Source organism: Nerophis ophidion, linkage group LG24 (genome assembly GCF_033978795.1).
Source record: "Nerophis ophidion isolate RoL-2023_Sa linkage group LG24, RoL_Noph_v1.0, whole genome shotgun sequence".
Lineage (NCBI taxonomy): Eukaryota > Metazoa > Chordata > Actinopteri > Syngnathiformes > Syngnathidae > Nerophis > Nerophis ophidion.
The window spans coordinates 24,128,479-24,248,478 of NC_084634.1; the positions used below are offsets into that span (position 1 = coordinate 24,128,479).

Consider the following 120,000-nt stretch of genomic DNA (forward strand, 5'->3'; position numbering starts at 1 on the left):
AGTTGTCAAACTCAAGGCCTGGGGACCTAATCTGGCCCGTAACAATAATTTATGTGGCCTGCGAAAGCCTGGAAATAATATGCGCTAATAAAATACTCAAATGTTTTCGTAATAAATATATTTGTTATTTACCTTTTGACATTAAAAATAATGTACTGCATGCAAATGCATCATTTAAAATGAAAAATTATCAAAATCTAAATATTATATTATCATTAATTCCAAAAATATTTTTTATTAAAATAAATATAAATAGGGTAGAAAATGGACTGTGAGTACAGTCCATTAATCTATGTATCTTTTTATTCATCTATCTAATATCTGCTTGACTTATGATTTCAAAACAAATTATCAATCAAATTGAATATAGATTTTACGGTTATATTCCGCCGACTCAGTTTTAACCGTAAAATCTACTTTGGTACGTTTTTTTTCATTATGCAAGAAGACACTAAAGTAATAAAAAAAATAAAATCAAAAATAAAATAAAACACGATTTTATGGTAAAAAAAAAAAAAAAATCTGGCATCTTTGTTGTCTGAATGTTACCGATAAAAACAGTGGTATTGTTTTTCCATTCCATTTATAATTTATTTTTATATGCTGTAAAAAAAATTAAAAAAAAACACTGCTTTTACTGTAAAATTCTAGTGACTGAGCTGCCAGTTTTTATATTAAAATGTTTATATATTTTTTTTGGCTTATGTAAAAAAAATATATTGTTAATTATATATGTAAGGGAATAAGCGGTAGAAAATGGATGGATGGATATATATATATATATATATATATATATATATATATATATATATATATATATATATATATATATATATATATATATATATATATATATATATATATATATATATATATATATATATACACACACACACACACACACATTCATATACAGTGGTGCAAAAAAGTAGTCAGCCACCGATTGTGCAAGTTCTCCCACTTAAAATGATGACAGAGGTCTGTAATTTTCATCATAGGTACACTTCAACTGGGAGAGACAGAATGTGAAAAAAAAATCCAGGAATTCACATTGTAGGAATTCTGAAGAATTTATTTGTAAATTATGGTGGAAAATAATTATTAGGTCACCCATTCAAAGCTCTCACTGATTGAAGGAGGTTTTGCCTCAAAATCTCACGATACATGGCCCCATTCATTCTTTCCTTAACACGGATCAATCGTCCTGTCCCTTTAGCAGAAAAACAGCCCCAAAGCATGATGTTTCCACCCCCATGCTTCACAGTAGATGTGGTGTTCTTGGGATGCAACTCAGTATTCTTCTTCCTCCAAACAGGACGGGTTGAGTTTATACCAAAAAGTTATTTTTTAGTTTCATCTGACCACATGACATTCTCCCAATCCTCTGCTGTATCATCCATGTATCCATTTTGGTATAAACTCAACTCGTTGTGTTTGGAGGAAGAAGAACACTGAGTTGCATCCCAAGTGAGAGCTTTGAATGGTTGACCAAATACTTATTTTCCACCATAATTTGAAAATAAATTCTTTAAAATTCCTACAATGTGAATTCCTGGATTTTTTTTTCTCATTCTGTCTCCCACAGTTGAAGTGTACCTATAATGAAAATTACAGACCTCTGTCATCATTTTAAGTGGGAGAACTTGCACAATCTGTGGCTGACTAAATACTTTTTTGCCCCACTGTATTACTCATTGTAAAAGCGGCCCTCCGAAGGTAACCACAACTGCAATGTGGCCCTCAATAAAACAAGTTTGACACCCCTGGGTTAGTACTTACACTTTTTATTTTATTATTTATTTTCAGTTGCTAGAAGTCTTGAACGCACACCACATCATGCTATCCTGATGAGCCATTAAGAGTGCAAAATGTTTTGTAAACAATTTGCTGTCAAATAAATGAACAACGGTAAATATAAAATTAGGTGTATTTTACTGCTTTGTGTGCAAGGCACACAATGTTCTAGTGAAGATATAGACAGCCAAGGTCTGAGAAGGGGTAGCAGATGGTTGAGGTCGCTGATGTAAACCCCTTTTTTTTTTACATAACTGCGAAGATCATGCAGAGAATCATGCACACAACGCCAGTTAATTTGCTGCAACCTTTTCAAATTTGTTTTTTTTCCCCCTTTCTTTCGACTGGATTGCATTCTGCTCTCAAGGTCACAACGCGATCAATAGAGCCTCAGTCATAAAGGGGCCCGTCAACACGTCGGTCTAATCTCCGGAGACACGGCGAGTTACACAACGTCTCGTATTACAGTTTTACAACCACAATCTATTACAGAAATTGTGGCCTTTAATTGTTGCGCTGCTGCCAGGAGATTAGGGAGGATGTCTCAATTCATGACATAGTTTTTTTCAGCGAGCATCTAATAATTTTCACACTAGGAATTGCAATTTCTTTAAAACAAATGCATAATATTATTACCATGTAGGGCTGGGCGATATATCGATACAAACGATATATCGCAGGTTTGTCTCTGTGTGATACAGAAAATGACTATATCGTCATATTCGATTATATGTTCTCACACAGTTGCTTTTAGCTGCGGGCATTACATTACTGGCGTTTCTCACTCTTTCTCGTGTCTCCTTCTCACAGAGACGTAAAACAAGCCCGCCTTCTTACATACGTCACATACTGTCGCGCATCTAGCGTCATACGCTTTCGCCGAGCAGAGGTAGCAGCATCGCTAACGTTAGCTGAGGCAGGTCGAGCGGAGCTTGTGACAATACAAGAAAGAGAATGTGTGATACTGATCACAAATGGAGGAAGAACAATAAATGCCCAAAACAAAGAGCAGGGGATCCATCATCTGGCGGTGGTTTGGCTTCAAGTGGGAAGATATTCAGCAGACAACAGCAATATGCAAAGTATGCAGCAGAAGTGTTATTACAAAAAGGTAGCAACACTATTAATTAGTTATTTCATTTTAAAGTCACTCGTGAGAGAATGAAGAGTATTTAATAAATTCAACTTTGGTAAATTGACATAGTTGTGATTTCCATCTCTGCATAAATGTTTAAAAGTAGCATATATTAATGCAGTATGAAGAAGAATGTTTTAATGTAGACACATAGAATCATCACACTGCTGTGATTATATGCATAAAGTATTCATTCAAGGCCAAGGCAAAATATCGTAATATATATCGTATATCGCAATATGGCATAAAAATATCACGATATTAATAAAAGCCAATATCGCCCAGCCTTATTACCATGTATATGCTGTATAAGAGCTGACCGCCATGCCGGTCTTCATACTACAGCACATTTGTTAGGAGTCAAGTACTCACACAAATATTTTTTTCCATTAATACTTATTTTACCTTTTAAATGTTTATTTGGAAGTCACAGTGGATATTTATGGTCATACGATAAATTGCAATAAATACAGTATACAAGACTTCGTACAGTGCCATTTTCCATCAATAGCAACGATTAATCGATAAATATAATTGGGGGAAAAAAGCTTCAATTTATGTTCTGTTGCTTTGATTAATCGGTTAATAAGTGTATGTAATAAACGCAGATATAGTGCACATAAGAGCAGTGGTGTGTAGGTGTGGGGGCAAACTTTTTTTATTTTTTATTCTATTAGTGCACACATACCAAAAGAGCAATTTCCCAGTTGATAATGATATTAAATTAGAAAAAATAATTAAGGTTACGGGTGGGCAAATATCGCAATGTAATCAATATCTATAAAAAAATGTGTTTGATAAAATGTTAAAAACAAAAATGTTTAGTGATGAAAAAAAAAGAAGTTGCAATGCAAGGATGGTTGCATGAACAAAAGCATGCACTGTCTGGCATAGACATCTTATAAGTAGACGCCGCATCGAGCGCTACTGCCTACCGGCGCTGACGAGACGCGGGGCCGCCATCTTGGAGTGGTGATCCGCTCCACTCGGTGCAATTCGTTTGGCAGGAGCAATGAATTGTCAGCGCATTTATTAATTCATCTTACCTCACTGAAAACCACTGATTTTCACGCTTTTTTTTTTTTGGTCATACGTGTTGCTATGATAAAAGACGCTTGTTATGGTGTGTTTTATTATTCATAGTTTGCTTAAAGGCCTACTGAAATTATATTTTCTTATTTAAACAGGGATAGCAGGTCCATTCTATGCGTCGTACTACATCATTTTGCGATATTGCCATATTTTTGCTGAAAGGATTTAGTAGAGAACATTGACGTTAAAGTTCGCAACTTTTGGTCGTTAATAAAAAAGCCTTGCCTTTGCCGGAAGTAGCAGACGATGTGCGCGTGACGTCACAGGTTGTAGGGCTCCTCTCATCCTCACATTGTTTACAATCATAGCCACCAGCAGCGAAAGCGATTCGGACCGAGAAAGCGACAATTTCCCCATTAATTTGAGCGAGGATGAAAGATTTGTGGATGAGGATATTGAGAGTGAAGTACTAGAAAAGAAAAAAAAAGGCGAGGCCAGTGAGAGCGATTCAGATGTTATTAGACACATTTACTAGGATAATTCTGAAAAATCCCTTATCTGCCTATTGTGTTAGTAGTGTTTTAGTGAGATTATATAGTACCTGAAAGTCGGAGGGGTGTGGCCACCGGTGTGGTGACCGCTAGTGTCTCCAGTGGGAGGAGGTAATAGTCCGCAGCTGCAGGAGGATGCAAGCTCTGCTCATAACTACTATAAGAGCCAACTTATTACCACAATTTTCTCACCAAAACCTGCCGGTTGACATGTGGTCAGGATCCATGTTCGCTTGACCGCTCTGTTCCATAGTACAGCTTCACCTTCGGGAATTTTAAACAAGGAAACACCGGCTGTGTTTGTGTGGCTAAAGGCTAAAAGCTTCCCACCTCCATCTTTCTACTTTGACTTCTCCATTATTAATTGAACAAATTGCAAAAGATTCAGCAACACAGATGTCCAGAATACTGTGTAATTATGCGATTAAAGCAGACTACTTATAGCTTGAATTGGGCTGGGTAATAATGTCTGCTACAACCGGTGATGTCAAACGCACGCGTCATCGTACCGCTACGATTTCAACAGGACACTTCGCGGGGAAATTTAAAATTGCAATTTAGTAAACTAAAAAGGCCATAATGGCATGTGTTGCAATGTTAATATTTCATCATTGATATATAAACTATCAGACTGCGTGGTCGGTAGTAGTGGGTTTCAGTAGGCCGTTAACAGTAATAGAATATTCTTAAATGCTATACGTGACCAGACGTCCGAGATCAAAACTGGGAATATAATCCCAAAGAAGGGGGAAAAACGGTCAGATATTTCTAAGTTCAATAAATAATATGATTGGGTTATATAAACGTGTATATCTTACACAAACAATGTATGAATACATTAGCAATCTATATACCTATGGACTATCTCTGTTGCTGCAACAGCAATCAATCAATCAATCAATCAATCAATGTTTACTTATATAGCCCTAAATCACTAGTGTCTCAAAGGGCTGCACAAACCACTACGACATCCTCGGGCAAGGAAAACTCACACCCAGTGGGACATCGGTGACAATAATGACCCAGTGGGACGTCGGTGACAATGATGACTATGAGAACATGAGACTTTATTCTGTCTTGACACTTTGTATTGATATTTTGTATTACATTCTTCCCTCAAATGATAATGTTTACAATGATTGTTTTATATGTATGTATTATGTATGTCGCTTTGGATAAAAGCGTCTGCCAAATACTTAAACATAAACATATATAAAGACCTGAAAGTCTTTATATCAGCTAAAACCACCAATCAGTTTCACTGGATTCAGAATAAAACCAAATTCTGTTTTACCCAACAATGTTAGTATTTGAATATTGTTACTTAAACACTTATTCCTGGTTAAAATTATATTGTTAAGAAAATATTGTCTTATACTTTGCCTAAAATGAAAATGCATCATAATCAGTGGCGGCTGGTGAATTTTGTTTTCGGTGGGGCTGAAAGTTTGTAAACCAAACCCTCATATATTCCCTCAAATACCCTACCCCCAACACAATCTGGACTGTGGTCCTAACTTTTATCCCTGTTGGCTTTTACAATCTTTATCTTCATCATTTATTTTAACGTTATGTTATTCAAGTATGACATTTTTAATATATGTATTAATTTCATTGACAAGCAATTCTATTATGGTCATACTCTAGTTTGCAAGCGGCTAGAATTTCCGTACTATTGAACATATTTGCTCCTTCTCAACTGTGTGGTAATATTCTCTTCACAAAATACAACCAATAGTACGTAACATATTTGCTTCTTCTCAACTCTGTGGTAATATTCTCTTCACAAAATACAACCAATAGTACGTTAATGTTAAATCTTACATATGAAAAGTAATCCCCCGATTCCTATTTTCAACAGTCCGCTCATTTAAGCAGGAAAACATCTTTGTTTTCTACCTGTCAACAGTCAGTTAAGGCTGCACGCTGGCTACTCATCACCACTTCATGATGGCGGACACATTTCTGGCGTCACAGCAGCCAATGCTGCGTCTACTTATAAGATGTCTATGCTGTCTGGTAACAGAGCAACACAGGAAGTGATCCCTGAACAGTGAGTAGGACATGCTAACATCTAATAAGGTAACAATATCAACTATTAAGGTTGGTTGCGCCATCTTGTTGTCATGCGGTTGATTGTGTTCATGGAGTGAGAAGAGAAAGTAAAAACGAGTTCTGCAGGGAGCAAACAGATTGTTGATAAACCAGGAAAAGTCACCTCCACAGAATGACAATTTATTTTTTTTAGATTTTTAACCGCAGTCAGACCAAAGTTGACCACCTTTGCCACGTTCACCTTTAACTTCCTGGCACTAAATGTGCAACAATTAATTATTCCCATGTTTCTCTCTGTCTACATTTTCACACTTTTCACTATTTTGTTTCACTTTAAGCATTTCTTACATAGTCCTTATTTGTGCACCTTCATTTTAAGAGGTTATTGTGTTAAATGTGATTTTAGAATTGTGTTTACATTGAGTGTTTCCATGGTTGTGTTGACATTTCCTTTCCGCCTTGATAGCTGAGAGGATTATAATCATAGGAAGGGTACATTTCAAAATCAAATGTTTACATTTAATCCATTTTCTCCTGGTCTTTATTTTTAATAGGTCATAGAAAAATATCAATAGACGAAGTCGCTGGAGATAGGGAAGTCTGGGCTTCCCTGCTTAGGCTGCTGCCCCCGCGACCCGACCTCGGATAAGCGGAAGATGATGGATGGATGGATGGATGGATATTGAACGATATATAAAACACTTGTATTGTGATACAGTTTTCAGCCAAGTCACTCAGCCCTACTTAAGGTTATAGAAAGCAGAACATTTTTGTTCATTTAAAACTATTTCCCCTAAAACGTCATTGAGGCTATGAAGCTATTTGAATCTGATTACCTGATTTGCCAAACTAATTGACAGATTACTCGATTACTGAAATAAATTGATATATTACTTGACAACTAAAATAATCAACATTTGTAGCCCGACTACCATTTCCCAATATATGTATTGACCCGAATTTAGGACCATCTTTTTCCAGAGAAAAAGTCTAAAAAAAAAGGTGGGTCGTCTTACATTCGAGGACTACAAATGTATACATGCAAAGGTGGTGCAACATTACTTTTCCCGGATCGAGTCAGTGCTTTTCTTCCTGTCACTCACACCCCCAGTGACCCGAGTCGATATTGAAAATGTTTATAGTTGTATTAATTATTGACTTGGTTGTGTATTTTTAACAGAAATAACCTATTACATTGCCTTTGGTTTTGATTTTTAATAAACTGAACATGTTTGCTCATACATATAGTATATTTTAATTTCATTATGTGTTTGTTTTATTTAACAAGGATATTTAAAAGTTTACATTCTCGTTACAATTTTAAAATATAGGAAAAATACAAGTTTATTGCATTTTAAAGGGTATGATTGCATTATTATTTCATCAGTGGTTCATTCAGTCTCAAAATAATGTTGACAATATTAGGGTTTATAATCAATTTGTAGGTCAGTATTTTGTCTGGCTGATTTTGTAGAGGCCGAGATGCAGTCAAATTAAGATAAATTATCATTAAAAAGGGAGGAAAAAACAGGTTTACATGGACACACAGATGTGACAGTTTGAAACCGGAACAGATGATTTCTATTTCCACTTATTCCTATTTGGTGCATTATCAAATAAGATGTCTTTGAGCGGTCTTCAACAAATTGTGTTTAATTAAGAAGTGTAAACGTCTTCTCACTTCTTTTCAAATATGTAAAAAAACAAGAAAAAAATCCATTGCTCATTTTGTTTATTTTTTTACATTTTTCATTTTCCATTGTTTTTGTTTTGTTATAATGGCTGTTTAGGCTATTGCACCATACTTGCCAACCCTCCCGGATTTTCCGAGAGACTCCCGAAATTCAGCGCCTCTCCCGAAAACCTCACGGGACAAATTTTCTCCCGAAATTCAGGCGGAGCTGGAGGCCACGCCCTCTCCAGCTCCATGCGGACCTGAGTGACGTGTCGACAGCCTGTTTTCACGTCCGCTTTCCCACATATAAACAGCGTGCCTGCCCAATTACATTATAACTGTAGAATGACCGAGGGTGAGTTCTTCATTTCTTAAGTGGGTTTATTGTTAGGAAGTTTCATTAACATCCTCTCAGCGCGGTAACAACACACAACAACAGCAGTCACGTTTTAGTCTACCGTAAAGCAGTTTGTCTGCCGTAAACAGCAATGTTGTGACACACTTAAACAGGACAATACTGCCATTTGCTGTACATGCATATGTGACAAGAACATCTACGGGTTTTAGAGAGTGCAGTGCACAACTGCACACACAACAAGGAGACGAAGCAGAAGAACGAGGATGATACAGCCATAGCGACGCCGACGAAGAGTAAGATGAAGAAATATGCTTGTAAGTTCAAAGCCGCAGCTGTGATTGGACCTGGATAGCCTCCGGGAAGAAGTAGTGGACTACTAAGTGCTTGGCAGTGAAGATCTTCCTCAGGAAGCAAAGATTGACCGGTTTTGGGCCATGCTAGGGAGAGATGGAAGATTCCAGACTCTAGTGCATTTGATGAAAGCACTTTTGTGCGTGCCACACAGCAATGCATCATCAGAGAGGGTGTTCATCATGGTTTGAAAAATAGTGACAGAGAATAGAACAAGGATGGACACTTCAACCCTTAACTCAACATTGAGTAGATGAGTGTTATCTGTGTGTATATGTGTAAGTAAAGGAACACTGATATTCAAATGTTTCTGTTATATTATATATATATATATATAAACCAAACCCAGCAACACTCAGAACTGCAATAAACAGAGCAATTGAGAGGACACACAAACACGACACAGAACAAACCAAAAGTAGTGAAACAAAAATTAATATTATCAAGAATAGTATCAATTTTAGTTATAATTTCAGCATAGCAGTGATTAAAAGTCCCTCATTTACACTATCATTAGAGAATTATAAAAATAATTTTTTTTAAAAAGAACGATAGTGTCACAGGGGCATCTCTTAAGCTTGACAACACACTGTCCAATGTTTTCACAGATATAAAATAAGTCATATTTTTGGTTTGTTTAATAGTTAAAATAAATTTACATTATTGCAATTAGTTATAATTTCAGCATAGCAGTGATTAAAAATCCCTCATTTACATTATCATTAGACATTTATAAAGGGAAAAAAAAGAACAATAGTGTCACAGTGGCATCTCTTAAGCTTGACAACACAGTGTCCAATGTTTTCACAAAGATAAAATAAGTCATATTTTTGGTTTGTTTAATAATTAAAATAAATGTACATTATTGCAATCAGTTGATAAAACATTGTCCTATATAATTATACAAGCTTTTTTTTTTTTTTTAAATCTACTACTCTGCTAGCAGGTCAGCAGACTGGGGTAGAGCCTGCTGAAATCCTATGTATTGAAAAATATCAATTTTGAATCGAGAATCGCGTTGAATCGGAAAAATCAATATATTATCGAATCGCGACCCCAAGAATTGATATTGAATCAAATCGTGGGACACCCAAAGATTCGGAGCCCTAATATATATATATATATATATATATATATATATATATATATATATATATATATATATATATATATATATATATATATATATATATATATATATATATATATATATATATATGAAATACTTGACTAGGTGAATTCTAGCTGTAAATATACTCCACCAATCACGCCCCCCCCCCACCTCCCGAAATCGGAGGTCTCAAGGTTGGCAAGTATTGGACCAGGCTTGCTCTTGTTTCTTTTATGCATCTTTGAAATAAAAATATATCAAATCAAATTTGTCAAACAATATTACAACTAACATATGACATTACACTACCAGATTATTTCAAAAGTAAGAGTTGCAAATTTGCATAGAGAAAATAAGACATTTACACAACTTTACATCCACAGTATACAGTATGTTTAACTATGTTTTATTGGAAAGTGGGATTTGTCAGCATGGAATCCAAACTTTTTAATCTAATTTGTTAAGACTGTGGACTAAATAAGAATATGTATTGAAGAAAATCGCAAGGTTCATAGCACACTAACTTGGTAGACGTGTGTTTAGGGTCCGACTCCGAACAGCTGCAGAAAACGAGCAATACAACACAGTAAAATATCCAATGAGCTTAATGGAATGTAAATAGTTGAAAGTATTGGGAATGAAGGTGAGAAGTGTAATAAATGTATGTAGAAGGGGTCCACAGAACGTATTTTAGCTCGCATGTTAGCCGGCGGTGGTCCCAACATAACGCCTTCTCTCTCCCGTCTTCACTGGCCCTCCGATGTTAGCTTCAGCGGCTACTCACCCTCTCAAGACCCTCCGGGATGTCAGCCTGGATCAGCCACAGCCACACCGACGCTTTGTCAACTCGTAAATCCTCCTTTGCGATGATTTTGCACGAATCGATATTGCGGAGGAGCTCAGAGCATCACTAAAACGGGCATTGTTGCTGCTGAGACGGCCCGCACAAACAGCACGGAGAACGGCGCCACAAGGCATTGTGGGTAAAAGCCGTGCTGTTTAACATGGCATTAAAAAGGTGGTGAAAACACGACATCTGCTGGTTATAAGTAGTACTTCAATTAGAATAGAGTAGAATAGAATGGACTTTATTGTCATTATATTTGCATATAACGAGATAAATGACTCCAATTTAAGGTGCGGTAGTGGGAACAAATATGGGGTGAAATAAATAACATAAGATGTAATAAAGGAAAAAACTAACAATTGAAATAAAGAGACTACTATCCAATAAAAATAATAAGCAATCCTGTACAATGTACAAAACACTATAAAAATACTAAATAATGTACAGAACAAGTCAAGAGTACCGAAATAATAATTACTTGATAGTGTGATTTTATTCCACATTTTGAATTTGTACAATAAGAATATATTTCATAATTGATACGCTTTGTGAAATATTGGTTAATATGGAAGTTAATGTGTGTCTTTCAATGAAACACTGAATTGTTTGCATTTAAAGTTTGTGAACGGAATTAAATTATGGTGATAATTTAAAGGCCTACTGAAACCCACTACCACCGACCACGCAGTCTGATAGTTTATACATCAATGATGAAATATTAACATTGCAACACATGCCAATACGGCCGTTTTAGTTCACTAAATTGCAATTTTAAATTTCCCGCGAAGTGTCCTGTTGAAAACGTTGCGGTATGATGACGTGTACGCGGGACGTCACGGACTGCTAGGAAATAATAGCACTGCGCACACACACAGCTAAAAGTCGTCTGCTTTAACCGCATAATTACACATTATTTTGGACATCTGTGTTGCTGAATCTTTTGCAATTTCTTCAATTAATAATGGAGAAGTCAAAGTAGAAAGATGGAGTTGAGAAGCTTTAGCCTTTAGCCACACAAACACATTGTGATTCCTTGTTTAAAATTCCCGGAGGTGAAAATTTATTATGGATCAGAGCGGTCAAGCGAACATGGATCCCGACCAAATGTCAACCAGCAGTTTTCGTTGAGAAAATTGTAGTAAAAAGTCGCCACTTACCGGAGATCAGCTGAGCTTGTGCCGTTCGTACAGCTGTGGTCAACTTCCATCAAACACTGGCGTCAACACACCCGTGGATACTCCCTTCCGACTATCAGGTACTATCAAACTCACTAAAACACTTGCAACACAATAGAAAGATAAGGGATTTCCTAGAATTATCCTAGTAAATGTGTCTAAAAACTGAAACCGTCGACCAATGCAATCACGTTTTTTTTTTTTTTTTTTTTCCTAGTCCGTCGCTATCAATATCCTCAAACACAAATCTTTCATCCTCGCTCAAATTAATGGGGAAATTGTCGTTTTCTCGGTCCGAATAGCTCTTTTTGTTGGAGGCTCCCATTAAAAACAATGTGAGGATGTGAGGAGGCCTCACACGGGTGACGTCATCGTCTGCTACTTCCGGTAAAGGCAAGGCTTTTTTATTACCGACCAAAAGTTGCGAACTTTATTGTCGATGTTCTCTACTAAATCCTTTCAGCAAAAATATGGCAATATCGCGAAATGATCAAGTATGACATAGAATGGACCTCCTATGCCCGTTTAAATAAGAAAATCTCATTTCAGTAGGCTTTTAATTAACTAAAAATGTGTGAGCAAAGTGCCATACATCCATCCATCCATCCATCCATCCGTTTCAACCGCTTATTCCCTTTGGGGTCGCGGGGGGCGCTGGTGCCTATCTCAGCTACAATCGGGGCGGAAGGCGCCGTACACCCTGGCATACTTGCCAACCTTGAGACCTCCGATTTTGGGAGGTGGGGGGTGGATGGCGTGGTCGGGGGGGTGGGCGAGGGGCATGGTTAAGAGGGGAGGAGTATATTTACAGCTATCCATCCATCCATTCACTACCGCTTATTCCCTTTGGGGTCGCGGGGTGCGCAGGTGCTTATCTCAGCTACAATCGGGCAGAAGGCGGCGTACACCTTGGACAAGTTGACACCTCATCGCAGTATGTGTAGAAGTCTTTATTTATAATTGAATCACTTGTTTATTTTTCAACAAGTTTTTAGTTATTTTCGCATCTTTTTTTCCAAATAGTTCAAGAAAGACGACTACAAATGAACAATATTTTGCACTGTTATACAATTTAATAAATCAGAAACTGATGACATAGTTCTTTATCTTTTTTTTTTCAACCAAAAATGCTTTGCTCTGATTAGGGGGTACTTGAATTAAAAAAATGTTCACAGTGGGTACATCTCTGAAAAAAGAACCACTGCTCTAAAAGCCGTAGATGTTATTGTCACATATGCATGTACAGTAGATGGCAGTATTGTCCTGTTTAAGAGTGTCACAACATTGCTGTTTACGGCAGACGAACTGCTTTACGGTTGACGAAAACGTGACTGCTGTTGTTGTGTGTTGTTGCCGCGCTGGGAGGACGTTAATGAGACTGCCTAACAATAAACCCACATAAGAAACCAAGAACTCGCCCTCGATCATTCTACAGTTATAACGTCATTGGGTAGACACTCTGTTTATATTGTGGGAAAGCGGGCGTGAAAACAGTCTGTCGACAAGTCACTCGGGTCCGCATGAATTTCGGGAGATTTTCGGGAGAAAATTTGTCCCGGGAGGTTTTGCTGAATTTCGGGAGTCTCCCGGAAAATCCGGGAGGGTTTGGAAAATATGCACCTTGGACAAGTCCCCACTTCATCGCAGGGCTAACACAGATAGACATCACTTTCGGTAAATTAAGACTGAATCAATCGATTCTGTCTCAGAACCTGAGGCGCTTTAGTCTTAAATTGACGATCAGCAGCCATGGGGTCTGCAGACACATAGTATTGAAATTACCGGAAGTGGGTCTTGAATTTTGAAACAATTAATATTTTTGCAGTGAATTTTTCAGCACTGATTTTTTTACACTGAATTCTTATACACTGAAAAAAATTGCACTGATTTTTTTTTATGCTAGTTATTTCAAAATGTCGTAATAAAAAGCCTTCATAGGATGCAGGGAAGTACTGGTGTATATCTTGTAAAAGCAAAATATAATCAACAATAAACAGTCGTTTTAAAAGCTGTTAGTGATCGAGGCCCCAGCGAGGATCGAACTCGCGACCCCTGGTTTACAAGACCAGTGCTCTAACCACTGAGCTATGGAGCCGGCAACGCTCGAAGAGTCAGAAAATGAAAGTATTGACTATGAATCACCCGTTCTTGCGTAAAATGTTATACATGACCTGGTAACGTTTGCCTCACGATAAAGTTCATGACTAAAAAAGATTGTCACTTTGACAAGAAAAACCTGGAGGATGCGGGCATCGATCCCGCTACTTCTCGCATGCTAAGCGAGCGCTCTACCATTTGAGCTAATCCCCCTCGGAAGACATATTGACTGTTATGGATTAGTCCAAACACAAATATGTCGGAATATGCTGCAATTTGGATGTACTGTCTTGATTAAGATTATCATACAACCACCGAACAGCATTCATCCCCGTGGACACTGACAACAGCTTTTCAGTGCTGCAGTGTTGAAAGTATCTCTTTTAGCTGAGATACCACACTTATCGGGGGATTAGCTCAAATGGTAGAGCGCTCGCTTAGCATGCGAGAGGTAGCGGGATCGATGCCCGCATCCTCCAGTCTTTTACTGACTCCGAAAGACACATTTTGGGATATGGGCTATTGCGCTTTTTAAAGGCCTACTGAAATTAGATTTTCATATTTAAACGGGAATAGCAGGTCGATTCTATGTGTCATACTTGATCATTCCACAATATTGCCATATTTTCGCGATATTGCCATATTTTTGCTGAAAGGATTTAGTAGAGAACATTGACGATAAAATTCGCAACTTTTGGTCGCTAATAGAAAAGCTCTGCCTGTACCGGATGTATTTGCGCGTGACATCACTGGGCTGCAGGTCTCCACAAATATTCCCATTGTTTTTAATGGGAGCCTCCAACAAAAAGAGCTACTGTCTGCTTATGGTTTTAAACTCTCAGCGATAAACTGGATGAAAAGCTACCTAGTCAACAGACAGCAATGTGTCATGTTCAATGGAACCCTTTCAAATATTAAAACATTATATTGTGGTATTCCACAGGGAAGTTGCCTGGGACCTTTATTATACTCAATATTTGTAAATGATATGTCATGTATTTTAAAGAATAGTTGCTGTGCAATTTACGCAGATGACACAACAATATATGCACATGCAGATAATTGCACCGACCTGAGCACTATACTACAAGATGAGGTCATGCGGATTTCAAAATGGGTTACAGAAAATAAGATGAAACTTAATATTTCCAAAACAAAATGTCTTGTTATTTGCTCAAAACATGCTCATAGAAAGGAACGCATATTAAATGTTTCTCTGAACGGAGTTCATGTTGAACAAGTTAAAGAGGCCAGGTTGCTGGGAGTTACAATAGATGAAAGACTATCTTGGGCCTCTCACATTAAAAACATAGTAACAAAAATGAGCAGAAGCATTTCAATCATAAGAAGAAGTGCCTATTTTTTAACTAACACATCTATGAAGCAAGTTATACAATCCCTTGTATTGTCACATATGGACTACTGCCCAGCAATCTGGTCTAATGCATCTAAACAAGATCTAAATAAAATCCAGCTTACCCAAAACAGAGCTGCCAGACTAGCTCTCCATTGCTCATTTAGGACTGGCATTGAGATCATGCATCATGAATTGTCATGGATGAAAGTTGATGAAAGACTGGCTTGTAGTTTGATTCTATTTTTAAAAAACATCTATACATACCATAAACCCTCATATCTGTATTCTCAGCTCTTGCTTGCCAGTGACAGTCACAACTACGGTACCAGGCTAGCCCAAAGAGGTGCGCTCACCCGTCTTAAACCCAAAAGTGATGTTTTGAAAAAGACTGTAATGTATCGGGCAATCACTTACTGGAATAGACTTCCACAATATCTGCTATCAATCACCAGCATAGTGGGCTTTAAGAATAAACTAAAAGGAGAAGTATTGTGTAAAGAGATTATTTTAGATTGTACCTAATGTCATGACTGTTTTTATTGACTATTGAATATTTTATTGATTATGGGATAAGCAGCAGAAAATGGATGGATGATACTTTTTCGTCACTTATTGTTTGTCTTTGGTACACTAATGTGTTTTAGGCCATTGGTTCTTTGTTTTATTTTTGCAAAAATGTATACAGTATATCTATTTTTATATTGCTATTTTTATCTTTGGTATGAAAATTATTAAGTAACAACATCTATTAGTATTTTTTGGTTCTTTGTTGTTGCTATTTTTGTATTATGACAATTTATTATTGGATCATGTTGTACTGCATTTTAATCGTTTGTTCTGTGGTTGTGTGATGTTTTTTGCCTGGACCCCAGGAAGAATAGTCTCCACTGCGGTGTAGACTAATGGGGATCCTTAATAAACTAAACTAAACTAAACTAAACTACTCGGACCGAGAAAACAACAATGTCCCCATTAATTTGAGTGAGGATGAAAGATTCGTGAATTAGGATGTTGATAGTGAAGGAATTGAAACAAAAAAAAAAAAAAACACGGCTCCGGGCGACAGCAGTGTGAGTGTTTCAGATGTAATTACACACATTTACTAGGATAATTGCGGAAGATCCCTTATCTGCTTATTGTTTTAATAGTGTTTTAGTGAGATTCTAAAGATCGCAAAAGATTGTAAAGACATTCCTCGAGGTCGGATGGCTGCGGTGAACACGAAGTGTCTCTGAGAGAAGCCGAGGAGCCAAGCTCACAGCTGCCACTGTTGCAGGACGACGAATAATCCACTGATGTCTCCGGTAAGATATATATCACAATTTCCCCATCCAAAAACATGCTGGTTGATGTAGAGAAAACATGTTCGCTTGACCGCTCTGCTTCACAACAAACAAAGAAACATCGGCTGTGTCTTGGTGCTAAAGACAGCTGCAATCCACCGCTTTACACCAACAGCATTGTTTTTATAGTCACCATTATTAAATGAACAAATTGCAAAAGATTCAGCAACACAGATGTCCAAAATACTGTGTAATTATGCGGTTAAAGCAGACTACTTTTAGCCGCGAGTGGTGCAGCTGGTAATATTTCCTGACAGTCCGTGACGTCTCGCGTACGCGTCATCATTCCGCGACGTTTTCAAGAAATTTGCGGGAAATATAAAATTGCAATTTAGTAAACTAAAAAGGCCGTATTGGCATGTGTTGCAATGTTAATATTTCATCATTGATATATAAACTATCAGACTGCGTGGTCGGTTGTAGTGGGTTTCAGTAGGCCTTTAAATGACCGTTTATGATGTAATTTCCTCTCGACTGTGTTATAAAATCTCTATATTTAACTTTAACAGCAGGGAGTTTAGCTATAGGCCAACTCATCTCCTCTTCAACATGTTTATTTTTGTAATAACTGCAAAAAAGAAAACATTGGCTAGCAGGCGCGGATTTAGTGTGTGGCTTAGATAGATAGATAGATAGATAGATAGATAGATAGATAGATAGATAAATAGATAGATAGATAGATAGATAGATAGATAGATAGATAGATAGATAGATAGATAGATAGATAGATAGATAGATAGATAGATAGATAGATAGATAGATAGATAGATAGATAGATAGATAGATAGATAGATGAATGGATAGATAGATAGATAGATAGATAGATAGATAGATAGATAGATAGATAGATAGATAGATAGATAGATAGATAGATAGATAGATAGATAGATAGATGGATGGATAGATGGATAGATAGATAGATAGATAGATAGATGGATAGATAGATATATAGATAGCAGTAATGTGCGGTGAGGTTTATGGCTGGTGAGGCACTGACGTAATCAGAATCAGATGTACAAAAATACAGTATGTGCTCTGCGCAGATTATTTGCCATTTGATTGGCAGCAGTTTACGGGTTATGTTTAATTTTTTCATTCTTTACATCAGGAGTCACCAACCTTTTTGAAACCAAGAGCTACTTCTTGGGTACTGATTAATACGAAGGGCTACCAGTTTGATACACAAATAAATTGCCAGAAATAGCCAATTTGCTCAATTTACCTTTAATAAATAAATCTATATATATATTTTAAAAAAGGGTATTTCTGTTTGTCTTTCCGTTGTACATGTTTTTTCCTTTTACGGAAGGTTTTTTGTAGATAATAAATGATGAAAAAAACACTTAACTGAACGGTTTAAAAGAGAAGAAAACACGAAAAAAAATGAAAATTGAATTTTGAAACATATATAATCTTCAATTATGACTCTTTAAAATTCAACCGAAAAAAATGAAGAGAAAAACTAGCTAATTCGAATCTTTTTGAAAAAATAAAAAAAAGAATTTATGGAACATCATTAGTAATTTTTCCTGAATAAGATTAATTTTAGAATTTTTATGACATGTTTTAAATAGGTTAAAAACTTATTTGCTTTTTGTTGGAATATATAACAAATTCGACCAAGCTATATTTCTAACAAAGACAAATCATTATTTCTTCTAGATTTTCCAGAACAAAAATTTTAAAAGAAATTCAAAAGACTTTGAAATTAGTTTTAAATTTTATTCTACAGATTTTCTAGTTTTGCCGGAATATTTTTATTTTATTTTAATCATAATAAGTTTGAAGAAATATTTCACAAATATTCTTTGTCAAAATACAGAAGCTAAAATGAAGAATTAAATTAAAATGTATTTATTATTCTTTACAATAATAAAAAAAAAAAAAAACTTGAACATTGATTTAAATTGTCAGGAAAGAAGAAGGAATTTAAAAGTGTTTGAAAATCCTAAAACCATTTTTAAGGTTGTATTTTTTTTCTCTAAAGTTGTCTTTCTGAAAGTTATAAGAAGCAAAGTAAAAAGATAAATGATTTATTTAAACAAGACCAAGTCTTTAAAATATTTTCTTGGATTTTCAATCTCTATTTGAGTTTTGTCTGTCTTAGAATTAAAAGTGTTGAGCAAAGCGAGACCAGCTTGCTAGTAAATCAATCAAATTTAAAAAATAGAGGCAGCTCACTGGTAAGTGCTGCTATTTGAGCTATTTTTAGAACAGGCCAGCGGGCTACTCATCTGGTCCTTATGGGTGACCTGGTGCCCGCGGGCACCGCGTTGGTGACCCCTGCTTTACACATACAAACTGTCGCCACAAAATGTGCATTTCATTAAAAACGAAACAAAAATATTGTTATCGCCGTCTTACCTTATAAATGAAGTCCATGCGCCGGTCCTTCTGGATAAAAATAACCAGTCACTTTCTGGTAAAAGTCCTCTTTCACTCTTTCAGTCTTATAAGAGTTCAACATAGTTCCCGCGATTAGCAGAGCTCCGACTCTCATCATTTCCATGAAATCGAGCTGTTGTTTGGCGAGGAAGCAGGTCACATTGATGACATCTTTTAAAACCTCTCGGTTCTCTTTAACCTTACCATTGTGGACAAAGTCTATCCTCGTCATCACAAATGTTTTTAGCGCAATCTAGCTTTAAATATGAGCGGCCGACCGCTCATGTTTGGTGAGGCTTCTTTGCAAATTCTTTAGGTCACAAAATCCCATTTGAGTCCACACACTTCCACAAGTTGAAAAAAGAAGGCAAAGAAAGCAGAAAAGGTGGTTTCTTGCAGAACATCCACTTTTCATGTATACCAATCCGTTTGGAAAGAGCGAGTAACTTTCTGTCCTGCTGATTAAAACAAACCATTCAGCTCTGGTGTTGGTCTTCCTTTAGTAATTATCTCCTACTTCACTTGAAAGTCCACTTTAAAAACTGTTTAAGTACGGAAATGTAGTCATCTATGTTGAAAGTTGAGGTGCACGAGACGGAAAAAATAAGTCGCTGCGGCACTTACCTACTGAGGCCACCATATGTCTGGGTTCATGAGCGCCCCGCAACTATCGTGAGGCACGAGAACTGTTTGCCTCACCTCAGACTTTTTACGCTTCCGTTTTGATGGCTCAACCAACACACAAAACATGTTACTCGCTGCGGCACTTGACTCGCCTACGCCACCGTATGTCCCTGATCATGAGCGCCCCTATCGTGAGACACGAGAACTGTTTTCCTCCCCTCAGACTTTTTTCTCTGCCGTTTTGAACGCTCAGCAACACACCAGAAAAAACGTGCTCTGGCCGCACGGCAGACAGAGAAGTTTACGAGGGATTGCGAAAATTCAGCAATTAAAAAAAAAATTAATAATCAAAATTGGTGAAGCTAAATGAAAATTAAAAACTAACAATTACAATTATTTTTATCATTATATATGCGGCAACACCGATGCATGCGTCGAGCTCATAGAGCAAAACCCTGTGTTGGTGTGCGTACCGCTTTTCGAAAGACACGTGACCGACCATGAGCTGTTTCGGTCACTTGACCGATACGCGAACTGTGTCGAACTGACACCTGCGCGCCAAACTGTGTTTATAAGGAAGCGCATCTGTCAACGAGATGCTGCTGCCAACAGAATCCCCGCACTTCTGTCGTTTGTCATTTGTAATTTCGGAGATCATTTCCGCCGTGTGGGAATATTTTTGATCATATATCGGAAAAAAAGGTATTTGCTTTAATTTCCTTGTCGTTTCATCATGTTCTCTCAAACCTTCCACTTGATCTGTGAGTAGGGGTGTAACGGTACATATATTTGTGTTGAACCGTTTCAGTATGGGGGTGTTTCTGAGCTTAAGTCTTAAAGGCCTACTGAAATGAGATTTTCTTATTCAAACGGGGATAGCAGGTCCATTCTATGTGTCATACTTGATTATTTCGCGATATTGCCATATTTTTGCTGAAAGGATTTAGTAGAGAACATCGACGATAAAAAAGCCTTGCCTTTACCGGAAGTAGCAGACGATGACGTCACCGGTGTGAGGGGTCCTCACATCCTCACACTGTTTATAATGTGACCCTCCAGCAGCAAGAGCTATTCGGGCCGAGAAAACGACAATTTCCCCATTAATTTGAGCGAGGATGAAAGATTTGTGGCTGAGGATATTGATTGCTAAGGACTAGAAAGAAAGAAAAAAAAAGTAAAGAAAAAAAAAGGCGTTTGCATTGGGAGCGATTCAGATGTTTTTAGACACATTTACTAGGATAATTCTGGGAAATCCCTTATCTTTCTATTGTGTTGCTAGTGTTTTAGTAAGTTAAATAGTACCTGATAGTCGGAGGGGTGTGTCCACGGGTGTGTTGACGCCAGTGTCTGAGGGAAGTCACGGCAGCTGCACGGTCAGGAAACATGTTCGCTTGACCGCTCTGATCCATAGTAAAGCTTCACCCCCGGGAATTTTAAACAAGGAAACACCGTGTGTTTGTGTGGCTAAAGGTTAAAACTTCCCACCTCCATCTTTCTTCTTTGACTCCTCCATTATTAATTGAACAAATTGTAAAAGATTCAGCAACACAGATGTCCAGAATACTGTGTAATTGCGCAATGAAAAGAGACGACTTTTAGCCGTAAGTGGTGCTGCGCTAATATGTCCCCTTCAACCCGAGATGTCACGCGCACGCGTGATCATACGCGTCCTCATTTCGCGACGTTTTCACCAAGAAACTCCGGGGGAAATTTAAAATTGTAATTTAGTAAACTAAACCGTTATGTGTTGCAATGTTAATATTTCATCATTGCGTGGTCGGTAGTAGTGGGTTTCTTTAACAAGCTGCTTTGCTTCTTCTGCCTCTGTCTCAGCACTCAGCATTGTCTCACCCACACAACCATCTGATTGGTTACATTAAAAAGCGGTAACAGCCAATCAACAGCGCGTATTCAGAGCACATGTAAAAAAAAAAAAATCTCAGTCCACAAGCATCCTCATTCACAACACGTTCTCTAAGATTTCCATGTTATGTTCACATTATTTATTGACTGTATCTAAAAAAGATAAAAATATATTTTATTTAAATGAAGATATGAATTTATCCTAAATGAAATACAATGACTTGGTTTATATTATTGTATATACTGGGTCAGGGGTAGGGAACCTATGGCTCTAGAGCCAGATGCGGCTCTTTTGATGACTGCATCTGGCTCTCAGATAAATCTTAGCTGACATTGCTTAACACGATAAGTAATGAATAATTACGCTGGTAATCACAGTGTCAAAAATAACATTCAAAATATAAAACATTCTCATGCATTTTCATCCATCCATCCGGTTTTTACCGCATATGTTCAAGAAGTCGCATTAACGGTAAGAAGCATTTTATTTATTGTTGGTTAGCCTCAGAATAACAATGTTATTACAAACACTGTTTCCATATGAGTTGGGAAATTGTGTTAGATGTATATATAAACGGAATACAATGTTTTGCATATTCTTTTCAACCCATATTCAATTGAATGCACTACAAAGACAAGATATTTGGCTCCAACACGTGCCAAAGTAGTTGGGAAAAGGCATGTTCACCACTGTGTTACATCACCTTTTCTTTTAACAAAACTCAATAGACCTTTGGGAACTGAGGAGACACATTTTTTAAGCTTTTCAGTGTAAATTCTTACCCATTCTTGTTTTATGTACAGCTTAAGTTGTTCAACAGTCCGGGGTCTCCGTTGTGGTATTTTAGGCTTCATAATACACCACACATTTTCAATGGGAGACAGGTCTGGACTGCAGGCGGGCCAGTCTAGTACCCGCACTCTTTTACCATGAAGCCACACTGTTGTAATAAGGGACTTGGCACTGTCTTGTTGAAATGAGCAGGGGCGTCCATGATAATGTTGCGTGGATGGCAACACATGTTGCTCCAAAACCTGTATGTACAGTACCTTTCAGCAATAATGGTGCCTTCGCAGATGTGTAAGTTACCCATGCCTTGGGCACTAATACACCCCCATACCATCACAGATGCTGGCTTTTCAACTTCGCACCTAGAACAGTCCTGATGGTTATTTTCCTCTTTGGTCCGGATGACATGACGTTCATCGTTTTCAAAAAACAATGTGAAATGTGGACTCGTCAGACCACAGAACACTTTTCCGCTTTGCATCAGTCCATCTTAGCTGAGCTCGGGCCTAGAGAAGCCGGCAGCGTTTCTGGGTGTCGTTGAAAAATGGCTTTGGCTTTGCATAGTAGTTTTAACTTACACTTACAGATGTTGTGACAAACTGTAGTTACTGACAGTGGTTTTCTGAAGTGCTCCTGAGCCATGTGGTGATATCCTTTACACACTGTCGCTTTTTGATGCAGTACCGCCTGAGGGAACGGAAGTCTGTAATATCATCGCTTATGTTCAGTGATTTCTCCAGATTCTCTGAACCTTGTGATGGTATTACGGACCGTAGATGGTGAAATTCCTAAATTCCTTGCAATAGACCATTGAGATATGTTGTTCTTAAACTGTTTGACGATTTGCTCACACATTTGTTCTCAAAGTGGTGACCTTCGCCCCTTCCTTGTTTGTGAATGACTGAGCATTTCACGGAAGCTGTTTTTATACCCAATTATGGCACACACCTGTTCCCAATTAGCCTGCACACCTGTGGGATGTTCCAAATAAGTGTTTGATGAGAATTCCTCAACTTTATCAATATTTATTACCACCTTTCCCAACTTTTTTGTCACGTGTTGCTGGCATCAAATTCTAAAGTTAATGATTTGCAAAAAAAAAAACGTTTATCAGTTTGAACATCAAGTATGTTGTCTTTGTAGCATATTCAACTGAATATGAGTTGAAAATGATTTGCAAATCATTGTATTCCGTTTATATTTACATCTAACACCATTTCACAACTCATATGGAAGCGGGGTTTGTAAAAAGAATAAGAGACTTATTATACTCTAAAAATGTTGGTCATTCTTAGAAATGAATGCATATAGTAGTATTCAATGCTAAAAAAAAAAATTATAAGGCTCTCACGATATATACTTTAAAAACTATTTGGCTTGTATGGCTCTCTCAGCCAAAAAGGTTTCCGACCCCTGTACTAGGTCATAATGTCCAGCAGATGTCATTATTTAGTTACACAGCATCAACACAATTTTGCAATGTGTCAAAATACTTCATAGCGCCTCATCAACCCATCACTACAGTGGTTCTCAAATGGGGGTACGGGTACCCCTGGGGGTACTTGAAGGTATGCCAAGGGGTAAGTGACTTTTTCTTAAAATATTCTAAAAATAGCAACAATTCAAAAATCCTTTATAAATATATTTATTGAATAATACTTCAACAAAATATGAATGTAAGTTCATGGACTGTGAACAGAAATGCAACAATGCAAAATTAAGTGTTTCCAGCTAGATTTTTTTGTGAACGTGTTCCATAAATATTGATGTTAAAGATTTCTTTTTTTGAGAAGAAATGTTTAGAATTAAAGGCCTACTGAAACCCACTACTACCCGCCACGCAGTCTTTTAGTTTACACATCAATGATGAAATATTAACATTGCAACACATGCCAATACGGCTTTTTTAGTTTACTAAATTACAATTTTAAATTTCCTGGGAGTTTCGTCTTGGAAACGTTGTGCAATGATGACGTGTACGCAGGACATCACACGTTTTTAGGAAGTATGGGCGCTACCACACACACAGGTAAAAGTCCACTGCTTTAACGGCATAATTACACAGTATTTTGGAGATCTGTGTTGCTGAATCTTTTGCAATTTGTTCAATTAATATTGGAGAAGTCACAGTAGAAAGATCGAGTTGGGAAGCATTAGCCTTTAGCCACACAAACACACGGTGATTCCTCGTTTAAAATTCCCAGAGCTGAAACTTTTCTATGGATCACAGCGGTCAAGCAGACATGGATCCCAACCGAATGTCAACCAGCAGGTTTCGGTGAGAAAATTGTGGTTAAAAAGTCGCCACTTACCGGATTTCAGCTGAGCTTGTGTCGTCCGTACAGCTGCCGTCGACACCCGTGAGACATGGCGTCAAGACACCCGTGGACACACCCCTCTTACTATCAGGTAAAATTAAACTCACTAAAACACTAGCAACACAAGAGAAAGATAAGGGATAAATGTGTTCAAAAACATCGGAATACGTCCCAATGCTATCGCATTTTTTGGTTTTTTTTTTTTTTCCTAGTCCGTCGCTATCAACATCCTCAAACACAAATCTTTCATCCTCGCTCAAATTAATGGGGAAATTGTCGTTTTCTCGGTCGGAATAGCTGTTTTTGTTGGAGGCTCCCATTAAAATCAATGTGAATATGTGAGGAGCCCCCACACTTGCGACGTCATCGTCTGCAACTTCCGGTAAAGGCGAGGCTTATTCAGGAATTACCAAAAGTGGCGAACTTGTTCGACGATTCCTTTTAGCAAAAATATGGCAATATCGCAAAATGATCAAGTATGACACATAGAATGGACCTGCTATTCCCGTTTAAATGAGCAAATCTCATTTCAGTAGGCGTTTAAGTTCATAAATCCAGATGGATCTCTATTAAAATCCCCAAAGAGGGCACTTTAAGTTGACGATTACTTCTATCAACCGAGCTATACCGGGGAGGTATAGCTCGGTTGGTAGAGCGGCCGTCTCAGCAACTTGAGGGTTGCAGGTTTGATTCCCCCTTCCGCCATCCTAGTCACTGCCGTTGTGTCCGAGAGCAAGACACTTTACCCACATGTTCCCAGTTTCACCCACGCTGGTTTGAAAATATAACTTAGATATTGGGTTTCACTATGTAAAGTTCTTTGAGTCACTAGAGAAAACGGCTATTTAATTATACTTCACTATTGTAGAAATCTTTACAATAAATTGAATCACTTGCTTATTTTCAAAAAGTTTTTAGTTATTTTGATATCTTTTTTTCACAATGTCCAAGAAACACCAGTACAAATGAATGTTGGTTGCACCGTTGTACAATTTAATACATCAGAAACTGATGACATAGTATTATATTCTGTTTCTCTTTTTTTTTCAATCAAAAATGCTTTGCTCTGGCTAGGGGGTACTTTAATTTTAAAAATAATCTTCAGGCGTATATCACTGAAAAAAGGTTGAGAACCACTTCTCTGGAAGAGTAGCAATGAATTACAAACATTGTGTAGCTATACAAAATGATGAACTGTACTCTTAGTGGTGTGTGTGGCCCTGAAAAGGGCCTTTAATTTTGTTTAAGTACTCAGATTTAACCTCCAAACCCGTACAGGGTACGTCCCTGCCTCTTGAGAGCATACACCACATCCATCGCAGTCACAGTCTTCCTCTTGGCGTGTTCAGTGTAAGTGACGGCGTCACGGATGACATTCTCCAGAAACACTTTCAACACACCTCTGGTCTCCTCGTAGATCAGGCCGGAGATACGCTTCACTCCGCCACGACGAGCAAGACGGCGGATTGCGGGTTTAGTGATGCCCTGGATGTTATCACGGAGAACTTTGCGATGACGCTTGGCGCCTCCTTTTCCCAGACCTTTACCTCCTTTGCCTCTCCCAGACATGTTCAGCGATCTGGTGTAGAGTAATGATTTGAACCGAAGAACAACTGGGCGGCCAGTTTACTACATAACTGCGGACCTAATAGAAGACTGCCACAGTAATCTGGGTTGGGCGGTCCTTGAGTGAGCAGCCCTCCCTCCCCCATGACGTAACTAGGAAAGAATTACAGGCTGTTGCATTGTATACTGAATTTGATTCAAATAGTGCAGTTACTCGTGGAGTTAACCGAAAAAAAAGGTTTGCAATACACATGATTACAGTGGGGCAAAAAAGTATTTAGTCAGCCACCGATTGTGCAAGTTCTCCCAACTTAAAATGTCAGAGGTCTGTAATTTTCATCGTAGGTACACTTCAACTGTGAGAGACAGAATGTAAAAAAAAAATCCAGGAATTTTAAATAATTTATATGTAAATTATTGTGGAAAATCAACTCAATACTTTGTGATATAAGCATGATGTTTCCACCCCCATGCTTCACAGTAGATATGGTGTTCTTGGGATACAACTCAGTATTCTTCTTCCTCCAAACAGGACGGGTTGAGTTTATACCAAAAAGTTATTTTTTAGTTTTATCTGACCACATGACATTCTCCCAATCCTCTGCTGTATCATCCATGTATCCATTTTGGTATAAACTCAACTCGTCGTGTTTGGAGGAAGAAGAATACTGAGTTGCAACTCAGTACTCTTCTTCCTCCAAACATGACAAGTTGACAGTAAAAAGTTGTCGCAATTGTTGGATATGACTTTAAACCATAACCACGTGTACTGTCACCACCTGTCACATCACGCCCTGACTTATTTGGAGTTTTTTGCTTATTTCCTGTGTGTAGTGTTTTAATTCTTGTCTTGCGCTTCTATTTTGGTGGTGTTTTCTCTTTTTTTGGTTATTTTCTTAAAGCAGTTTCATGTCTTCTTTTGAGACATATTTACCGCATGTAGTTTGTTTTTAATCAAACAAGAATATTTCAGTTTTTATCATTCTTTGTGAGGACATTGTCGATTGTCATGTCATGTACAGATGTACTTTGTGGACGGCTTCTTTCCTCCACAGTAAGTCTTTGCTGTCATCCAGCATTCTGTTTTTATTTACTTTGTAGAACAGTTCAGTTTTAGTTTTGTTCTGCAAAGCCATCCCTAAGCTTCAATGCCTTTTCTTAATGGTACTCACTTTTTGTTTATTTTTGGTTTAAGCATTAGACACAATTTTACCTGCACGCCGCCTCCCGCTGTTTCCAACATCTACAAATCAAATAGCACCGGCTGCCACCTACTGATATGAAAGAGTCTTACACTGTTACTCTGCTGAACTCGAGACAACACTAGTGTTGTGTCGTTCGCGAACGATTCATTCGAACGAATGAGTCTTTTGAGTGAACGTACTGAACAGAATCACTTCATGAACTGATTCGTTCATGGAACTGGCGCGAATCACGTGAATCACGTTCGCGAACGTACTGACACAGGGAACTGACTGTGTCGCGGAGGATGACGTCACATTGAGGATCTCGTTCAATCACTCCGCGCGTCTTTCATTGGGTGCTGAGGGTTTGTGTCGTTCGCCAACTGACACACAGCAAGATCTCCCGCTGGGGAAGCTGTTACTGACTGACTCATGATTCGCCGACCTGCACATATTTTTTTATTTTAGTTTTCATATCGTGTTTATTATATACCGCTTTTAGAGTGATCATAATTGTTTAAAAAAAAAACATTGGATGTGACATAAAAGGAAGAGTGATTTTTATTACATTTTTAATACATGTATGTTTTGTTAGAAACATTACATGTTAAAATGATAAAATGTAATGTGAAAAAAGAAAACTTGTAACACATTTTAGAATCGTTTTTTCTATCTTGTCAAATCCACTATGAATATTTATAATATAAATAAAATGTAATAATGTAGCAAATAATTGCATTTCCAACACATTTAAGAATATATTTCAATTTTGTTGTCGAGTCAAATGTTTAATTGTAAAAATAATAATGCAATTTGTAAATTTGTATGTAATTTTTACCACCTAAAAATTATTATTATTTTTTTTTTCCAGATGCATTTTAAAAATGTCATGGACACCTCATGGAGAGGACACAAAAAAAAAGAAGAAGGAAAAAAATATATATTTTGTAGCAAATTTTAAAATAAATTGTTATTTTGTCAGATTCACACACACCGAGATCTGCCGCTGGGGAAACTGTTACTGACTGACTCATGATTCGCCGACCTGCACACAGAACTGCTTCAAGTGATTCGGTGAACGAATCTACTAGGGCTGGGCGTATCGATACCAAGCATCGATCCTTTGTGAGTATTGGTATTGTATCGATACTGGCGTGATGGTATCGATACTTCACCAAATTAAGAGAATCACTCCGATTTAAAAAAAAAATGTGAGTGCAGCGCTCCTCACCACTCTCCACCCTCCCCTAGTGATGGATCGCGACCGAGATTTAAAAACACTTTAAAAATTCATCTTCAACCCAAAATAAAATAAAATAAACACAATTAACATGACGCTTGGAGCGTTCGCGCACACACATCAGTATAATTCGCTCCGAGGTTCACTCGGACACACACACACGCGTTTCCAGTGCGACTTAATGTCTTGGTTGTAAACCGTAAAGTATTTTATTGCACTAAAATAACGATAAGAATTTCTCAGTTCTTTTGTTTTGTGTTAATTTTTACAACTGTTTAATAACTAGTGTTTTCTTTTTTACTTAAGTTCTTGTGTGTTGTGAGGCTACTAGCCAAGTTCAGTATTTGTTTTCACCTTATTTGCACTACTTACTTTGTAATTGAAATTATTTTTTTATTTGAATTTCTCAGTTCTTTTTTTTTGTGTTCATGTTTACAACTTTGTTCAATAACTAGTTTTGTTATTTACCTTAGGTGTTTGTGTGTTTTGAGGCGACAAGCCAGGTTCAGTAGTTGTTTGCACCTTATTTGCATTACTTTATTGCTATTGATATTACTTTTGTAATAAATATTTTTTTTACTTAAATCGTTGTCCTGTGTTGTATTATTATCATAATCAATTAATAAAGGCAGAAGTACAAATTTGTTTTTCAAAAGTATCGATACCCCGAAGTCCCCACCCATCAGATGACGACAATTCCGGTATCGGATCGGTCTTGATACCCAAATTTGCGATATTGCCCACCCCTGCCGACGGCACACCAGACAGTATCTCACGGTACACTAATGTGCCGCAGCACAGTGGTTGAATAACACTGGTTCAATTAATAGTTTACATAAACGTCACTAGTTACAAGTTACAACGGGTTAGATTATACTGAGCAGAATTTTCTGATAAATTTCTAGGCAAGCTCTTTATAGAAGAGTGGTTGGCTCTTAAAAGAGCCGTTGTGTTGTTTGTGAAGTATAAGGATTACTTCTTGGCGGCTTTCTCGGTCTTCTTGGGCAGAAGGACGGCCTGGATGTTGGGCAAGACACCTCCCTGAGCGATGGTCACTCCACCGAGGAGTTTGTTCAGTTCTTCGTCATTGCGAACCGCCAGCTGCAAGTGACGTGGGATGATCCTGGTCTTCTTGTTGTCGCGAGCTGCGTTCCCCGCCAATTCCAAGATTTCGGCGGTCAGATATTCCAGCACTGCAGCCAAGTAGACGGGAGCACCAGCACCGATACGCTCGCCGTAGTTCCCCTTACGCAGTAGTCTGTGGACACGACCTACTGGGAACTGAAGCCCAGCCCGGGATGAACGTGTCTTGGCCTTGGCTCTAGCTTTACCGCCGGTTTTTCCACGTCCAGACATGGTAATTTGTTTTAGGTACGCTTGATTGAAATTGCTGTCTAACTCTGTCGCTAGAGTTCAGGCGCAGATCACTTTATGCACGCATCTGCTGCTCAGTTTATTGGCTAGTTCAAGCTGCAACAGGGTTGACCAATCAGCAAGTTTCTCCTCTTACGTCATATAAACGTCATCATACTACAAGTGGTTTGAAAATCTTTGCAATCGTATTAATCCACAGCATTTAATGAAGTAAAAAATATGTACACGTCCAATGCTAAAAGCCAGAAATGTACTTCATGACTAAAAACAAAATGTTTTTTCTTGTTTTTATTGTTATTTAATACAATTGACGTGTGTGGGGCGGTATAGCTCGGTTGGTGGAGTGGCTGTGCCAGCAACTTGAGGGTTACGGGTTCGATCCCCGTCACTGCCGTTGTGTCCTTGAGTAAGACACTTTACCCACCTGCTCCCAGTGCTACCCACGCTGGTTTAAATGTAACTTCGATATTGGGTTTCACTATTTAAAGCGCTTTGAGTCTCTAGAGAAAAGCGCTAAATAAATATAATCCACTTCACTTCACTGCCTCTCTGTATAATAAAAAGAAACAATTTAGTAGAGATTTGTATGTTGTTGACTGAGAGGACCAGTCAGAAGAAAATACATATCTACCTTAAACTGTAATTCCAATTTCAGTTAAATATAACTCTGATCAATTTACATTATGACTCTTAAGGTATCAACTTACATCTGACTTCAAAGTCAAATTTCAATAACTATATGTAACTATTGATTTGTATTGCAGAAATAAAGAAAATGGTTACAATAGGGAATGAAGCAGGAAATGTTTTTTTGATATGGTTACAGACTTTTGTTGCACAGCACACTTCCAACCGAGATTATCAAAACAACCATCATCTTTTAACCACCATGCTCTAAAAGTGACATGTACTGGGACTGCTACAAACTTACAGCAAATTAACAAAGCCACCATTCAAACCACTGCAGGTTTAACCAATAAGTTGCGGACTACAGACATTTGTTTAAAGTACTACAACATACAAGTGTGGAAAAAATAAAACAAAACTTTTCAAATAAAATTAAACATAGTTTAAAAAGGCTTAATATATAGTGCTGGTAATAGTTGTATTTTTAAGAAAATATAAATTGTGCGACTGAAGTCCTGATATTACTATTTTGGGCTTCACGGTGGTAGAGGGGTTAGTGCGTGTGCCTCACAATATGAAGGTCCTGAGTTGTCGCAGTTCAATCCCGGGTTTGGGATCTTTCTGTGTGGAGTTTGCATGTTCTCCCCGTGAATGCATGGGTTCCCTCCGGGTACTCCGGCTTTCTCCCACCTCCAAAGATATGCACCTGGGGATAGGTTGACTGGCAACACTAAATGGTCCCTAGTGTCTGAATGTGAATGTGAATGTTGTTTGTCTATCTGTGTTGGCTCTGCGATGAGGTAGCGACTTGTCCAGGGTGTACGCTGCCTTCCGCCCGATTGTAGCTGATACAGGCACCAGCGCCCCCCGCGACCCCAAAGGGAATAAGCGGTAGGAAATGGATGGATGGATTACTATTTTGTATTTTCACATATATGCATAAATATCTATATATGTGTACATATATAGATATATGTATACATATACACTGTTGGGATATAATTAAAATAATGAAAGATGGAGTGATTAAGAAATGTTTAATATAAATATGCTTAGAATAGGCCATGTATGTATATATACATACATACACAAACACACACACATACATACATATATATATATATATGTATATATATACACAACATTTTGTGTTATAGGTGACAAAGTTTAATATTAATTATTAGTTTTCAAAAATCTGCTATTTTTCATTACATTCCGATTTTTAGCTGTTTCCTTACAGTTTTACTGTTATTTTTTTTGATAGATGTATTATTTGAAAATACAAAACTTTCAAATAATTTTAGCAGACACATTAGGTATATTTGCACAAAGTATCAGCATCGCTGACACCAGCCTGAAATGTACATGGTATCTGAATGGAGAGAAAATTGGTGGTGCACCACTACCAAGTAAACATTGGATACATGCTTGCTGTTGTAGTCCATTAATATATGACTAAAATATCAATACTAAAATATCGATACCGCCAATACCAGACATTTTTTATATTATCGATATCAAATCAGGTGGAGGAGGGGGTTAGTGCATGTGCCTCACAATACGAAGGTACTGGGTTCGATCCTGGGCTCTGGATCTTTCTGTGGCGAGTTTGCATGTTCTCCCCGTGACTGCGTGGGATTCCTCCCACCTCCAAAAACATGCACCTGGGGATAGGTTGATTAGCAACACTAAATGGTCCCTAGTGTGTGAATGTTGTCTGTCTATCTTTGTTGGCCCAGTGATGAGGTGACTTGTCGAAAGAGACAAGCAGTAGAAAATGGTAGGATGGAGATCGAAAGATTTGATGTTGTTGATACTTTATTTATAGATCATCAAGAGCATTGTAACTAAACTTGTGAATGAGGCAGTGTGTTGATACTGAATGGTTTTGTTGAGTGTTATGTGTTTGCATGCTCACATACTATATATATACATACACACACACACACACACACACACACACACACACACACACACACACACACACACACACACACACACACACACACACACACACACACACACACACACACACACACACACACACACACACACACACACACACACACACACACACACACACACACAACCCGCCTAGTGGTTAGAGTGTCCACCCTGAGATCGGTAGGTTGTGAGTTCAAGCCCCGGCCGAGTCATACCAAAGACTATTAAAAAAATGGGACCTATTACCTCCTTGCTTGGCACTCAGCATCAAGGGTTGGAATTGGGGGTTAAATCACCATAAATGATTCCTGGGCAGGGCACCGCTGCTGCCCACTGCTCCCCTCACCTCCCAGTTTGTGATCAAGGGGATGGGTCTAATGCAGAGGACACATTTTACCACACCTAGTGTGTGCGTGTGACAATCATTGGTACTTTAACATGTTCATGTAACCGATTTGTGTATAGGTCTGTATGCTAATAGTTTTTAGTTCTATTATGCTTCTTTGCACCATTTTCAGACTTAGTCCTGTTTTTTTCTGTTGCATTAGCTCGACTTTTATTCATGCCACTATCTCAACACACTTCAGAGTTTCGAATATACCGAATTTCCTTAAATTGCCGCATATAGTATGCGCCGCCTTGAATTACTGCCGGGTCAAACTCGCTTCCTAAAATAATTAGCGCATGCTTAGTATTACCGCCTGGTCAAACTCGTGACGTCACGAGTGACGCTTCCCCTGTCAGCATTTTCAAAATGGAGGCGGCTGATTTCTATAATGGTAATTTGAAATCTCATAAAGGGAAGAAGATTAAGAGCTATTCAGTAGAATTTAAGGTCCGGGCTTACATCACACTAAAATGTTTTACTGCATACCTTTGGTAAGTGCCGGGGAAAGAAAAGGTTTTCAAATAACGCATGCTTACTTCTACCGCATGCCTTTGGTAAGCGCAGGAGTGAGAAGAGGTTTTAAATTGATTAGCACCCTGGCAGCAATTAAAGGAAATACAGTATAACCTTTTGTTTATGCCACTAGCCATGTTATTTAAATACTTTATTTAGTACTGGTATTGCCACTTTCAAACATGAGATGTAATAGGTATCAGACAGAATTGCTAACATAAATTCGCCAGGACTAAGATACGATAAAAAACTACATCTATTAGTTATGTCACTAATTGGTTTAATTAAGGTCAAGCATTCAAGGAGGGTTTATATACATAATTCCATTATTTGATTTAAGGTTATTGTGAGAGTCGTGTTACACTGAATTTGGAACCAATCATATTAGTTGAAATTGTGGTGGCTCTGAAAAGAGCCGTTGGTGTGGGAGGGAAGTTATTTATGCTCTCTCGCCGCGAATGCGTCGGGCCAGCTGGATGTCTTTGGGCATGATGGTCACTCTCTTAGCGTGGATGGCGCACAAGTTGGTGTCTTCGAAGAGCCCCACCAAGTAGGCCTCGCTGGACTCCTGCAGCGCCATGACGGCCGAGCTCTGGAAGCGCAGGTCGGTCTTGAAGTCTTGTGCGATTTCTCTCACCAGGCGCTGGAAGGGCAGCTTGCGGATGAGCAGCTCGGTGGACTTCTGGTAGCGGCGGATCTCCCTGAGAGCTACGGTACCGGGCCTGTAACGGTGAGGCTTCTTCACACCGCCGGTGGCTGGGGCGCTCTTACGGGCAGCCTTGGTGGCTAACTGCTTCCGTGGAGCTTTGCCGCCGGTAGACTTACGTGCTGTTTGCTTTGTTCTCGCCATTGTGTATTACACTGAAGTAATGTAGTGTAGGAGAGTGTGAGCGGGCTGCCCTTTTAATATGGGGCTTGAGAGCGCTGATTGGTCCATTTGAGTAGCACGTGAGCTGAAGGAAAGCCAATCATCAGCGACAACTCAACAGCGACTTCTAACGTTAAGGTGTTGTATGTGCAGTTTTAATACAGCATGCTGTCACGCCAAATTTCTTCTCCCTACAAACCCCCCCCATTTACTTCCGGGGTCATGATTATACAGACGTTTTGTTAACGCTATGTTATAAAAATATAACGCCATATTATAAAAATGCAGACGTTTTGTTAATGCTATATTATAAAAAAAATTAAAAAACAATTTACAAACACAAGCTATGGGATGACATAGAGGAAACGTGACCCCGGAAGTAAATGCGGCTACCTATAACTTGTGTTTGTAAATTGTTTTTAAAAACAAATTATAATATAATACAGCGTTAACAAAACGTCTGTATTTTTACAATCTAGCGTTATATTTTTATAATATAGCGTTAACAAAACGTCTGTATTATTCATGACCCCGGAAGTAAATGGGGGGAAGGTTTTCGTAGGGGTGAAGAAATTTGGCGTGACAATGCTTTAAAGGGCTACTGAAACCCACTACTACCGACCACGCAGTCTGATAGTTTATATATCAATGATGAAATATTAACATTGCAACACATGCCAATACGGCCGGTTTAGTTGACTAAATTGCAATTTTAAATTTCCCGCGAATTGACCTGTTCAAAACGTTGCGGAATGATGACGCTTATGTTGACGTGTTCTTGTGACGTTATTGGTTGTAGCGGACATTTTATCCCAGCACCACTCACGGCCAAAACTCATCCGATTTAATCGCATAATTACACAGTATTCTGGACATCTGTGTTGCTGAATCTTTTTAATAATGGATACTACAGAGAAGAATGCATTTGGTGGAAAGCGGTGTGTTTCGGCCGGCTGTAGCAACACAAACACCGCTGGTGTTTCTTTGTTTGTTGTGAAGCTTTAGTATGGAACACAGCGGTCAAGCGAACATGTTTCTCTACCACATGTCAACCGGCAGGTTTCGATGAGAAAATTGTGGTAATAAGTTGTCTCTTACCGTAAACATGAGCGGAGCTTGTGTCGTTCTTCCTGCAGCTGTCAAAGAGGCAGCTGCGACTTTCTTGGCTCCTCTATGGCTTCACTCAGAGACACTGGCGGTCACCACACCCCTCCGACTTTCAGGTATGACTTTATAATCTCACTAAAACTATAGTAACACAATAATCAGATAAGGGATTTTCCAGAATTATCCTAGTAAATGTGTCTAATAACATCTGAATCGCTCCCACTGCCCTCTAGTCTTTTTTTTTTCTTTTCTTCTAGTCCAGGGGTCGGGAACCTTTCTGGCTGAGGGAGCCATGAAAGCCAAATATTTCAAAACGTATTTCCGTGAGAGCCATATAACGTTTTTTAAAATTGAATACAACTAAATGCGTGCATTTTTAAGACCAACATTTTGAGAGTATAATAAGTCTCTAATTTTTTTTAATAACATTGTTATTCTAAGTTAACCAATGATAAATATAATACTTCTTACCATTAATGCGACATCTTGGACAAGTGCGATAGAAAACGGATGGTTGGATTAAAATGCATGAGAATGTTTTGTAATTTGAACGTTATTTTAAACACTGTGATTACCAGTGGAATTATTAATTACTTATGGTGTTAAGCAATGTCAGCTAAGATTTATCTGAGAGCCAGATGCAGTCATCAAAAGAGCCACATCTGGCTCTAGAACCATAGGTTCCCTACCCCTGTTCTAGTCCTTCACTCTCACTATCCTCATCTACGAATCTTTCATCCTCGCTCCAATTAATGGGGAAATTGTCGCTTTCTCGGTCAGAATCGCTCGCGCTGCTGGTGGCTATGATTGTAATCAATGTGCGGATACGAGGAGCCCTCACACCGGTGACATCACGCGCACATCGGCTTCTACTTCCGGTACAGGCAAGGCTTTTTTATTAGCGAGCAAAAGCTGCGAACTTATCATGGATGTTGTCTACTAAATCCTTTCAGCAAAAATATGGCAATATCGCGAAATGATCAAGTATGACACACAGAATGAACCTGCTATCCCCGTTTAAATAAGAAAATCTAATTTCAGTAGGCCTTTAATACAGTGGTTCTTAAATGGGGGTACGCGTACCCCTGGGGGTACTTGAAGGTATGCCAAGGGGTACGTAAGATTTTTTTTTTAAATATTCTAATAGTAGAAAATATTTAAAAATCCTTCATATTTATTGAATAACAATTCAACAAAATATGAATGTAAGTTCATAAACTGTGAAGAGAAATGCACCAATCCAATATTCAGTGTTGACAGCTAAATTTTTTATGGACATGTTCCCTAAATATTGATGTTAAAGATTTATTTTTTTGTGAAGAAAGGTTAAGAATTAATTTCATGAGTCCAGATGGATCTCTATTACAATCCCCAAAGGGGGTGCTTTAAGTTGATTATTTATATGTGTAGAAATCTTTATTTATAATTAAATCACTTGTTTATTTTCAACAAGTTTTTAGTCATTTTTATATCTTTCTTTACAAATAGTTCAAGAAAGACCACTACGAATGAGCAATATTTTGCACTGTCATACAATTTAATCAATCAGAAACTGATGAGATAGTGCTGTATTTTACTGCTTTATCTCTTTTTTTTTTTACCAAAATTGCTTTGCTCTGATTAGGCGGTATTTGAATTAAAACAATGTTCACAGGGGGTACATCACCGAAAAAAGGTTGAGAACCACTGCCTTAATATATATATGTCTATATAAAACTGTGTCCTAGGAATGACGTTAAAAGTGCATCCGGCAGTGGAGGCTCCCCTATGGTTTCTTGGGACACTAGGAGGTGTCCTTTACTACTGTTTCCCCAGATGACCCTTGGCAAAGGCCTCGTACCTGACTGCCCCCTAGCCAGGGATACGGTGAAGACGTCAATGGCAGAGCAGACGGAAGACGGTAGATATAAGAACCACCACAACGGCTGCGATGGCGGAAGAAGGCACCCTCACATCCATTAGGGCCCTGTTTTGGGTAAATAACAACCCAAGACCTCAACGGTGGAACAGGCGGAGGATGACTGCTAACCCTAAAGAGCGTCACAACGGCTGGGATGTTGGATGAAGGCTGCAGCAGTAAAGGGTCCCCAGTCATCTTGGACGCCATTCCACTTGACCCTGACCCGGATCTGTCAAGGATCGTGTGGTGACTGTCTGTGCACCAGTCTCCCCACGTTAAACAAAGTCACGCACAGGTATCTTCCATAAAGGGATACCCCCTTACCTGGAGGATCGTCATACTCGTCCGAGTGACCGCCGATGATGATATGAAACTATTTAATGTTCCAATCAGTGATGGGCAAGCTACCTAGAATATATAGTAAACTAAGCTTCTAATTAATCTCGATTGAATTTAGCTCAGCTACAAAGGATTATCTCCCTGGAGAATTGTAGCAATCTACACAACAGTTTACACAGCTGAAGTAGCTTGCAACATAAACACTACATATACATATAAGTTAAAGTACCAATGATAGTCACACACACAATAGTTGTGGTGAAATTATTCTCTGCATTTGACCCATCACCCTTGATCACCCCCTGAAGGAAGAGAGGAGCAGTGAGCAGCAGCAGTGGCCGCGCCCGGGAATCATTTTTGGTGATTAAACCCCCAATTCCAACCCTTATTGCTGAGTGCCAAGCATCTATATATATAATGTATGTGCAAATATAAATATCCTCTTCAAATAACTTTCCAACCATCAAATTAGCAGAGAACATTTATTTATATATATATGTATATATATATATATATATATATATAATGTGTGTGTGTGTGTGTGTGTGCAAATATAAATCTCCTCTTCAAACAGCTTTCCGACCATCAAATTAGCAGAGAAAATTGCTCTGTTTAATTGTTTATTATAATAAATACAAATTGGAAACCTGTCCTGTGTCTGACTGCTGAACTTTTCTTGCCAAATTTCCAGCCATTCGCCTCAGAGAAATTAGAATTTGGGAGCTTGTTTTAGGCACATGCAAATCAGTGTCATCCAACGAGCAAACTGACTTAAAATTAGTCAGTCATGGATTCACATTTGATTTGTTTTATTATTTTCACATTTGTTGTTACATGTCCTGACATGTAAAGCAGTGGTTCTTAAGCATTTCATTATTATCTTTTTAAAGTATCACCAAAGAAAACACCTGACTCTCCATGGACCACCATAATGACCAAAATCAAAATACAGTAGCGTAGTTTTTGTGTTTCATTTTTTGGCCTCTGCAACATTACACACAATTTGATCTGTAACACTGTGTTTGAATATTTGACGGATTATTTGAGGTACCACTAAATGTAACCCAAACAAAATAATATTGTCAATATTTCATAATGTATCCCAACAATAATTAATAATGTAAATTTACATAAGATCCTATAACTGCTACAAATTATTTATTTCTTCATTTTAAAAAAGAAGTAAAATGTTTGTGACGATTATTTGGAAGAACGGATCCCGAGCCCTACGATGATGTGGTGACCTGCCCGAATGCAATTGAGATCAACTCCAGCACCCCCCCCCCCCCCCCCTTCGACCCTAAAAGGGACAAGCGGTAGTAAATGGATGGATGGATTGGTCACAGGGACTCTGTTTGCTTCAAATGACCATCAACCCCATCTCTATACATAACTGGTGATGTGTGGCTCAATACTGAAATATCGATACTAGATCTTTATGCTCAAATATCAATACTTGTGATACTTTAGCTCAAACCAAGTCAAGCTGATATTTTTTATGGAAAAAAAAAATGCTAAAAAAATGTCACCTTTTGTATTATATTTGACTAAGTATAAGACCAATACATATTAGACCATTTCAATTTTTTCCGCATACAATTGTTTGATTGTTTTTACTGTCCTATGTGAGAAAGAACGATAACACTATTGTGTAACTGAATAACCTTGTGTGTCAGAACTTCTGCCTGTGCAAAAATACTAATGTTCATTTATATCAGGGGTCCCCAAACTTTTTGACTCGGGGCCCGCATTGGGTTAAAAAAGTATGGCCGGGGCCCGGGCTGTGTTGTTGTGTGTGTACATATATATATATATATACACATATATATATATATACATATACGTATATATATATATATATATATACATATACACATATATATATACATATATATATATATACATATATATACATATATATATACATATACACATATATATATATATATATACATATACACATATATATATACATATACACATACACGTATATATATATATATATATATATATATATATATATATTCCCCATGCACTAATTGACTAAAAGATTGCGCACTTGTCGCTTGCTCGTCCGACACTGCGGCACGAGCATGATGCTGTCACATTATCGATCGAAAAATGCATTTATGGACAATATACGCCTGAGTAACAAACAGTAGAAAATAAATTAAAAAGGACACACTTAAAAAAAAACAAAAAAAAACCTTGAGACTTCCCGCAGGCCGGATTTTTGGACGCTGGCAGGCCATAGTTTGGAGACGCTGACTTACGTAGTTAACAGTGTTTATGGTTGTCGTCATTGTAACTTAATTCAGACGTTTCTATCATATTATTTTTAAATGAACTCAACTTTTTATGTTGAGTATTTCATTTTTATTCAAGGCCTAATATTTTAGATCAGGGGTGTTTAAACTTTTTCCCACCCAGGGCGAAATACTGAACCATCAAGTGTGGAAGGAAATGTTTGATTTTTATTTGAAAACACAATAAATGCTTGAAACTGATTTTTTTTTTTAGATATGAATGACAAACTCCTTATCAAAAGTGACTTAAACAATTAGTTAAAACATTCCAGATTTCCTCTTTATAATATTGATTAGGGCAGTATAGCTCAGTTGGTTCCAGCTTTGATCCCCACTTCAGCCATCCTAGTCACTGCCATTGTGTCTTTGGGCAAGACACTTTACCCAACAGCTTGCGGTGCCAGCCACACTGGTTTATAAAAAATTTAACTTCGACATTGAATTTCACAATGTAAAGCGATTTGAATCGGTAGAGAAAATTACATTATATAAAAATAATTCACTTATGCCGCTCTGTTGCATTTGATGTTTTTGGTTCACATTTAGTTATTATAAAATACATAGTAGTCACATGGTATTGATAACATCCCAAACAGACTCAATTTCTACTAGTTATTACAATGGTTCTTAACCAGGGTTCGATTGAACCCTAGGGATTCGGCGGAGATCAAAACACACCTGATTCGTCGTGTGAATACAAACTTCTCCCTGTTGGCATACTACGGATACGGCAACAGCTGATTGATTAGCAGGTGTGTAATTGTGAGTTTATGCACCGTCTTGGTTTTGTTGTTTGAACAAGGTGATGTTCATGCACGGTTCATTTTGTGCACCAGTAAAAAAAACATGGTAACATATTGGCTCTGAACTAGTCATTAAGTACTACTTAATGGCCTTATCATAACCCTAATCCTAACCCTCTAACCCTGACCCTAACCAAATAACTCCAAATTAAGTCTTTATTAATTAGAATATGTTCCCCTAGGGTCCATATAACTTTAAACTAAGTCTTTGTTACTTAGAATATCCTCCCCATACTAAAGTGCTACCAAAAACATACGACTTTTCATCAAATAAGGGTCCAGTGTATGCACATGTGAAACTAGTGGGGTTCAGAGCCCCCAACAAGATTAAGAACCACTGAATTATTAGTGTGATGACTTTTGGAAGCTACCTGTTCATCAGGTCATAATCATTGACATTTCGTGCAATGTTTATATAAGTATAACATTCAATTCAGCATTTTCTCCGTATCTGAAATTGTACAGCAGGATTTTGACTTTACAGGGATAAAAGTTTTCATTAACATTGACTGGAAGGTGAACCCTCAGAATAAGTGGGTGGCTCTTAAAAGAGCCGTTTGTGTGTGTAAATTGCGTTGTCAATTTACTTGGAGCTGGTGTACTTGGTGACAGCCTTGGTGCCCTCAGACACAGCGTGCTTAGCCAGCTCACCGGGCAGCAGGAGACGCACGGCGGTCTGGATCTCCCTGGAAGAGATAGTGGATCTCTTGTTGTAGTGAGCCAGGCGAGAAGCCTCAGAAGCGATGCGCTCGAAGATGTCGTTGACGAAGGAGTTCATGATGCTCATGGCCTTAGACGAGATGCCGGTGTCAGGGTGGACCTGCTTCAGCACCTTGTACACGTAGATGGCATAGCTCTCCTTCCTGGCCTTTCTCCTCTTTCCTTTGCCCTTGCCGGCAGCCTTGGTGACGGCTTTCTTGGAGCCCTTCTTGGGCGCAGACTTTGCTGGTGGATCAGGCATGGTGATCAAATTTCGCCAAGCGAATGGGTGCCTAGGGCGCCTGTTGTGCTCTTGTAGGAATGTCATGCAAATTTAACTGTGACAACGCCATTTGCTGATTGGCTGACATAGTTTCGCACTGGGACGGTTTTGAAAATGCGCGGCAGTGCAACAATATAGTCACACGATAACCGTTGAAAAGAAACTTGACTGTTTTGATACTACATTGTGAATGGCAAGCAATTTATTCATCCAGGTCATTGGATTCTTAAAGGCCTAATGAAATGAGATTTTCTTATTTAAACTGGGATAGCTGGTCCATTCTATGTGTCATACTTGATCCTTTTGCGATATTGCCATATTTTTGCTGAAAGGATTTAGTAGAGAACATCGACGATAAAGTTCGCAACTTTTGGTCGCTAACAGAAAAGCCCTGCCTTTATCGGAAGTTGCAGACGATGACGTCACCCGTTGATGGCTCCTCACATCCTCACATTGTTTTTAATGGGATCCTCCAACAAAAAGAGCTATTCGGACCGAGAAAACGACAATTTCCCCATTAATTTGAGCGAGGATGAAAGATTTGTGTTTGAGGATATTGATAGCAACGGACTAGAAAAAAATAAATAAAATCTAGTTTAAAAAAAAAAACATGATTGCATTGGGACGGATTCATATGTTTTTAGACACATTTACTTTTAAAGAAGGAATCACTGTGTGTTTGTGTGGCTAAAGGCTAAAGCTTCCCAACTCCATCTTTGTACTTTGACTTCTCCATTATTAATTGAACAAATTGCAAAAGATTCAGCAACACAGATGTCCAAAATACTGTGTAATTATGCGGTTAAAGCGGACGACATTTAGCTGTGTGTGTGTGCAGCGCTAATATTTCCTAACAGTACGTGACGTCACGCGTACACGTCAGCATTCTGCGACGTTTTCCACAGGACACTTCGCGGGAAATTTAAAATTGCAATTTAGTAAACTAAAATGGCCATATTGGCATGTGTTGCAATGTTAATATTTCATCATGGATATATGAACTATCAGACTGTGTGGTCGGTAGTAGTGGGTTTCAGTAGGCCTTTAAGGACTTATATTGGTCAGATCTAGTCTAGTCAAGATGCACAAAGAAATTAATCAGAGTCAAGGAAAACAGAGCTCACTCTAGTTTTTAAACCAGATACGACCAATGCTAAGTCTGTGAGCACAAACTGATGAAGCTTACTCGGATGAGAGGAGAAACGCCTTCTTAGACAAAACAAACAGTTCAGTTGCGACCAATCGAATGCCCTGAGATCAGCAATTAAAAAGCCTTGAAAAGCATACATCACTGCATAGATTTTTATGCACTGATGTACATAAAGACAAAGACTTGTGTTGTCCCGAAACCAATATTGTGGTACCGGTACCAAAATTATTTTGATAATTTTCGGTAAACATGTTTCTTATTGCGAGTTTGTCCTTAAATAGAATAGTGAACATAGTTGTCTTTTAGTAGTAAGTAAACAAACAAAGGATCCTAATTTAGCTGCTGACATATGCAGTAACATATTGTGTCATTTATCATTCTATCATTTTGTCAACATTATCAAGGACAAGTGGTAGAAAATAAATTATTAATCTACTCGCAATTCAGTTAAGTCTTTTAAATGGCTCTTTTAAGCTTACGATGACAATTTGGAAGCTGTTTTTACGCACATGCAAATCAGTGTCAACCAACTGGCAAATGGACTTAAAATTAGTCAGTCCAAAGGAAATGTAGCAATTTTAAATCACTGATATCTTTTATTCTGATCTTATTTATACTTTTTTGAAACATTTTCAGTATACATTTTGTTTTTACTTACTGCATGTTTTTTTTGTATTTTTAAAATTATGTGTGCAGTTATTTTTTTATGTGAGTGAAATGCATAAATAATGATGTCCGTGTCAACGCATGGAGATACATACATCTCATGGAATTTTTTACAACAGAAACAAAACAAAAATGAAATTATATCTAATATTTCAGGAAAATTCCAACCCATAGCGTAATATTTGTGTAAATTCAGCTTATTCTGATCTAAATCTTATCTTGTAACTGCTTTCAGAAATAGTTTGATAGTAATAATTTCAAAAATATACCGGTATATAGTTAAATAAAAACAAACAAGTGTTTTGAATACACTTGGTCAAGAATGGCTCTTCAAGATCCGGCTCCCCATAAGGAGCCATAAATGTCATTTGTAGTTGTTTTTTTTTTACACACATAAACTTTATCGTTTGAGATTTTTTTCTGAATTTTTGAAATACTCTATTCCCATTGGTGAAGTAAATAATGTCATTGTCAAAGCATGGGGCTATGGCACCGCCTTGTGTATTGTTTTTACAATGAAAACCAAACAAATTATAGCCAATATTTCGGAAAGATTCCTACCTATAAATAAGTGTGTAACTTTTAAATAATTCAATTTTACAGTGTCTTATAACTACTACCAATAATTGTTCCCTTGATTAAAAAAACAACTATAAAAGCAAGACAGTGTTTTGATCAGTTTTATTTGAAAATAAGATCACAGGACCAAAAGGGCCACAAATCCCATCTATAGACAACAACACAGTCAACAATGGGATGTCTGTGAAAGGGTCAAGTCTTTTGAACGGCTCATTTAAATGAATGATGAGAACTGATTTGCAATTAGTAGAAATAACCCAGGCATGTTTGATGCCCAATGGCTTATTTGTCCCACAATGGCAAAATCGAGATCTCATTCAGTTTGCTAATTTTGCGTTAATATTATTAGTTGCATGAAGAGCCAACAGGGGAGACAAGCGTGTTGAGGAAAAACTATGACTTAAACAGTTGCTGTGCATATATATTAACTGAATAGAGACTGTGGATCATCACAAAAAAAATGTATGTCATAATTGTAGAATCAAAACTGTTGCAGTTAAAGGTGTGTCAGTACACGCCAGTACTTGTTACATTATGTGCGAGTCCCTTCGCACACAGCTTGTGACGGTTGACTGACCGCAAGACTTGTGCAATCCCAACCGAACAATGTTCTACGCATGCGCTCTTGCTGAGTGAATTAAGTGGTGTGTGTGTGTGTGTGTGTGTGTGTGTGTGTTGGAGGTGCAAGCATGAATGAATGAATGGTTTATTTTTGAGCCATGCAACAAAACAAAAATGACATAAAATACAAAATAAATATATATATACATTATATTTACAGCTACATTGAAAACATTACATGTGACTAATCTTTTGTAGATGTCAAGATTGGCTCAAAAGGGAGTGGGAAGAAGTAAATGTATTAGGTCCCACCCCTATACATATACAATATATATATATATATATATATATGTATATATATATATATATATACACACACAATATATAACACAATAATATATATATAATTCAATTCAGTTGCTGCATAGATGCTATAGATTATCTATATATAATACATTTAAATTCACACACATATATACATATATATATATACACACATACACACACACACACGTATACCATCAGCATGCAGTAAACTTGTGCAAGCCCCAGCATTCGATTTGAGTGGAAAGATTCAATTCCCTTCGGTGAGTGACATACAGGAATGAGTCAGTGAAACAAACCGCATTCACAGATGTTAGTGAACAGGTTACTTTGTAAGTATATTTCATTGGTAATACAATTACTTCAATGACAGTTTAAAGCATCGATTCACAACGTCACCATAATTCTTATAATGTAGTCAAACATTACAAATCATTAAGATTATGGCTGAGAGTGACCATCAATGGGAGATCTATAGCCGCATTAAAATCAGGAACACGTATCTTCAGATAAAGTGGGTGGCTCTTAAAAGAGCCGTTTGTGTGTGTAAATTGCGGGAACAATTTACTTGGAGCTGGTGTACTTGGTGACAGCCTTGGTGCCCTCGGACACAGCATGCTTAGCCAGTTCACCGGGCAACAGGAGACGCACGGCGGTCTGGATCTCCCTGGAAGAGATAGTGGATCTCTTGTTGTAGTGAGCCAGGCGAGAAGCCTCAGAAGCGATGCGCTCGAAGATGTCGTTGACGAAGGAGTTCATGATGCTCATGGCCTTGGACGAGATGCCGGTGTCAGGGTGGACCTGCTTCAGCACCTTGTACACGTAGATGGCATAGCTCTCCTTCCTGGCCTTTCTCCTCTTTCCTTTGCCCTTGCCGGCAGCCTTGGTGACGGCTTTCTTGGAACCCTTCTTGGGCGCAGACTTTGCTGGTGGATCAGGCATGATGATCAGAGTTCGCTAAGCGAGTGGGTGCCCAGGGCGCCTGTTGTGGTCTTCTAGGAATGTCATGCAAATTTGACTGTGACAACGCCGTTTGCTGATTGGCTGACATAGTTTCGCACTGGGACGGTTTTGAAAATGCGCGGCAGTGCAACAATATAGTAACACGATAACCGTTGAAAAGAAAATAGTGGCTGTTTTCGTTCTAAATTTGACAAAAGTCTTCAAATTAACCTTTTTTTTGATGCACTGATATACACAAATATATAGACATATAGGTTGTTGTTTTTTTGTTTTTTTCTATGATAATTTCCATTCACTGAATGGCATAAGTTATAGGAAAATAAAGCTTGTAGTAAAATTGACTAAACTTTTCAAATAGACTCGAGCAGTTTCCGAACTATTCCAGGAAGTCGGTCCACTGATTTCAGACAGAAATCCCGCACTTTGCTGTTCTGTCATTTTGATCTGTCATTTTTTTGTAATTAAGATAACTGTCAATAAAATGAATAACTCAATATTACAAACAGCAAGTGTGTCCTTTTATGGTTAGCTGATTGGATACACTGCATATAATGTTGAACATTAATGAGAAACACATTAGTGCAGAAAAACACTATTATTTGTTTTGCCCTGTGGGATTAATGGCTCTTTGAAGGGAGCCGGATGTTGTGGAAACGTTGAGCTGTTCAAAAGACAGATTTTGCAATGTTTTTTGTTTGTTTTTGTTTTTTAGCAATATAACGATTACTAGTAGCTGTTATAGGATTTGGATCAATATTTTTGTACTGGTGGGTATTATTCTGAAATATTGGCAATGATTGTATTTATTTTTGTTTTTCAGTCTCATATCCCCATGCATTGGCAATGGTGTCACTATCTCCAATGTTCCCTAACTGAAATTTCTGTAGCATTTTAATACAGATAAAAACACACTTAAGAATACAATGTGTGTGTTGATAAAAGTGCTCATTAAATTAGAATACAAATAGGGTATAGCAAAAATGTAAATACAAACTTGTACAACTTTATCTAATTTGTACACTTGACTTTTATCACAACAAACCATAAACTGAATCTATTTTTTTAAGTTTAAATTTGATTAAAGTAATTGAAATCAACATATACCACTATTTGTTCAGTCCCGTTTCCAAATAGATAACAGCAAATTATTTCTCAATCAATCTAGATAGTTGTCCAAAAAGACTTGATTTGTTCATTAACAATTAACCTAGCTATTAACTTATTTTAGCAGTGGCAGATTCAAATCGTGTAAAATAGTTTAGAATGTAGGGTAGGTTTGAGCAGTGAAAACAGTCCATGGTGGGGGTGTTTACAATGCTGGACTCCAGGAAGTGAATTAAATTTTCAAATTGTGAAACCCACTACCTAAGTGACATTTTTAAACCAGTGTCTCCGGCACGGGGAGCAGGTGGGTAAAGTGTTTTGCCCAAGGACACAACAGCAGCGAGTAAGATGAGAGAAGTGAAGATCGAACCTGGAACCCTCAAATTGCTGGCAAGGCAACTCTACCAACCGAGCTATACTGCAGCCTTCGTAGCAGAACCTCCAGGCTCTGTAACAGTTTCTTCCCTCATGCCATAAAACTCTTGAACACATCATAATTATCCCCTCAATTCACCCCCAAAACGGATTAACTCCCTGGACTATAAAAACATATACATCCACACACGTGAACGCATATGCAATTATATTTCTGTACAGTAATCTTTGTTTATATTCGCACTTCATCTGTACTGTTGTTTAAAATTTTAATGAAATTCAAGGAAGTTTATATTAAAGGCCTACTGAAACCCACTACTACCGACCACGCAGTCTGATAGTTTATATATCAACAATGAAATATTAACATTGCAACACATGCCAATACGGCCTTTTTAGTTTACTAAATTGCAGTTTTAAATTTCCCGTAAGATATCCTGTTGAAAACGTCATGGAATGATGACGCTTATGTTGACGCATGCTTGTGACGTTATTGGTTGGAGCGAACATTTCAACCCAGCACCACTCACGGCTAAAAGTCGTCTCTTTTCATTGCTTAATTAATTACACAGTATTTTGGACATCTGTGTTGCTGAATCTTTTGCAAATTGTTCAATTAATAATAGAGACTATAAAGAACAATGCTGTTGGTGGAAAGCGGTGGATTGCAGCTGCTTTTAGCAACCGAAACACAGCCGGTGTTTCTTTGTTTGTTGTGAAGCTTTAACACAGAGCGGTCAAGCGAACATGTTTCTCTACCACATGTCAACCGGAGACTTGAGTGGATTATGCGACCTTCTCCTGCAACTGTCAAAATGCAGCTGTGATCTTGGCTCCTCCATTGGCTTCTCCTTTAGAGACACTGGCGTTCACCGCAGCCCTCCAACTTTCAGGTATGACTTTATAATCTCACTAAAACACTATTACCACAATAAGCAGATAAGGGATTTTCCAGAATTATCCAAGTAAATGTGTTTAATAACATCTGAATCGCTCCCAATGCCCCCGCCTGGAGTTGTTGCCTTTTCTTTTGTTTTTGTTTTTTAGTGCTTCACTCTAACTTTCCTCATCCACGAACCTTTCATCCTTGCTCAAATTAATGGGGAAATTGTTGCTTTCTCGGTCCGAATTGCATCGTCTGCTACTTCCAGTACAGGCAAGGCTTTTTTGTTGGCGACCAAATGTTGCGTACTTTATCGTCAACGTTCTCTACTAAATCATTTCAGCAAAAATATGGCAATATCGCGAAATGATCAAGTATGACACATAGAATAGACCTGCTATCCCCGTTAAATAATACATCTCATTTCATTAGGCCTTTGAGGGATCATATGCAGGATGGAACAACTCCCACATCCACTACTTTAGGCAGACTGTTGACTTTTGTCAATAATGGAAATAAACATCCATCATAAACCTTTAACAAATGTTGGATAATATGCATATAAATCAGGCCTGGGCAATTATTGTGACTCGGGGGCCACATTTAGAGAAAAAAATGTGACTGGGGGCCGGTATATCTATTTTAAGGGACACTAATACAAAACTTCACAATAATGTCTGATTGAATGCCAAAAATGTTATGACCGATCGCCTTAAAAAACGTAATGGAATTTTATTTTTTCCTATGAACAATAAAACATTGAATATGAACAAAATATGAATGTCACAGCCCTTTCGATCGACATATTTTACAATCAAGTGAAACACAACAAAAATGCAACAAACAGTGAAATATGAACGCAAAGGGTACAAAATTAACCCAAAGAACTTTGTTGTGAAAAGCTGCTTCCACGTCTGTGGAAACGCTTCCCGCCCACACTGCTTGGTGCTTCGTCTGAGCTGCTGTGACGTAGATTACCAGAGTTACTAGTTAGTTTAGTACCTGGTAATCCAATCCAATCCAATCCACTTTATTTATATAGCACATTTAAACAACAATAACGTTTTCAAAGTGCTGCACAGCCATGTTAAAAACAATATTATGCTCCACCAATGACTAAATAAAACAAAAAATGAATAAAAATAAAAACAATAAAAACAATATAAAAACAAATATGATTAAAAACTATTTTAAAGAGTAAAATCAATTAAAACAGTAAAATAAAAATCAAAGTGTAAATCCTCCATAAGCGCAGATTCTAATCATTGAAATACTTTGCATAGTTGAAGACTTACGGTCATTAGAAAACATCACTGTACATCATAATTGCAGCTTCAGTTTCCATCTTAAAGATCTAAAAAAATAAAAATTGGGGAATGTCTGGCAGGCCAGATTGAAAAGCTTAACGGGCCGCATTTGACGCCCGGGCCTTAATTTACTCAGGTCTGATCTAAACGGATGTTGTTTCCCATTATAGCAGTGGTGTCCAAAGTGCGGCCCGGGGTCGGCCCGCAGCTAATTGTTTACGTGCCCACCAGACATTCTGCAAAATTTGCAAAATTGATAGTATTGCAAAAAAAAAAAAAAAAAAAAAACATGTAAAAGAAGTGGAATGACGTGAAATCTAATGAGAAAAATTGGCAATGTTGACACAAAGCTGCTATGCAGGCAGTTTTTTTATTTATTTTGTCTTCATTTTCTTTTTTTTCCATTGCTAAAAAAAAGGATAAAAAAATCTATGTCATAATGATTTTTTTCTTAAAAAATATCACTTTAAAATGTTTTATGTGGAAAAAACATTGCATATGTTGTGTGGTTGCCATATAAAAACATCAAAGTTTTGACAATGGAGCATAAAACAAACAAAATGATAGTTGAAATTTAAAATCGAAAGATATATCGGAAGTTGATCTTGAAATTTAAGTGTTAAAAGTTTTAAAAAAAAAACTAATAAAAATGCATCACTTTATGAGTGGGGAACCTTTCGGATCTCAAATATATTTAGTAGGATTTTATTTAACTTTTCACTGTGATTAATCAAAAATATGAAATAATTAAAATCAATGGTTTCCTGCATTATTGATCTTTGAGGGCTTTAATTGCTAAATAAAGGAACTCTCCTGAAGGAATCAATAAAGTAATATCTATCTATCTAAATACTGCATATTTCAGTTTTACAATAAAAAACAAAGATGTCTGACAGAAAGGACATAAAACCTTATTTGTTTTACTTTATATCAACCTCAAGTTGATGTAGCAGGGGTCACCAACGCGGTGCCCATGGGCACCAGGTAGCCTGTAAGGACCAGATGAGTCGCCCGCTGACCTGTTCTAAAAACTGCTCAAATTGCAGCACTTACCAGTGAGCTGTCTCTATTTTTTAAATTGTATTTATTTACTAACAAGTTGGTCTTGCTTTGCTCGACATTTTTAATTCTAAGAGACAAAACTCGAATAGACTTTGAAAACCCAAGAAAATATTTTAAAGACTTGGTCTTCACTTGTTTGAATAAATTATTATTTTATTTTTTTAACTTTGCTTCTTATGACTTTCAGAAAGATAATTTTAGAGAAAAAATACAACTTTAAAAATGATTTTGGGATTTTTAAACACATACCTTTTTACCTTTTAAATTCCTTCCTCTTCTTTCCTACAATTTAAATCAATGTTCAAGGTTTTTTTTTTTATTCTAAAGAATAATATATACATTTTAATTTAATTCTTCATTTTCGCTTCTGTTTTTCCGATGAAGAATATTTGTGAAATATTTCTTCAAACTTATTAAAATTCAAAAAAATTATTCTGGCAAATCTAAAAAATCTGTAAAATCATTTAAATATTATTTCAAAGTCTTTTGAATTTCTTTTTTAAAAAATTCTGGAAAATCTAGAAGAAATAATGATTTGTATTTGATAATGATTGGTCCAATTTGTTATATGTTCTAACAAATTGCAGATTGGATTTTAACCTACTTAAAAAATGTCATCAAAATTCAAAAATTAATCTTAATCAAGAAAAATGACTTATGATGTTCCATAAATTCTTTTTTTTAATTTTTTCAAAAACATTCGAATTAACTAGATTTTCTCTTCATTTTTTTCAGTTGAATTTTGAATTTTAAAGAGTCGATATTGAAGATAAACTATGTTTCAAAGTTAAATTTTCTTTTTTTTCGTATTTTCTCCTCTTTTAAACAGTTCAATTAAGTGGGGTTTTTTTCATCATTTATTCTCTACAAAAAACCTTCCGTACAAGGAAAAAAAAAAAGGTACGACGGAATGACAGAAATACCCATTTTTATATATGTATATATATATATATATATATATATATATATTTTTTTTTTTTTTTTTTTTACTAAAGGTAAATTGAGCAAATTGGCTATTTCTGGCAATTTATTTAAGTGTGTATCGCACTGGTAGCCCTTCGCATTAATCAGTACCCAAGAAGTAGCTCCGGGTTTCAAAAAGGTTGGTGAACCCTGTGATATAGAGATTTACTGTAAGCATTAAATAAACAATAATAATTTGACTTATTTTTAACCTTTTAGTGACTGAGTCCCTCATAAATCTCAGGAGCCATAAGGATAAAAAAATGGAATATATTCTGTTATGGTGTGAAAATGAAACTTTCCCGTGTGCGGCTCTCTGTGGAAAAGGTTCGGACACCCCTGCATTGTAGAGTCATAAAATGCAAGTCCTCAGATTGTATGTAAGATAGCTAAATTTGATTCTTTGTATGATTTGATAATTAAATGTCAGATAGGAATCACTCCCTTGGTTGAAATTGTGGTGGCTCTGAAAAGAGCCGTTGGTGTAGGAGAGAAATTATTTATGCTCTCTCGCCGCGAATGCGTCGGGCCAGCTGGATGTCTTTGGGCATGATGGTCACTCTCTTAGCGTGGATGGCGCACAAGTTGGTGTCTTCGAAGAGCCCCACCAGGTAAGCCTCGCTGGACTCCTGCAGCGCCATGACGGCCGAGCTCTGGAAGCGCAGGTCGGTCTTGAAGTCTTGTGCGATTTCTCTCACCAGGCGCTGGAAGGGCAGCTTGCGGATGAGCAGCTCGGTGGACTTCTGGTAGCGGCGGATCTCCCTGAGAGCTACGGTACCGGGCCTGTAACGGTGAGGCTTCTTCACACCGCCGGTGGCTGGAGCGCTCTTACGGGCAGCCTTCGTGGCTAACTGCTTCCGTGGAGCTTTGCCGCCGGTAGACTTACGTGCTGTTTGCTTTGTTCTCGCCATTGTCTATTACACTGATGTAATGTGGTTTGGAAGGGAGAGAGCGAGCTGCCCTTTATATATCGGGCTTGAGAGCGCTGATTGGTCCATTTGAGTAGCACGTGAGCTGGAGCTAACCAATTATTGGAGGAGGATCCTTAGACTTGAGCCAATCATCAGCGGCCTCTGGAGTTTTTACGTCAATATACCTATATTCAACTATATCATGTTATAATAATACACTAACGTGTTTATAGTGTTCTTGTGAGATTTGTAGAAACGCCGACTCACCACCAAGCCAAACCGGAGTCAATGAAGAGAATGTCGTTGTAAGCTTGACCATTTACTTTTGACATTTTCTGCATAGACAAGATGGTGAAAAACTGAAAGGAACAGAGAGACACAAACTGAACATATTTGTCTACAACAGGGTTCACCAACCTTTTTTGAAAACAAGAGCTACTTCTTGGGTACTGATTAATGCGAAGGGCTACCAGTTTGATACACACTTAAATAAATTGCCAGAAATAGCCAATTTGCTCAATTTACCTTTAATGAATAAATCTGAATAAATCTATTATATATATATATATATATATTTATATAAAGAGTAACTAGAGAGTAAATGATGAAAAAAAAAACACTTAATTGAACGATTTAAAAGAGGAGAAAAAACGAAAAAAATGAAAGTTAAATTTTGAAACATAGTTTAGAGGAGCCAGATGAGGTGGTTCGGGCATGTGGCCAGGATGCCACCCGAACACCACCCTAGGGAGGTGTTTAGGGCACGTCCAAACGGTAGGAGGCCACGGGGAAGACCCAGGACACGTTGGGAAGACTATGTCTCCCGGCTGGCCTGGGAACGCCTCGGGATCCCCCGGGAAGAGCTAGATGAAGTGGCTGGGGAGAGGGAAGTCTGGGCTTCCCTGCTTAGGCTGCTGCCCCCGCGACCCGACCTCGGATAAGCGGAAGATGATGGATGGATGGATGGATGGATGGAGTTTATCTTCAATTTCGACTCTTTAAAATTCAAAATTTAACCGAAAAAAATGAAGAGGAAAAACTAGCTAATACGAATCTTTTTGAAAAAAATAAAAAAATAATTTTATTAGTAATTTTTCCTGATTAAGATTAATTTTAGAATTTTGATGACATGTTTTAATTAGGTTAAAATCCAATCTACACTTTGTTAGAAAATATAACAAATTGGACCAAGCTTTATGTCTAACAAAGACGAATCATTATTTCTTCTAGATTTTCCGGAACAACAATTTTAAAAGAAAATCAAAAGACTTTGAAATAAGATTTACATTTGATACTACAGATTTTCTAGATTTGCCAGAATAATTATTTTAATTTTAATCATAAGTTTGAAGAAATATTTCACAAATATTCCACAAATATTCTTCGTCAAAAAAACAGAAGCTAAAATAAAGAATTAAATTAAAATGTATTTATCATTCTTTACAATAAAAAAAAAAAAATACCTGAACATTGATTTAAATTGTCAGGAAAGAAGAGGAAGGAATTTAAAAGGTAAAGGGGTTCATGTGTTTAAAAATCCTAAAATCATTTTAAGGTTGTATTTTTTTTCTCTAAAATTGTCTTCCTGAAAGTTATAAGTAGCAAAGTAAAAAAAATAAATTAATTTATTTAAACATGTGAGGACCAAGTTTTCAAAATATTTTCTTGTATTTTCAAATTCCATTTGAGTTTTGTCTCTCTTTGAATTAAAAATGTCGAGCAAAGCGAGACCAGCTTGCTGGTAAATAAATACAATTTAGAAAATAGAGGCAGCTCACTGGCAAGTGCTGCTATTTGAGCTGTTTTTAGAACAGGCCAGCGGGCTACTCATCTGGTCCTTACGGGCTACCTGGTGCCCGCGGGAACCGGGTTGGTGACCAATGCTCTACAATGACTTACAAAAATGTAACTGTAATGTCCCAAAATGTCCAGCAGAGGGAGACTCCCGTCAGCCTGAATGATTTGAACACATTGGCTCTAATTCGACAATTCTATTCAACATATCGGCACTATTGCACTTATTTAACGTGTCTGACATGGTATTAACTTGTTAAAGACAACTTATGGCATTGCTTCTTCGCTGCTTTGTGCAGATTGGCAACAGACATTTCGAACTGTTGCTTTCGAACGAATAACAAAAGTCAACCAACAGGAAGTAATTCGGCGGAAGTGACGTCATCTAACTGCTGTTTACCGATTATAGCATAGAATAAATAAAAACAACTATAGCGCCAAATTAAAGCATGGCAGTCACTAATAAAAAAGTATTATCAAGTAATTATGTAAATTATATTAACAATTGACTTCAGGACAACACAGTGTATATCATGTTATAAAAATATATTGTGTGTCGAAATATTTGTTTTCAAGTTAAGAATCACACATGTATGTGCTAGTAAGAATCCAAGTAATTCTCTAATTATTATTCCACACTCCTTTGATCTCAAACAGAAATTAAAAGGAAAGTCAACCATACAATGGTTGCTTACAATATCTGCTTGTGTGTTAAAATGTTTTCAATTAGACTCATAAATTAAACAGAAAATTTATTATCAAGTAGAAATATATGACATGGTCTTGTTGGGTTTTATTGTAATCAAATTGTGTGGGCGCTGTCCCTTTTATGGACACCTCTGAATTATGTTTATTTGCCTTTCTCATGTGTGTAAATATTGTTTTATGGCTATCATTATTTGAACTTAGGTATGTGCGTGTTTGAACTATATGAATACAAGACTATATACACGTATGCATAGTGTTGGGGGAAACAGTTGAAAGATGTGGAGGCTCCTATATGAGACATGCTGATTTTTAAATGTGCATTCAGAGCACAGAAGCACAGCTCAGTTATCCTTTCATTTTTTGGCCTCAGTTCTGCTGTCATACTCTGCATGTAGTGGTTCATCACAGTGATCTAGTGACGGTAAACGTGATTATTTTTACTAAGTCCAATGAGTCACGTGCCGGCGTGATAAGATACAATTGATTCACTTGATACTTTGTTTTAAAGATGTGATATTTGGTTTTACACTGTATGAATAAAAATGTGAAAAGGAATTTTACCTTTGCAACTTCATTATTCTATTGGCTCAGTTTTATATTCATAAATGTAAGTTTTTCAATTCCCGACATATCTTCTGTACCTTTAAAAAAGATTTAGAACTCTACATTAAAACACTCTCTACCTCTAACAACAAAAAAGCAGTGAAAACAATGATGCTGTGTTCCAAATTTAAGTTATTTACTGAAATTGAGTGAGCCTATGGCTTTGCACTTTGTTTATCATATATATATATATATATTTATTCTATTTTACTTACTTTGAATTTACAACCCCCTGGCGCTGTTGCATTTTGTACTGTTTTTGTACTTATTTTGATTATTGTTTCTCGTCTGTTTGTAAATGTTGAAATTAAAAAAAATAAGTTTAAAAACAAATGATTTATTTGATTTAACTGTCACACAGCGCATGCGCAAAAGTGCGCATCCACGGGCGGTGACGCAATTCACGCATCAAAGAGCGTATGTGTAGAACGTTGCACATGATTGGCCACTGTGGAAGTGTCTCCGTCAACAGTTGCGAGGGGCGGGCGCGCATATTTAACAAATAATTATCATTTAAATGAACCCGCACAATTATAAAAGATATCGGTATTAATTATACAATTGTGAAAACAAAAATAAGTTAACTTTGGCTTGATGGACTATTTTTATTTGAATTGACTTTTCTGGTGTGTTTATTACACCAGTGTTTTTCAACCACTGTGCCGCGGCACACTAGTTTGCCGTGAGATACAGTCTGGTGGTGCCGTGGGAGATTGTATGATTTCACCTATTTGGGTTAAAATTGTTTTCAAACCAGTAATTATTGTCTGTAAATGATGTGTTTATTGTCGGTGTTGTCTAGAGCTGGGCAGAGTAACGGTGTAATACTCTTTCATATCAGTGGTTGGCAGCCGGTGCTAACTGCTTTGTAGATGTTGGAGACAGTGGGAAAATTGTGTCTAATGCTTAAACCAAAAATAAACAAAAAGTGAGTGTCCCTAAGAAAAGGCATTGAAGCTTAGGGATGTAGAACGAAACTAAAACTGAACTGGCTACAAAATAAAGAAAAACAGAATGCTGGACTACAGCAAAGACTTACTGTTGGGCAAAGACGGCTTCCACAAAGTACATCTGAAAATGACATGACAATCAACAATGAGCCCACAAAGAAAGATAAAAACAACTGAAATATTGTTGAATGGCTAAAACAAAGTAGATGTGGGAAATATCGCTCAAAGGAAGACATGAAACTGCTACAGGAAAATAACAAAAAAAGAGAAAACTCCACCCAAATAGGAGCGCAAGACAAGAATTAAAACACTACATACAGGAAAACAGCAAAAAACTCCAAATAAGTCAGGGCGTGATGCGACAGGTGGTGACAGTACACCTACTTTGAGACAAGAGCTATAGTGATGCATGCTTGGTTATGGTTTAAAGTCATATCCAACAATTGCGACGACTCTTTGTCAACCTTTCGTTTTTTTAATGATTTATAATGGTGATGTGCCTCTGGATTTTTTCAACGCCAAAAATGTGCCTTGACTCAAAAAAGGTTGAAAAACACTGTATTACACAATAGCTCAAGCATACACAGCCAATATAGAGGTTTCATGATTTGTCAATTTTTTTCATGATTCAGGTTTTCGTTTTGATTCTAGTAGCTTTACACACACACACGCACTTTACTCATGCCCATTGTATATTTTGTCGGTATATTTAAAAGTTTACCGTCGGATCTATACAGATGAGCGTTAATTTACACGTATGTTTACAACAAAAAGTAAATAAGTGCCATATTTTTTTCTGAGCCGTCGCCAACTGAAATAAACAGAATCCTAAAAAATGCTGATCCACTCAGGGCGTCACTAGCGTTCATAAATATTCATATCCATGATGAAAGGTCCATGGCAGTTCCCTAGGATTAAAAAGAAAGGAAATCAGGTTTTCATGGGGCTATCATGGCTGAACAAGTAAGTCTTACACTATTATCGCTCAGATTTAATTTGCCTAATGTATGGAGCTAGCATTTTTTTGTTGTTTTTTTAAATACATATTTTTAAGTCTGCCATCTATACTGATCTGGGCTGATATCTAACTTTCCATAGTTTGAGTTGTTTGCAGAAACGTAAATAATTTTTAGTTATATTAAAACCATATAAACTGTCATTCATTGTTCTACCAAAATAGTAATTGCAATCATAACATCAATAATTAGGCCCATATGCTAATCATGTGGTCCTGATATGAAGTACGCATAGATAAGTGGGTTCGGGTAGACTCTGGTGTAAACTTCAAGTAGATAGAGTAAAGAAAATTAATAAATTAATCACATTATGTGATGTTCTCTCAACAGACGAGACATTACCTTCTTGAAAGACTTTTAGATAAAATTCAATTGACATTTTCCAGAACTCCGCTAAATTTGGACGTTTTATAATTTGTTTGTCGTCAGGAGCTGTATCATCTTGATGCCCGCCCTGTTATACTTCTGATTGGCCCTCAGCTTTTTGCGCCTGACCAATCAGAAAGGAGGGGCGGTCTAACTATACCCGCCCACAAAGTGCCAAAACAAAGACAGCGCGCGTACATAGGCACAGCGAGCACGCTAAAAGGCGCCGCGCGCGCGAAATGGAGAGATTCAGCGCGCGATTTTTGGCACTGTGACGACACAATGTTCTCTACTAGATCCTTTCAGCAAGAATATGGCAATCTCGCACAATAATAAAGTATGACACATAGAGTGGGCCCTAAGTCCTCGATTAAATAAGAATATCTCATTTCAGTAGGCCTCTGACTCTTTTGAAGAAGTGGGTGGCTCTTAAAAGAGCAGTTTGTGTGTGTAAATTGCGAGGACAATTTACTTGGAGCTGGTGTACTTGGTCACAGCCTTGGTGCCCTCAGACACAGCGTGCTTGGCCAGCTCACCGGGCAGCAGGAGACGCACGGCGGTCTGGATCTCCCTGGAAGAGATAGTGGATCTCTTGTTGTAGTGAGCCAGGCGAGAAGCCTCAGAAGCGATGCGCTCGAAGATGTCGTTGACGAAGGAGTTCATGATGCTCATGGCCTTGGACGAGATGCCGGTGTCAGGGTGGACCTGCTTCAGCACCTTGTACACGTAGATGGCATAGCTCTCCTTCCTGGCCTTTCTCCTCTTTCCTTTGCCCTTGCCGGCAGCCTTGGTGACGGCTTTCTTGGAACCCTTCTTGGGCGCAGACTTTGCTGGTGGATCAGGCATGATAATCAGAGTTCGCCAAGCGAATGGATGCCAGGGGCGCCTGTTGTGCTCTTGTAGAAAGGTCATGCAAATTTGACTGTGACAACGCCGTTTGCTGATTGGCTGACATAGTTTCGCACTGGGACGGTTTTGAAAATGCGCGGCAGTGCAACAATATAGTCACGTAATACCCGTTGAAAAGAAAAGTGTGGCTGTTTCGTTTATAATGGAAATCAATTAAAAAGTCTTAAAAACATCAACTTAATGCCATGCACTGATGTTCATTAGGATATATATATATATACACAATAGTTTAAATTACAATACAACTACTTTCCCTTACTTACACAAGTTACAATTGTCAGGTATTGCACTAGTATGCAGGGTGACTTATTTTACTGATTTTATATATTCAAAATTAAATCTTCAGAATAATTGGTCTGCTCCTACTTCATAAAAGACACAATTTTGACAATATTTAAAATATGTATTTTATATTTAGTTCATGTATAAGTATGGACATGTATCTACTCATTTAGCAGTAGTTTTCCAAAATGTTATACATATTACATACTTCTTTGCTATACATACCAACCCAATTTGAATACAATTTTTAAACCAGAGTACCTTCTTTGGAATAAACTACCATCAGCTCTTCAAATATCCACAACTGCATTTAATTCTGTAAAAAAATAACTGTTGAAGGCTATGTTAGTCTGGACCAGGGTTCACCAACGCGGTGCCCGTGGGCACCAGGTAGCCAGTAAAGACCAGATGAGTAGCCCGCTGGTCTGTTCTAAAAATAGCTCAAATAGCAGCACTTACCAGTGAGCTGCCTCTATTTTTTGAATTGTATTTATTTACTAGCAAGCTGGTTTCGCTATGCTCAACATTTTTAATTCTAAGAGAGACAAAACTCAAATAGAATTTGAAAATCCAAGAAAATATTTTAAAGACTTGGTCTTCACTTGTTTGAATAAATTCATTTATTTTTTTACTTTGCTTCTGATAACTTTCAGAAAAGACAGTATTAGAGAAAAAATACAACCTTAAAAATGATTTTAGGATTTTTAAACACGTATACCTTTTTACCTTTTAAATTCCTTCCTCTTCTTTCCTGACAATTTAAATCAATGTTCAAGTATTTTTTTTTTTATTATTGTAAAGAATAATAAATACATTTCATTTTAATTCTTCATTTTAGCTTCTGTTTTTTCGACGAATAGTATTTGTGAAATATTTCTTCAAACTTATTATGATTAAAATTTAAAAAAAATATTCTGGCAAATTTAGAAAATCTGTAGAATCAAATTTAAATCTTATTTCAAAGTGGATTTTAACCTATTCAAAACATGTCATCAAAATTCTAAAATGAATCTCACTCAGGAAAAATTACTAATGATGTTCCATAAATTCTTTTTTGAAATTTTTTCAAAAAGATTCGAATTAGATAGTTTTTCTCTTCTTTTTTTCGGTTGAATTTTGAATTTTAAAGAATTGAAATTGAAGATAAACTATGTTTGAAAATTTAATTTTCATTTTTTTCCTGTTTTCTCGTCTTTTAAACCGTTCAATCAAGGTTTTTTTTCGCCATTTATTCTCTACAAAAAACCTTCCGTAAAAGGAAAAAAAATGTACGACGAATGACAGACAAAAATACCCACTTTATATATATATATATATATATATATATATATATATATATATATATATATATATATATATATATATACACACATAGATTTGTTTATTAAAGGTAAATTGAGCAAATTGGCTATTTCTGGCCATTTTTTTAAGTGTGTATCAAACTGGTAGCCCTTCGCATTAATCAGTACCCAAGAAGTAGCTCTTGGTTTCAAAAAGATTGGTGACCCCTGGTCTGGAGTGATGTGTTGTATTTGACATGTCCTGTCCTAGTGCTGCTGTGATTGTTGTGATTCCTTGGGGAAGGTGGCTTTCAAAGACTCAGTGTGTTGTTGACATTTGCACGCAGCCAATGTGTTTTGCTTTAAATTGTATCAGGGTGGGACCAGACAAGGTCTGCTTTTTCCATTGATTAGATTGATTGATTGATTGAGAATTTTTTTGACATCTTAAAGAATTGAATCCATGTAATGCTTTAAAAAGACAAATGGATGGCACAATAAGCCAAAAGGCTTGTTTCCATGAAATATTCATCACATTCAATACTAAAATATATATAACCTGCAATTATGTTAAAAAATGGATAACTGATGATGTACATATACACAGTATACATGGTAGGTGATTTGAAAAACAATAAAAAAAAATGCTGGTATGCTTTTGTCCTCACTCCTTTAGGATACTTGATTACTTCATAAATAATGTGTTAATGTTTAACATGTAGGCAGCACGCCTCACAATACGAAGGTCGCCACGACCCGTCGACTGGTGCTGAAGAAAGGTGCAGGGGCCGACCTTCAGGTTGTACAGGTATGACCAGATAATCTCACTAAAACACTAGTAACACAATAACCAGATAAGGGATTTTCCAGAATTATCCTAGTAAATGTGCCTAATAACATCTGAATCGCTCCCACTGCCCTCTAGTCTTTTTTTTCCCCTAGTCCTTCACTCTCACTTTCCTCATCCACAAATCTTTCATCCTCGCTCAAATTAATGGGGAAATTGCCGATTTCTCAGTCTGAATCGCTCTAGCTGCTTGTGGCCATGATTGTAAACAATGTTCAGATGTGAGGAGCTCCACAACCTGTGATGTCACGCGCATATCGTCTGCTGCTTCGGGTACAGCCAAGGCTCTTTTATTAGCGACCAAAAGTTGCAAACCTTATCGTCGATGTTCTCTACTAATAAATCCTTTCAGCAAAAATATGGCATTATCGCGAAATGATCAAATATGACACATAGAGTGGACCTGCTATCCCTGTTTAAATAAGAAAATCTCATTTTAGTAGGCCTTTAAATTGTTGGTTTGATCATTTTGTTAAGAATCCCTGATGTTGGTCTGAATCCCATTTAGTCAGACTGGTAGGACATTTGAAACACAAAAATAAACCATGATACACTATTGTCAGGGTAGAAGGAAAATGCAACTTATAGTGAAGAGGGTGGTCCTTAAAAGGACCGGTTTCAGTTTTTGTTTTATTACCGGGAGACGAAGTAAACATTTAACCTCCAAAACCATACAGAGTGCGTCCCTGCCTCTTTAAGGCAGGCCTGGGCAAATTAAGGCCCGGGGGCCACATGTGGCCCATTAAGCCTTTCAAACCAGCCCGCCGGGCATTTCGCAAATAAGTATTTTAGATCTTTAAGATGGAAACTGTAGCGGCCATTATGATGTGCAGTGATGTTTTCTAATGACCGTAAGTCTTCAACTATACAAAATATTTCAATGGTTAGAATCTGTGCTTTTGCATGATATACTAGTTACTATGGTAATCTAATTAGTTACTATGGTAATATAATTAGTTACTATGGTCATCTAAGTCACGACAGCTCAGACGAGGCACCAAGCAGTGTGGGTGGGGAGCGTTTCCACAGAGTGATTCCAGAGCGACCAGTCTGAAATGCGGGTGTCAGGGACAGACGTGGAAGGAGATTTTTACAAGGTTCTAAAGCATGGGTCTCAGACACAAGGCCCGCGAGAAGTTATTTTGCGGCCCCCACCATAATATGAAAGTTAAATGTTAGTGCGGCCCGCAAGTTTTATATGAATGGCGCTTGACAGCGTTGTGTTATTTGGGTCCAAAATGGCTCTTTCAACTTTCTGGGTTGCCTACCCCTGCGTTAGTGGAAAAGCGGCTAATGAGTAAAAGCGACGGAGACGTTGCCATGGAGACGAAGGTTTTCTTACGCGCTTGGCTTCAGTCACACCGCGACACCTGTCCGTCAGTAATAACAGTCCTCGATAACCTGCACCAATTCAAACCGTTATTTGTTATTTTTATTGTTTAATTTGCATTTCCTCACACGATGAACACTACATATATTTCTATATATCTATATGACCCCGGATAACACTCCGTCACTTTTTTGCGCTCCCAGCTATTACCCGCTGACCGCCGTGTTGCTTTAGGGAGGAAAATTGGAATGACACACATTGCGGAAATAACATTATTCTCCGTGCGTCGGCTAAAAACAAATATATTCCACAACTCCACACATGTTTTTTTCAGGGCCTGCAGTGAAGAGAAAGGTTAGTGTTGAGCAAAGACAATTCCAGGAAAAGCGGGAGATGCAGTATTTTTGTGTTGAGACAGGGACACCCTGATGGGTCTTATTTACACAGAGAAAGTTGCGGTGCACAAGGAATACAATTTGAAACGTCATTACACAACTAGACACGCTGAGGAGTATGCAACGTTGTTTTAAGTAATCTTTTTTGCGGCCCAGCCGCACCCAGACTCTGCATCCAGTGGCCCCCAGGTATATTGAGTTTGAGACCCCTGTTCTAAAGCTTAGTGATGTATCAGATCAATCAGATTGTGGATAGTTTAATTTTTTTTACCTTTCACATTCATATTTTGCTGTGTTTGTTGCATTTTTGTTGCTTGCTTGATTGTAAATAATGTCAATCGAGAAGGCGTGTGACGTTCATATGTTGTCAATATTTAGTGTTTTATCGATCAAATTTAAAATTGTAAATACTTTATTTTCATGTACATTCTTGGTGTCTCATTCAGTAAAAAAATAAAATGTAATTCCATTCCATTTTTAAGGCAGTCTGTCATTTAATTTTTACCGATTTAGACATTATTGCGAGGTTTTGTATTAGTGTTCTTAAAAATCAGATATGCCAGCCCTCGGAAACATTTTTTCTCTAAATTTGGGCCTCGAGTCAAAATAATTGCCCAGGCCTGCTTTAAGGCATAGACTATATCCATTGCGGTCTCGGGTCTTTCGCTTGACGTGCTCGGGGTACGTGACGGGGTCTCGGATGACATCCTCCAGGAAAACTGTCAATGCTCCGCGAGTCTCTTCATAAATCAAGGCAGAAATTTGCTTGACAGCACCGCGGCGAGTCAAGCGTCGAATCACAGGTTTAGTGATGCCCCGAAAGTTGTCTCGTAGGACTTTGCGGTGACGCTTGGGGCCTTTATGGCATGGCGGGTCAACGTCAATATTTATCAAGATAATACAGGTCCTGTCAACAGACAAATTCTAAAAAGTCCAAATTTGGTGGAGTTGTGGAAAATGCCAATTGAATTTTATCTAAAAGTCTTTGAAGAAGGTAATATCTCATCTGTTGAGTGAACATCACATAATTAATGAAGTTTTAAGATCAATATCTCTCTTTTCATACACAACCAGTCCACAGATGTCAGTCAATGATGGAAATTATATTTTCAAATATGTTTTCTTTCCTCACTTGGCTGTTTTAAAACATATTTTTATTTATTTAATATTTGTATATGTAAATATTGAATGTATGCCACAATGTGGGACTATTAATTTTCTTTCCTCTATCTACTTGAAGTTTACACCAGAGTCTACCCGAACCCACTTATTTATGCGTACTTCATATCAGGACCACATAATTAGCATATGGGCCTAATTATTGATGTTATGATTGCAATTACTATATTAGTAGAATAATGAATAACAGGTTATCACTACAATTAACAAATATGGTTTTAATATAACTATAAAAAGTATTTACGTTTCTGGAAACAACTCAAACTATGGAGAGTTAGATATCAGCCCAGATCAGTATAGAGGGCAGAGTTAAAAATATGTATTTAAAAAAACAAAAAAGAAAAGCTAGCTCCATACAATAGGCAAATTAAATCAGAGATAATAGTATAAGATTTACTTGTTCAGCCATGATAGCCCCATGAAAACCTGATTTCCTTTCTTTTTAATCCCAGGGAACTGCCATGGACCTTTCATCTTAGATATGAATAAACACTCCATGTTTCTCTCGGGCAGCTGGTCCCCATCATTTTATTGAGGTCAATGGTACATGTACTATTTACATATACACATACATTCAATACTCTAACATTTATAACAAATATAACCATTTAGAAATTAGTTGAAGTGGGGAATCAGTGCGCCATAAGTTATGCGCTTGGAATGTTGGCACTACTGTGTCGCCACTCCTTTTCACAAACCCATTCCGCCTTTACCTCTTCCAGACACGTGGTCTGACTGTCGTCATCCAACGAGATGTGTGCCTGGACCTGACAAGCGCCACAGCTATAACATAAATATGGACCTAAAAGAGGACTTAAATGCGGACCTAAAAGAGGACAGTTGACGCAATCTCAGCAATAATAGGCTTTACTCAGGAACACTCACCCCTTGTAACAATGGGAGCTGCTATTTAGATACAAGTCAGCATTTTTTCCAACTTAGATCAGACCAAACTTTACTAACAGTATGTCACTTTTCCAAATTGATTTGCTACGTGCAGGAACTTTCTCTGTCGAAAAAGTGGGTGGCTCTTAAAAGAGCCGTTTGTGTGTGTAAATTGCGAGGACAATTTACTTGGAGCTGGTGTACTTGGTGACAGCCTTGGTACCCTCAGACACAGCGTGCTTAGCCAGCTCACCGGGCAGCAGGAGACGCACGGCGGTCTGGATCTCCCTGGAAGAGATAGTGGATCTCTTGTTGTAGTGAGCCAGGCGAGAAGCCTCAGAAGCGATGCGCTCGAAGATGTCGTTGACGAAGGAGTTCATGATGCTCATGGCCTTGGACGAGATGCCGGTGTCAGGGTGGACCTGCTTCAGCACCTTGTACACGTAGATGGCATAGCTCTCCTTCCTGGCCTTTCTCCTCTTTCCTTTGCCCTTGCCGGCAGCCTTGGTGACGGCTTTCTTGGAGCCCTTCTTGGGCGCAGACTTTGCTGGTGGATCAGGCATGGTGGTTGAACGTTGTAGAACGAGTGCCGATTGAGCGGCGATGGTTGAGTTAATTGTATAACTGTCATGCAAATGTAACTGTGATAGCGCCGTTTGCTGATTGGCTGTTGTTTTAAACTGGGAGGCTGTCTGAAGAATGCGCGGGATTGCAAAAGTTATAGTCACGTGATACCCGTTAAAAAATAAATGTGTGGCTTTTTTGCTGTTACATTTTATATTGGAAAGCAAAAAAAAAGCAACAAAATGTGGCTTTATGTTATACACAGTTGTACATAAATGTATACTATATATATATATATATATAATTTTTTTTTTTTTTTTTTTTTTTTTTTTTTAAACAATTTCCATTTCCTACTGCTACATAGCTTTAGGCAAAATCTCAGTTTGGTAAAATCAAGTATTCTATATTCACTTTGACATGCATGTATACATTGTATTATTACCTATTAGTGTGTGTTTTTTACCTGAAATATTACAATTCTCCAAAATTCTTTAGATTAGGTACACTCAAAATAGTGATATATTAACTATATATATAACTATATTAACTATATATATAACCCAGAGCTACTTCTTGGGTAGTGATTAATGCGAAGGGCTACCAGTTTGATACACACTTAAATAAATTGCCAGAAATAGCCAATTTGCTCAATTTACCTTTAACTCTGTTACTATTAGTAATTAATGATATTTATCTTTGTGGAAACACTGATCATTTTAATGATTTCTCACAATAAATATATATTCTTAATGACATGTTTTAAATAGGTTAAAATCCAATCTGCACTTTGTTAGAATATATAACAAATTGGACCAAGCTGTATGTCTAACAAAGACAAATCATTATTTCTTGTAGATTTTCCAGAACAAAAATTTTAAGAGAAATTCAAAAGACTTTGAAATAAAATTTAAATTTGATTCTACAGATTTTCTAGATTATCCAGAATGTATATTTTTAAATTTTACTCATAAGTTTGTATAAATATTTAACAAATATTCTTTGTCGAAAAAACAGAAGCTAAAATGAAGAATTAAATTAAAATTGATTTATTATTCTTTACGATAAAAAAAAATGTACTTGAACATTGATTTAGAGTGTCAGGAAAGAAGAGGAAGGAATTTAAAAGGGGGCGGCGTGGCACAGTGGCGCAGTGAAAGAGTGGCCGTTCGCAACCCGAGGGTCCCTGGTTGAATCCCCACCTAGCACCAACCTCGTCACGTTTGCTGTGTCCTGATCAAGACACTTCACCCTTGCTCCTGATGGGTGCTGGTTAGCGCCTTGCATGGCAGCTCCCTCCATCAGTGTGTGAATGGGTGAATGTGGAAGTAGTGTAAAAGAGCTTTGAGTACCTTGAAGGTAGAAAAGCGGCATACAAGTACAACCCATTTATCATTTAAAAGGTAAAAAGGCATATGTGTTTAAAAATCCTAAAATCATTTTTAAGGTTGTATTTTTTTGTCAAAAATTCTCTGAAAGTTACAAGAGGCAAAGTAGTGAAGTGAAGTGAATTATATTTATGTAGCGCTTTTCTCAAGTGACTCAAAGCGCTTTACATAGTGACACCCAATATCTAAGTTACATTTAAACCAGTGTGAGTGGCACTGGGAGCAGGTGGGTAAAGTGTCTTGCCCAAGGACACAACAGCAGTAACTAGGATGGCACAAGCAGAAGTCGAACCTGCAACCCTCAAGTTGCTGGCACGGCCACTCTACCAACCGAGCTATGCCGCCAAGAAGCAAAGTAAAATAATAAATGAATTTATTTAAACAAGTGAAGACCAAGTCTTTAAAATATTTTCTTGTGTTTTCAAATTCTATTTGAGTTTTGTCTCTCTTAGAATTAAAAATGTCAAGCAAAGCGGGACCAGCTTGCTAGTAAATAAATACAATTTAAAAAACAGAGGCAGGTCACTGGTAAGTGCTGCTATTTGAACTATTTTTAGAACAGGCCAGCGGGCAATTTATCTGGTCATTACGTGTTGGTGACCCCTGATTTATAACAATGTTGGCCAATATTTCAGAATAATCCCTATTAATAGTTATATATGTAAACTGTAATTATTCTGTTCCACATTTTATTTTGTAACAGTTACCAAATAATGCTGAATCAACAGTCCAGATTTATATGCTTTAATATTGTTTCTGAATTTAAAATATTGATCAATATTTCCCAGTTATTTGAGATAATGTAAAGGAAAGAGATGAATACACCAATGAAAGGTAGTGTTTGATAACTGAGTCATTTTGACATTGTATACACGAAACGCGATTGGCAGAAACTACTTTCTCTTGTGCAAATTGGTGGATATTTGCTCTTGATGAGGTAAGTGTTGGGCCCTAAAAAGGGCCGTTGGGGTGTTAAAAGGGGAATTAATTCAACCTCCAAAGCCGTACAAAGTACGTCCTTGTCTCTTGAGAGCGTAGACAACATCCATTGCAGTCACCGTCTTCCTCTTGGCGTGTTCAGTGTAAGTCACGGCGTCACGGATGACATTCTCCAAGAACACCTTCAACACTCCACGAGTCTCCTCGTAGATCAGGCCGGAGATACGTTTGACGCCACCACGACGAGCCAGTCGACGAATTGCCGGCTTGGTGATTCCTTGGATGTTGTCACGTAAGACTTTGCGGTGACGTTTGGCGCCGCCTTTGCCGAGACCTTTCCCGCCTTTGCCTCTCCCAGACATGTTGGTGATAATGAAAGTAGATGTAGACGCTGAGCTTGTACTTGTTGAACAACTGCGGACCTAAGAGAGGAATGTTGATTCATCTTGTCTGGGCGCGCCTCTACTCAGCAGCACTTCCCACAGTGACCACACCGTCACGGGAGACTTCTGAGCAGAAAAATTGGGACAAATATGTTCACGACTTATACTACGACACAATAAGTAAATGCAAGGGCATCCATGTCTCTTTGATACATCTATGCACATTTACGATTCTAAAATCCGTTTACGTTCGCGTTTCGATGTTACCTTTAAATTACATAACAGTTTGCCAGGTGGATTTAGCACAGCATGATTTATCTAAACCAATTCAAACAAATTTTCTTAGTCATGGTGCAGAAAAAAAAGTCAACACACATGATCACACTTAAAACAACAGGCTCACTGAACTTTTGTGAATTTATATATATATATATATATATATATATATATATATATATATAAACTCCCATAAATAACATTTAAATTACACCCACTTAAAAGCCATTGCGCTGCATGACGGGTAAAATGTAAAACATTCTCTACACACTTATCGATATTTGACTATTAGCTGCTTGATTTTCTGATTGATTACAAAACTTTAGAGGTCGTCACATAGTATAATATGTAAACACACACACACAAAATTAAATATATATATATACAGACACATATATACGTATATATATATATATATATATATATATATATATATATATGTATACATATATATATAAATATATACATACATATATATATATATATATATTATATATATATATATATATATATATATATATACATACACATATTTATACATACTCCGTTTTCCTCCCGCTGCCAAAAACATGCACCTGGGGATAGGTTGATTGGCAACACTAAAATTGGCCCTAGAGTGTGATTGTTGTCTGTTGGCCCTGTGATAAGATGGCGACTAGTCTAGGGTGTACCCCGCCTTCCACCCGAATGCAGCTGAGCTAGGCTCCAGCACCCCCGCGACCCCAAAAGGGACACGCGGGAGAAAATGGATGTATATATATATATATATATATTTATATATATATATTGGTATACACACACACATACATTATACGTGTATACCTACACATATATACATACATATACATATATATGTATATATATATATATACATACACGTATATATGCATATACATATATATAAATACATATATATATATATATATATATATATATATATATATACTATATATATACACACATACATATACCCATATATTTGTAGAGAGAGAGAGAAATTATTTTCTACACATACATATACAAAATGTGTAGACATTTTTTTTTTTTAGCCCAATGTGGCCCCCCAGCCAAAAGTTTGGACACCCCTGATATAGGTCAATGTATGCTTAAAATGTCTGAATATCTAAAATTTTGCTTTAGAAAGCAATTGTGTGTAATATCTATTTCAACCCTTTCAATCAGCTATCCGTTTTACTACCGCTTGACTCCCTTGAGCTATTTAATGTCTTCTTTAAAAATAAAACCATGTTTGAGGGCTGAAGTACATTCGAAAACTTAACCCTCTTTGTACACATAAAAATTTTTCAACCATATAGCCCAGCACTTCTTAATTCTTTTGTCATGCACCCTTCCCCTTGGACACATACATTTTCTTAGCCCTCCCATTATGAATGCAATTACAAACCTGATATGTATCCATTGAAAAACACCATGACACTGAGCTGAAGACTTGCCTATTGTGTTCTCATGTCCCACCTATATGCCTCATCATATACTTACATATACTTGGTCACATTTGCTAGTTGAGCCTGATGATTTATTTGAGCAGTGCTGGGGTCTTGTGTATCGTTCAAGAACTTAAAAAATACACAAATACTGGATACCTCGATGTGCAAGTTGTATGAATTACATCACAAAGCTGTGAAATACAGATACGTCATTGCAACAAACAGTCTTTATTATAAATCATTTATTTAGATAAGACATGTCATCCAAAAATCTGATGAATCAGCTGGTGTGATATGTTTGATACTTTCCGGCCTTACCTTACCAACCTACTGAGACACACATTAGAAATAATTCAACATAAATTACTGTAGTGCTGCCTTTCACTTCCTGATGGCAGTGAAGGAGGGGGGTTGGGGAAAAGAGCAGATTGAAATCTGTATAAAGTCAGCAGGAGGACCGTCTGGATTAATGCGACAATGTTTCACTCCAACACCGTGTTAGCATCTTGGGAAGGAGGTTTTAGAACTGTTAACACTACGCAGTTAACTTTACCTAATATTGATGGCTTTAAAAGCAAAGCACATTAAACACACATTGGGGTCCAACTTTCTAGAAGTCTTCAACACACTTCTGGTCGTTTTCCTGCACTTTTAAGTTTTAATACAACATTTTCCAGTACATTTAATTTAAAAAATATATTTATAAATCATTTTTTAAAGCCTACAGAAATTTTATTTTTTTTTACCCAAAAGCCGACTTTTACAGTAGAAAACTCAGGGAAAGAATAAACTTACTGTGTGAAAAAACAAATTGGTAGAACAAAACTTTTATAACACTCAGCTAATTACTCAAAATGTAGCCAACCTATAATACAAAAGGGTCCTCTTACATGTTCCTTGTTTGACCCTACAGAGTCCAATCACAGTTTAATCAGAGGAGCAGATGCATTGTAAAGCAAGCTCAGACTGGATTGGTGGGATTTTTTTTGACCGTGTGCAAAATGTGATTGTCGTGCATTACGCTTGTGTCAAGAGCTCCTGAGCCCACGTGTTGATGGCAGATGTCGTATGTTGGAGCAGTTTCCACGTAGAGTTGGTGAAGGATAAAACGTGTCCTTGCAGACATGAAACAGTTACTTCCCCACTGCAAAAAGAAAGAGAAAACACAAATGACTCATTAAATCATAATTGGGTTTTATACAGCACACTTTAATAGTGGAACCTCGATTAACGAACTCTTCTATTTGTGAACTTTTAGTCAAACATTGCCTTGTGCGGAGCATGTCTCTGTGTACCAACGCTTTAGTCCAGGGGTCGGGAACCCAAAATGTTGAAAGAGCCATATTGGACCAAAAATACAAAAACAAATCTGTCTCCAGACGAAAAAAATAAAAGCCATATTACATCACATTTATAATGTGTATTTATAATAAGGTGTGCAAAGGACATTTTATAATTTTCGGAAGTTTATTTTGTACTTGAAATTGTTTGTAGGGTTAGGCGCAATAAGTGTTTAACTTCAGCCTAAACCCTTTCAGTCTGCAACATTTTTTATTTTCAATCTATGAATGTACAACTGTTTGTTTGCTTTGTTGACCATTGACCGAAGAACAATAAACATACAGATAGTGTGTCATGAGATATAAATTGAATTATGAGGACTTAAAGTAAACTAAATGAGCTCAAATATAGCTACAAATGAGGCATAATGATGCAATATGTACATATAGCTAGCCTAAATAGCATGTTAGCATCGATTAGCTTGCAGTCATGCAGTGACTAAATATGTCTCATTAGCACTCCACACAAGTCAATAACATCAACAAAACTCACCTTCGGGCATTCATGCACAAGGTTAAAAAGTTTGGTGGACAAAATGAGACGGAAAAATTAGTGGCATAAAACTAGTCTTAGAAAGTCGGAGTGAGTTATACATGTAAACAAACTGCGGTGAGTTCAAGGATCGCCAAAATTAGGACAAAACGGTGCTTGTCAAATACTCGAATCAGTGAAACATGTTTAATATAAACAGTGTGTTTTATAACAATTAGGGAGGTTTGTGTCATGTTTGTCCTCCTACAGAAACCATATTAAAACAAAAAAATAAAATTTCCCCTCATCTTTTTCCATTTTTTAAAAAGCTCCAGAGAGCCACTAGGGCGGCGCTAAAGAGCCGCATGCGGCTCCAGAGCCGCGGGTTGCCGACCCCTGCTTTATTCAGTCCTTTATTGTGTGCCGCTTGCAGCCAAAATGCAGGGCGCAGCATTTTTGGAGAGGCGTCACCCTCCACATCACTTGCTGCGCAGACACTGCTAGTCACTTCTCAGCACTTCAGCACTTCCATGTTTTTTCACCTTTTATCTATTTTGACAACTTAATGAGTAAAATACAACCGATAAGCGTGGAAAGGAGGACTGTATTGCTGTAGAGTTAAAAAAAATGAAGACAATTTGCAAAAAGCACAATAATTGCGCTTAAATGTATGGGAGAATATTCGAAGCAGGAGTTGTACCTCGAGAGTTTTAATTGTGATCAGACCAGACTTTTCTGGAATAGAATGCCAAAACATAGCGAAGAAGAGCGAGTCCTTTTTCCAGGGCGCATGCACACACAATGCCAATCCCTCCCTCCTTTGTCTGTCCGCTCATGTCCTTTCAACTCCCCCTTGGTTGACGCTAAAGTGGATTTTAATTTTTTTAAAGTTTATTATTGTAGCAATATGGTTGTTAAAGTTCATTATTTTTGTGATTTCTGACCATTTGTGAGGGCACCTTAGGGACTTCTTTGCACAGCAGTACATACAAAGACAGCAGTTTTTCTTTGTTTTGGCTGGTTAATAAATAGAACGATGTACAGTACTGCATAGCACTTTTTATTGTGTCCAAAGTGTACAAACCTTCACTGAAATAAGGACTTTTGTTGTTCATATTGAGATTGTTTGAAGGAGAAATTTACTTTATTATACAATCCTTTTTGATTTACGAACCCTGTTTAAGAACTAATCGAGTTTGTAAATAGAGGTTGAACTGTAAATGCACAGGTGGAAATTCTATTTAAGAGGAAATGAAACCAATGGACTTGTTAAATTTTTTAAAAACGGATGGAATTTATTTACAACTTTGAACGTCAACAACTCTCTCTTCATACCCTTAATGTCTTTTTTGTTGTGATTTTTAAATAAATCCAGATCTTGTTCATCTACCATGCAACGTTTTTTATTAAATGAGGTGAAAGTTCAAGCTTATCTGTGCCATGAGAAGACTTGTGACGTCCACTGTCTTTCAGTCACACAACCATCAGCCATGGTCCTATCCAATTGACAAATTCTCAACTTGTCAGGTACACAAAAACTGCACCGTAACACACACCTCTGTAGACTCCAAGTAACCCAAAATGGGTGTACGACTTTTCACAACATTCTACTCTGTCTTGTTGCTTCTTTAGCAGCTGCTTTCTAGCGTATCCCTGCTCTGCCTCGATGTTGGACCCTCTGACTGAAAGTCGCTAATGTCGTGGCTGCCCTCTTCTGGACAATAATAGCTAGAGCAGGCGATAAAAGATGTACACAAGATATGTCAAAACCTGAGTGGGTTGTACTTGGTAAGCATTAGAAGATCAGAAAAAAAGGCACTGACTCGCATGAGTCCTGAAGGTTGGTCCACGCTCGTTCAAGCAGTTCAAAGAGGAACATCAATGTGGGCGCAATGTAATTTTGGTGGATGAAGATAAGCAGCTCCCTCAGATAAGCCAACGCCTGGAATACACTGTCAGGAGTGTGTGTCTTCACCTGGAAATAAACAATATTGTAGCGCTTATAGGCACTGATACATGCACAGTTTATCAGTTTATGCTATATGGACTGTCTAATGTTCACACATAAAGCTCTTTAGCATTAAAGCTAAAGCCAGACAAACCATTGTGTTCCCACTAAGGCTTAATAAAATCACAAAGTTAAATTCAACTGTTTAACTACATTTACAAAAGTTATGCACATTACAAAAAAAAGCACTGAGAATACCCAACGTTGGCTATTAGGAACACACAAATGTACCTTTTGTAAAATTGCAAATAAAATGTGTGTATTCCATGATATTTAAAACTGCACAAATAACATGAAATAATGTACTCCTACAACATATCAAAAAAATGTTCAAAGATAAACGGAAAATATAATTTGAGAGGGCAATTGAATTTAAAGCACCCTTGTGTTAATACGACTCTTAGAAGTGTGCTGGGTGACCCAGTGGAATCAAGGTATTAAAACAGCAGTAACATATTTTAAAGAATAATGTTTTTAAAGGCACAACAAAAATGAGGAAACATACCTTAATAAAGGTTTGATGTACAGCATTTATGCAAATTACATTTGATTAAATGAGTGGGTTTGTTACTGTGACTACATGTGGGTGTAATTAGATATATGTATCTTGTCATAATACACTGATGAGGTGATATTTTGTATTGTACTGCTCAAGAATCAGATTATTATCACTGAGGGATTGGCAGTACCTAAAAGCTTTGCTTATTCTTTCTCTTTTCAGGGCACAAATGTTTTTTTGGTATTACTCTTGTTTTCTATAAATGTCAATATTGTATTGAAGAAGCTATTGTTCTTCTTTAAATTGTGTATGTAGATCAGGCGTTTACCATTTTGATCTCGGGGCCCTACTTTTCCACTACAGAGGGGCCACTGAAATATTTACACTGAATTAATGAAAATTTGAATCATATTCAATACTTAAATCTAAACTAATTATATGTTAACACATTAAACATTGTCAAATGAAATCAAACCATGTGTCAATCACAATGCTGATTATTTAACACATAAACCTTAGACTTAGGTCAGGCTGATTAAAAAAAAAAAAGTACTGACCAAATATACTGCGTAATAACTAAATAAATAATTTTTGAAAAATAAATGTACATACATTTTTGTTGTGCTAAGACAAAAGCTTAAAATATTATAAAAATAATAATTCCTAAATACATTTTCAAGACAATTAAATACAGCTTCACCAGTTAAGTCATAATTTGTGCGCTTTAGTTCTCCATCACTTTAGATTCAGACTTCTGTTTCAGATTAGCATTACTGCTAATTATTATACCATGAATTGATTAACATTGTCCCTGACTTATTAATACAGTTGAAAAACTTATTCGGGTGTTACCATTTAGTGGTCAATTGTACAGAATATGTACTGAACTGTGCAAGCTACTAATAAAAGTTGCAATTAATCAATCAATCAATGCCACAAGTGGTGGAAAAGTGTATTACAACTGAATATTGCTGCAGCCCATAGGGACCACAGCTGAGAAACATTTTTGGTGGCCCTATAAGGGACACTCGCTGCCAAACAATAGGTCCTATGGTTAAGAAACAGTGGTGTAGATAGACTATTCTTTTTTTGTTTTTGTGTCTGATAAAAAAAATTCCAGCATCAAGGCTATAAATTTAGGGCAACACTAATTTCAAATTGTTGAAAAATACTACAAGGAACCTCAAATATGCAATGGAATGTGGTCTGTAATTCGAATGATTGTTGACGAGATCTCTAAGCAGTGGGAAATGGATGGATGGATGAGATCTCACCCATTCTATGAGCAGTGGCAAGTTTTCTTTGACCCACAGGATGCCCTGAGTAGTTCTCTCAGAGATGACGACAGCTGCGGTTTGGGTCTTCTCCAGACCTTGTTTCAACACTGGTCCCAAAACTCGTACACCCTCAGAGTAATAATAAGGAGTGTTTGTCTCCAACCAACTAAAGACAAAATAGAAACCATGTGTTTAAGTTAGCTGGCTTCATTAGAATTGAAGCAGAAAACAAGTCTATAGATGGACTTCCTGGTACCTGATGCCCTGCTTAGAGTAGACGGTGACTCTACTCAAAGCCTGCTGAGACACAGATGTCACACCTGAGCTATGGAGATGTTTGGCTGTGACTGAGTCTGTAAAATATCCAAAAGGTTAAATGAAAGCCCACATGACAAGTACGCTCAGCGCTTGAAGGTAAGAGTGCACGGACCGCTGAATGAGCCGTGAGATCGGACGTCGTGAGCGATGAACCCGGCGACAAACACCAGCAGGACCATAAGCAGCTTGGACCAAGGGAACCCACGTCCACGCATCTTTACTTGGATACTCTGAAAGAACAAGACAAAAGTCACGCTTCCGTCCAAATACAGCACATTGAATTATGTCTAAATGAATACCTGACCTGCCAACCTTGAAGACATTGGAGTACTACGCAGCCAGGGCCACCCGGCTTCTAGTTCCAATGTCAAAGTACCAGCCTTCAGTATATATACACATCATCATTTCTAGGCTATAGAAAACTCCTGTTTTTAAGCTGTGCTCACCAATTATAGGCCGAATTAGGGCTGGGCGATATTGCCTTTTTTAATATCGCAATGTTTTGCCTTATCCTTGAATTAACACTTAATACATATACCGGTAATCACAGCAGTATGATGATTCAAAGTGGCTACAATATAACATTCTTGTTCATACTGCATTAATATGCTCATTTTAAACTTTCATGCAGAGAAGGAAAAAACAACTAAAAAAAAATATATTTTTTTTCATACAGTGTTGATTTGGAAATGTTTGCCTCAACATTTTAATGGTGAGGGCTTGTGGCATCAAATGGAGATATTGACATGCGTTGTAAGCACTCTTCATTCTCTACCAGGTGACTTTTCAAATGATGCTACATATTGGCAGTAATGCTACTTTTTATAGCAACGCTTTGGCCCCACACTTGACAAATTACGGTTGTCTGTTCGACATATTCCCACTTGAAGCCAAACCACCGCCAGATGTTGGACCTCATGCTATTTTTCTTGGGAATTAATTTACACATTTTTTCTATCGTATTACCACTTGCACGGCTCCACTAGCATCACAGCTAACGTTACCCATGCTGCTACCTCTCTGCTCTGTGAGGGCGTATACATATGTGACGTATAACGTGACAGTATGTGACGTATGTAAGGTGCGCTTGCTGTCTGTGAGAAGGACAGACAAGAAAGAGTGAGGAGAGCCTGTAGTGTAATGCAAGCAGCTAAAAGCAACTGCGTGAGAACGTATACTCGAATATCACGATAGTTATTTTCTATATTGCACAGAGACAAACCCGCGATATAGCGAGTATATTGATATATCGCCCAGCTCTAGGCCAAATTTGGTTTATTTTCAAAAAAAGGTTGACTCTGGGCATGTGCCTTCTTCCACACGCAACCTTATAGTGGTGGTAGATTTTCGTTCCATGTGATAAGGTGTTATGTATGTGTATTCATTTTGAGGTTGCAAAGGTAGATAAGTGAATGCAGAAAATATACTTTGCAAGCACAGACATATTTTGAAAATAAATTAAACCCAAGCCAAAAATTTAAATATTTGAGCAAATATAATTGTGCACAATAAAAGTGTTTACATGTTTGCTTTTATCCATATTAACGCTCAATAATTACTGCTGTATGCAGTCAGATCATGGCACTCTCTCGCCCCTTCTTTTCTGCTCTCTGAACTTAACCCTCTGTGCATTCAACTTTTTTTCTACACTCGCTCAGATTTCTGCTGTGCGCCCGCTCAGGTTGGGACACACGATAATATGTGTCAAAAAGACAACCAATTAGAGAACTGGACAAATATACGCTCTGAGTGGCTGCTCTGTCTCCAATGAGATCGCTCTGAAAAACTATTTTCAACATGGCGGCACGCAAAAGAGCTACTTTAAAGTCTAAGTATAGTTTTATTTATTCATTTAAACCATCTAAAAGAAACATGTAAAGCTGGGGTGACAGTAGTGATATAAATGTGTTAAAATTATGAGACCTCGACTATCGTTATGTCATGCTCTGTGCTCTGCCAAAATAAATCCTCATAAGGCCATGTTGACAGCTTTGTGCCCAGAGCTTTTTTCAACATTTAGAAGCAAAAGTACATCGTTTTCTTTTGATTTTTATACCTAAATAGCTTGACTCAAGTATATTATATCTTATTAATGTTTGACTCTAATATTTGATCTTTTTTTTAAATATTTGTACATTTTAAATCCATCCATTTTCTACAGCTTGTCCCTTTTTGGAGTGTAGATGCTATGTAAACATTTTTTTCACAGGAAAATGTTAACATTAATGTGTTTTTGGCTCACCGTTAATGTGATCTTGTGTTTATGTTTGCTCAAGAGAGGGGGGAACTGCACTTTTTGGGAAATTCGCCTATTGTTCATAACCATTAAGAAATAACGATGGAGTTTTTTTTTTTTAAATGCATTTTTAAATATTAAATAAACGTTAATAAAAGTACTTACAGCAAAGTCAATAGGAGCTCCACTATTACACCTATAAAATCCAATAAACAAACATCCAAAAACTTCCAACAAAACTCCATTTACATTTTGTGACTTAAATATTAACCAAGTATTATTGATACGGTTATTTTTAGCGCTAATGCAGACAAACTATAGCGGTGCCGTGATTACTACTGTGTGTGGCGATGTTTCATGTGGCCTGCTGCTTCCTTACTCACTGTAAATGTATTACAAATCATAAATCATGCATCTCACCTGGACAGAAGAAGTCTGTGTAGGTATTTCAACAATTTGGTACACTGACAGCCTTTTAAGACCCGAAAATGGTGAGAAGTACACAAAAAGACACTTAGTGCCCCCCAGCCTGTTTCTTTGTGAGGATTATAATAATAATAATAATTAATTAGATTTATATCGCGCTTTTCTATTGTTAGATACACAAAGCGCTCACAGAGAAGTACCCATCATTAATTCACACCTGGTGGTGGTAAGCTACATCTGTAGCCACAGCTGCCCTGGGGTAGACTGACGGAAGCGTGGCTGCCAGTATGCGCCTACAGCCCCTCCGACCACCACCAATCATTCATTCATCATTCATTCACCAGTGTGAGTGGCACCGGGGGCAAAGGTGAAGTGTCCTGCCCAAGGACACAACGATGAGACATTCTTCATCTAAATGGGAATATATGAACATCCCAGCAGTCGGCATCTTAATGACGGCAGACATTGTACAGTAAGTGGTGTTTTATTATATATGTTGGCTCTCATTAAGTCTGCAGTGAGTAATCAGTGATGGAAGAATAAGAAAAAGCAAATGTGATGTGTTTTTAAATCAATGCTCCGCATCTGCTTAAAATGAGCCAAACACATGAATAATAAATATTATAAATGTGCCCGTTTCTACATAACATATATACTTACATCATGTATACAAAACCCTAATAGAGGTGTGCGGATGTTTTTTTAAAAGGGCTTTGTAGGGCGGGATTACGTGGCTCCCATAAGCTCCATTGTAAACTGAGACTTTTGATCGCATTTATTTAATATTTAGAATGCAAAAAAAAAAAACACATCCTTCATGTCTCTCATAATGATTGTGAACGATGGGGGAAAAAAAGTGCAGTTCCCCTTTAATCAATGCATTTGACTAAAGAACCAACAAAAGGAAGTCTTTCAAATGTAGAAACAAATCATAATATGACCCATGTAAGACATTCTGAAGAGGTTTATCATCCATGGCCACGCTGATACACAAAACTTTTTTCTGGAATGATTTCTGCAAAACACAGCGTTTATGCATACTTTGCAACATAAACATCAAACAGATAAAATAGACCTTTGAGCGTTTTGCCTAGGCGACCACCAGGAAACCTAATTTTGCCTTCACGTACAACAAGTGATGCAGGTGAAGAGAGACGGCAGAAACCGCAGTTTATTTGCTTTGAAGCATTGACTGACGTGAGCAATGCTGGCAGCATTAAAGAAAGCGCTCCAATTCACAGAGTGCTGCCCCACACCACATACCGGATTGCCACAACATTTAAAGCTAACGACACTGCAAAACATGTGTATCTGAAGCACACACAAGCCTACATGTGTAGAAAAGGGTCAAAATGCGTGCAAAGCACGACAAAAGCCTACAATCTGGCCGATTTGCAATACTTAATGATTAATAAATAACCTCATTTTAGTTGAAGGTGTGACCTACCTGACACAAGTTATTGCATTCGTGAAGGTCCTGAGATTGGTTTTTTTCTCTCATTTCATCATTGGTCACTTTGAAAGACTGAATAGTTTCTTGAAGGTTCTTCCTCAGCTGAAGAACAAAAGGATGCGTGAGTTGATAAGTTGTGTAAACATAAGTCTGACACGACAGTATCATACCTTTGGTGACAGAGTCTTCCAGCAGCTCAATAAATGATTCAGCAGCAGACTGACGAGAACAAGATGTGAGTGTTAATCCCCTTTTCTCACACAGAAAATATTAAATGTTGCACAAGTATGTAACTTACCTTGATTGGGCTAGGTGTTTTGTATAGAGCTGCCTCCATACTCCCAAACTCTGTACATCTACACACAGACACTCTGTCATACTGCTGAGCAACTGCAAGACACAAAAGGAGTGTGAGGAATGTTAATATGTGTACTGTAGTCCAGATTGAGTGACACATTACCTCTTTCTTCATGTCTTCTGGACAGTGTGGCGTGGCTCTGGACAAGAATGAAGGCAAGTACGTGTGCAAGGTGCTCTCAGGTTTGGCTCCGAATGCTAAGGCCTTTAGTCGAGGGTACAGGCGCCTCAGCTGCTCCTGTAGACTGTACACACACAATCAAAAAATATATATACGAGAGAATCTAAGAGGAAGGATAGTGTAATGACTTCTGCATTTTGCATGCATTAGCTGACATTTACCTTGATGACAGGGCATTCTTGGGCATATAAGCAAAGTCAAGTAAGGGAAAGAACTCTTTAGGACCCATGATGCCAAATCCCTTGGTCAAATTTGCATGTAGGCTGGGAAAAGACAGAAAGCATACATTGATAAAACATTTAATTTTCGGTTATAATCTACAAAGGGGTGTATCTTAAATCTCTAAAACAAGCGCTCTGATACAAGCAGTCCTACGGCGCGTTATGTGCAAAGATCGACAGCCAGTTAACATCTAAATGTCCTCCCAAAAACACTACAAGTGTGATATTTCCTTATAAAAAGGTAAATATGGTAGCCTATAGCACTTAAAATTTACTATAGGCTGCCATGAGCTAGCCGCAACACAACAGCCAAGCACACAAGTTAAACACATAATAAATGTCCTTAATTAACTGATATTGGAGTCTATAGCATGACATCTGTCAACATAAACAATTACAGTTGCATATTACCTCCAGACAGAAAGTGTCCAACACAGAAGTTAACTAGAAAGTATCCACTTACAAATGTGTCCTGCGACAAAAACTTAATTTGATTAATTATTGTGACCACTAGGTAGGGCTGGGCGATATGACATTTATCAATATCTCGATATTTTTAGGCCATCTCATGATACACGATATATCGATATTTTGCCTTAGCGTTGAATAAACATTTGATGCATATAATCGCACCAGTATGATGATTCTATGTGTCTAAATGAAAACAATCTTATTCATGCTGCATTAATATATGCTCATTTTTAACTTTCATGCAGAGATGGATATCATAACTAAATCAATTTACCAAAACTATTAAACAGTTATTAAGCAGTGGCACAAACAATTATGTCATTTCCAAAACAGAAAGTGCAAGATTGTCAGAGAAATTTTAAAACAATCTATTAGTGCCATTTTGTGCGTGTCACTAAGATGACATATCAAAACAACACTAAATTAAACTGCACTTTTTGTACAGAACGCCACTACAATAGTTTAAAACAAATAAAGTGCACATTTGTGCATTATATTCACACAAAATATTACAATAACTGTCAAATAAAAATGAGCTGCATAATAGGAAACCAAATAGTGGGTGTCCTTAGCTATGTGGTAGGTTACTGCGGACGTTATCTCCTTCTGTTGACTATTTTTTTCATACGGTGTTGATCTGGTTGATTGGGCATTTTGTGGCTGTGGCACCGGCCGGAGATGTTGACATGCAGAGTCACTCTTCATTCTCCAGCGGGTGACTCTTCAAATTATGCTACGATTTAGCATTAATGCTACTTTTTGTAGCAACGCTTTTATCGCATAAACATACTTGACATATTGCGGTTGTAAGTTCAACATCTTCGCGCTTGAAGCCCAACCACCGCCAGACGATGGACTCCCTGCTGTTTTTCTTGGGAATTAATTCTTTCTTCTTTTGTTACCAGATTCGCACCTTCTCTCTCTCATTTTACCACTCGCATCACAGCTAACATTACCCATGCCGCTACCTTTCTGCTCGGCGAGAGTATGACGTTGCACACTTGACAGTATGTGAGGTATGTAAGAAGGTGCGTTTGTTTTACGTCTCTGTGCGAAGGACAGACAAGAAAGAGTGAGAAGAGCCTGTAGTGTAATGCCCGCAGCTAAAAGCAACTGCATTAGAACATGTTCTAAAATATAACGATAGTAATTTTCTATATCGCAAAGAGACAAACCCGCGATATATCGAGTATATTCGATATATCGCCCAGCCCTACCACTAAACACAAATTGACATTTCACTTCAAAAGAAAAAATCTGTCATGGGATTAGTGTTTTCATATCTACCATTGTTCTGAATAATTTTACATGATTAAACTTTTTTGAACTTCCCACACTAGAGATAAAAATCATGTACATCGTACTATGATTCTCATTGATTACGTATCGGATTAATATTGGTATTAGCCAACACTCACAGCTGCAATATCGCTATTGTATCAGGGTGAAAATGCTATACAGGGGACACCTCTAAACATAACCAACATTTCATTGCATTGTCCAAGTCTAGACCACTGATTTCCAAACAGTGTGTGATTAAGAACAAGGATTTTCTCCAATTTCACTTAATTGGTCCAAAAATTATTATATAACACAAACTATGCATTTAAAAAGATATACAATTTCTGAGAGTGAGGCTTTGTGTGTGTGCAGGTTGAGCCCTGACTCGTGCCTACATGATTACATAAGCTTGAGGAAGGCAAGTAAGCTAAGCAGTAAGCTAACAATGATTACATCCCAAAAAAGACAAGTCACAAAATAGATAATTTAATCCTGCATACAGTATAACAGGTAACTTTTACTTCACTGAAAACAAGGCTGGCTTACCATTATGTTTGATATTGTGTGTCGAGGAGGTAGCAAACAAAAAATGTAACATTTAACAGACAGAAAACTTGGTCTATAAACTGTGATATGTTTTGCAGCTCTAGACTATTTGTAATGGCTTTTTTTTAATGGTAAAGTTTGCTGACACCTGCTGTAAAAGGTACATAATTTGTGTGCGACAATCATTGGTACTTTAACTTTAACTATATAATTACCAGTGTATCAACATTTTTTCATTCATAAAACAAAATAAGTCACATTGTAACATTTCTGTTTGGTGGTTTTCCGTGAGAATTTTGTCACTGTAAAATATGTACCATGGCTCAATAAAGGTTAGAAAACTCTAGGCAGTAGCCAAGCACTTACAGGAGCAGCCTCTCCAGGTAGGCAATGGCATATGAAGACAGCGACTTCACTCCCAGCACAGGAAGCATGATACCAAGCCACACTGAAACAAATAAAAGTACCCTCAGTGCAGCCTCCAGGCTGAAACAAGACTTGTAAGTGCAAAACAGAATGTGAGAGGAGGTACAGTACTCCCATCTCACCATGTTCTGTTCAAAAACAATATTGTTACTATTTAAGTCAAACATTTTCTTACTGGTCATATGGGGGCCTGCAGGGGGTTTAACTAGAATAGCTGGTATTTGTATCCATTTTATACATTTGTAGCGAGTTGTCTCTGAAAATGAGAGCAATAGGCAATTGTTTTGTAACCGGCCAAGAATATTGAGCCATACAGAACCCTAAGCTGAGAGACGGTGCACTTTTGCTTCAATAACCTGCAACCTTATTTCAGCATATTATTGCTTAAGTGGGACACAGGGAAGTCAGACAGCAGTACTGTACTACTGATAAATAAAAGTGCTTTTGGGTGTGTTGAGTTCCTTACCTCTTAGTCCCTGACTTAAGTCATAAAATCCAGCTTGGCCGAGAGCCCACATGATGGTCAAACACTTGACAGGATGAGTCTGAACAGACCGCAGCGATTCCAAATACTAAAAAGGAAGGAGCAAACTGTTTATGAGCTGCAACAAACAAAAATGTTTTTGTCACTTAAGTTTTATTGCTCATTTTTTGGCAACAAAAAACACTGAACAAAAGCAAAAAAAAAATCAGACTAGCGCTGGCATTGGAGTAGTCATTTAAAGTTAAAAGTACCAATGATGTCACAAACACACTAGGTGTGGCAAAATGATTCTCTGCATTTGACCCATCCCCGTTGATCACCCCCTGGGAGGTGAGGGGAGCAGTGAGAATTAATTTCTTCAATCAGAACCCATTGGTCTTGTGTAGGCATGTCCTCCCTGCCCCCTTTCTTAAGTAATGTTTTGTTTTTTGGACTTACTGTCAGAGGTATCTTTACTCTGTATTTGTTCTTCGCAAGCTCATGTAAATTTCCCATGTACATGGTTGCAGGTGACAGAGAGATCTTACATCCAATTGTTGACAAAGCATTGTGTATAATTTTTGTGTGTGTAATTCCATAATCTTATTACATATCCAAAGATTCCACACTTTACATATTTTCACCTGTGATGTGTCCCTCCGAAAAAAAACTGAGTGATTATGTCACAACTATTGTCAACTTCTTGCACCCGAAAAACATTTTAGCGCTCAAAAAACATTTTAGCGCTCAAATCCATGATCATATTGACCTGAACAGAATATTACCTCTCTTAATCAATACATGCTACACCAGACAGTTGTTTGGTGCTTCAGTGATCCCCACTATCTTAAAATGAGCACCGTTTCAGTGACATTCAGGACAAGATTGATTTGACTCACCTCGGGCAAGTTCTGGGTTGCCAATTTGGGTTTGTCTTGCAAGACCGCTTGGATGCAAACCCTGTATCCGTGAAGGGGCTCCCCTGGAAATACATTGAAACAGGGATTTATTGTGGCGATTAGACAGTAATGTTACCTGAGCCCAGAGCAGTAGATATTTAAAACTATATGACAAAATTTAGTCTCAGATCCAGATGATAGAGAAATTACTGAACCTTTTCAATGTGTAGTGTCCAATTTGTTTGTACCTCTATTGAGTCTGTTTTAGCATAATTATATTTTTCTTTAATGACGCTAAGTCAACTGACCAAGTCGTGATTAGGAATGTAATAATATAAAATTAAATATCCCTGTTATTGTGACTACAGTTATTGTCACAATATTGTTGAAGGTGCTGAAAAAGTACTTATACACACTGAAGTACTTCAACCAAGTTTCACTCAAAAATAAAGTTAGACATAAATTATATTTTTTTTGGCAGAAGAATCATTAAATATTGTTATTAAGAGCTCTATTATGTTTTATTTGAGTGTTAAATGTTTATCGTCTGTTTTAATATGCCCAGGTTAAGATTTTTTTTTTTAATGATAAAGGGAAAAGGAGTGTTGCACGCAGGGGCGGTTCTAGGGATGCTTATATGAGGGGGCAGTCAGAAATGTGAAGGGGGCATCATGTGTACACATCATGCTCCAGCACTTTTTTTTCTGTGCTTATAGTAACGATGCTTTCTTCATTGAAATGGGTCTTTAGCTATGTGTCCAACCCCAACCTGGAGTAGTGGATTGCACTTTGTCAGGCCTCTACCTTCAGACCTGTCCAACCTGGGTGTACCACCTGAAGACTAAGCTCCTGCTGGTATAGCTCTTACGGTCACTGAGGCACGCAAACCCCCTGACCACAATAAGGTGGCAAACCCTCAGGGGGGGAAACTGAAAAATAAAAATAAATGAATAAAATAAAATAAAACATCCTTCATCCAGATTTTATCAACCAACAACATAACATGTATCCTAACTGGATGGCCTAACTTTTTTTTTTTTTTTTTTTTTTTTTCTCTTCCAAGATGGCGCTGCTGTAGTGGCTGCTGGAGGCAGGAGCTCTGTGCTCTTGTGTCACCCTTTTGTGTTTCCCTCGTTTTCATGTGTTATTATATTTTTTTGCATTTTGGTCCAGGACCCTTTGGGACTGTGTGACAAGGGGTGGCACTTTTGTGACCTCTGTGGTGCTTTTTTTGTGGACTTCTGGATCTGCCTCCAGGGAGCCTTTTGGCCATGGAGACCAGCTGCTGGGTCTCTGCTACACCAGAGTCTGTTTGGAGGGACTGGAGGAGATGCGGATGAGGGGACAGGACCGCGGAGCTAGCACTGAGCGCTGGGACGGAGAGGCTTCGCGGTGTCTTGGCTGGGTGAGCAGGTGTCGGACACCTCAGTCACCTTGGACGTATCCTCGCTCATCCATGCGGACTGGACATTGGCCGAGAGTGGAGTCGGCTGTCTTGGTTGCTTTCTTGGGTCTGCTCCTGTCTCTGGCCATGCTCCCTCCTCCCCAGCGGACGATGGCGTGGAACACCACAGAGGCCACCACAGTGTATATGTTTATTTTACTTTTTATTCATAGCTGTATGTAAAAGTTGCTGGTTATATCTGCTGCTTTAATGTCTTTAATGTCCTCTGTGTTCTTTGATGTTTGATGTTTCCCTCTTACACACATGTAAGAGGGATGTGTACTATGCCTATGAGTTGTTGTTTTTTCCCCTTGGCCTCAGTCTGCACCCCCACTCCAGGGCCCACGCTGAGACCGATTTTTTCAATTTTATTTTAATCTTCTATTCTTTTCTCCCATCCCCCCCTCCCCCTTGTTTACCTGTATGTCATCTTTTTTGTAAGGGGCGCTGGAAGCCGGCAGACCCGTCAGCGATCCTGTTCTGTCTCCCTATAATGTTTGTCTGATCTTGAATGGGATTGTGCTGAAAATTGTAATTTTCCTGAAGGAACTCTCCTGACGGAATAAATAAAGTACTATCTAATCTAATCTAATCTAATCTAACTCTCAAATAAATTTTGACCCAAAATAGGACTTCACACACTAGTCAATATTTACAAAACTGAAAGGTAGTCTGATGAATAATGATAAAACATAATCTTAAACTAATTTATAAAACAGAACAGTTATACAGTAGAACATTTTTTTCTTTTGTATTTTTTTTTTTTTTTTTTTTTGGTTGGTTGGGAACTTAACAGCTCAAAAACTCCTTTCTCTCCACTCCTCTTTCATTTCTCTGTAGATTGAAACATTAAAGGTTGACTATGTAGAATTACAAGAAAAACAACAGAAAAATAATTCCAGCAGTCGATTGCCAGACCGTTGCTAAGTAAAACGGGCCGTTGCTAGGGACTCCACTCTGAACAGAGGACAGCAGAGGAGGACTGCTAAGCACCTTAAGTTTCATTTTTACCGTCATTAACAGCATCATACATGACTTGTAGCTTGTTACAGGGACAGTGGAGGCTCTCTGCCTTCCAAACCACTGCTGCTCAGAGCCTCCGCTGTCACTGCTCTCGTCAAGTTGTAAAAAAAAAAAAAAAAAAATTTAAAAAAAAAAAGGAACTCCGTAGCACTGAAAGTCCGCGACGATAAACGTGTTTATGACAGATAAGACTACACAAATAAACCCATCCTAACAAGTATATGATAAATGTAGACAACTTTTCCTTTTCTTTTACTTTCATACTGCAACAGTGATTGGATGTTTACTGAGGGCTGAGGAGTGTGTGCGGGTGTGTGTCTGCTGCGCAGCCTGTGGAATGTTGAACACACGCACAGCGGAGGGGGGGATGAGAGGGAAGCCGACACTACTATATCGTGTGTGTCCCTTTTTCGGCGGATTTTTCCGCTAGTGCAGATAATTTTGTCAACTTGTAATGTAGTAATTTTGTGAGTTTATTAAAATTTGCTTTCTCAAATTTTGATTTGAGGGGGCAAGACATTTATTTAAGGGGGTTCTGCCCCCTCTTGCCCCTGCGTAGAGCCGGCCATGGTTGCACGTCCAGATTATGTGACGTGGTTCACATTCTCTTGTAGACACTTCTGTGTAAGTCTTCAGAGTATCGATCTATCACTCCGCTAAGAGCACTGTCTGTAAGTTCAATATACACAACTAAATATTTTCAACAAGTTTAGATTGGAGGATGTTAATTGTACCGGGCAATAAAGTTATTGTCTCTTGTACTCATGTTAGCATTTAAGCAAGCTCACCATCCATTACCGTGCTATCTTACTTGCCCAGGAAATGAACAGCATCTCTGGTCTGTAAGTTTAAGACCAATTATTAATCACAGATTCGCAATTAATTTGAATTAAAAAACAGTAATACTGTCAGGAGTTTTACCATAGTTTATCATTAATCCTGTTTATACTTCCCTTGTTGTAATATTGCATGGTATACTATTTGTATGTAAATAAAGTATATACAAACTATTTTTTGATTTAGTAACCACAGACTGGATAAATAAATGCTTTGGTGTCCGAAAATGGTCTCTGTGTACAAACGTTTAATCCACGCATGTTTGCAGCACAGCAATTGTGGATTGGCTCTGATTGCTCTCTAGTGCTCACAGCTCATTCAGTCAGCACATAGTTGCTGTTAGCTACTGTGCTACTTTATGTGCCTTTAAAGTATTTTTTGCCTTTTTACAACATTATTCTATTTTTTCTAGCTCAGTATGAATCCAGAGAAAGCAGTTAACAAGCGATGTGTAGCTTTGAAACTTTCACCGTAGTCAACACTTTATCATCCCCTCTACCTCTTTAAACGACAAGAAAAAATATTCGTATTCTTTATTCCTAATCATTATAGCGAGCTGGCTGTCCAAGTTAAGGAGTTTTGTGATTTCAAACTCAGTGCACTACACAGTTATTGAAATTATGTATGCAAGTCGTCAGAGCAACTTCACATGAGGACAGTTCAGTTAGTTGTTTTGATGATGTTAATAAATAGAAACCTGATACAATACACCCTTTGTAATGTTTGTTTAATATATAGTACTGTATAGCTCTTAACGTTGTGTTGGAAGTGTACATACATATACTAAAATATGAACTTTTGTCAAGGCTGCAATCTATTATTCATATTTACATTGTTTAAGAAGAAATTTGCTTAAAAAACAAAAACAATTCTGTTCAAGAACCAATTACATCCGTAAATCAGGGTCCCACTGTATACATTACCTCACAATAAGCCCCATACATTTCAGCAACCATTTTATTAACTCCTTTAAAAGGGATGAATTTAATTACATTTGGATATAATTTTTAAAAAGTCAGTGTACAGCTTGGAAACCAGTATAGATTTACTGTCCATATGGCCATTGCCTACCTGATTGCCTGTCCAGCTCGCGAAGCATGGTGTAAACACAGTGGTCAAAGAAATCTGGCAGGATGTCGCTGCACCGCCCAATGAGGCCTTTGATCACAGTCTTAAGCTCCTTTCCAGAAAGACAGTAGGGGTAGTCTGGACAAAAAAAAAAACACTGATGGAAGTCTGACAGAAACTGATTAGCAAATCCCCATGTGCAACATATACAGTATACTATACTTATGGAGGTCTTTGTAGTTTGTTAGCAGGGTTGCAAAGGAGAAAAAAACATTATTGTGGAATCAAGGTGATACTGGATGTTTTACTGTAGTAAAACATGCATGCATCTGACAAATATTAAAAAATAAATAAAAAACTATGCATGCGGTGGTTATTAACAGGTGGTCTGATCCTCTCATAGTCACTTATTGACAAGGATATTTCACAACACAGCCACAGAATCACTGTTGCAATAGCGGTCATGAACAAAAGCTCAGTCAGCAATATTAGCAATGGTTAGTTCATTGTAAACTACAGTACAGCAAATATGACAAGTTTTACACCAACAGCAGAGTTTCACAAACATTTAAAGTGTAAGCACATGTTGATAAAGCTGCTGACTACTCATGATATTTCAAATCATCTGGAGTTATTAAAAACTACATTGAGAGGTTGTCTACATCCACAGCTATTAACGCCAAAGTTCTTTGGCAGTTTTAGAGATGCAGGCACCTATTTGGGTTTGTAGACCACGCAGGCGGCGACTGTAGGATATGTGGTGGTTAACTGAATAAAGGCATATTGGAGCATTCACAGTAAAGCTGGCAATATGTGTGTGTGTGGGGGGGTGATCATCACAATATTTAGTTTTCCCATATCAGTCGATAACGATATGTATCACAATATGTATAAAATTACTATTTTTGTCATTTTTACCACTGTGTTGCATGGCCTTTCCTTTTAACAACACCTAATTAACGTTTGGGAACTGAGTAGACCTTTCCCATTATTGCTTGATGTACAGCTTAAGTTGTTCAACAGTCCGAGTCTCTGTTGTCGTATTTTACGCTTCATAATGTGCCACACATTTACAATTGGAGACAGGTCTGGACTACAGAAGGGCCAGTCTAGTACCCGCACTCTTTCACTACGACGCCACGATGTTGTAACACGTGCAGAATGAGGCTTGGCATTGTCTTGCTGAAATAATCAGGGGCGTCCATGAAAAAGACATTCCTTGGATGGCAACATGTTGCTCCAAAACCTGTATGTACCTTTCGGCATTAATGGTGCCTTCACAGATGTGTAATTTACCCATGCCTTGGGCTAGGCGATGTATCGAATATACTCGATATATCGCGGGTTTGTCTCTGTGCAATATAGAAAATTACTATATCGTGATATTTGAGTATACGTTGTCACGCAGTTGCTTTTAGCTGGAGGCATTACAGTGCAGGTGTTTCTTACGCTTTCTTGTCTCTGCTTGTCACAGAGACAAAGGTGTTCATTCAAGGCCAAGGCAAAATATCGAGATAAATATTGTGTATTCTGACATAACCTAAAAATATAGAGATATTAATAAAAGGCCATATCGCCCAGCCCTACTACACTCCATACCATCACAGATGCTGGCTTTTGAACTTTGCGCCTATTACTGTCCGGATGGTTCTTTATCCCTTTGAATGCGTAGGACACTGCGTCCACAGTTTCCAAAAGCAATTTGAAATGTGGACTCGTCAGACCAAATTACACTTTTACACTTTGCATCAGTCCATGTTTGACGAGCTAGGGCCCAGCGAAGCTGACACCGTTTCTGGGTGTTGTTGATAAATGGCTTTGCCTTTGCATAGTAGAGTTTTAACTTGCACTTATAGATGTAGCGACAAACTATAGTTACTGATGGTGGTTTTCTGAAGTGTTACTGAGCCCATGTTGTGATATCCTTTACACACTGATGTCGGTTTTTGATGCAGTACTGCCTCGACTGAGGGATCGAATTTCACGAGCATTCAATGTTGGGTATCTGCCTTGCTGGGATTTCTCCATATTTTTCTGAACCTTTTGAAGATATTACTGACAACATATGGTGAAACCCCTAAATTCCTTGCAATAGCTCGTTGACAAATGTTCTTAAAAACTGTTTGACAATTTGCTCACGCATTTGTTCAAAATGGCCTTGCGATGAGGTGGCGACTTGTCCAGGGTGTACCCCGCCTTCTGCCTGATTGTAGCTGAGATAGGCGCCAGCGCCCCCCGCGACCCCAAAAAGGGAATAAGCGGTAGATAATGGATGGATTTGTTCAAAGTGGTGACCCACGCCCCATCCTTGTTTGTGAATGACTGAGCATTTCAGGGAAGCTGCTTTTATACCCAATCACGTCACCCACCTGCTCCCAATTAACTCGTTCACGTGTGGTATGTTACTAATAAGTGTTTGATGAGCATTCCTCAACTTTCTGAGTCTTGTGCCAACTAATTTGAAACATGTTGCAGGCATGAAATTCCAAATGGGCCAATATTTGTAAAAAATAAAGTTTTCCAGTTTGAACATTAAGTATCTTGTCTTCGCAAATCATTGTATTCGGTTTTTATTTACCATTTACACAATGTGCCAACTTAAATAAATAAATGATAAATGGGTTGTACTTGTATAGCGCTTTTCTACCTTCAAGGTACTCAAAGCGCTTTGACACTACTTCCACATTTACCCATTCACACACACATTCACACACTGATGGAGGGAGCTGCCATGCAGGGCGCCAACCAGTACCCATCAGGAGCAAGGGTGAAGTGTCTTGCTCAGGACACAACGGACGTGACGAGGTTGGTACTAGGTGGGATTTGAACCAGGGCCCCTCGGGTTGCGCACGGCCACTCTCTCACTGCGCCACGCCGTCCCTTCTGTGTCTTCACTGGTTTTGAGTTTTGTAATTACAAAACAATGTGTATTTTTATTTTATTTTTTTACTAACATTTTTTTCCATTTCACCTTAACACATTGGCAATTTGAACAACATTCTCCTCCATGTAAGCTTGCTCTGATTTTAAATATGAAATGCACATCATTGTACATGTAATATTTTACTATATTGAGGCACAAGGACGCACATCTCACAGTGTGAACCCACCATGAGCATAGCTGCTGAGGGTCGGCTCCGTCTCAGGAGCAGTCAATTTGAGATTGAGGTACCCGGCTAGGTCCTTCAACCACACCGACGGATTTTTGGGAAACAGGGTCTGACTGTTGGCCAACTGCTGCTTCAGGTCGTTGATATCTAGCTGGTGATGGGAGCAGAACAGTGGCAAACATCAATACCACACTTCCAACAAAGAGCCTTTATGCAAAAGGAGGACTGGGGATGCAGCATGTGATTTTTTTTGCCTCCTAGCAGCTTGTTCTCTGGTATATTAGATTAAAATGTTAAAAATGTTAATGACGTTGGCCTTTATATTTATCACTGTGACAAAAATTATCCAAGCAATTCTTTTTTTGTACCTTCAAGCATCTTTTTAAGAAAAAACAAAAAGGTACTCACAGCTTTAAAGGCATCCTCTAGTGTTTTGTGAGTTGCCTTTGTGGCTGGACTGCTGCTGGGTGACTTCTTGGCTGGTTTACTCAATGAAGAGGACTTCTTGTTAGGAGGTTCACCTGGTGGTGGTACCTGCTCTTTGTTCTGTTTCTTTCCAATCTTCTCCAGGGATTCAAACAACGTCTCCGACATCCTCACGGGCACTGAGGGACACAAAGGGAGGCTGTGATTAGACTTCTACAGACACAGCCGCCAATGCGTTGTCGATTTCAAACTTGTAGGTCCAACTGTTGTAATTTCTCCACAATCCTCCCATTTATGGGATGTACATTTTGTATTCACCAAACCCCTCCCCCTCCTCTCACAGTGCTGTTCTTCTCATTCCCGGCTACATATCCTTGCGTAATGAATTGGCATCACAAGAGGTATAATTCATGCAAGACCAGTTACACACCCACATCAGTTGGCCTACTGAAAGTGACAAGTTTTATCTTGCAATTAAATAGTGTGATGGTTACAAATCAACTGATGTATTTGATGTTTGTTTTTTTAAGACGTGTGTTCAGCATTTCTTTATTCCCAGTATTATTATATGATCAATATGCCATAACTGCATAGTCTATTTGTGGAGCACGGATGACATCATCATCTATATTAGGTGTATGAGTGGAAAAAAATACAAAACTTTGACAAGAGATGCACACTAGGGGTGTGGGGAAAAAAATTGATTCGAATTTGAATTGCGATTCTCACATTGTGCGATTCAGAATCGATTCTCTTTTTTTTTTATATATATATATATATTTTTTTTTAATCAATCCAACAAAACAATACACAGCAATACCATAACAATGCAATCCAATTCCAAAACCAAACCTGACCCAGCAACACTTAGAACTGCAATAAACAGAGCAATTGAGAGAAGACACAAACACGACACAGAACAAACCAAAAGTAGTGAAACAAAAATGAATATTATCAACAACAGTATCAATATTAGTTATAATTTCAGCATAGCAGTGATTAAAAATCCCTCATTGACATTATCATTAGACATTTATAAAAACAAAAAGAACAATAGTGTCACAGTGGCTTACACTTGCATCGCATCTCATAAGCTTGATAACACACTGTGTCCAATATTTTCACAAAGATAAAATAAGTCATATTATTGTTTCATTTAATAGTTTAAAAAAATTACATTATTTCAATCAGTTGATAAAACATTGTCCTTTACAATTATAAAAGCTTTTTACAAAAATCTACTACTCTGCTTGCATGTCAGCTGACTGGGGTAGGTCCTGCTGAAATCCTATGTATTGAATGAATAGAGAATCCTTTTAAATCGGGAAAAAAATCATTTTTGAATCGAGAATCATGTTGAATTGAAAAAAAAAAAACGATGTGGAACCAAATCGTGAACCCAAGAATCGATGTTGAATCGAATCGTGGGACACCCAAAGATTCGCAGACCAACGCACACCTATTATGATTTTTCCTGACAAATACACCACATGGTGGCACTGTTATCAAACCCCAAAATCTGACAATCATTGTAAAATTTGAGCAAGACTGGGGGCACAGGTTGTGAAGTGAAGTGAATTATATGTATATAGCGCTTTTCTCTAGTGACTCAAAGCGCTTTACATAATGAAACCCAATATCTAAGTTACATTTAAACCAGTGTGGGTGGCACTGGGAGCAGGTGGGTAAAGTGTCTTGCCCAAGGACACAACGGCAGTGACTAGGATGGCGGAAGCGGGGATCGAACCTGCAACTCTCAAGTTGCTGAAATGGCCGCTCTACCAACCGTGCTATACCGCCTGTTGGACAACTAATTGTTCAAAAGTGATTGGCTATTTGTCTAATCATTATAAAAAATATAAAATACATGTATTCAACATTTATATTTGTTGTAAATCTAGCCATAATCACCTTTAACATTGTTTCTTGTAAAACATTCACCATCCCACTGTCCTTGCCCTTATGTGGGCCTACCGAGGATGTCGTAGTGGTTTGGATGTCGTAGTGGTTTGTGTTGTGGTTTGTGCAGCCCTTTGAGACACTAGTGATTTAGGGCTATATAAATGAACATTGATTGATTGATTGATTGATCTTGCTATTATGTTCCTCTCAGCTATAACTTTAGTCAAAATCTAAACGAGAACATGTGTCAAAGTAAGGCTACATCTTTTACTTTGCTATTTAATCTTGTCATTGATTGAAAGAGAAAGTGATAACTAATGCACGGCTCAATTAAAGGTTTATTATTGTTTATTATTTCTGCATGACAAGTAACTGCTTGCTACGTTAGTTTTTAATACTCTATCGATATATTTTCTGATAAGATATACTGGATAACACAAGAACAATTGTGTGGGTGTGTAAACTCTATATGTTCGTAGCTATACTCAGGTGTGCGACCAATGCGCCAATTGGATCTTAGTTTTTTATGGGGTGTAACGTACCGTATTGAACCGTTTCGGTACGGGGGTTTTGGTTTGGTACGGGGGTGTACCGAACGAGTTTCTACTCTAAAGTCTTAAGCTACTTTGGTTCTTCTGCCTCTGTCTCAGCACCCAGCATTGTCCGACCCACACATATATAGCGGTAACAGCCAATCAGCAGTGCGTATTCAGAGTGGTAACTGGTAACAGCCAAACAGCAGTGCGTATTCAGAGCGTATGTAGTAAATGCTTCAGCGTCGAGCCAATAAGTGTTTAGCAGGTGAGCATAAGGCAGCGTACTCTCCCCAAATGATAATAAACACCTCCCAGTCAACTACTATGAACATCCCTATGAGCACGTTGACCTTCTAGAAACTTAAACTTCAGCTCAGTTCGCTCGCAGTTCTGGCTTGAGGAGAAGGTTAATTAACTTTTAGCGTAACGTTAGCTCATTTTGTAGTGTGTGTGTGTGTGTGTGTGTGTGTTTTACGGACAGAAAAGCTTTGAATGGCAAAGTCCCTGCTATCACATGTTGATAAAAATAACATTTACATAATAAAAATCAACTACAGGCTTCCCAAATGCTGTGATAAAATAAGCATGATGAGTTGACTTGAAACTGTTTAATGTTGCACTTTGTATACGCAGAAAAGTTTTGTCACTTTATTTAATCAAAGCAACGACTTGAGGCAGTTTAATGTTGATTAATGTGGGCAAAAATATTAAAATGTTCCCAATTTTAATAGCATAAAGCCATTGCTTACAAATTTGGTAAAAAGTAACCCAAAAAAATGTATATTTTGTTGTTTTCTTACTTTACCGAAAATGAACCGAACCGTGACCTCTAAACCAAGGTACGTACTGAACCGAAATTTGTGTGTACCGTTACACCCCTAATATATACATCTATATATATTAGGGCTGCAACTAACGATTAATTTGATAATCGATTAATCTGTCGACTATTACTTTAATTAATCGATCAATAATCGGATAAAAGAAACAAACTACATTTCTATCATTTCCAATACTTTATTTAAAAAAACAGCATACTGGTACCATGTCCTTTCGACTTGCCAAATAAAACAAGGCAAGTGTTACAAAAATGTTTTTGTTTTTTGTTTTTATAAAGTGCACCATTGTCATACACAATAGAAATAATTTTGCAAAGGGGAATTTCAAACCTGGCTATTACCTATTCCAACCATTCTGCAATGTTGGATGCTGAATGTCTTTCCCCTAGTGACATGGTCGTAAGACAGATTGACTTCATGTTCCATTCGTCTCCAATGTAGTGGCATATATTGCCACTGTGGCTACACTTGTCCATACATCAGTAGCGAGAGCAATTTTGCTCTGCGTGGCTTTTATGTCAGTCTACAAAGCATGCAATGTCCGCTCGTAGTTCCTCTCCATCCGTTTGGTAAAATGCTTCCTTGAGAGCAGTGTTGCCAGGGTTGAGGACGTGAATCATTTGTCTAAAGCCTTCATCCTCCACCATTGATGGTGGCCTAATGTCAGTTAGCAACATATTCAAGATAGCATCAGTCGGTGCAGCCGCTTGCCGTGGTGTGCACACCTTCCATTGTACCAAGTCGCTAATGCTGGCTTGTTTATTTCTGAAATGAGAAAAACCATATTATGAACGTACATAGTAGCATCATTTACATGTAACTCAATACATACCCAGTTGATTTAATTAATAATTTCTGGCGTAAAAGACAAATATGCCACCACGTTAAAAAAACAGCTAAATTAAATACATGGACATTGGAGTTGCAGAATACACCAATAACACACAAATGTAACTCATTAGATTAGAACCGGATCAGATATAGTACACGTTTCTGTTCTGAATAATAAAGGATTCCCTTTAGGCTACCTCTGAATAATAGCATGAAATATTCCAGCACCTTCATAACGTTTAGTTATACTAAAGCGTCCCTCAAGTCTAAATAGATTTACATAGCTTTATTGGGCTATATGAATGTCCATTGATCCATTATGAAACCAACCTGAAATATCTTGGTAGCAGAGAGCAGTATGTGCATATGAACAATGTAGATTCAGATAAAAAGATTATAACACATGGAGTACCCCCAAGGTTCTGTACTGGGACCAAAAATGTTTTTACTGTATATTAATGATATTTGTAAAATCTTTAAAAAACTCAACTGTATTCTTTTTGCGGATGATACAAGTCTGTACTGTTCTGGGCAAGACCTTGACCAACTCCTAGAGACTGTAGAGATTGAACTCCACATACTAAAGCAATGGTTTGATGCCAATAAACTATCAATCAACCTAAATAAAACAAAATATATAATTTTTGGAAAAAGGAAAAACAACATACAGTGTCATATAAGAATTGATGATATGGAGATCCAAAGGGTGTATTCAATAACATTTTGGGGAATCTATATAGATGATAAATTAAATTGGGAACTTTACATAAATATACTTAAGACAAAAATGGCAAAAATTATTGCTGTTACATAAAATTAAAAACTCTGTATATCAAAAGGCTCTTAACATGTTATATGATTATTTCATACTCCCATATCCTAATTATTGCGTTGGAATCTAGGGTAACAATTACAAATCAAACATCAACTCTATGTTTTTACTTCAAAAGAAAGCGATTAGCGGTAGAATTGTATATTATGCGAATTATCATGACCATACCAATGCTCTGTTCATTAAATTAAAAACATTAAAACTACACGATCTTGTTGACCTCAATACTACTATTGTGACTTACCAAGCCCATAACCACATGCTGCCTGGGTGTCTACAGAAGATATTCAAACCCAGAGAGAATCCCTATGACCTCAGAGGTTCAGCTTTCTCTCAGAAAGCAAAAATAAGAATGAGCTTAAAAAGTAGATGTTTTTCTGTTATAGGAGTTCAACTGTGGAACAGCTTGGATGATTCCTTAAAATTTTCCAGTTCCATTCACACATTTAAAAAACACTTTGAGACCAATGTCTTAAAAAAATATATCACTCTTGAATCAACATTGTAGTTAATACTATGATGTTTATTAAAAACCAAACATGGGATATAAATAATAATGGAAGTATAATTGTTTGTATATATAGTATATAATTGGTGCAAAAGTTTAATACGTGTGCAAGGATATTTCACATGCCTTTACTGTGTATATAATTTAACTATGTTCATGTGTATAATGTGTATTCAAAAAATGCTGTGCAAAGGACATTTCATAATTTTCGGAAGTTCATTTCGTACTTCACATTGTTTATAGGGTTAGACGCAATAAGTTTTCAACTTCAGCCTAAACCCTTTTGGTCTGCGACATTTTAATTTTCATTTTTCAATCTATGAATGTACAGCTGTTTGTTTGTTGACCATTGACCGAAGAACAATAAACTTGAAACTTGAGATATTTCTGTCTGTTACGTTTATACGTGCGTTTTCTCTCTCAAAACGGAGTCAAATGTGCCGGAAATACAATATCCGCCCCGTGTTGCAACAAAGACATAACGTTAAGGTTACTCACAAAAAAGCTGAACTTATGAATGAATGCCTGTTGCGACTCAAAACAACACAGAAAATTAAGTCACCGCACTATCCAAAAAGTTCCTAACAGTCTGAAAGTTAAAACACAACAGTTGCTGTTGCGCTTCCTTAAAAAAATATATATATCCTCGTTAACAAAAGATTAAAAACACACAAAGACGGACACAACGGATCAATGTACTCGGAGTATGGACTTAAAAAAGTTACGTACCTTGAGTTCTGCCCTTCATCCATGGCTCCTCTTCAGGTGCTGCCGAAGCGATGTTGTCCTTCCGTGCCACGCGAGGTCCATGTTGCACGTTTTACAGGAAATGTTTTCTTTGAAGTCTTTAAAGTAAAGTGTTCCGACACTTTTGACAACTTAGGTCGAGCACTTTTCTTCATTAAGCAATAACCTGGAGAAGTTTCTCCGCTGAACTATCCGTACTGTTTCCCTCCGCCATTTTTCGAATGTTTCCAGCAAAGGAAACGGCGTGGTCACGTGAGCTGCACATGACACATCATTGGCTGGTTTAGTGCCACCACATGAGACGTAGCCTTGGCGCCGCCCTGGCGCTGTTTTGTACTGTTTTTGATTATTGTTTTTCAGCTGTTTGTAAATGTTACAGTTAATAAATAATGGTTAAGGGGAGGAAAAAAAAAAAGAGCCTCAGCGCATGCGCATTGCATACATCCAACGAATTGATGACTAAATTAATCGCCAACTATTTTTAAAATCGACTAGTCGTTGCAGCCCTAATAAATATATATATATATATATATACATATATATATATATATATATGTAAATAGTTCTCCGGTCTTATGAATTGGCACAACCCCTGCGAATTTCATTTTGTTTGAGAGCAATAATCTTTTTAATCCTTTCCATATCAATTCTATTGTGCCTGCGATTTTCATTTTGTTTGACAATAATAATCTTTTTGATCCTTTCCATATCAATTCTATTACATTCAGTTGAGGGTCTTGAATACACATGGATACAAAATTTTGAATATTTTTTATTTTGCCAAGTCTGTGACGGACATGGAGTTGGGATTTTTGGTCAATGGTGTCATTGATTGGCGACTCTAAATTGTCCCTAGTGTGTAGGATAGGATATAGGATAGGTCTTTATTGTCATTGCAGAAGTACAACGAAACTTTGTTTTCAGCACAAACCTGTACAAGATTAACACAAACAAACAGTCTACAGGGTTACAGAACAAGAACATTGATGGGTCGTCAAAAAGTTCTATTTTGGTTTCATCTTGACCACATGACATTCTCCCAATCCTCTGCTGTATCATCCATGTATCCATTTTGTTATACACTCAACTTGTTGTGTTTGGAGGAAGAAGAATACTGAGTTGCATTGCAAGAACACCACACCTACTGTGAAGCATGGGGCTGGAAACATCATGCTTTGGGGCTGTTTTTCTGCTAAGGGGAGAGGACGATTGATCCGTGTTAAGGAAAGAATGAATGGGGCCAAGTATCGTGAGATTTTCAGCCAAAACCTCCTTCCATCAGTGAGAGCTTTGAATGGTTGACCAAATACTTATTTTCCACCATAATTTACAAATTCTTTAAAATTCCTACAATGTGAATTCCTGGATTTTTTTTCACGTTCTGTATTTCACAGTTAAAGTGTACCTATGATGAAAATTACAGACCTCTGTCATCATTTTAAGTGGGACAACTTGCACAATTGGTGGCTGACTAAATACTTTTTTGCCCCACTGTAAATAAGTTTTTTGAGCTGACATGCAGTATTTTAGTGTCCACTCAATGGGAGCAAACATGCTTTACAATGATGACGTTGCCTCTGTTGACACCGCGGCTAAACTACCTGACAATGAAGAAACACCGCTTAGGGAGTTAATAATATTAAGATACACTTAGCGGGCTAATATTAAGAATGTAAGAATGTTAGGTTGAGCAGTTCACTTTCAAACATGATCGGAAGTGTCGCAAGATGCTAAGCTAGCTAGCTAGCCTGTCAAACGACTGATAAGCACTCGCAAACTTTCGTAACAGCTGGCTACTTATATTGTCAAAGGTATTTGAGGTTTATTAAGATGAAGACATATCAATAAATACATGATTAAAGAGTCAGTTTTATTATTAAGAGTACAAGGAAGCAAGGCAGGGCTGTCGAGGGCCGTGTTGACTTACGTCTGGATGGATAGTTTGACTCCCCGAGAGCTTTTCTGTTCCCGGAGTTGCTTTTCTTCACGGTTGTGGTTTTAGCAGCAACTGAGCTGCTGTTTTTCTTGCCCTTCTTCACCACCTCCCATTTGCCAACAGAACTATTATTGGACGCCATGTCTCCTGTCAAAAGACAAGTATTAACTGCAGGTAGTCCTCCTGGCTCCCTCCTGAACGAGAGGCGTTAATGGAATAAAGGAGGAAGGCTCCTCATCTTTACGTCAACGTGCCACGTCGCGTTGCGCCGGTGACGTCATCACGTCGCCGTCAGCCCGCTTATGACGTCGACTTTCAGTTTCTTAGTACACGTGTGACTTGTAGATGTGTGTCACCCTCTTACAACATGTAACACTTTCCAGAAACTTGTTTGCCACTAAAATGCGGTACACATACAAACCCCAATATTCTTTCACTTGAATATATGTCGCAATTTTTGTTTTGTTTCTTCCCAAACATGTTTTTCTGTATATGCAGGTATTTTACATTTACAATTTTAGATCATTTATTGTTTTCAATATATTTCACATTTTGATTTATTTGCGGTTGTCAAATGTAATTTGTATATTTTATTTTATATTGTATAACGCAGGGGTTCTTAACCTTGTTGGAGGTACCGAACCCCACCAGTTTTATATGCGCATTCACCGAACCCTTCTTTAGAGAAAATGAAATGTTGTTTTTTTTCAAATTCAAGACAAAGTTGTATGTTTTTGGTAACACTTTAGTATGGGGAACATATTATAAGTATTAAAGACTTAATTTAGAGTTATTTGAACACTAGGGGAACATATTCTAAGTAATAAAGACTTAAAGGCCTGTTGAAACCCACTGCTACCCACCACGCAGTCTGACAGTTTATATATCAATGATGAAATATTAACATTGCAACACATGCCAATACAGCCTTTTTAGTTTACTAAATTGCAATTTTACATTTCCCGGGACTTTTTTCTTGAAAACGTCGCGGAATGATGACGTGTACGCGTGACGTCACAGGCTGTTATGAATATGAGCGCTGCACACACGCACAGCTAAAAGTCGTCTGCTTTAACGGCATAATTACACAGTATTTTGGACATCTGTGTTGCTGAATCTTTTGCAATTTGTTCAATTAATATTGGAGAAGTCAAAGTAGAAAGATGGAGTTGGGAAGCTTTAGCCTTTAGGCACACAAACACACGGTGATTCCTTGTTTAAAATTCACAGAGTTGAAACTTTACTATGGATCACAGCGGACATGGATCCCGACTACATGTCAACCAGCAGGTTTAGGTGAGAAAATTGTGGTTAAAAAGTCGCGCCTCCCGTACAGGTGCCGTCGACTTCCCCGAGACACTGCATGTCAACACTTCCGACTATCAGGTACTGTTAAACTCACTAAAACACTAGCAACACAATATAAAGATAAGGGAATTCCCAGAATTATCCAAGTAAATGTCTCTAAAAACATATGAATCCGTCTCAATGCAACGCGATTGCAATCGCGTTTTTTTTTTATTGTTTTTTTTTTTCTAGTCCGTCGCTATCAATATCCTCAAAAACAAATATTGCATCCTCGCTCAAATTAATGGGTAAATTGTAATTTTCTCGGTCTGAATAGCTGTTTTTGTTGGAGGCTCCCATTAAAATCAATGTGAATATGTGAGGAGCCATCAACATGTGACATCATCTTCTGCGACTTCCGGTAGAGGCAGTGCTTTTCTCCAGTTGCTAACTTTATCGTGGATGTTCTCTACTAAATCCTTTCAGCAAAAAATGGCAATATCGCGAAATGATCAAGTACGACACATAGAATGGACCTGCTATCCCCGTTTAAATAAGAAAATCTCATTTCAGTAGGCCTTTAATTTAGAGTTATTTGGTTAGGGTTAGGGTTACAATAAGGCCATGCCGAATAAGGTATTAATTAGTACCAAATGACTAGTTAAAAGCCAATATGTTACTAATTTGCATGTTAATAAGCATCTAATTAATGGTGAAAATGTTCCCTACACTAAAGTGTTGCCATTTTTTTTTTACTGGTGCACAAAATGAACGGTGGATGAACATCACCTTGTTCAAACAACAAAACTAAGACAGTGCATAAACTCACAACAAATTACACACCTGCAAATCAATCAGCTGTTTCCGTATCCGTAATATGCCAACAGGGAGAAGTTTGTATTTACACGAAGAGTCGGGTGTGTTTTGACCTCGATCGAACCCTGGTTAAGAACCACCGGTATAACGACTGTATCGTTGACATCATATTTAGAGTTAAAGAAAATTGTGGTTTGATTAAAAACCAAATACAATGATGCAAATATTTATATTCATACAAATAATGTTTGCACTGTATGTACTGTTTAATAAAAAATGTAATACAAAAATGACATATTCAAACTTTTGGGATATTTCTATTTTTTAATCATTATTTTCAATACTAGCATATTTTCATTCTCGACTGTGTCATATTTTATATAATTTGTTTCATTATTTCTATATATCATTTTAGATTTTGTATCATTATATACAACATCTATTTATAGTCACAAAAATATTGTTACACCGTATATTTTTTTGCTAAATTAAAAAAAAACTCAATTTAGCAATGAAAAAAACTGGCATATTTAAATGTTTGGGATTTTTCATTTTCTTTTTATATGAGTCCGATAGATACAGTGAAGAAAATAAGTATTTGAACACCCTGCTATTTTGCAAGTTCTCCCACTTAGAAATCATGGAGGGGTCTGAAATTTTCACGGTAAGTGCATGTCCACAGTATGAGCGATAACCTAAAAAGAAAAATTCACAAATCACAATCTAAGATTTTTTAACAATTTATTTGTGTGATGAAGCTGAAAATAAGTATTTGAACACCAACATTAATATTTGGTAGAGTAGCCTTTGTTTGCAATTACAGAGGTCAAACGTTTCCTGTAGTTTGCACAGACTGCAGGAGGGATTTTGGCCCACTCCTCCACACAGATCTTCTCTAGATCAGTCAGGTTTCTGGGCTGTCGCTGAGTAACACAGACTTTCAGCTCCCTCCAAAGATTTTCAATTGGATTCAGGTCTGGAGACTGGCTAGGCCACTCCGGAACCTTGATATGGTTCTTAGGAAGCCACTTCTTGGTTTTCCTGGCTGTGTGCTTTGGGTCATTGTCATGTTGGAAGATCCAGCCACGACTCATCTTCAATGATCTGACAATACATGGCTGCAGTCATCCTCTCCTTAATACAGTACAGTCGCCCTGTCCCATGAGCAGAAAAACACCCCCAAAGCATGATGCTACCACCCCCATGCTTCACAGTAAGCTAGTGTTCTTGGGACGGTACGCATCATTCTTCTTCCTCCAAACACGCATAGTGGAATTATGACCAAAAAGGTCAATTTTGGTCTCATCTGTCCACAAAACTTTCTCCCATGACTCCTCTGGATCATCCAAATGGTCATTGGCAAACTTAAGACGGGCCTTAACATGTGCTGGTTTAAGCAGGGGGACCTTCCGTGCCATGCATGATTTCAAACCATGACGTCTTACTGTATTACCAACAGTGACCATGGAAACAGTAGTCCCAGCTCTTTTCAGGTCATTGGCCAAGTCCTGCCGTGTAGTCCTGGGCTGATTCCTCACCTTTCTTAGCATCATTGAGAACCCACAAGGTGATATCTTGCATGGGGCTCCACTTCGATTGAGATTGACCGTCATGTTTAGCTTCTTCCATTTTCTAATGATTGCTCCAACAGTGGCCCTTTTTTCACCAAGCTGCTTGGCAATTTCTCCAGAGCCCTTCCCATCCTTGTGGAGTTGTACAATTTTGTCTCTGGTGTCTTTGGACAGCTCTTTGCTCTTAGCCATGCTGAATGTTTGGGTCTTACTGATTGTATGGGGTGGACAGGTGTCTTTATGCAGCTAACGAACTCACACAGGTGAATCTGATTCAGGATCATACAGTGGAGTGGTGGAGGACTTTTAAAGGCGGACTTACAGATCTTTGAGGGTCAGAATTCTAGCTGATAGACAGGTGTTCAATACTTATTTTCAGCTGTATCACACGATTAAATTGTTAAAAAATCGTTGATTGTGATTTCTGGATTTTTCTTTTTAGCTTATCTCTCATACAGTGGACATGCACCTACCGTGAAAATTTCAGACCCCTCCATGATTTCTAAGTGGAAGAACTTGTAAAATAGCAGGGTGTTCAAATACTTATTTTCTTGACTGTATGTCTTGAGCCCCAAGTTTTTATTGTCCTACACACAGGTATGGATTACTTTCCAGCAATATATGTTGGACTTTCCAGTCCGGCGTGTTTCTGCTCTTCCTTGTTCTGTCTCTGTGCATGTGTCTTTCTCTGGCTCCAACTCCAACCAAGTGTCCTGCTGCTGCTAATAAGGGCGACAGGTGATTATATAACAATTCCAGCTGGGCAATCCACTCACCTGCCGCTGGCTTTGAGGCCGGTCCTTGCACACCCGCTCCGCGGCAGGCCCGCAGATCACGCCCCCCTCCACATTATACTTCATACCATCCATCCATCTTTTTCCACTTATCCGAGGTCGGGTCACAGGGTCAGCAGCCTAAGGAGGGAAGCCCAGACTTCCCTCTCCCTAGCCACTTTGTCCGGCTCCTCCCGGGGGATCCCGAGGCGTTCCCAGTCCAGCCGGGAGAGATACTCTTCCAAACGTGTCCTGGGTCTTCCCCGTGGCCTCCTAATGGTCGGACGTGCCCGAAACACCTCCTTAGGGAGGCGTTCGGGTGGCATCCTGACCAGATGCCCGAACCACCTCATCTGGCTCCTCTCGATGTGGCGGAGCAGCGGCTTTACTTTGAGCTCCCCCCGGGTGGCAGACCTTCTCACCCTATCTCTAAGGGAGAGCCCCGCCACCCCGCGGAGGAAGCTCATTTCGGCCGCTTGTACCCGTGATCTTGTCCTTTCGGTCATGACCCTAACCTCATTACCATAAGTGAGGATGGGAACGTAGATCGACTGGTAAATTGAGAGCCTTTAAATAAACCCCCGTTTTTAGACCAGTTGATCTGCCGTTTCTTTTCTTTTTTCTCCTATGTCCCCCCCTCTCTTGTGGAGTGGGTCCGGTCCGGTGGCCATGGATGAAGTACTGGCTGTCCAAAATCGGGACCCAGGATGGACAACTCGTCCAGTCGGGACCCAAGATGAATCGCTCGCCTATGCGTCGGTTGGGAACATATCTGCGCCTCTGATCCGCCTCCGCTTGGGATGGTTCCCTGCTGGCTCCACTCTGGATGGGACTCTCGCTACTATATTGGATCCACTTTGGACTTGATTCTCACAGTTACGTTAGATCCACTATGGATTGGACTTTCACAATATCATGTTAGAGCCGCTCGACATCCATTGCTTTCGGTCCCGTGGTCCTCTCCAAGGTTTCTCATGGTCATCATGGTCAACGTCCCACTGGGGTGAGTTTTCCTTGCCCTTATGTGGGCCCTACCGAGGATGTCGTTGTGGTTTGTGCATCCCTTTGAGGCACTTGTGATTTAGGGCTATATAAATGAACATTGATTGATTGATTGATTGATTGAACACCGTATTTGAACCGAACCCTGTGGAACTTCGCACGTTACCTTAACATACATTGTTAATGGAGACGCACTAGATCTGTGACTAAGATAGAAGTTAAACCAAGAAAAGACTAGGTGTTTTGATACGTTCTAAGAGAATGTTATGATCGATGGTATCGGAAGCAGCGCTAAGATCAAGTTGCAGCAACATGGATGACGCATCAGCATCCATAGTTAAATCATTAGTCATTTTTGCGAGGCCTGACTCCGTAGAGTGATTTGCTTGGAAAGCGGACTGAATTTGGAATGAAGTCCATAAAGCTGCTGTGCAACAATTTTTTGGGAGGATTTTCAAGATAAAGATATAGTGGGGTACAGAGCTTACCATAAGGTCAGGATCAAGGTTAGGTCTTTTGAGCAGAGGATGAATAACCGTTTTTTTTTTATGTTAAGGGAACAGTGCCAGTGGAAAGTAATAAGTTAGTAATATTTAGCACTAATGGTCCTAATACAAACAGTTCCTTGATAAGTTGTTCGGTAAACGGTGCTACTGTACTGAACAAATATTTAGGATCTTTTTTATAGTGACGGATGAGATTGTAGAAGTAATTAGTTTTAGCTAAGGTTAGCGCGTGTTTATAAGTTATTAAACTATCACTCCATGCTTGATGGAAAACCTCACATTTTGTCGCACACCATTTGCGGTCCGACTTTCTACACGATAGTTTAAGAGCTCTGTTTTTTTACTGTAAACCAGAGGGTATGCCTTTTAGGAGCCTTTTTTTTAGCTTTGGCGGTGCTATACTACCAATGGCGTTGCGCAGGGAATCATTAAAGTTGTTAGTGAGGTTATCGATAGAGCCCTCATTATTTGGGAATGGTGCGATTACCAAAGGCAGTAGACCAGCAAGAGTCGAAGTTGCGATAGTGTTAATGTTGCGGTTGCTAAAGCATTGGTCATTAGTAACTTGTTAACAATGAGTCAGAACTTCAAATTTTATAAAGGTAATGATCGGACATTACTTTAGTGCATCCCGGACAAGGACTCGGCCTTTTGTATTACTGTTGCTATGCGTGGATTCATTTATTATTTGTTTAAGACCATGGCTATCAATTATAGTCTGGAGTGCCACGCATGGAGTCTGACAGGGTATTCATATGGATGTTAAAATTACGTCATTATAATTATATTGTCTGAGCGCATCACAAGATCAGAGACAAACTTTGAAAATTAACTGATGAAGTCCGAATAGGGCGATGGGGGTCGATAGATAATAGCCAGATAGAGAGGTATCGGTGACATACCTCATAGTAAGCACCTCAAATTATTTATATTTATTACATAGGTTAGGGCTAAGGTTAAGGTTTTCATTGGATAATGTGTGACCCCCTCAATCCGTTTTAAGGGGACGGGCAATATGTGCACTCGTATAGTTTGGAGATGATGCCTTGTTAGGCGGGAAAATGTATCTGGTCTTAGCCAAGTTTCGCTGAGACCAATGACGTTAAGATTGTTGTCTATTATGACCTCATTAACTAATAACCTTTAGGGAGACAATAATCTGATGTTTAAAAAGCCCATAATATAGGTAGTGAGCTGTTTTGAGGATTTTTTGTTAATTGTATCCGTAGTACTACCGGTATTAATAAGGTTACGTTTATTTTGTGTAGTGCGCCTTAAATTATTTTGATCACATTGAGGAATTTATATGATGGGGCTCTTGGGATGATTTTCTTGGTGCTGCAATAGATTGAACGTTTCATAATTTGCCACCTCAGTAGAATGCATGTTCACCTCTTGCACAGTCACTACAGAAAAAAATTATGTGAGTTATGTATTATTCTACAAGAAATGCTATGTGTGCAGGAATTTTCCAGCCTGGTGCTGGTTAGTTCTAGTTTAACTGACTCCACGCCTGGACTAATACACACTGTAACTGCCTGTGTCCGAGCTTGCTCTAGTGTAGTTAGTCAAGCTTGACTCAAATAGTAGTCTATATTTCTGGAAAGAGGGATGGCGCCTTCTCGGTTAGGGTGAAGGCCGCCCCTCCTTAGCAAGCCCGGTTTTCCCGAGAATGAGGGGCAATAATCAATTGACGTTAGTCCCTGTTCTCTACAAAAACTAGCAAGGCACGTATTAAGCGTGACTAATCTGCTATAACTCTAATCATTGCCTCACGCAGGCAGGGGGCCAGAGACAAGTACTCAGTGTTGAAGACATCTTTGAAGCGAGAATACAAGTCCAAGCTATGTTCCTCTTTGTAATCTCTGACTGCCTCATCCTAGTGTCATTGAAGCGGACGTGTACAACTATGTTCGCAAAGCTAGTGGTTCGATTAGCCTGTCGTACGTGTTTACTAGGCCTGTAGGACGAGCTAATGGGCTAAAGCTATTATGCGTCTCAATCGGTTCACTGTGGCTTGTAGGGCGCTTTGGCTGCTACAAGTTGGGCTAGTCAGCTCGCTTTATAGTATTTGTTTCATTATTTATATGTATATTTTCATTCTAGATTTTATGTCATATTTTATAATATTTTCAAAAAATGGTGTTACAATTAAAAATGTATATATTTTCAGCATAGTCATAATGTTGTTGAATAGATAGATAGTACATTATTGATTCCTTCAGGAGAGTTCCCTCAGGAAACTTAAAACATTTATTTATATATTTATACTACTAATGTAGAATAAACAAATAAATATATATTATTGTAATAGATTGATTTGTTACTTATATAAATTGTTGTTGTTGTTTTTTTTATTTTAAATATATTATGTTTTCTATTTCATTTTAAATATCCATCCATCCCATCCATTTTCTACCGCTTATTCCCTTTTTTGGGGTCGCGGGGGCTGCTGGCGCCTATCTCAGCTACAATCGAGATACATGTGATGTCAAGAAATGAAAACATAGATTTTCTTGAGCCTCAGATTTATTTTATTCCAACAGTAAGTCCAATGAATGCAAGTTCATCACATGGCGACAAACTGAGCAAAGGGCTGGTTACTATATATTAGCACAGATCCGACAAATCAGCCGGGCTGTCACCGTCAACATTCCACAATGTGGCATTTTGTGCTGTGCAGTACATGAAAACTAAAATTAAATAACAAAACATTAATAGCTAAAATCACTACAGTAAAACATTAGTAATTTGGTGTCTCTCAGTCACTTGTTTTACATTTTGTATTCAATAAGAACATAAAACCAAAGCATTTGTCCAATAAAATTAATTCACATTGACAATTGCGACTTGGCCTTTTTCAATGTATTCAATGCAGAATTGAAAAGAAACAATAAAGCTACAAATATATACAATTTGTCACTATATGTTTCTGGCTGCGCAGCCAATCACTGCTGGTTGGCATTAAGTATCACATGACAGGGTTTCTTTAGCTACATTTAGTGCAAGACTTTCAATCCAAATCCACATCCCCTTCATCCCACCTGAATGTGATTAGGCTGATTAAGAAAGAAAAATAAATAAGGTCATAAATACATGTCTCATTAACAAGCTGTGAAAATGTTTTGACTGGATATTTTGATGTATGAGTGAGCAAGTCACTGATATGTCTGCAGGCTACAAATCACTATGCAAAAATATATGCGTTAGCTTCACTTACAGTGCAATCTCAACCTGTGAAACGACCAACTCAGCAACTTGTATGTAGAAAAGGTGTGCCTGTCCGTAAAAAGTAAGCTCTGCAGTAATGACGCCAATTAAAGTGCATTGTGAAAAGTATGCCACCTGCAGCTTCAGACAGTGCACTGTTTGCTCCAGGCTGTCAGTGCTGTAATCTCAATGCCCTTCCATTGTATGCCGATATAGCAGGGAAACTTTTTTTGCTATATCGTTTGCAGCTTTTGCACGCTAGGCTTCAAACGTGAAGCTATCATGAAAGAGACGCAATCAAAATGGCGGGGAGCAATTGAGAGGGAACTTGTATAAAAATGGATGTAAAAAGGACACGTGCAAGATACACACGTTACATGGTGGTGGTGATGATGGTTAAATTAGTTGGGGTTGGGGCAGCTCAGAACTCGTCCTGATCTCCCTGTGCTCCGTCATCAACCTCTTCGTCCTCTGGTGGTGAAAATCCCTCCTGTGAAACAAGATAAAGCCTTCAGTACCTCACATTGTTTGCGCTTCCTAAACCCCACAAAACTAATTGTCTTGCGCACATTCGGTAAGAGTTTGATCCAAAAATCAGTGCAGGTTGGAAAAATGTTTTGCTTAATTTTTATCAAGCTGTTGCGCCTTCTCTATTGGTGCCTTAAAACGTACTAATTAACAAGTAAGCTTCACTAAACTGGGAGAGTGGAACCTCTGAAGTTTAACGCCCCAAAAGTTGTATAAATTTGACTTCTGAAGACTTGAGACTTCAGCTCTGTAAAAATCTAATGGTCTAACCCCCCAAAAAGGGTGTTTTTGATTATGCCACCACAGATGGGTACTACAGTAGTGATGGTAAAGAGAAAAGTGTGATGATGACCATATAATGTATTGCCACATAGGAAAGCTTTCCTGGCTGCTCAGTACAATATAGGTAAGTCAATAATATTAATCAAGGTACAGTATGGGGTTAAAACAGTGCCATAATTCGGAAAACTGGACTTCTTTTGCGCGCATAGAGACAAAATGTCAGCAGAGGCCATGTGCACACAGAGTATATGGTTTTTAAGCGCAACCATTTTTGCATTTTTTTGGTGTGTTTTTGCTTGCTTGTGAACTCTGTTTGGGCTCGCAATGTGTCTTTCTCTCTCAACATGCGCCACATCAGACTTTTTTAGCAAGTAGGGGCAGGCACTGATTAATTGGTCAAGAAACTTTGGTCACTTTAAATGCCTACAGTCTCCTGGTTTGAGGAAATCCAAGAGAACCACTATGAATTGATTAACGTGGACCCTGACTTAAACAAGTTGAAAAACTTATTCGGGTGTTACCATTTAGTGGTCAATTGTACGGAATATGTACTGAACTGTGCAATCTACTAATAAAAGTATCAATCAATCAAAGAACTGTGTGTCCCTTCTGAAGAAAAGTAGTCTTTAGAGCAGAGGTCCCCAAATAGAGTTTGACTGTCGATGTGCTGCCATCTGCTGGAGTCTAACAATATTGTTAATCATTGACCATAAGTGTCACAATTTCTTGTAGTCCGACACGTGACTGCTTACTGGAAGTGAAAAAACAGTCAACCAAGCTATGATGGCTGTTGTACATGTACAGCAAGCAGCACACAAACTGAGTACAAAAGAGGCTTAAATCTTCCTGCAAAAAGCAGATATGAGCTGAAAAAAATCAAGCTATGCAATGGAATAGATCCCTATCACAACAAAGATTTGTCGAGTGATAAGGAATTATATGTCGGTCGCATTCTCAGACATTTCGAACTATTGTGCTCCAGATATCTTTCTACATGACAAAACAGATGTAAACTTGGAAAAGCATTGAGGTCTGTGTGTGGCTGAGTCAAGGAAGTTAGTATCAAAACTCTCCCAGATAAATATGCACTGTTTTTGCTCGGATCGGGTTGTATTTCATGATTTAACTTCGCGTTTACTAATGTTTGTTGTGGTTGCATGCGCCGTTAACGAGCGTTTTCCTTTATCAAAAGGTAACCATAGATGTCAACATTGTGTATGTGCTGAAAGCTTGATTTATAATTGCTGCCATTGGTAAAAACTTAAATATTTTAGTTTTTTTTTTAACATTTCCTTTCTTTTATTTAGGCTTGCAGGGTATTGAGATACAAATAATATCAATATAATACTTAAAAGGGAAATAATAAATGCTTCTTCCCTTTTGGCACCTAGCATTTATTGAGAACAGTGCAAGGTTGACCACCACGTTTATTCATTGGGCAGGAAGTGAGCCAGATGTGACGTCAGGGACATCATGGATTACTGTGCATAGAAGCAATATATAGGCACCATTCAGACAAACTTTTCAACTCATGACCTGACTAATCATAATCCAAAATAGAAAGTTAATAAATGTGATACAAAACACACAACTTGTCCACTGAACTATGTGGACATAAAAAAAAAAAAAAATACCACATACAATTCAAAATTAAGGGAGGGGTAAAGTGTCTTGCCCAAGGACACAACAGCAGTGACTAGGATGGCGGAAGCGGGAATCGAACCTGCAACCCTCAGGTTGCTGGCACGGCCACTCTACCAACGAGCTATACCGCCCCATTTAATCACACCCATTTAAATCCATTAACAAGCATGAGTAAATATGCAACACACTCTTTCCACACATCAACATGTTTGATGCATTTTATCTGCTTGATTTGTGAAAGTAGATATGTTATTTCTTAATAGGGGAAGACCTGAGTGTCTCTTGTGTTCATGTTAGCATTTAAAGTAGCTAGCAAGTTAACGCTAGTCGGTCCAAATGTTTATCAAGGTGTGGTTATCAATCTCGGTTTTTCAATCATTTTAATTTAATATGGTAATGCTAACCATCATTAATTCTACCGAGGTTATAAATATAGCAGTTAATTGCTACATTACTAATAGGTTGTAGTGCAAAACATGTAAGTTAAATGACAAAATACACTAATAGTGGCTTATTTTGTCCAAAGGCAAAATGTTCTTCAGTACGGACACACAAGGTGTAGGCAAAATGAGGCAATGATCATGCAGACACGACACACACGCAGAGATGCCATGCAGAGTGTGGTTTTCACACACAAGGATTTTGGCCATTTTGAATCCATATAATGAAAACCAAAATGTCAAGTGGTGAAATGAGCATATGGTGATTTATCTCTATACACTTTTGTAAGGTAAAGTTAGTTTGTATATGTACTTTTTATTCTTAGTGATTACCTTCTTTTTTGGTATATTACAGTTGATATATAACAGCTTTTATATAACAGTTTGACTCTGGAAAAATATTACACAGAAAAAAATGCATTGTGTTATGAGCAATGAATTGTATACTGAGAAAAGAGGGTAGAGGTGCATTGACTTCCTGAACTTTGACATGCAAATATCGTCTAATCTCAATTTCCAGCCAGCTAACTCATGCCATCGTTGATTTATGAGCTGTTGCGTACAGTAATAACAAGTTCAAATTTGATCAGTGACGTCGATGTGGAAAGGTTGCTTCACGCCGCTAAAAGGTCAGTGAGTTACTACCTCAGTAGCATAGAGTATGTCCAGGATCTTGTTGAAGACTGGGTTGCTTTCACTTTCTCCTTCCTGGCAGATGAGTTCAATGTCTCTCAGCTTTCTCAAAGTAGAAGTCCCTCTCCTTTTCAAGTCCCTCCAATATTAGCTTCATGTCCACCATCTGAGTGCAGGCAGGAGATTTAAACCACAAAACAGATAAATAGGTCTCTCGTAGGTAATGTTTTAAAATGGCTTCACAGTTATCTTTATGAAAGAGAACCCCCAAGGTTCGGTTCAATATTGGGACATTTTTTTTTCTAATCTATATCAATGATTTATAAAATGTATTTAGGGATGTACTGCCTCCTATGTATGCAGATTATACCTTTCTTTTAATATCGCATTCTAATCTTGATAGCTTGGCACCAGAGAAGCAAAGAAGAACAATTTAATATTTCTGAATGGTTACTATATTCTCAGTTATGTAAGAAAAATATATATATATTTTTACTACAAAAAGAAAAGTTATAGTAAATAAGAAATTGGCATTGTTGATGGCATCAAAATTAGCCTGGTGCCTCCAACCAATGTTTTTGGAGTTATCGTTGATGAAAAATGAACTTGGAACAACATACTGAAGTTGTCTGTAACAACATGATGAAAATCATTAGGTATTTTGAGTAACATTTTGTTTTTTGTACGTAAACATTACATAGTACACATATATTGCAATATTTTTTGAGGTGTAACTTGTCAATCATACCTTTACAAAATCTTATTACCGGTAATTCAGAATAATACCACCAGCTCCTAAATCCAAAACTGCATTTTATTATTTCAGAAACAACTGAAAGCTATGTAAAGGGTAAGTTATAGTACCAATGATTATCACACACACACTAGGTGTGGCAAAATTATTCTCTGCATTTGACCCATCACTCTTGATCATCCCCTGGGAGGTGAGTTAAGCAGTGAGCAGCAGCGTTGGCCGCACCCAGGACTAATTTTTGGTGATTTAACCACCAATTCCAAGCCTTGACGCTGAGTGCCATAGTTGCTATAGTTGGTCTTGATTGAACTATGCTAAGGATGTGTGTTAAATATGATATATATTGAAATATATTCTTTCTTCTGTGACAATTGTGGTGTCTTTAAGAGGTGGCTTTAAAAGACAAGTCATCCATACCTTTTTTGCAAATTTGTTTGCTTTACATTGTATATTGGTGTTTTTCTGTGTGTATTCAACTAAAACAATATAAATATAAAAACAAGTACAGGTCAAACTGAATTGTTATTGTCACCTGCTGGTTCAGCTCCATGAGCTCCGAGTCTCCTCCATTGCGAGTCATGGCAGGATTCTTACGGGTCGCTGGTGCATTGATCAGCCTTTGAGGAGGGGGGGCACTCTTAGGCCTTGTAGGAGATGTCCTGATGGGACCTGGCAGACACAAACACACACACAAATATCAACACTGTCAGGGAGCAAGCATAACACTACCAAGGATAAAAAATGGAGATCTACCCTTTAAAATTCCCGCAAAATACATACCGTATTTTTCGGACTATAGAGCGCGCCGGTATATAAGCCGCACCTACTAAGTTTTAGAAGAAAAAAATGTTTTTTCCAAATATTAGCCACACTGGACTGTAAGCTGGAGATATATACATGATGAAATTAGATATCTACACTGAAAGATAATGTTAATGTTTATTTACATGCCTTGATTGTTTCCAATTGGTGCCTGTAACACGGCAGTAAAACGGCTGAGCAAAGAAAACAGAAAAGTTATTGTGTTGGACCACTAACTGCACTGCGATGAGGTGGCGACTTGTCCTGGGTGTACCCCGCCTTCCGCCCGATTGTAGCTGAGATAGGCACCAGCGCGCCCCGCGGCCCCAAAGGGAATAAGCGGTAGAAAATGGATGGATGGGCACTAACTGCAGAAGCTAGCTCTCCAAACAGCTAAATAGACTCAATAACACCACGGTAACAATTTGGTGAATTTACTAAGGAAGTTGTTAAACTGAAACAATACAAAAATAATGCCGTTAATAACAAGTTAAAAGTTAATAACACTATGACAGACACTTGGAAATGTGATAGCATATTAGCTAATGTTAACGGCACTAGCTTTGTTACATAACATGTACAAACAAGCATGAAAACACTATCATCAAACATGTGAAAATTTCCATCCATACATTTTCTACCGCTTATTCCCTTTTGGGGTTGCGGGGGGCGCTGGCGCCTATCTCAGCTACAATCGGGCAGAAGGCGGGGTACACCTTGGACAAGTTGCCACCTCATCACAGGGCCAACACAGATAGACAAACAACATTCACACTCACATTCACACACTAGGGCCAATTTAGTGTTGCCAATCAACCTATCCCCAGGTGCATGTCTTTGGAAGTGGGAGGAAGCCGGAGTACCCGGAGGGAACCCACGCATTCACGGGAAGGACATGCAAACTCCACACAGAAAGATCCCGAGCCTGGATTTGAACCCAGGACTGCAGGACCTTCGTATTGTGAGGCAGACGCACTAACCCCTCTGCCACCGTGAAGCCCATGTGAAAATTTAGTACGTATAAATTGTTTTACCTATATTGTAAGATTTACGAACGTTGCTTGGATTGATGACTGAAGAAACCATACGACTAGAAACGCTATGGACTAGTAAACAAGGGGTGGCACTTTCGTGACCTCTGTGGTGGTTTTTTTGTGGACTTCTGGATCTGCCTCCCGGGAGCCTTTTGGCCATGGAGACCAGCTGCTGGGTCTCTGCCACACCGGAGTCGGTTTGGAGGGACTGGAGGAGATGCGGATGAGGGGACAGGGCTGCGGAGCTAGCACTGAGCGCTGGGACGGAGAGGCTTTGCGGTGTCTTGACTGGGTGAGCAGGTGTCGGACACGACGTATCCTCGCTCATCCATGCGGACTGGACATTGGCCGAGAGTGGAGTCGGCTGTCTTGGTTGCTTTGTTGGGTCTGCTTCTGTCTCTGGCCATGCTCCCTCCTCCCCAGCGGACGATGGCGTGGAACACCGCAGAGGCCACCACAGTGTATATGTTTATTTTACTTTTTATTCATAGCTGTATGTAGAAGTGTCTGGTTGTATCTGCTGCTTTAATGTCTTTAATGTCCTCTGTGTTCTTTGATGTTTGATGTTTCCCTCTTTGTTCTATGGCTATGAGTTGTTGTTTTTTTTCCCTTGGCCTCAGTCTGCACCCCCACTCCAGGGCCCGGGCTAAGACCGATTTTTTTTATTTTATTTTAATCTTCTATTCTTTTCTCCCCCCACCCCTTGTTTACCTGTATGTCATCTTTTTTGTAAGGGGCGCTGGAAGCCGGCAGACCCGTCAGCGATCCTGTTCTGTCTCCCCGTAATGTTTGTCTGATCTTGAATGGGATTGTGCTGAAAATTGTAATTTTCCTGAAGGAACTCTCCTGACGGAATAAATAAAGTACTATCTAATCTAATCTAATCTAATCTGAACGGAATTAACGTATACTTCTCATTCACGGCACAAAACAGAAGGAAACTCTACTTTCAACCCACAGCAGCTGCAGGTGCTACTACTATTTAAGTTTATTGTATACAAAACATCACGGCCATAAGCAAAGAAAAATCAATAGACACCTTCGTATAAACCGCTGAGTTCAAAACTTGGATAAAAAGTAGCGGTTTATATTCCTTACATGGAATACACTCTAAATAAAATGTCTCGCTTAGATAGTATTTTACACACATCTTCATCATCTTCATGATCACAAACCATACAGTATTAGAGTAAATATATTAGGTCAGCATGAACACATACACACACACACACATACCCGATTGGAGTGGGTGTTACCTGAGCGAGCAGGTCTTTTAGTTTTGAGGACAAAGGGATCACCTGTGTTAGATGTGGGGCATGTGGTTGTATCAAGAGCAGGCAAAAATGAAATGACGCCTATTTACACACACATATACACACACACATACAAACACACACATGTATGTAATAAGAGTGTACCAGAATTGGGCGGTGGCGTTGGTGTTCCATCCAGGCTCTGACGTAAAAGTAGAGGGTCGTATTCTTTGCCGTCATAGTTGGCATCAAAGAACTTTTTAAACCACTGAAGGAACTCAAAGTTGTCCTGGAACTTGCCTTTGACCAACCTCTCCACGGCAATGATCTGGAACATAGACATAATACCAAATTTAATCAACACACAATATCTTCCATCTTCAGACTCTTGGCCTCTTTTTTTCAGATTGATACTATTTTTAGAAAATTAGAAGATCATTGCATCATAATTTATTCCATTTTTACTAGTAGTGGGATTACAGTGGAACCCGCTTACTGTAAATTTGTATTGACAACCATTAATGTCGCCCAACTCATCAAGTCTATCTCCACAATTAGTGTTGCATTACTCAAACGGTTAATTCAATGTCAACATAAAATTTGAGACCCAAAGGGATTTATTCTATGACAAATCGGTTAGTTTATGACAAACCGTGATGTTGCCCAACTGATCAAGTGTCCCACTGTGTTCTCCTTATTCCTTAAATGTGTTTGCTTTAATCGATGTCCATATATACAGTCAATGGCTTTTGTCGAGGTAAAATATTGGAGGTAAATGGGTAATTTCTATGAGAAGTAGGTCGATTTATGTCGACAATTCCAAATGTTACCCAACTAATCAAGTCATGGTCCACCATGTTCACCTGATAAGAAAATGTCCCTGTTTAAGTCGACATCGACATACAAAACATGGTCAACCACTACTGTTGAGATACAATTTAAGACCCAAAGGGATCCTGTCCAAGAAAAGAAATCAATCCATTAATGTCGACAAGACTGTGATGCCGTCCAACTCATCAAGTCCCATGCAACCCTATTCTTATTGTAACTAAAAAGTAACCACTTGAGTCGATGTCCACATACATGTTCGATGGCTTTACATTTAGAGACCTAAAGGGATCACTTCTCGGAAAAAAATCAGTCCGATTATGGCTAAACACCGTGATGTAGCCCAACTCATCAAGTCCCTTTTCACCCTGTTTTAATTATTACTAAAGAAAACATGCTTAAGTCAATGTCCACATACAAGTTTGACCATTTTGTCAACATAACATATGAGAGTTAAATGAGTAATTTCTATGAAAATGTAGTCCGTTTATGTCGAAGTGCTGTAGTATTATTACTTTCTCATTATCACTTAACAGCGTGAAACGACAATAAAACTACTAAATTACACAGCATGAAAATGTGCACTGACTTCCTGTTCAGTGCAAAATAAGCTTAAAATAGAAGCATGGCAGAAATAATCTGGATTTTATCACAGAAACTAACAAAATAAAGCTTTTTTTTTTTAAAATAATTTTTACAATATCAGCCACAGTTATATTTACTATATATTTATTATATGTTGTACTTATAAAAATGCAGATATATATACATTTTTTTTAATATATATTTAAGTATATTTAACAATATAAAAAAAATAAAATAAAATTAAACATGTTTCAAAAATTTTAAAAAGAATGTCAGCCACTGGAAGAAAGAAATGCACAAGTAAAAAAGCTGTATTGTCATTACAGCAGCTCTTTGTTATATTGGATGATAATATATAATATCCCATGAAAACAGAAGAATCTAAATTAAAATATGAACAAATGGAAGAAAACAAATAATAAACAAACCTCTAAATGGGTTCCACAAAATCACAGAGACACCCAGATTTAAATAATAGGTGAAAATTTGTGTGCTTACCTTGTCCACAGACTTTGTCTTAAATGAAGCCTGTAAGACTTTAAAGTTGTGGATGTACTCGTGCTCCAGTTTGGCATTAAACTTGACTTTCTTCAACATAATGCACCCTGGAAACAGCATGTCCATGAACTGGCAGTAAGCCGCACCTGTAAGCAGAATAAGCTTTTTGTTATTATATATATATATATATATATATATATATATATATATATATATATATATACATGTGTGTGTGTGTGTGTGTGTGTGTGTG

At 38.0% G+C, this 120,000-nt stretch overlaps 8 protein-coding genes, 2 non-coding genes and 3 pseudogenes across 11 annotated transcripts in view; 1 reads left to right on the forward strand and 12 right to left on the reverse strand.

Annotated features, from left to right (window-relative positions):
* The window catches only part of extl3 (exostosin-like glycosyltransferase 3), a 79,457-nt gene extending 68,432 nt beyond the window's left edge, over positions 1-11,025 (reverse strand). Inside the window, exon 1 of the mRNA XM_061886815.1 lies at positions 10,847-11,025. The gene's annotated coding sequence lies outside the window, so the exon portion shown is untranslated. The remainder of the gene's footprint in view (positions 1-10,846) is intronic.
* Positions 11,026-14,106: 3,081 nt separating this feature from the next.
* Positions 14,107-14,179, reverse strand: trnat-ugu (transfer RNA threonine (anticodon UGU)). Its single transcript has one exon. It is a non-coding gene; the product is annotated as a tRNA-Thr (tRNA).
* A 408-nt stretch (positions 14,180-14,587) lies between these two features.
* trnaa-agc (transfer RNA alanine (anticodon AGC)) lies at positions 14,588-14,660 on the forward strand. Its single transcript has one exon. It is a non-coding gene; the product is annotated as a tRNA-Ala (tRNA).
* An 11,173-nt stretch (positions 14,661-25,833) lies between these two features.
* LOC133541915 (uncharacterized) lies at positions 25,834-68,944 on the reverse strand (annotated as a pseudogene).
* On the reverse strand, positions 29,565-30,250 carry LOC133542221 (histone H2A). The gene has a single exon (XM_061886118.1). The coding sequence runs from the start codon at positions 30,205-30,207 to the stop codon at positions 29,824-29,826; it is 384 nt and encodes a 127-aa protein (XP_061742102.1). The 5' UTR covers positions 30,208-30,250; the 3' UTR covers positions 29,565-29,823.
* Positions 41,480-41,990, reverse strand: LOC133542225 (histone H2B-like). The gene has a single exon (XM_061886121.1). It carries the CDS (start codon positions 41,979-41,981, stop codon positions 41,604-41,606), a length of 378 nt encoding a protein of 125 aa, XP_061742105.1. The 5' UTR covers positions 41,982-41,990; the 3' UTR covers positions 41,480-41,603.
* LOC133542224 (histone H2B-like) lies at positions 44,485-46,242 on the reverse strand. The gene has a single exon (XM_061886120.1). It carries the CDS (start codon positions 46,222-46,224, stop codon positions 45,847-45,849), a length of 378 nt encoding a protein of 125 aa, XP_061742104.1. The 5' UTR covers positions 46,225-46,242; the 3' UTR covers positions 44,485-45,846.
* Positions 52,004-52,986, reverse strand: LOC133542220 (histone H3). The gene has a single exon (XM_061886117.1). It carries the CDS (start codon positions 52,848-52,850, stop codon positions 52,440-52,442), a length of 411 nt encoding a protein of 136 aa, XP_061742101.1. The 5' UTR covers positions 52,851-52,986; the 3' UTR covers positions 52,004-52,439.
* Positions 58,706-59,143, reverse strand: LOC133542197 (histone H2B-like). Its single transcript, XM_061886094.1, has one exon. The coding sequence runs from the start codon at positions 59,131-59,133 to the stop codon at positions 58,756-58,758; it is 378 nt and encodes a 125-aa protein (XP_061742078.1). The 5' UTR covers positions 59,134-59,143; the 3' UTR covers positions 58,706-58,755.
* On the reverse strand, positions 62,262-65,437 carry LOC133542604 (histone H4-like; annotated as a pseudogene).
* LOC133542222 (histone H2B-like) lies at positions 65,035-65,989 on the reverse strand. Its single transcript, XM_061886119.1, has one exon. It carries the CDS (start codon positions 65,955-65,957, stop codon positions 65,580-65,582), a length of 378 nt encoding a protein of 125 aa, XP_061742103.1. The 5' UTR covers positions 65,958-65,989; the 3' UTR covers positions 65,035-65,579.
* Positions 68,945-70,598: 1,654 nt separating the features above from the next.
* Positions 70,599-101,538, reverse strand: tmem214 (transmembrane protein 214). Of its 2 annotated transcripts, none has more exons than XM_061886359.1 (17): positions 101,294-101,535; positions 93,154-93,350; positions 92,746-92,896; positions 89,639-89,773; positions 85,264-85,346; positions 84,368-84,473; positions 83,842-83,923; positions 81,118-81,219; positions 80,879-81,020; positions 80,717-80,808; positions 80,589-80,637; positions 80,413-80,520; positions 76,416-76,533; positions 76,242-76,338; positions 75,983-76,151; positions 74,025-74,176; positions 70,599-71,533 (listed from the first exon to the last, which is right to left on the reverse strand). In XM_061886359.1, the coding sequence occupies exons 1-17, from the start codon at positions 101,442-101,444 to the stop codon at positions 71,407-71,409; spliced, it is 2,061 nt and encodes a 686-aa protein (XP_061742343.1). In that variant the 5' UTR covers positions 101,445-101,535; the 3' UTR covers positions 70,599-71,406. The 2 variants fall into 2 exon arrangements, with proteins under 2 accessions (XP_061742343.1, XP_061742344.1); XM_061886360.1 differs by lacking the exon at positions 70,599-71,533 and adding an exon at positions 73,468-73,929 and having other exon boundaries at positions 101,294-101,538.
* Positions 101,539-109,768: 8,230 nt separating this feature from the next.
* Positions 109,769-120,000, reverse strand: part of LOC133541959 (microtubule-associated protein RP/EB family member 3-like) — a 22,559-nt pseudogene continuing 12,327 nt past the window's right edge.

Bases quoted from the DNA above. Each gene is read 5' to 3' on its own strand.
- LOC133542220 (XM_061886117.1), bottom strand. From the start codon at position 52,850: ATGGCGAGAACAAAGCAAACAGCACGTAAGTCTACCGGCGGCAAAGCT.
- LOC133542225 (XM_061886121.1), bottom strand. From the start codon at position 41,981: ATGCCTGATCCACCAGCAAAGTCTGCGCCCAAGAAGGGCTCCAAGAAA.
- LOC133542221 (XM_061886118.1), bottom strand. From the start codon at position 30,207: ATGTCTGGACGTGGAAAAACCGGCGGTAAAGCTAGAGCCAAGGCCAAG.
- tmem214 (XM_061886359.1), bottom strand. From the start codon at position 101,444: ATGGCGTCCAATAATAGTTCTGTTGGCAAATGGGAGGTGGTGAAGAAG. The intron at 85,347-89,638 runs GTAGGCAATGGC...ATGTATTTCCAG, and splicing joins CGAGCTGGACAGGCAATCAG to GGGAGCCCCTTCACGGATAC. The intron at 76,534-80,412 runs GTAGGTCACACC...TTGTTCTTTCAG, and splicing joins AATGCAATAACTTGTGTCAG to AGTATCCAAGTAAAGATGCG.
- LOC133542224 (XM_061886120.1), bottom strand. From the start codon at position 46,224: ATGCCTGATCCACCAGCAAAGTCTGCGCCCAAGAAGGGTTCCAAGAAA.
- LOC133542222 (XM_061886119.1), bottom strand. From the start codon at position 65,957: ATGCCTGATCCACCAGCAAAGTCTGCGCCCAAGAAGGGCTCCAAGAAA.
- LOC133542197 (XM_061886094.1), bottom strand. From the start codon at position 59,133: ATGCCTGATCCACCAGCAAAGTCTGCGCCCAAGAAGGGTTCCAAGAAA.